This window comes from Mytilus edulis, chromosome 13 (genome assembly GCF_963676685.1).
Source record: "Mytilus edulis chromosome 13, xbMytEdul2.2, whole genome shotgun sequence".
Lineage (NCBI taxonomy): Eukaryota > Metazoa > Mollusca > Bivalvia > Mytilida > Mytilidae > Mytilus > Mytilus edulis.
Window position 1 is genome coordinate 47,593,840 of NC_092356.1, and position 118,658 is coordinate 47,712,497.

The 118,658-nt window shown below is 31.7% G+C and overlaps 1 protein-coding gene and 1 pseudogene across 1 annotated transcript; one reads left to right on the forward strand and one right to left on the reverse strand.

Moving 5' to 3' along the window:
* Positions 1 to 40,782: 40,782 nt before the first annotated feature.
* LOC139500363 (uncharacterized) lies at positions 40,783 to 44,522 on the forward strand (annotated as a pseudogene).
* Positions 44,523 to 83,237: 38,715 nt separating this feature from the next.
* Positions 83,238 to 113,871, reverse strand: LOC139502248 (solute carrier family 2, facilitated glucose transporter member 3-like). Its single transcript, XM_071291677.1, has 12 exons — positions 113,692 to 113,871; positions 110,229 to 110,327; positions 106,797 to 106,957; positions 105,379 to 105,503; positions 103,918 to 104,088; positions 101,111 to 101,218; positions 98,145 to 98,233; positions 95,270 to 95,368; positions 94,632 to 94,844; positions 86,296 to 86,371; positions 85,295 to 85,422; positions 83,238 to 84,333 (listed from the first exon to the last, which is right to left on the reverse strand). Exons 1-12 carry the CDS (start codon positions 113,827 to 113,829, stop codon positions 84,112 to 84,114), a joined length of 1,629 nt encoding a protein of 542 aa, XP_071147778.1. The 5' UTR covers positions 113,830 to 113,871; the 3' UTR covers positions 83,238 to 84,111.
* Between the last annotated feature and the right edge of the window lie 4,787 nt (positions 113,872 to 118,658).

A 118,658-nucleotide genomic window follows, 5' to 3' on the forward strand; every position in this document is an offset into this window, starting at 1 on the left:
ATTTTTGATACCAATTTGCGTTGAAAAGATTGAAAAGGAGAAACCATCCTCTCTTAAACTTTTCTTTAACAACAAAGTACTCGATGACATAATCATTCGTCAGAAATCAATTTACACGAAGACACTTCGCTATTTTAAAGATCAGTTTGTATCTATCATTTCTTATACTTTTACCAACCCAATCGCAACTAAAATTTCATTTGCAAAGACATATTTGAGAATCTCGAAATTGATCAATCCGAGTGTTAACTCCTGATTGCACCTGTGCTAGTTCCCAATTTAAAAATAATCCGGCCGGAGGTAAAACGTAGATACCAGTTCCGATTGGATTAAGGCTATGCAGTCGTTGATACAAATCAAAATAAAAGAACTGAATAGGTCTATGAATTCCCATGCTTCTTCTATATTTGAAGACTCAAATGTTGCAAAACACTTGTCCAACGTTTATAACAAATATGCATTGTAAACGTAGATAAAGTCCGAAACAATACCTTTTTTGTGTGTAAATCATATTACATTAACTGCTTGATGAATGAATTAGGTATTGACATTTCACTAGGTCACTAGCCTTATACCCCCACGATACTTTCATGAAAAATTATAGAATTGTTCAATGTTCCTTTGAAATTTAAACAAAGATGAAGAACTTGGTCTTCCATCACTGTTTTGCTTAATCTCTCGAGCTCACTTGTATCATAGTCACATAAAATTCCATGGCATTATATTGACAACAATATGTGAACAAAAAAAACACACAAAAGGAATAAAATTAATGTAAAAACAAAATTGGGTACAGCAGTTATAATCTTAATGACTTCAAAAATTTATAACAAGGCCAACAAACAAAAGCAAATAACCAAAAATGAAAGACAGGAATACAAAAAATGATAACAAATTGCGGGATGTACATTTTTATTAGTTCATATACAGAACCACGATAAAAGTTTATCACGAAAAATAGACTAAACAGCAAAGGTTGATAATATATACAAGGACCATATGAAAGAACGCTATAACACGCGATTAAGTAAAAAAAATCATATCAACACCTAGAATCTATACTTCAGGATCATCATGTATTAGTTTTGAAGATGATACCGAATATTCATTGACACGATCTTGATATCTTCCGAGGAACGTTTTAAGAAAAAGGTTGAAGCGTTTTTTGACATAATCCTGGTTCTTCAACTTCAGCTCCGGCACTAGTACCCTTAAATAAAGTCTGAGAAGCAACTGCTTTAAAACACCAAATGAGTTGGGAAATGTATATCCTATATACAGGTGAAGTTAGCGCGTTGCTCCGAAGGTGGAGAAGTTGTTTGTCTCGTTGGTCATACATTCTGGTACAGGAATGACCGATTGTGTCAAATTTGAGGTATAAGTCTAAAACGAATATAATAGTATAATATGCGTTTTAGCATGATCATTAAAATATGTACTATTCGTTTTATAAAATTACAGTGCAATTACAGCACATGAACAAGATGACATAATTACCTTCAACCAAATGGCAGTGGTCAGTCATTGATAGAAGAAAAACATTTCAATTGTGTTCGCTTTCACATGTAAAAAGAAAGACAAAACAAAACAACAACAAATAATTTATAAGAGTCTTCAATTAATAAAAGAGCCACTATAAAAAGAATTAAGAGCGACTGTAAAACACAAATTTAAATACATTTATATTACATCTATTGCATATATCAATATACCCTAGCATAAAACACCATAATAATAAAAACAAAACAGATTAAATTAAGGACGTTATTTCCGTAAAATGGGTTATTACAGGATTATGAGTTAATAGTCAAAACTGACATATAGTTATGAATTTCTTTATCCTAATAGGGTATAGCTTTCTTAAGACATATAATAGTTCATTGTTGTTAATTTGGATGTAAATTGAAAAAAAGACCTTACTAGGACTACTTTTTTAATTCGATTCAACAGCTGATTCAACAGTTTTTATTAATACATTTTCAAATAAAGCTGTTATTGTAAAGACATGCATCCGGTTTGCTGTTATCAAAATACAAAATACAAAATAGTGAAACTTTGTTGTACTAAGCATCAAAAGTCATTGTTATAAATAGCCATTTGTTTTATAATGATATTTTTCTAAGTAAATGAATCTTGAATATGAAAAAAAAATACAAATATAATTGAGTATGGAAATGGGGAATGTGTCAAAGAGACAACAACCCGACAATAGAACAGACAACAGCAGTAGGTCACCAATAGGTCTTTAATACAGCGAGAAACTCCTTCATCTGGTTCATAAACAAATATAGATATATATAAAGCATGTGTACGAAGTGTGAAATGTTTAACAATATCTTAACCACGTTTTGGAAAACGTTACATCCTTATTCCAAATATATTTTCAAATCCTTATTCACTAAATCAAAAAAGGTGGTTTATTGTTGTTTTGACAGAATCACTGTCCCTTGAAATATATTGCCTTTTAAAAAGTTAGTCTTTGTATAAACTTTATAAAGCATTTATTTAAACCCATTCATATATTTTTGTTTAGTACAATAATGAAGTTTTGAATTGACTTTTTATTTCCATTTCTTTTTCTTTTTTTTTTTAAATATCTAATTGTATAAAAAAGAACATTGTAATAGAAAGTGAAAGAGATAACTATTCCTCCGACGAAGGAAGCATATATAGAGTGTTGACCTTTCTTTTATGTGTTTGAATGGTTTCTAAATATCAGTGGTCAGCAGTCCACACCGAATAAAACGATTACATTTCTAACTTAAAGCTATTGATATGAAGTTTTTCTATCAAAAAAGTTACTTTTAGAAATTGTTATGTTTCAAGCAATTCATATTCAATGTCAAGACATGCAAAGTAGATCAGGAAAAATTAAGTCAATAAGTTATCTAGATATCAAAATTTCTTCTAACTATTGATTTTCTATTTCGATCAGGAAATATTGAATCATTGAACAACAAGTATCAAAATAAAGAAGTATTATGTATTTTGCCATATTTGTATGTCCTGACAAAATATTAGGTGCTTGGTGTGTCTAACAAGTCAAGTGATAGTATAGGCAATTCAAATCGTCCGACCTCTCGTTCAAATTCTGTTTGCTGGCCTGACCTGTATGTTACGAACATTTCCTCTTGTATCGTGGTGGTTGTCATGTTTCAATAACAAATAGATAACGATGATCGTAATCTCAATCAGATCCAAAATAGTGTCAATCAAAGCCACTACAAACACAAATACACTACCATCGAAATTAACCCATAGATATCCAGAATAGCTAGCCATCAATATTCCAACAACAAAACCGGATATTTTATAAAAGGTCGTTATACGTAGAGCCAGTTTTATATTATCATGATTATCTTTATCTGGGCTCAACCAGTTATAAACAATAAATATCACTAATACCGAATATATGAGGGTTAGTATGAAACTAAATCCAAAAAGATATTTCGATGCTGTATCCGTTAAATATGAGTCTGAATTCTGCCCACACAATAATATCAGTTCTGCGCAACTGTCAACGGCACTAAATACAAGACGAACGCTTGAAACATTTATATGATGACGTTCTCCAAAACAATTAAGATTTTCCCGAATAAAGCCAATATACCTGCTAGTATGTCAAAATGACCTATTACCATTGAAACATCGCAATCCCAGGACATTGTCGAAAAGGTTTTAACTCTGCTTAATTTCCTTTTATATCAATATTTGACTTGCGACAGCACGAGTTTTGATTGAGGGATTCGTTGATTTCACTGAACATGAAAAAACTAGTTTTTGATTTTGAATATAGTACACTTGGTATTCTTGTACTCTCTTTGTCGATACACACAAGTAAAAGTTGTACACAATTAAATAGTCAATCATTCAATTCACGCGAATGAATTAAAGAGCTTCATTGGTCTTACATATTATTTTTTGTCTATTTAAAAAGCATGACAGTAATTTAAGACAATATATGTATATCATATTACTGATATCATTAGTAAAACAAATGGTACGTAAAATTATATAACCGAATAAAAAGGAAAATAACTCGTGCAAAGGGCGAGCAGCAATGTCGTTTAACTTACTCCTTTTGTAAATATTTACCTAATGTCACGTTTGGTGTATATTGACTGATGTTAGGGTACTTCATTTACTAAACGTCAAGACGGAATATGTCCATATGACTTTTTGTGTTTCTTTTAATTATATGACGTGGTTCTGTATTTTTACATCCCGTCATTTTGTTATTGTTCTATTGAAATTTTTGTATTCTTGTCTTTCATTTTTGATGATGTGCTTTGTCTATATGCCTTTTTGTGTGCTTCTTTGACACATATGATGTGGCTCTGTACTTTTCCATCCCGTCATTGTATCAATGGGAAATTTTGAATATGTATTATTGGCTTTCATTTTTGGTAATGCGCTTTGTCTATAAGCCTTTTTGTACCTCTCTGTTGCATATTTGTTTGTTTTTATAGCGATTAAGATTGTAACACATTGTTGACTACTGTACCCCTATTTGTGACATTTTTATCTATTATGTCTGTTTGTTTTGTTCAGACGTCGTTGTCAAAGTGATCATTTCATACATAAGAAAATGCTTGTAGGAAGTCAGAAATATGATAGTTGTTATCCATTCGTTTAATGTGTTTGAACTTTTGGTTGAACCGTTGGATTGGAGACTTTCCATTGTGAATTTTTCTCGGGGTGTCGATACCAAATATCATGGTTTAAGATAAAAAAATAAAAAGGGGGGAAAATTACAAGTTTTGTTTATTCATTTATTATCTTGAAAACTGTTATATTTTGAAAAAAAAGAAATATTTACAAATAAGTGAACGTGGATTCAAATATGGGTCGACGCTTTTTTGTCCCTTAATGACAAAGTTAATATAAAATAATTTGCTTATATCGTAATCAGCAGGAAAAGATAATAACTATGTCAATAGACAATATTTTTTGTCTTCTTCTCATATGAGCTGTTGTCATTGCATAATGTTTTTTTTTTCATTCAATAATTGCGTTTTATGCAAAAGCTATAAATGGTAAATGAAAACAGGAAGATATCGAAATCGGCTACGATAGAAGAAATTATAAATCGACTGCAGACCCATTGTTTGCATTTTTTTAAAAACTATAATAAATCACGAAACACTGTAAACATAATCAAGAAGGAACACGACAAGATCTACTATTGATTCAACATTGGTAGGAGATGAAAAGCAATAATTATCAGCATAACCATATCTAGACAAATAGATTAGCGGTAAGGATAATTCACTACTTTTTATAGTTAATGTCCTTCAATGACGATTGCTTCATCCAGTTCTTGACGACGTCACATTGTTGAGATATCAAGACATTTTTTAACAGTTTCGTTTAATTTTCTTTATTATCAATTTTTAATTCCAAATATTTCAAAAATGGAACTTATTTTATAATGTGGCATTAAAAACAACATTACTGTCTGGGTATGTTTTAGCTTAGTCTTGCACACTTGATTTAACTGTCGCAAATTGTCGTTAATTAGCTTCGCCTCGCGTCACTAGGTAAACTCAATTTGCGACAACAGATCTACGTTTTATGAAGACCAAGTTTTAAGTACTATACAGTTATCTTCTATGTAATGAATTATATTTTTTACTTATTCATAGTGAGTGGCTAATCTAAAAATGCTCATATATAAAGTGCATCGTCCCAGTCTCTTTAGAACTAAAAGTATAGATAAATTAATATAACACGCATAGCTAAACCAGTTTATGTTTTATCAATTGACTAACTTATTTGTTTTAGATAAACAAGAACATGTGTAACTCGAATACTTTTTCTACTTTTTAATATCGCCAATGATCAGCTGAAATAACAAATCCAGATGCTTCCATGGGTACATGTAATTTATTATTGAAGGGAATATCCGCCATAATTAAACAATTCTTAATTTGTGAAATGCATTTTCTTAATAAGAACTTAATTTGTAACATGTTGATTTGTAACGTGTATTTTTTCTTTAGAAACGGAACTTCTCATTGGCTTGCAACGGTAACAATTACACAGACATGTCTCACAAAACGTGACTCAAACAAAGTAACTACATTTCACAAATTCAAAAATGTAGAAATTCATGTAACGAATGAAGAAAATACGTTAACAAATTAAGAAATTGTGTTTACACATTAAGAAATTACATTTCACAAACAAGAAATGTAGAAATTCATGTAACGGATGGAAAAAATACATGTCACAAATTAAGAAATTACATTTTGCTAATTAAGAAATTGCATGTTACGAATTAAGAAATTGCATTTCACAAATTAAGAATTGTATAAGTTTGCCGGATATTCCCTTTCATAGTTTACTCTATAACTACAACATACAATCTTGTTTGTATTATTCTCCATAACGTTTGTTTTAACACGTATGTCGCTGACAGCTATATTTAGTATATCGACTGCATTTTTATGGGATGTCTAAAATATGTGCTCATTATCTTCAATAGCTTCATTACAGAAAGTACATTTATTTGATTGTTTTATTTTAATTTTAAACAAAAATTCATTTGTGCCTATAATTCTGTGCACTGTTCTGTATTGGAACCAATGAAGTTTAGAGCTTTTTGTGGTGTAGAAAGACATATTATGCACTACTCCAATCAAAATGTTTGTTTATATCTTCACAACTAGGCCTTGTACTACTTTTTTTAAGAAAATATTATACATATCTTTTGACCCTTTATTTGACAAAAAAAATGTTCTTATATTATTTGGTAGATTTTGTCCATGAACTTTATAAAGATTTTCTATACAGATATTATGTTTAAGAGAATTTTTATATGATTTTATTGCTGATATAACTTCTTTATAAACTAGAAAGTTAGAATTAATTTCATAAATATTTTTGCATTGCTCAAAAGACATTAATTTACCCTCATTATCCACCAGATCATTAATCAACAAAATACCGTTATCAGCCCAGTCTTTATAGAAAATAGATCTGCTACCTATTTTAAATATTTCCATTATTCCAAAGTGAGTCTGTTTAAATTCTTTTTCACTTTTTGTTTTATTTTGCATTTCTGTCCATGCTTTAAAACCCTCTTTCCAAAAGTGTTTTTAACATTTATTTGGTGGGCCTAGAAATACTAGATTTTCAATATTATTATTTTCTGTGCTTTCTAATAGCTTTTTGAGTTTCCATGATAATTTTATTTATGATGAGATAAATTTAAAATGAGAAAAAATAATGGAACTGCATTAGTTTTCAAAGAGAAGCATGCTTTTTCTAGGTCTTTGGTTACTCGGTTTGGTTCCTTGCTCTGTTAAACTATTAGAGGAAATTTGATGTTGCAGACACAAATGATTTAAACTTGGGCAGTAATTGGAAAGACTGGTCAGAGGTTAATCAGAATAAGTGTCCTGGAACTATTATACATTTAACATGCATATAAATACAATTTTGCTCCCTAACTTTCAAACCCCTTTAAGATCAGAAATGAAATTGGAAGGACGACTCTTGACATAAAAAGGTGTGTTTGGTAAAATGTAGTAAATCGGGCAAACATTTATTTCAACTTACCAATGCCTGTACAAACATTGTATATGATACAGCTCAATGACATTAAAGTCATATGAAACGATTTTAGGGGTCTTTGTTTGTTTGTTTGAATTGAACCAATGCATGCATCTATACTTAACTAACTTATCTATGTGTGTTTGTATATTAATTACAAAAACATATTGACTAATATATATAATCGAAAACAATATTTCGTTCAGTGATTGTAAATCAAAAATAAATCTAACTTGCCAAGGGGATTTGTTACGGAACTTTATTAAACATGACCTAAATGTAGATGAGGATCAAACTTCAAATCCAAAATTGTTTGCATAATTTGTCAAAATGCAATTTATATAATGCATTTTGCCAGAAAATAGTGAAAAGTATAGGTCACCAGGATGTACAAAATGGTGAGATTTTGTATACATTATGCACGGAAAACGTAATTTTGTGTAAAAAAAAGAAAACTTAACCATAGAATTTTAAGATGAAATATAAAACGGTATCTCTAATAGTATGCTTTCGGGTAACATGTGGTCTCCTGGCTTATTTTCTTGCTACATGATAAAAAAAGGTCAATGCATAACACATTCTCTTATAAAAATAGGTTGACATTTACGCTAACTAGTACTTAAATGTAGTGTGATTAAACCCACATTTGTCATCTTTTCCTGGCAGTTTTTTTCATCGCTATATTCATATGGGTCTAGTTTAGTTCTGTACATCTGTTATTACTGTGGAACTCATTTGTATATCTCGAGTGTATTCACTTATAACGGGTTATTTGAATACAATGATTGAATGATTGGTTGATTGAAAGTGTCAAGTGGCACATATTTCAATGTCTACATGTATATTCATAACGATAAGATATTAACATGAAAAACAGAACCAGACTGAAACCAACCCAGTCTTGCATTAGACGGCTATGCTGAATCATGTATTTTTCCTAGAGTATAGGTCTATGGATCTCTATTAAATTGTACCAACACCGAAAAAAGGAAGATAGGGAATTGTTTTGGGGATATTGGGTGTCATCAATAATACTTTAAAATACTTTGGATACAAAACTTATTTCTGGACCAATTTCTAGTTGGCTTAATTGAAAGTCTTGCATTCTAAGACTTCCTTAAAGGGGCACCAGCTACGATCGCGAGATATATCAAAAATCTAAAAAAAATGTTTTTATTTAATCATTAAAGAAAGACAAATAGTGAATTAAAAATTTGCTTTTAGCAGCCAGTCTGTTTTAATTTTGTCTAAATAAGCGAATAAACATTGATGATGAAATGTTTACTTGCAAGTGAATAATTCGACTTAATGAATCAGTATTCAAGTGCACTTCAACTTCATTCCTTAGCTAGAATTGAATAACGCATGCATTATGCGTGTAAAGTTTTTTAAATGAAAAGAATGTAAAATTGAGAATGGAAATGGGGAATGTGTCAAAGAGACAACAACCCGCCCAAATAAAAAACAACAGCAGAGGGTCACCAACAGGTCTTCAATGTAGCGAGAAATTCCCGCACCCGGAGGCGTCCTTCAGCTGGCCCCTAAACAAATATATACTAGTCCAGTGATAATGAACGCCATACTAATTTCCAAATTGTACACAAGAAACTAAAATTAAAATAATACAAGACTAACAAAGGCCAGAGGCTCCTGACTTGGGACAGGCGCAAAAATGCGGCGGGGTTAAACATGTTTGTGAGATCTCAACCCTCCCCCTATACCTCTAACCAATGTAGTAAAGTAAACGCATAACAATACGCACATTAAAATTCAGTTCAAGAGAAATCCGAGTCTGATGTCAGAAGATGTAACCAAAGAAAATAAACAAAATGACAATAATACATAAATAACAACAGACTACTAGCAGTTAACTGACATGCCAGCTCCAGACTTCAACTAAACTGACTGAAAGATTAAGATTTCATCATATGAACATCAGGCACAATCCTTCCCGTTAGGGGTTTAGTATCATACCATCATAACATATATGAGAAGAACATAACCCGTGTCATGCCAACAACTGTTTTTAGAATAAATGTGTTTAGTTCCGATGCAAAGACCTTATCAATGACTCAATATTAACGCCAAAATATGCAATCTTTAATGACTTGACAACAGTATCGTAATTATATCCCTTCTTAATAAGTCTATTTAAAGGTTTTGTAAGTTTCTGAGGTGAATACTGACACCTTTGTGCTTTATAAAGAATATTACCATAAAAAATTGGATGTGAAAGACCTGAACGTATTAAAAGTCTGCATGTTGAGCTATATTTACGAATAATGTCTTTATACCGATGATAAAATTTAGTAAATGTTTTGACTAGTTTGTGATATCGAAAACCGTGGTGTAATAATTTTTCAGTAATACATAAATTTCTCTCGTTAAAATCTAAAACATTGTTACATACACGAGCGAATCGTACAAGTTGAGATATATAAACACCGTAAGATGGTGACAAGGGAACGTCACCATCTAAAAACGGATAATTAACGATAGGAAATGAAAAATCATCCCTTTTATCATAAATTTTAGTATTCAGCTTTCCATTAGTGATATAGATATCAAGATCGAGAAAAGGGCAGTGGTCATTGTTAGTATTAGCTTTATTTAAAGTAAGTTCAACAGGATAAATTTCATTAATATACATACTGAAGTCGTCATTATTGAGAGCCAAAATATCATCCAAATATCTAAAAGTATTATTAAATTTGTTTATCAGATGTTGTTTCGATGGGTCTTTGCTTATTTTTGTCATAAATTGTAACTCATAACAATACAAAAACAGGTCCGCAATAAGTGGTGCACAGTTAGTCCCCATTGGAATTCCGATAATCTGACGATATACGGAATCCCCAAAGCGAACAAAAATGTTATCTAGTAAAAATTCAAGGGCATATATAGTATCAAAGCATGTCCAACTAACATAGTTTTTTTGTTTATTGCTACTAAAAAATGACCTAAAAGAGTTTGAACATATATATTCACATTCTGATTTTTTGAATGCCCATTTAATTAGGTGTGTGAATTTTTTCTTAATGAGAATGTGAGGCAATGTGGTATATAGGGTAGAAAAATCAAAACTTTGAACAGATTCAAAATCACCAATATAAGCATGCAATTTATCAAGTACTTCCAACGAGTTCTTGACACTCCAAAAGTAATTTATTCCACTATTTTCGAAGGCCTTATTTGAACAATTTATTATCAGGTTTTTAATTGTACCAAGTGTGCTGGTAAGAAGAATAGACAATTTAGTAGTTGAACAATGGCTTGAAGACGAAATAAATCTATATTTGTAAGGGGTTTTGTGTAGCTTCGGAAGCCAATACATAGTTGGGACTTTCATTGTATTTGGCTCTGCTTGTAAAGCGGTGCCTAAAAGTTTATGTTTGTTACAGATTTCGTTTTCTGAAAATGGAGTCAGTTGGAATGTTGGTGAATTGGTGATTTCCTTTTTCAGAACCTCAATGTAAAATTTACGTCAAACAATAATAATATTATTAGCAGCTTTATCTGCCGGGACAAAAACAAATTCCTTGGTCAACATTGAAAGTGAAACAAGGTAAATCATTTGATTGACTGATTCGATCCACCGAAAATCATTCGTATACAGGTAAAATTATGATAATTATATATGCGTTATCTATAAAATACAAATTAAACAGATCTAGAAAAATCTAATTACACGATTTTGATATCCAATTTTATCTATATTTATAGTCATCGAAGGTTATTGGCGGTCAACTCGATAGTTAATAAGGAGGCGTCTAGACTAAAATACATACAAAACGAAAATGCACATAATTGAGCCCATGCCCTGTAAATTTTTCATTTTATACTTTTTTATAATTTGGATAAATGTTTTACTTTGTTATAAATCAAATATGAGAATTAGAGTCAAATAGGGTGAACACAAACTTGACAGCTAGTTCTTCTCTAATATGCCAAATCGTATCGTGTATTTAATTTGTTTCATTTTAAGCCTCGTTTTTTTTGGTCTAGTTTTAATCCACTATTTTCTACAGTGACAGGCCTGTACGAAGTGAGGAATTATGATAGTTGTGTTCCATTCGTTTGACGTAGTCAAGGTGTTTGAGATATTGAGGTTAGGTCAAAAGGAGGGGAACAAATAAATACCAGAGGAACAATCGGAAATGAACTGACAACGCCATGACTAAAATGAAAAAGACAATAGACTAACAATAGTAAACAAAACATAACATGGAAAAATAAAGACTAACAAAACGAACACCACCAAAAATCTCAGGTGCTCCGGAAGGGTAAACAGATCCTGCTCCACATGTGGCACCCGTCATGTTGCTCGTGTTGCTTTATATCTTGTTTCACCAATAAAATTGAGAAAGGAATTGGGGAATTTGTCAAATCGACAACAACCCGACCATAGAGCAGACAATAGTCGAAGGCCACCAATGGGTCTTCAATGTAGCGAGTAACTCCCGCACCCGTAGGCGTCCTTCAACTGGCCCCTTAAAAAATATGTATACTAGTACAGTGATAATGGACGTCATACTAAAATCCGAATTATACATAAGAAACTAGAATTAAAAAACCATACTAGACTAACAAAGGTCAGAGGCTCCTGATTTGGGACAGGCTCACAAATGTGGCGGGGTTAAACATTTTTATGAGATATCAATCCTCTTCCAATACCTCTAGCCAATGTAGAAAAGTAAACGCATAACAATACGCACATTAAAATTCAGTTCAAGGGAAGTCCGAGTCCAATGTCAGAAGATGTAACAAAAGAAAATAAATAGAATGACAATAATACATAAATAACAACAGACTACTAGCAGTTAACTGACCTCAATTAAACTGATTGAAAGATTATGTCTTCATCAAATGAATATTAGGCACAATCCCTCCCGTTAGTATCATACTTTCATAAAATATATGAGAAAAACATAACCCGTGTCATGCCAACAACTGTTTTTTTTAATAAATGTGTTTAGCTCCAAGCAATGACCCTATAAGTGAATCAATATAAAAGCCAAAACACAATCTTTAATGACCTGACAACAGTATCGTAACTATATCCCTTCTTAATAAGTCTGTTTAAAGATTTTGTAAGCTTTTGAGGTAAATACTGACATTTTTGTCTTTTGTAAAGAATATAACCATAAAAGATTGGATGTGAAATACATGAACGTTTAAGATGTCTGCATGTTGAGTTATATTTACGAATTATTTCCTTATACCGATGATAAAATTTAGTTAATGTTTTGACTAGTTTGTGATATCGAAAACCCTGGTGTAATAGTTTTTCAGTAATACATAAATTTCTCTCGCTAAAATCTAATACGTTGTTACATACACGAGCGAATCGTACAAGTTGAGATATATAAACACCATAAGATGGTGACAAGGGAACGTCACCATCTTAAAATGGATAATTATTCATTTATGAACCAGACCCAACGTCATTAACACAAGTCAAATACAAATAACAATTCTACATTATTTTTAAAATAAGAGATAGATTTGAATTCCTTCAAAAGTTTTGGCAAAAAATGAAATAGTTCAAAGAGGCATAAGAACGATAATTTTGGAAAATATAAAAGTTAAAGTATTTTGGTAATTTCGAGATATTTACAAATACTCATTTTTGCGTGTATTTTTATTGTCATGATGATAAACAATTTGGCTTTTATATTTGGTAAAATGGAGAATTTAGATTTTTCATAGATACTGATCAAAATTTGGCAATAGTTGAGCAGACATGTTCTTTTTTCAGGTTTTTCCTCCTAATGATAATACAGCTGGTTTTTTTTCAAGTATTTGGAGTTCAGCATGTTATTGCATTCGCGATCTGATACCAGATTATTCTTCAATATATACTGTCATACAAGTGACAGGTTATGATAGCTATAAAACCAAATGAAATCAATCATTTTCTATATAAAACAAATACAGTACCAAGTTAGGAATATGACATTCGTTTGAGTATTTGAAAAAAGTAAAACCTAAAAATACTGAGCTCAGAGGAAAATCTAATCGGAAAGTCCATAATCACATGGCAAATTGAGCTTATGGTTTTGGCATTTGAATAGGAACTTTCAATTTTGAATTTTCCTCGGCGTTCGGTATTTTTGTGATATTACTTTTTTCATAGTTGTAAAAACACCTCTAAACTACAGTTTAACTAATTAATCATACAAATCTGATAAAAAAAAACGAGTACAATTTTTGTTATTTTACTTTTAAAAATTACCATTTTTCTTTCACATCAGAAGCCACCGATTCTCTAATGGTTACGGGTATATTTATACCAAATCATGGAAAATATTTATTAACTACTTGATAAAAAGATGCGTCTGACATTCGATATATTATATCGAGAAATTATCAGTTAGAAATTCTAGACTCGATTTTAAGGAAATATAAATCTTCCATATAGAAATTGAAATTGTTGACATCAACCTCACCAAGTTAACTAATTTTGAGCAATTTCATTATAACATACATGTACAATATAAAGATAGGACTAATAAATCTGAATTACATATGTGTATGATAACCCCTGGAGTTTCTATCATAAATTCTCATTGTTCTTTAGGATATGTATTTAGAAAAAGGCTTGACAAATAAATACATGTCCAATCTGTGCTTTTTCATTGACAAAATGAAGAAAAAAATCGATTGTTAAACTATGTATCATTTTGAGTGTACACATCTTGTACTCTACTGTTTTCCATTAGTTTTATTTTAGAATAGAAATACATTGAACAATACTATTGCTAGGATGAATCGCGTCTCAAGCATGTTTAACTTTGAAGACCTTTTTTTCTGATTTATTTATTGTTGAATAAAGTCATGCATGAAAATAAGATGTTTGAAAAGAAGAACCTTTTCTAACACTGATAATAGCGCCTACATTCAGTACTGCTTCTGCTGCTGATATGGTTTCTAGTACTGCTACTATCTCCGTCCTACATTTCAACTCATCATAGATACCAAATTTTGTAAATACGCCAGGCGCGTTTCGTCTACAAAAGACTCATCAGTGACGCTCGAATCCAAACAAGTTACAAAGGCCAAATAAATAACATGCATGTACTATGATATCATAGTTATTGTGATATAAAGTGAAAGCTGTTCCGCTTGAATGTGACAAAAAATACATAAAGTCCTGGTAGTTACAACTGAATAGTCCAGTGGTTTTGAAATCCATTTGACTATTAAAAGTTCAAAATGTGCCGAATAGTAGTACTCAGTTTAATAACAAATCTGCGTTCACTTTTTTCCATGGTGCTTGTATCTAGAAGAGAAATGGGCCAACAACGACACAACAGAAATCCGTGGTATTTTTAGGCTTTGGTTCATCAAAAAAATATACATGCAATTTTTCACTATGATATAAACTGATTAGAACCGTCAAGTGAAATGGTGATATTCTAAAAAAGATATTTCATTGTATAAATCATAATTGACTTGCATAACAAATTGTCAATTCTTAAATGATCGTTCCGTTAAAGAACAAGATCCTGGCTCATGACTTACGCCGTACGTACTACACAAAATAGATCATGCGGGGACAAAGCTGACAAATAAAAGTCCTTAAATTTTTTTAGTTCAGTAATGAAAATTGTTGATATAATAAATGATTTTATCTATTAAACATTCTTAAGAACATTTTCCACATTCCCTTTGCCAGAGTGTTATGGTGTTCATTTATATTTACTTCTATGCTTCATGTATATGATAACGTATTTAATTGTTACGAAATCAATTTCTGTATTACTGAAAAAACACGAAGGTTTTCGATGATACAAACGATTCAAAACAGTTACTATATTTCATCATCGGTACTCGGACATCATTTGTTGATATAAAACAGCATGCAGACATACAGAATTATACATTCAGGTATTTCACATCCAATTTTTTCATTCACTTCAAACTCTAACAAGACTTTTAAATAGATTTATTCAGAAGGCATATAGTTACGATCGATACTGTTGGAAGGTCATTAAATATTCAACATTTTGCTTTAATATTGATTCACGTATAGGGTCTTTGCATCTATAAGCCTTTATGTGCCTCTCTGTTACATATTTGTTTGTATTTGTAGTGATTTTGATTGTAACACAATGTTGACTGATATACTCCTATTTGTGACATTTTCACCTTTTATGTTTGTTTATTTTGTTCACACGTCGTTGTAACTGTAATGAAGTTTGACTGTAAAACAAGTGAGCGGTTAGCTATCATTAAAAACAGGTTTAATTCACAATTTTCTAAATAAGAATATGCATGTAGCAAGTCAGGTATATGACAGTTGTTGTCCGTTCGTTTGATGTGTTTGTACTTTTTGGTTGAACCATTTGACTGCGGACTTTCCGTACTAATTTTCCTCGGGGTTTAGTATTTTTGTGATTTTACTTTTTAGATTGTGTCAATACCAAACATCATGTTTAAGATAAAACAAGGGGAAAATAACATGTTTTGTTTATTATCTTGAAAACTGTTATATTTCGAAGAAAAGCAAGATTTACAAATAAGTGAACGTGGTTGAAATTATAGGTCGACGCCTTTTTGTCTCTTAATGACAAAGTTAATATAAAATAACTTGCAAAGCAATTATACTCATCAGGAAAAGGTAACAAATTTGTCAAATAGCCACACTTGTTTGTCGGCTTTTCATATGAGCTGTTTTACTTGCATAATGTTTTTTTTTTTCTCTCAATTAATGCTTTTTATGCAACAGCTTTAGTTGGTAAATAAAAACTGGAAGATATTGAAATTGGCTTATTTTATCATCAATTGTCTGCAGACCCACTGTCTGCATTTTTTTTCTTCAAAAACTATAATAGATCACGAAGCACTGTTAACATAAAAGAGGAGGAACACGACAAGATCTACTATTGATTCAACATGGGTAAATATCAGCATAACCAGATCTTTATAAATAGGTAAACAAATCTGTAATTATAGTTCACTACTTTTTTATAGTTATTGTCCTTCAATGACGATTATTTCATCCAGGTCTTGTATTTTGGGCAAAAAGGATATAAGAAAGAGAGACCCGACGTATGAAATAAACAATAAAAAATCTTAATCTAATGTATTTTGGTGGTAATGATAGTTTTTATTCGATGTTGGAAATGTAAGAGTCCACGATCTTCGAGAGCTTAATTGAGAAAAGCCACCATTTTGAATGTAATTTTTCTAAAGAAAATCAATAAAGTAACATTGTGTGCCTCAAATCTTTATTATCTATATAAACATCATCAAGGCGTATACGAAAATTATTAGTACGCTTAGTGCTGATGTTTGACATCAATAGCAATAACAAAACCAGACTCTTCCATGTGTAGTTTACTGTATTAGCATCAACAAACAGTCATATTTGATCTTCCTCCTCGAACACAACGTTATTTTAAACACTTATACCGCTGACACCTATTAGTAGGATATCGACTGCAATGTTGACACATTAAATTTTTCATTTCAATTATTTCTGAACAATACGATGTGGGGAAAATGGGCTCCAAAAGATTGCAGATTCTCCAGGTTTGTATGTCATCAGCTGTCGTACCTGAAAGTATACAAAAGTTGTTCCATGACGTGCAACGGATAAAACATTGTCTTTATCAAAATGATAATTAATTGCATACTCTATTATTGCAGATATATAAGGTGATGTGATATGAGTACTAACTATACAACTCGCCATCCATGTCACGATATGTACAAGTAATCTATTATAAGTCAAACTACGGTCTAAAATACGGAGCCTTGGCTCACACCGAAAAGGATCCCAAAAAAAGTACACCTGTTTATTATATGATTCTGTCATTTGCACTGGTTCTTATTGTCAAATAAATAAACAATATTAGGTCAAAGTGGAAAAATATTTCCCCAGTTTTCTGTCGAATACAAAAACAGTTTATATTTTTCTGTCATTGGCCTATTATTGTTTTTATACTGCAATTTCAATAAATAAGTTGATAGCTATTCAAATTGTAACACAAGTTTCAAACTTATTTTCATCCCTTAATAAATCCTTCATTATTGAAAAAGTGCTCCATGATGAAGTTGACATTGCCCGATATAAAGTTGTTTTGCTATATTTAGGAAATAAATACAACAAGATGCAGTATAGACAGAATAAAGTTGAGAATGGAAATGGGAAATATGTGAAAGAGACAACAGCCGAAGGCCACCAATGGGTTTTCAATGCCGCGAGAAACTCCCGCACCCGGATGCGTGCCTTAGGTACCCCCTAAACAAAATGAATGCTAGTTCAGTGATAATTGACGTCATAATAAATTCAGAAATATACATAAGAAAGTAAAATTCAAAATCATACAAGACTAATAAGTGGAGTTTCGATTAATGATGGGTTATAGGCCGCTAAAAAGCATCAAAATATATAAGCATTAAACGCCTATGTAGTGTTTATTTTTAGACAAAGAATACATCGTATTTTTCTTGTTTGTCCATGATAATTTTGTTACCGATGAGATAACTTTCAAATGAGAAAAAAATAATGGAACTACATTGGTTTTCGCAGAGAAGCATGCTTTTACTAGGTGTTTGGTTCGTCGGTTTGGTCCTGAAATTTGATGGTTCAAGCACAAATCATTAAACAAAGGCACTGAGCAATAAGTGTAAAGACCCATCAGAGAGGAATCAGAGTAAGCGTCCTCGAAAATGTATACAGTTAACATACATATGAATACAAGTTTTACTCCCTTTCTTTCAAACGCCTTTGAGATGGGTAATGAAAATGGGAATGATGACTCTTGACTATAAAAAAGGTGTGTTTGGTACAATATAAACAATCGTGCAAACATTTGTTTCAACTTAGACATGCCTGAACAAATGTGCAAACATTGTATCTGATTCAGCTCAATGACATTAAAGTCATATGAAACGATGTTTGGGTATTTTTGTTTGTTTTGTGATTATAATGTAACGGAAAGAATTGAACCAATGCATGCATCTATACTTGACTAACTTATCTGTGTGTGTTTTACAATTATTACAAATACATGAGTTATATATATATATATATATATATATATATATATAACTCGTCTAAACATCAACCCAACAATGTTAGATCTGTAAATTTGCTTTCGCAAATTTTTGGTTCTTCCCTCGCCGGGATTCGAACCCATGCTACATATATATATATATATATAGTTTAAAACAATATTTCGTTCAGTGATTGGAAAACAAAAATGTGTGTTGTTTATCGGGATATGTTGCGGAACTTTATCAATCGTGAACTAAAGGTACATGAGGGTCAACCTTGAAATCCAAATTTATTTGAAATAATTTTTCAATATGCAGTTAATATCAAGCATTTCCAGAATATAGAGAAAAATGCAGTTAATCAGACTATTTGTTGCGCTACAGGATGTACAATATTGTCAGATGGTATACATTATGCATGGAAAACCTAATAGTGTGTACTAAACGAAAACTTAACCATAAATTTTAAGATAAAATATAAGAAGGTATCTCTAATAGTATGCGTTCGGGTAACTGAAACGAAGAATAAATGAAGTCTCAGGACTCATTTTCTTGATACATGATTAAAAAAGGGGTCAATGAATAACACAGTCCTTATAAAAATTGCTATATCTGAATTCTCTGTCATTAGGTGGCATAGTTTTAAAAAACTTAACAAAATTATTATGTTTTTTTTTGTTTTTTTGTAAAATACAGTCGACCAAATGTAAAACTTGATTAACATGAAAGGTCTTACAACTGAATTACGTACTTGCAGTTTTGGGCATGAAACACAAAGCAAAACATTTGAAAAGAATAGACTTTCGTCACAAGGAACTTTATTTGTAGATAACGAAAATCAAAATACGATGAATGTACGGGACGTCAATAATTCAATGCATGTACAATGTTGAAAATATTGATAGATGCAAGATTTCTTTGAAGAGAAAGGCTATGTAGACGTGTTTCGTAGTACATTTATCCATTCAAGTAAATAAATTATATTCGTTTTTTAATTTGAAGTATCATATGACTTCAAAACCCCTTCAAATCTAAAATGAATAAATCTCTTGTGGGGAATTGTCTCATTTGCAATCATACCACATCTTCTTTTTTTATAATAGTGCATTTTACCTATTGTCGTATTTGAATATTATGTTTTAAATCGAATTATCCTAAGTACTATTTATTTACATCAACTTTTAAACATTTATTTCTCTGAGTTAATTCAATCACTATATCCTTACTAAAAAGTCATATTTACACCATGCCATATGCAGTATAATATTCTGATATATTTGTTGAGTTTTGAAAACAAATGACGTTTAACAGTATGAATAAGCCAACGTAGAAATTAAATTCGGTTTCTTATATTTACTAGTATTCAAAATCAATGAGGCCTTCAATTCATTTATGAAATTTTTAATGCGTCATTGATGACAAAAATAAGACATAATAGTATCTAACAACAGTAGTTATTTGTTTGAAACTATACCGACAAACATGGAGTCATTTCATTATGTTAACACGTATTACTCGATTTATTTCACTTGACTGGGCGGAGTTTAACCAGTTCGCTCATAATAAACCAGTCCATCTATAGATAGGTTTAGGGTAAACTCATCAATGAAGTGCCCAGTCATTGTTTTGTAAATTTCTTTGATGACACTGATAAGTCATTAGAAATCAGTAATAATTATAACGGCAATCATCCTTATCACACACACATTTTCAAATAGACTGTCCCTATGCAAATTAAAATGTAAGCTCCACCCGATCAGTTGAAATAATATTGGTAATAGATGCAATTGAAAAAGGCTGTAGATATAATTTTTATATATACCAATAAACACAAATATATAGCTGTTGGATATGAGGAAGCGATTATTTCTATAAAAGGAAGTATTTCGTTATTGACACTAGCAAGCAGAAGTGACATCTTCGCTATTGACATTTTAGAATTAGGAAAATATGCATTTGAACATGGCATTGCATTGATTCTTGAAAACAATTTACTGTATAAAATAGTTTTTGATTGTTGTGAGCCAGCGGGTGTGTTATATCATGTATATGGTGTTATGCTTACATGTGTTCTAGATGTCCAATTACTACTGTGCATATATGAATACGATGTCAGATGTTCGAAGAACGGTGACATTTTCGAAAAGTAGAGGTTGTAAGATTACGATCCTCAGTGTCATACTTAAAATCAAGGAAAAAATGAATAAGATTTCTGCTTATCTAAAAGAGAATATTTGGGAGATAAGTCCATTGCAGAAGGATGTATTAACTTTCTTAGAATACACTGCACGACCTCTTTTCAGGTTATCGACATCCACAGATCATTGGATGAAATGATGGATCGATTAGAAATAAGCTCTACAACTTATTGCAATTTACGAAGACAAATGCAAAGGAGATATTTCGATGGATATGAACGAAAAACCTTCCTCCCTATTGACATCATTACTGAAAAGGGGAAAGGAAGAGGAAATACAATATGCACAGGATGTGAACGAATGTTTCCGTACGATGAATTTGTAAAGAAACATGTTCGCGATCGCGAACAAAAATGTCGGGTATGCAAAATAGTTAAACATCGTCTACAACTTGACGGAACTTGGACAGAGCAACGGAGGGAAAGAGATTGTTGTCGTAAAATAGAGCATAGCGTAAATGAATATGAATATGAAGAACATGATAAACTATTACGCAGTCTAAGATTCAGGACTACAGACTGTACAAGTGTTACGAAAACTGAAATTCACACAGCCTTGAATCAATGCAGTACTATTAATCGAAATGGTCATGGTTATAACCTAAACTCAGATAATGATGACGAATTAAATGACAGCGAATGTGTTAATATTGGTGAAATAGAAGAGCATAATTTTGGTACTCGGAGGAAAAGAAAATCGTTTGGGAAATTCATGAGGAAACACGAGGAAAACCAAAAGACTCATGTTCCAAGGAATAGTCGTAGAAAAAGGAAAAACATGAATAGATGTCGTTCTTCGGAATAAATTGACTTTTAGCGACGGTCTGTCCAAAACTTTTGAAATAATGTTTTATTGCATGCCTAAATATTTTGATTTTCACTGTTTGATGTCGCCTTATTTACTTTTACAATTATATTCAGACATATATGTGTAAGGCTGCCAAACTAACTTTACTATAGGATTAAACACATTTTTTCTAGAGGTTATTGATGTGTAAACCGGGGCTCTTATTCACAAACTCAACATAAAAGTCCTTAGGACTTTTATTCTGTTTGTGAGTTAATCGCCCCGGTTTACACATCAATAACCTCTAGAAAAAATGTGTTTAATCCCTATAATTCTTCAGCCAAACATTTGTGATATCTAATAAACATTTTTTTTATGATGGCTACTATATATATTACCATCAAAAGCACAATGGCAAGTCGTAACTAAGGAGTACGCCGCCATCTTGACTTTCTAAAAACCATAAATGTCAGATAAATACAACAGAATCTTAAATAAAATAGCACCTACCTCAAAAACTTCATTTTAATTAAATGTTATTCGAATTTGAAGCGTACACGTAACGAAATAATCTTTCCCTTGAAAATTCTATTCGTATGACGTCGTGTTTTGCCATGACGTAAATTCGCCAAATCCTTCATGAAATTTCGCGGAATTTTATTAAATTTTATTTTTATACATTTTCGAAGCTTAGTGAATTAAATTTATTTCTTTTTTTTTTGTTATATATGCACTAGAATAGTTAAAACTGTTATGCAATTGTTTTTAAATCTAAAATTGCTGAAAATCCTGGGATCACTGCAAGCTTGTGTATCGCGCATGAATAGATTACAAAAGTAGTTTCGGAAACATGGTTTATCGAAGTGTAAACTGAGAGAAAAATTCTAATTGACCAATCCAATTCAAGTATTTATAAATATGCAAATCATATAAGAATTATTCGAATTTGAAGCGTACACGTAACGAAATAATCTTTCCCTTGAAAATTTCTATTCGTATGACGTCGTGTTTTGCCATTACGTAAATTCGCCAAATCCTTCATGAAATTTCGCGGAATTTTATTAAATTTTATTTTTATACATTTTCGAAGCTTAGTGAATTAAATTTATTTTTTTTTTTTTTTTTTTTATATATATGCACTAGAATAGTCAAAACTGTTATGCAATTGTTTTTAAATCTCAAATTGCTGAAAATCCTGGGATCACTGCAAGCTTGTGTATCGCGCATGAATAGATTACAAAAGTAGTTTCGGAAACATGGTTTATCGAAGTGTAAACTTAGAGAAAAATTCTAATTGACCAATCCAATTCAAGTATTTATAGATATGCAAATCATATAAGAATTATAGGAACTTAACAGTATAATATGATATTAGGCACTTGTTTCATGTGGCGTCAACATGGTTGTAATGAATTGTTTGTACTTAATTTTACTCATTGATTTTGTATCGTTATAGACGGACCGTTATTCGTCGAGGTATTAACCCATTATATATATACCTAATGCTGAAGTACTTACATACAGGGTTTGGCATATACATTTTGATTGTAGAATCATAATATATTAGTCTATTCATATGTGTACTAAAATTAATGTTACTGAAACATTATAGGATTAACCACATTTTTTCTAGAGGTTATTGATGTGTAAACCGGGGCGATTAACTCACAAACTGAATAAAACTCCGAAGGACTTTTATGTTGAATTTGTGAGTAAGAGCATGAATATCAATAATGTGGTCATTTTTATAAATTTCCTGTATACAAAACTTTGAACTTTTTGAAAAACTAAGGATTTTCTTATCCCAGGCATAGATTACCTTAGCCGTATTTGGCACAACTTTTTGGAATTTTGGATCCTCAATGCTCTTCAACTTTGTACTTGTTTGGGTTTATAAATATTTTTGATTTGAGCGTCACTGATGAGTCTTATGTAGACGAAACGCGCGTCTGGCGTACTAAATTATAATCCTGGTACTTTTGATAACTATTTACACCACTGGGTCGATGCCACTGCTGGTGGACGTTTCGTCCCCGAGGGTATCACCAGCCCAGTAGTCAACACTTCGGTGTTGACATGAATATCAATAATGTGGTCATTTTTATAATAAAATTAACGGTACCAATTTTCTTGCACCAGATGCGCATTTCGACAATACATGTCTCTTCAGTGATGCTCGTGGCCAAAATATTTGAAATCCAAAGCTTATATAAAAGATGAAGAGCTATAATCCCGTATAAATTTCCCGTATACAAAACTTTGAACTTTTTGAAAAACTAAGGATTTTCTTATCCCAGGCATAGATTACCTTAGCCGTATTTGGCACAACTTTTTGGATTTTTGGATCCTCAATGCTCTTCAACTTTGTACTTGTTTGGGTTTATAAATATTTTTGATTTGAGCGTCACTGATGAGTCTTATGTAGACGAAACGCGCGTCTGGCGTACTAAATTATAATCCTGGTACTTTTGATAACTATTTACACCACTGGGTCGATGCCACTGCTGGTGGACGTTTCGTCCCCGAGGGTATCACCAGCCCAGTAGTCAACACTTCGGTGTTGACATGAATATCAATAATGTGGTCATTTTTATAAATTTCCTGTATACAAAACTTTGAACTTTTTGAAAAACTAAGGATTTTCTTATCCCAGGCATAGATTACCTTAGCCGTATTTGGCACAACTTTTTGGAATTTTGGATCCTCAATGCTCTTCAACTTTGTACTTGTTTGGGTTTATAAATATTTTTGATTTGAGCGTCACTGATGAGTCTTATGTAGACGAAACGCGTGTCTGGCGTACTAAATTATAATCCTGGTACTTTTGATAACTATTTACACCACTGGGTCGATGCCACTGCTGGTGGACGTTTCGTCCCCGAGGGTATCACCAGCCCAGTAGTCAACACTTCGGTGTTGACATGAATATCAATAATGTGGTCATTTTTATAAATTTCCTGTATACAAAACTTTGAACTTTTTGAAAAACTAAGGATTTTCTTATCCCAGGCATAGATTACCTTAGCCGTATTTGGCACAACTTTTTGGAATTTTGGATCCTCAATGCTCTTCAACTTTGTACTTGTTTGGGTTTATAAATATTTTTGATTTGAGCGTCACTGATGAGTCTTATGTAGACGAAACGCGCGTCTGGCGTACTAAATTATAATCCTGGTACTTTTGATAACTATTTACACCACTGGGTCGATGCCACTGCTGGTGGACGTTTCGTCCCCGAGGGTATCACCAGCCCAGTAGTCAACACTTCGGTGTTGACATGAATATCAATAATGTGGTCATTTTTATAAATTTCCTGTATACAAAACTTTGAACTTTTTGAAAAACTAAGGATTTTCTTATCCCAGGCATAGATTACCTTAGCCGTATTTGGCACAACTTTTTGGAATTTTGGATCCTCAATGCTCTTCAACTTTGTACTTGTTTGGGTTTATAAATATTTTTGATTTGAGCGTCACTGATGAGTCTTATGTAGATGAAACGCGCGTCTGGCGTACTAAATTATAATCCTGGTACTTTTGATAACTATTTACACATCAATAACCTCTAGAAAAAATGTGTTTAATCCTTTAAATTCTTCAGCCAAACATTTGTGATATTTAATAAACATTTTTTTTTGTTGATGGCTATATACATTTACCATCAAAAGCACAATGGCAAGTCGTAACTAAAGAGTACGCCGCCATCTTGACTTCATAAAAACCATAAATGTCCGATAAATACAACGGAATCTTAAATGAAATAGCACCTACCTCAAAAACTTCATTTTAATTAAATGTTATCCGAATTTGAAGCGTACACGTAACTAAATAATCTTTCCCTTTACGTCTATTTGTATGACGTCGTGTTTTGCCATGACGTAAATTCGCCAAAACCTTCATGAAATTTCGCGGAATTTTATCAAATTTTATTTTTATGCATTTTCGAACCTTTAGTGCATTAAATTTCTTTCTTTTTTTTTTTTTTTTTTTTTTGTTATATATGCACTAGAATAGTCACAACTGTTATGCAATTGTTTTTAAATCTCAAATTGCTGAAAATCCCGGAATCACTGCAAGCTTGTGTATCGCGCATGAATAGATTACAGAAGTAGTTTCGGAAACATGGTTTATCAAAGTGTAAACTTAGAAAAAAATTCTCATTGACCAATTCAATTCAAGTATTTATAAATATGCAAATCATATAAGAATTATTAATTGTTAAATGACGAATATGATGTAGTAATGGCTAAAAATAAAAAGACAAACAGACACATAATAGTAAACTTGGTAGCATTGAGTGTTGTTTCACCTTGTCAAAATGTGCATTTGCCATTATTTGGCATCCAAAGTCACCAATCGCCCGTTGTACGTCATCTGATTGTCGTCGTACTCGTCTTTTATATTTTCTTCTCTGAAACTACTGGGTCAAATGCACCAAACTTCAGCTGAATGAAAGACATTTCGTTTGAATAATATCCAGGGACTAGATCCACCCACAAATACGACTAATAATTCATAGCTAGGCTTTAAATATAAAATAGATGTACAATTCAAAACCTTAGGCAGTTAATGCAAAACTGACAACAAAAATAATTATCTGCATGTCAAGATTTATCTCTTGTCAATTTTTCAGAAAAGTCACATAACCAATAATGGTACTTATGCCCATGAAGTGTCATTTTGTTGAAAATTTACAGTTTTGAATTATATCTTATAACTTAAACAGTTTACTGGAAAGAGAGTTGCTGCTCACAAGTACGCTATTAAACAAGGTGTTCCAAGTGATAAAAGACAAAATCGTCTCTCCGTACATTTTATGTACGCCATCACGATTTTATGGACCGTTATGGATTATAACTACGATCAAGTCACCTTCTCCCCGAACTTTGACCTACCAAATCAGATGTATCACCAGGTTTATATCAACATGAGCAACACGACAGGTTCCTCATGTGAAGCAGGATCTTCTTACATTTCCGGAGCACCTGAGATCAATCCTTTTTTTCATTGGGTTCGCGTTGCTTAGTGTTTGTTATTGTGTACTTTGGTGTGTATATTGTCATTTTCTTAAGTAATGACGTTGTAAATTATTTTCGACTTAAGTGTTTGAACGTCATTTAAGTATCCGTGCATAATTAAGAATAAACTGTTAACAAAACTATGAATTATTGAAATAGTTGCAAATATCATTAACGATGTTCAAGTATGCGTTGATCATTTTATTGTGTTATCACCAATGCAATATAAATGCAACAGTAGTATACCGCAGTTCAAAATTCATATATCGATTGAGAAAAAAAAACAAATCCGCGTTACAAACTAAAACTGAAACACAATAAATATAAGAGGAGAACTACGACACAACAGAAACACATCACTAAAGTGTAACACACACAGAAACTAACTATAATATAACAATTGCCATTTTCCTTGGTACAGGACATTTTAAGAAAAAATGGTGGGTTTAACCTGGTATTGTGGCAAATTAAACCTCCCGCTTTTATGGCAATGTTTTATACATCAATAAAATGACAACATTACATGACAGTACTACACTTTCGACGTCATTTCGTTATATGCTCAGAACGCGTTTGCATCTTTAAATGTTAAAGTTTTGTTTGTTTAGTTATCATTTTTATTTCTTTCCTGTTGTAAAACATTTTATTCTGATCAATATGTTATAAGAAAACATTTAACATAATTTACGCTATCTTAATTTTGAAAATGCACTTTTTCTACGTAAATATTCTACATACTTTTATAAGTTAACAGGTATATACTAGTAAGCATATTTATTAGAGACAATGGTGTGTTCTCAATTTCAAGAATTTCAGACTATTGACGTCAAATTTGAGTTCATTTAAATATGAGCCTACCCTTAGGCGCGGAATACATTTTTTAGAAAGTACTTATTTTCTTTATATTGTGTTCAACAGTGGGATGCAGGTTAACTATTGTGTGATACAAAGCTTTACGTGAGATGTTAATCTTGCAGTTGTTGAAAGTTAGTCTAACAAATAAACGTCCAATACCTAGTGATAGAAATGGGCGTTTGACATACAAAGACCGACAGATGAAAACTATTATTTTTATATCAATATAAACAAGCATATTGAGAAACTACATAAAATACACAAAAAAGATAATAATCGTTTGAAGAAAAATCTGATAATGAAAGAGAAAAACAAATGTTCAGAGTACACGAAAACAATCGTTATTCACCTTCGTTCTTTAAATATGCTGATAACACAAATATACGAATCTAAATGGCTAGTTTCAATTAGTGAAGTTGTAGTGAAAAAGCATTGGTATGTTCATCAAGCATTGTTTTACTTTACTTCACCATTATATTAAATAATACTAATATAGACATAATACAATTTCAACTTTTTCAAAAAGAACATATTGCACTCGAATGAAAATAAAAACAAAAATCCTAGAAAAGGAAAATAAACTTAATCATTATTGTATATTTCACAACCTCTATGTATACTAAATGCTTCTCGAATCAAATCATTGTGTAAGAGTAAAAGTCGCATAACAAAAATACCGAACTCCACGGAAAATTCAAATCGTACAGTCCATTGTCAATTGGCAAAATCAAAAGCTCAAACACATCCAAAGAATGGTAAACAACTGTCGTATTCCTGACTTGGTACAGGCATTACCTTGTGTAGAAAATGGTGGGTTAGACTTTGTATAAAACTCAATCACATTTACACCAATATGGGAACAAAAAAACAGATATACTCGATCAAATTATCAAACAATATGGATACAGCAGCCATTATTGTGCAGTCACTTAATATTCAATAAAGTTTAAAATATATGCAAATTATTAAAAAAAAACTGTATTCACTACAAACTGCTCAGAGTCTGAATTGACCAGTTTTTATGCTCGACCAGTAAAATCGAGCACACATTTTACCCGATCAGTCTCGACATTGTCTCGACTGTTCTTAACTGTACTTAAGTGTACTCGACTAGGTCTCGACTTTACTTACTTAGTCTGATTCAGTACTTGATTATCTTTGTGTAGTCTGAAATGGTCTTGACCAAGGCTCGACCTGTCTCGACTAGTCTCGACTCAGTCTCAACCAGTCTCGACCTGTCTCAACTAGTCTTGACCTTCAAATTTAGTTTTGACTGGTGTAAATTAGCTAATCTAACTAAATTACATTTTTATCTTATAAAATTCAAGCTTACTAGGTAGTTTGATTTATTGCTGTGAAATGAAAGAATTTAATTTTACAATAGGTAAAAATAAAAATTATTATATAAATTCAGATAGGCATCTTTAATTTTTTTAATAACTTTTTCAAATCAACTTCGATTTTCATCAAACTTTGCAACTGACTTAGATATATATTAAGCTTACTAAATCCCATGTCATTTAGTTTTTTGTTGTATTGCTGTAAAATTTAAGAATTAAAGTAATCTTGGTAAAAAAAAAGCTAGGATTTGCAATTCGGACAAAATAGAGATAGTACACTTTAATTTTTTTAATAACTTTTTCAAATCAACTTGGATTTTCATCAAACTATGCAGCTGTCTTAGATATATATTAAGCTTACTGAATCCCAGGTCATATTGTTTTTTGTTGTATTGCTGTCAAATTCAAGAACTAAATTAATCTATGTCAAAAAAGCTAGAATTTGCAGTTCGAACATAATAGAGATAGTACACTTTAATTTTTTTTTAAACTTTTTCAAACCAATTGGGATTGTCATCAAACTATGCAGCTGTCTTTGATATATATTAAGCTTACTGAATTCCAGCTCATTTTGTTTTTTGTTGTACTGTTGTCAAATTTAAGAATTAAATTAATCTAGGTACAAAAAGCTAGAATTTGCAGTTCGAACAAAATAGAGATAGTATACTTTAATTTTTTTAATAACTTTTTCAAATCAACTTAGATTTTCATCAAACTCTACAACTATCTTTGCAATATATTGATCTTACTGAATCTTAGGTTGTTATATAGTTTGGTGTATTTCTGTCAAATTTAAGAATTTAATTATTCTAGGTCAAAAAGCTACGATATTAGAAATATATCTTTCCTCATAACTTGGGAAAAAGTATATATAAAATAGTTATATAATTCCTTTAATGTTTTATTCCTTTTGATATACATTTTATAAATATATCAAAAAGGGATGAAACATTAAAGAAATTATTAAAATAGTTCTTCTGATTTGTGGTGATTTATAAAGCAATACCTTCTGCTTGGGGCAAACTTATTAAAAGATCACATCTACCAGAGCGTTTTAAATTCTAAATAACATTTATTCAAAGTTGCAACATCCTGTTAAATCTAGATCGCAAGGCTTTTTTAATTCACTAGATAAGTAATACACGAGTTTAAGAAAAGTAGGGCTTTCTTTTGACCTGTCCTGTAAAAGTCATGTGTACTGATCTAATTAAACCATGTATAGTGCCATGTCATTTAATTTGACAAAACAAATATCTTAAGGTAATTTTGGTTTTAACAACAAAAAAAAGGTGTTTATTTTGTTTAAGCTGATTTGAAAAGGTTATCACTACAAACCATTAAAAGTCTGAAATGGCCTATATCTGTACTCGACTGTACTGATTTTTACTCGACCAGTCTGAATTCGTCTGAGATTTACTTGATAATACTCGACTGTAGTCTGAACCATACTTAACAGTCTGATTGTGTACTTGACCAGTACTTAATCGTTTTATACGAGTCTGAACTGTACTCGACCTAGTCTGAACCGTACTCGACCTAGTCTGAACCGTACTCGACCTAGTCTGAACCATACTCGACCTAGTCTGAACCATACTCGAGCAAGTCTTAACCAAACTAGACCTATTCTTTGTATCTATTAACTGAATTTTATCAATTTAGGAATTTTTTTAATAGAAATGAAATTTGAACAACAACTTGAAATTAAAAATGTATTCAATACAGTATTGAAATTAAAATTTCACAATAATCAATCATAATATAACTTCAACACTTACATAATAATATACATCAACTTTAAAAATATAAATAAAAACAAGCTGATCAAATAATCTAAAAAAAAAATGAATTGTGACTAATATTTTCAATATTATTCAAATTTTATGAATAATATTTCGGAAGTATTTTATGGTAACTGGACTACTTTCACCATTAACTTAAGCCTAGTATAGATTTATGGTGTCAGTTGACTTTAGTTTATAATGCAGTGAATGTTTTTTTTTTATTAAGATATATATAAAATAGTATATAAAACAACTTAATAAATTTTAAAAAAAATGAGAGCTTAATTGTTTTGTTTTATTAAACCAAGAATATAATCATTATAATAGAATTTCCCTAGCAATCCTTGATAACCTTTTTGAAAAAGGAAATGTATTCCAAAGTAACAGTAAACATTTTTTTAAATTAATTTAAGTATTTTTTTGTCAAATTAATATGGCATACATAAAACACTTTAATATGTTCTAATTAACTCAGTACATGTGTGTTTTACAGGTAAAAAGAAAGCCCTAATTTCTTAAATTCGTTTATTACTTATCTAGTACATACATGTATATTCGAAAGGCCTTGTTATTTAATTTAAACAGGATGTTGCAATTTTGAATCAATGTTATTTATAGAATTTAATACCTCTGACCAGGTGTGATCTTATTTATTAGTTTGCCCCAAGCAGAGGTTATACTTTATATTTCACCACTAATCAGAAAAATAATTTTATTTATTTATTTAATTTTATCCCTTTTTGATATAAGTTATATATAATATATTTTTTTTATCCTAAATATAATCAGAGATATATTTCTTTTATAAGGTTAAAATCTTATATAAATTTTGTTGGCTGTTGTTATATATGTCAGTTAAAAAGAAATTTATTTAAACAGCTAAAAAAGTAGAGGGTTTTTGGTCTAGTATGGTTCAGACTGGTCGAGTATTGTTCAGACCTTTGGTTAAGTATAGTTTAGACTGGAAAAATAGGTCGAGTACAGGTCAAGAATGGGTTAAGACTGTTTCAGACTGGTCGAGTAATAGTTCAGACTATTTTCAACGGCAAATATAAGGGTCAAGTACAATTCAGTACAGTCAAGTATGGTTCAGACTGGGGTCGAGTAATGTCAAGTAAAAGTCAGACCAATTCAGACTGGTCGAGTAAAAATCAGTACAGTCGAGTACAAATATAGGCCATTTCAGACTTTAATGGTTTGTAGTGTATGAAATCTTAAAAAAGACACCTATTTTTCTGTAAAAACAAAAGTTTAATGTCCTTTAATATATGAGGAAAGATATAAATCTAAGATGATTTGAAAAAGTTATGAAAAAAATTTAAGTGTACTATCTCTATTTTGTCAAAACTGCAAATCCTAGCTTTTTTTTACCTAGATTAATTTAATTCTTAAATTTGACAACAGTAGAACATAAAACAAAATAACCTAGGATTCAGTAAGCTTAATATATATAAAAGACAGCTGCATAGTTTGATGAAAATCCAAGTTGATTTGAAAAAGTTATTAAAAAAATTAAAGTGTACTATCTTTATTTGTTCGAACTGCAAATCCTAGCTTTTTTGACATAGATTAATTTAATTCTTGAATTTTACAGCAATACAACAAAAAACTAAATGACATGGGATTCAGTAAGCTTAATATATATGTAAGACAGTTGCATAGTTTGATGAAAATCCAAGTTGATTTGAAAAAGTTATTAAAAAAATTAAAGTGTACTCTCTCTATTTTGTCAGAATTGCAAATCCTAGCTTTTTTTTACCAAGATTACTTTTGTCAAATTAAATTCTTTCATTTCACAGCAATAAATCAAACTACCTAATAAGCTTGAATTTTGTAAGATCAATATTTAATTTAGTTAGATGGGATGATTTACACCAGTCAAAACTAAATTTGAAGGTCAACACTAGTCGAGACAGGTCGAGACTGGTTGAGACTGAGTCGAGACTAGTCGAGACAGGCCGAGACTAGTCGAGACAGGTCGAAACAGGTCGAGCCTTGGTCAAGACCATTTCAGACTACACAAAGATCATCAAGTACTGAATCACACTAATTAAGTAAAGTCAGAGACCTAGTCGAGTAAAATGTGTGCTCGATTTTACTGTTCGAGCACAAAAACTGGTCAATTCAGACTCTGAGCAGTTTGTAGTGATTGTTTGTTATGCCCCACCTACGATAGTAGAGGGGCATTATGTTTTCTGGTCTGTGGCTCCGTTCGGTCGTTTGTCCGTCCGTCCGTCCGTCCGTTCGTTCGTTCGTTCGTTCGTTCGTTCGTTCGTCCCGCTTCAGGTTAAAGTTTTTGGTCGAGGTAGTTTTTGATGAAGTTGAAGTCTAATCAACTTGAAACTTAGTATATATGTTCCTTATTATATGATCTTTCTAATTTTAATGTCAAATTAGAGATCTGACCCCAATTTCACGGTCCACTGAACATAGAAAATGATAGTGCGAGTGGGGCATCCGTGTACTGGGGACACATTCTTGTTTATTTTTTTTTTTTATTTTTTTTTTTTTTTTTTATTTTTTTTTTTGTTTGTTTTGCAGTGTTAAACATGTGCATATTATTTGGGTCAGAAATACCTAGCAAACTCTTAGCTGGTTTCTAAATATTCTGCATTTTTTAACCTAAATACTTTTTTTTTTACAAAATTATAGAAATGATATGTAATTAAACAAAAACTTATAAAACTTACCGTTAACTCTTTTGATCATTATTTCACTTAATAAGCATGTACAAATGCAGAAAATTGTTAGACGGTTGTATAACGATCTTTAATAAAAACAGTAGTGACTTATAAAAATATTTGCTTTTATATAGTGTTTTATCTAAAGCAATTTAGAATGGAACCACGCCATGCCTCTTTTCCTGATGTCATGCCTTTTTTCTCATTAAACAATACAAGTTACCAAGAAATGAGTGTCTGTATTGTTTACCTTAAGAACTTTGCATGTATTTATAGTGCGGAACATCCACGCATTTAACCCACTCCTCTTTCTTTTGTTACTCGATTTATCAGCAGGTGGAAAATATGTCCGCTGCTGTATGCCCTGAGGTAATCAGTTCCCTCAGATAACCGGGGGAATTGGTCATCGATTATTTCGCACGAAAATATAGTTCCCTATGTAGATCAATCTTAATACCACATTGTAATGTGACTTAATACCAAAACCAATGTAATTAAATAATGTCTTCATTCTCATTATAGAACTTCATGGACGTTGTATTGTTTATTTTATGTATGTGTTTATGTGAACTGAGCTCATTGGAAATTAATTGGTTGTATTTCAAGGTTGTTTTATGGGGGGTGACCTCAGGTTACACCCGTAATTGAAGAAGAGTAAATACTATGCTATGATATATTTTATGCTGCAATTAACTAATTTTTCCATTCTGAATGAAGAACTTCATGGACACTGCATAGCTTATGTCATATATTTGTTAAGATAAGAACTGAGTAAGATTGGTTATATTTCTTGATTGTTTTTTTTAATTTTTGTTTTGGGAGGTTGGGGTTACATCAGTTATCCATGTAACAAAAGAGTAATAGATACAATGCTAGGGTATATAATTATTCTGTAATAAATTAATTTCTTCATTCTAAAATGTAGGACTTCATAGACGTTGTATTGTTTGTGTAATGTATTCTTTAAGGTGAAAGATCTGGACATAAAAAAAACGTATCCGGTGACATGGCCATCAAATCAAGATGGCCGCCACGGCTAAAAATAGAACATAGGGGTAAAATGCGGTTTTTGGCTTATAAATCAAAAACCAAAGCATTTAGAGCAAATCTGACAAGTTGTTTATAAGGTCAAGATCTATCTGCCCTGAAATTTTCAGATGAATCGGACAACCCGATGTTGGGTTGCTGCCCCTGAATGCGTAATTTTACGGAAATTTTGCTGTTTTTGGTTATTATCTTGAATATTTTTATAGATAAAGATAAACTGTAAACAGCAATAATGTTCAGCAAAGTAAGATTTACAAATAAATCAACATGACCGAAATGGTCAATTGATCCCTTAAGGAGTTATTGCCCTTTATAGTCAATTTTTAACCATTTTTCGTAAATCTTAGTTATCTTTTACAAAAATCTTCTCCTCTGAAACTACTAAGCCAAATTAATCAAAACTTGGCCACAATCATCTTTGGGGGTACCTAGTTTAAAAATGTGTCTGGTGACCCGGCCATCAAATCAAGATGGCCGCTACGACTAAAAATAGAACATAGGGGTAAAATGCAGTTTTTGGCTTATAACTCAAAAACCAAAGCATTCAGAGCAAATCTGACAAAGTAAATTTGTTTATCAGGTCAAGATCTATCTGCCCTGAAATTTTCAGATGAATCGGACAACCCGTTGTTGGGTTGCTGCCCCTGAATCGGTAATTTTAGGAAATTTTGCTGTTTTTGGTTATTATTTTGATTATTATTATAGATAAAGATAAACTGTAAACAGCAATGATGTTCAGCAAAGTAAGATTTACAAATAAGTCAACATGACCGAAATTGTCAATTAACCCCCTAAGGAGTAATTGTCCTTATATTGTATTGTCAATTTTTAATAATTTTTATACAATTTGTAAATTTCTATTAACATTTTCCAATGAACCTACTGGGCCAAGTTCATTATAGATAGAGATAATTGTAAGCAGCAAGACTGTTTAGTAAAGTAAGATGTACAAACACATCACCATCACCAAAACACAATTTTGTCATGAATCCATCTGTTTCCTTTGTTTAATATTCACATAGACCAAGGTGAAATACTTTTTTTTTTACAAAATTATAGAAATGGTATGTAATTAAACAAAAACTTATAAAACTTACCGTTAACTCTTTTGATCATTATTTCACTTAATAAGCATGTACAAATGCAGAAAATTGTTAGACGGAAGTACATTGTATAACGATCTTTAATAAAAACAGTAGTGACTTATAAAAATATTTGCTTTTATATAGTGTTTTATCAAAAGCAATTTAGAATGGCGCAACGCCATGACCCTTTTCCTGATATCATGCCTTTTTTCTCAGTAAACGTCATTAAACAATACAAGTTACCAAGAAATGAGTGTCTGTATTGTTTACCTTAATACCTTTACATGTTTTTACAGTGCGGATACATCCACGCATTTAAGCCACTCCTCTTTCTTTTGTTACTCGATTTATCAGCAGGTGGAAAATAGGTCCGCTGCTGTATGCCCTGAGGTAATCGGTGCCCTCAGATAACCGGGGGAATTGGTCATCGATTATTTCGCACGAAAATATAGTTCCCTATGTAGATCAATCTTAATACCACATTGTAATGTGACTTAATACCAAAACCAATGTAATTAATTAATGTCTTCATTCTCATTATAGAACTTCGTGGACGTTGTATTGTTTATGTTATGTATGTGTTTATGTGAACTGAGTTCATTGGAAATGAATTGGTTGTATTTCAAGGTTGTTTTTTTTGGGGGGGGGGGGTGACATCAGGTAACCCCCGTAATTGAAGAAGAGTAAATACTATGCTATGATATATTTTATGCTGCAATTAACTAATTTTTCCATTCTGAATGTAGAACTTCATGGACACTGCATAGCTTATGTCATATATTTGTTAAGATAAGAATTGAGTTAGATTGGTTATATTTCTTGATTGTTTTTTTTAATTTTCGTTTTGGGGGGTTGGGGTTACCTCAGTTATCCATGTAACAAAATAGTAATAGATATAATGCTATGGTATATAATTATTCTGTAATAAATTAATTTCTTCATTTTAAAATGTAGGACTTCATAGACGTTGTATTGTTTGTGAAATGTATTCTTTAAGGTGAACTGAGTTTATTTTGAGTTAAATGGGTTATACTCTGGTTTTATTTTTGAGGTGAACTGTAATGAAAGGGAAAAGATACAATGCTAGCGTATATTATTATGCTGTAATAAACTAATTTCTTCATTTTAAACGTATGACTTCATGGACATGATGAAAATTGCATAGTTTATGTCATATATTTGTTAAGATAACTTAAGCCTAATTGGTAATATTTATTGGGTTTTTTTTCGGAGGGTTACCATAGGTACGACTTGTAATTTATAAATAATAGATACAATGCTAGGGTTTAAAATTCCGCAATAAATCATTCTTTTTCACTTTAAAATGTAGGACCTCATGGACGTTGTATTGTTTGTGTAATGTTTTTCTTCAGATCAACTGAGTTAATTTGATTAAAATAGGTTATACTTGTTTTTTAGTGAGGATGTGACCTCAGGTACTCTGTAGTAAAAGATATATAGATACCATTCTAGAGTATATAATTATGCTGTAATACCTTACAACAGATTAAATGAGGGCTTTATTAAACCAGTCTTCATTCAATACAGATTACCTGATTTCACCTTCATTCAACCAGTCTTTATACACTACAGTGTATTTAGATCTGTTTTATAAATGTGGCCTCAGGTAATCTGTCCATGGAGACTTGTTTAATAAGGGTGACCTCAGATAATCTGTGTATGCAGACAGGTTAAATAAAGTTGACATCAGGTAATCTGTAGTGTAGAGAGATTTGTTTAATAAACGTTACCTCAGGTTATGTGTTGTGTATGAAGACAGGTTTTATTAAGGGGACCTCAGGTAATCTGTAGTGTATAAAGACTGATTGAAACAAGGTGAAATGAGATAATCTGAAGTATATGAAGACTGGATTGTAAAACCCCTGATGTTATTAGTTGTGAATGAAAACTGGTTAAATAAAGTCCTCAGGTTATCTGTAGTGTATTCAGATTTGTTTTATAAAGGTGATCTCAGGTAATCTGTATATGCAGATTCAATAAATAAAGGTGACCTCAGGTAATCTGTTGTGTATGAAGACTGGTTGAAAGTAGGTGAAATCAATATGAAGACTGGTTTGATAAACCCCTGATGTTATCTGTTGTGAATGAAAACTGGTTAATTAAAGTCCTCAAGTAAACTGTAGTGTACTTAGATTTGTTTTATAAAGGTTACCTCGGGTAATCTGTCTTTAAAGCATTGTTTAATAAAGGTGACCTGAGATAATCTGAAGTATATGAAGACTGGTTTGATGAACCCCTGATGTTATCTGTTGTGAATATAATAAATGGTTAAATCAAGTCCTCAATAAATCTGTAGTGTATTCATATTTGTTTTATAAAGGTGACATCGGGTAATCTGTATATGCAGATTTAATAAATAAAGGTGACCTCAGGTAATCTGTTGTGTATGAAGATTGGTTTTATTAGGGGACCTTAGGTAATCTGTTGTGTATGAAGATTGGTTTTATTAGGGGACCTCAGGTAATCTGTAGTGTATGGAGACTGGTTGAAAGAAGGTGAAATCAGATAATCTGAAGGATATGAAGACTGGTTTGATAAACCCCTGATGTTATCTGTTGTGAATGAAAACTGTCTAAACAAAATCCTCAAGTAAACTGTAGTGTATTTAGATTTGTTTTATAAAGGTGACCTCAGGTAATTTGTCTTGAAAGCATTGTTTAATAAAGGTGACCTCAGATAATCTGAAGTATATGAAGACTGGTTTGATGAACCCCTGATGTTATCTGTTGTGAATAAAAAATGGTTAATTCAAGTCCTTAATAAATCTGTAGTGTATTCATATTTGTTTTATAAAGGTGACCTCAGGTAATCTATATATTCAGATTTAATAAATAAAGGTGACCTCAGGTAATCTATATATGCAGATTTAATAAATAAAAGTAACCTCAGATTATCTGTTGTGTATGAAGACTGGTTTTTTAAGGGGATCTCAGGTAATCTTTAGTGTACGAAGACTGGTTGAAAGAAGGTTAAATCAGATAATCTGAAGTATATGAAGACTAGTTTGATAAACCCCTGATGTTATTCGTTGTGAATGAAACTGGTTAAATAACGTCCACAGGTAATCTGTAGTGTATTCAGATTTGTTTTATAAAGGTGACGTCGGGTAATCTGTATATGCAAATTTAATAAATAAAGGTGACCTCAGGTAATCTGTTGTGTATGAAGATTGATTTTATTAGGGGACCTCAGGTAATCTGTAGTGTATGAAGACTGGTTGAAAGAAGGTGAGATTAGATAATCTGAAGTATATGAAGACTGGTTTGATAAACCCCTGATGTTATCTGTTGTGATTGAAAACTGGCTAAACAAAATCCTCAAGTAAACTGCAGTGTATTTAGATTTGTTTTATAAAGGTGACCTCAGGTAATCTGTCTTTAAAGCATGGTTTAATAAAGGTGACCTCAGATAATCTGAAGTATATGAAGACTGGTTTGATGAACCCCTGATGTTATCTGTTGTGAATAAAAGTCCTCAATAACACTGTAGTGTATTCATAATTGTTTTATAAAGGTGCCTTCAGGTAATCTGTAGTATTTTGAGATTAGTTTAATATAGGTGACCTCAGGTAATCTGTCTATAAAGACTGGATTATTAAAGGTGACCTCAGGTAATATGTGTATGCAGACTGGTTTAATTAAGGTGACATTTGGTTATCTGTGTTGTATAAAAACAGATTAATAAAGGTTGTCTAGGTATGCAGACTTTCTTGATAAAGGTTAACCCACGTAATCTGTTGTGCATGAAGACTGGTTTATTAAAGGTTACCTCAGGTAATCTGAAGTGTTTTGAGATTTTTTTGATGATAGTTACCAAAGCTTATCTGTTGTGAATGTAGACCGGTTGAATAAAAGTGACCTTATGTTATCTGTCTATGAAGACGTGATTAACAAAGGTGACTTCTGGTAGCCTGTGTATGCATACTGATTTCATAAAGGTCACCTCAGGTAATCTGTATATGTCGACTGATTTAATAAAGGTGACCTCAGGTCATCTTTGTACATGTATTATGCAGACAGGTTTAACAAAGTTAACCTATAGTGTATAAAGAATAGCTTAATAAAGTCCTCATGTAATTTGTTTTGAATGAAAACTGGTTTAATAAAGTCAACAGGTAATCTGGAGTGTTTTGAGATTTGTTTTATGAAGGTGACCTCAGGTAATATGTCTATGAAGAGTGGTTTAATAAAGGTGACCTCAGGTAATCCCTGTATGCAGACTGATTTAAAAAAAAGATTGGCTCAATAAAGGTTTCCGCAGGTAATATGTAGTGTTTTTCGATTTGTTAAATAACGGTGACCTCAGAAATATGTTTTAAATGTAGAGTTGTTCAATAAAGGTGACCTTATGTAATCTGTAGTGTATTGGGATTTGTTTAATAAAGGTGGCCTCAGGTAATCTGAAGCGTTTTGAGATTTGTTGGAGGATGGTGACCTAGTAGTATGTTGTGTATGTAGACTTTTGTAATAATGGTTACTTCAGGTAATCTCTGTATTGTGATTTGTTAATTAAAGGTGACCACAGGTGATCTGTCTATAAAGACTGGATTAATAAAGGTGACCTCAGGTAATCTGTATATGCAGACTGGTTAAAAAAGGGTGACCTCAGGTAATCTGTGTATGCAGACTGGTTTAACAAAGACGACCTCGGGTAAGGAGAAGGAGCTATAATAGCCAATATTGGCCTCAATTTCCAGATATTTTTTTTTCAAATTCTACTTATTCGTATGTGTATGACTTTCTTTTTCCGTTGGACATATTCATTTTATGAAAAAAAATGGGGTTTTTTTTGTAGTTATGACGTCACAATGCCGTGTTTTGACAACACCTCACGTGCATATTTGTTGGCTTTTCGCAATTTTTAACTCATTTACACTACGTTTTTTTCGGATAAAGTACCAGCGCATTCTTGCCCCAACGAAATATTTTGTCAGAGCAATAATATCAACTAAATGCATCTTATGTTGAAATATTTTCGTGGAGCAAAGCTGCGCTCATACTGAATTTTAATTGAAAACTTGCACAAAACCGGCAGCAAATTTCTCTAATTATCGTCCGTTTTCCCCGGTATCGGACAAACAGGTTGATCAGGAACATATATGTATTTTTTAACATGTTTTTTTTTTGTCAATGGTTGATAACAATAAAGTTTGGCTATAGAAAGTAAATTACAAAGTGTTTTTCTTCATATTAAAGTATAACATAGCCTCTCAAGTTAAGCCTAGCCCTTGCCGTCTATATTTATTGTAAGTTATTACGGAACTGACGCACGGAATTTTACTGGTGCTGTTGTTGAGAAACTTTTTATAGCGGAATAGAAATAAGCGTATCATTCATTAAATACTTGGTATTAACAGACAGAATTGAAAGAACTTGATATAATTTAAAAGATGTGATCATTTTTGAAAATGGTGGAATTCGTACTCCGTGAAAGGTAAGTTATGCTTAACTACATCATGAACTTGTCACGTTTAAAGTTCTTCCGTCTTTTCATATTAATCATTATTATCTCTTACGAAAAAGCGAAATGAAAACAAAATTTTAAATCTATATGATTTTTTTTTCTTTTCATTGCTTCAAAGTTATTCAAAAATAAATCAGACGGAATACAAATTACAAAACTTGTATAGATTCCACGGCACAGCAGACGAAAATTCAGTTTCCATTTTGCACTGACCGCTGTTTGGTAAAACAAACATAATTTAAACCATGACATAATCAACAACAATGAAATGGTCATATCATTGTTATAAAGTTGAATCGTAAATAAGAAGTAAAGAAATAAAAACAAAATAAATTTATGAATCAAAATGATAAATATGACTTATTTACGTCAGACATTCGTGTGTCCATGTGGTTTACATCGCCTACACGCTACGCAACTGACAAAATATTTTACGTTCGAGTCTCATCAGGTCCAATTTTTTTTTTCATCATTTCGTAAATTTTTACATTTGTCGTTTTAAATCACATGATCATTTATAAATAATTAAAGACACCTTTACAACAAAAAACAATAACTGAAAAAAAGATAAATGCAAGTATATACCCCAACTTTGTTAATTCTTAATTCTTAGCTACATGTACTATCATTATTGACAGTTTTGCATGTGTTTTACCCATGAAGAAATGGTATATGTGCTAACAGGAAAGTTCCGTCTGTTGACTTTCGTGATAGATATAAAAAAGAGAAACAAAATCAACATGCACCAATATACATTAAGACGTATTTTTTTAATGTTTTAGACATAAATGGATACTGCAGACAGTGGACCTAAATTATTACATGACAATTTCCTTGTAGAAATGAGTGAGTGAGTATCTATATAATTTCATGCAGTCAAGAGGCGGATCCAGCCATTTGAAAAGGGGGATCCCAACCCATGACAAAGGAGGGGTTCCAACTATATGTACCCACTCAAATGCATTGATCGTCCAAAAAAGGGGAGATCCGCCAATGCAGTCGATTTTTTTATACTGAGTGCAGAAGATTCATAGTTCAATTAAAAGCATTGCAAAACCAGATTTAAAATTATTTATTCATGCGCAGCATCCAGAAGTAAAATTACAAAATATGGACTACATTATGTTATAGTCTGATTATGTTTGAAATAATTGCCACTGGATGTTAACATCAATATATTCATTTAATATTCATATAACCAAACACAGAAATGAATTTGGCAACTTAGAATATTATTTCTACTATGGAAAATCTTATGGAAGTTTTGATGCACTGACTTGCATAATCTACGCTATTAAGAAGAGTGGAAGACAAGTTTCATCTTAACAATAAATTGTTATGTTTGATCAAAATAATGTCTTATGTGAATAACAAACATCAAACAACATGACTGTTTCTTAAAAAAACAATTTTAGTTGAACATTCATTATGATGCTGGGCTTGTCTGATGTCGAAAATGTTCTGGTATTATCTGTAGTTGCATGGTTTGCTGTCTTATTCATTCGCCGCCACATTTGATATGGCTATTCTGCACACCACATTGTACATGTAAAATACATTTCGCCTATATTCATAAACATGGTTATATCTATTCCCTTCTTTACAATTAACTTTTAATTATCACACACTGTAAAAATCGTGCTTAGAATTTTAACACTTGTGATACATGTTTAGATCTAAACGTGTTTAGGATTGTGTTTAATTTCTAAACACATTTTTCAGTAAGCACATAATATTTAAATATGACGTGAATTTAAACACGTTTAAAAATGAAAGTGTATAGAAATAATTAAACACGTTTATGAAAGCTAAACACGATTCTAAACACAACCCTAAACACATTGTACTGATACACGTTTAGATATAAACATGTAAAAAAAGTGCTCAAACGCTGTGCTAAGAATTGTGTTTAGGATCTAAACACCGTTTTTACAGTGCATGCTAACGTAAGATTTTGAAATACAGTTAACACATATATATTTGCCAAAAAAAGATTGCAATGAAATTGTTTAGGAGTTGAATAGATTTTGCAATTGAATGTACCAAATATTAATTGTACCCTCTTATGTTTCAGAATAGATAACATAAGAAGGGGACGAAAAGATTCTAAATGTATATTGTGTGAAAAAAGAACAAAACCCGAAAAAAGAAGACCTTTGTGTGGAGAAACAAATACAAATCTGCGCAATTTTCTCAGTAAGAATTTCCTTGTTTTACCTAATGATGACGACGTTATCGGTGATACTTGTCGACGGAAATACTACAGAGAAGGGCAAGCACAAGTAAATACACCAACTGTTCTTACAACTGATACAAATGCAAATGATCCTGATTTTATGCCACCATCCGCACCTAAAAGAGCAAAATTAAGTTCTCTTTTATCAATATCGCTTCCGATATCTTCAACAATTAAAGGTCATGCACAATGTTGTCTTTGCAAAAAGCGTGGTCCAAAACTTATGGTTGTTCCCCAAGAAGCACGATTTAACACATTTTTGGAAAAGAAATAATTATTCCTGCCGGATCACGGTCCTCGTCATTTATGTATTGAAGGTTTTACAAAAGAAGCTAACGAAGACATAACTAGTGTGTATACTGTTTCTGACTTCAATCGTAGCGGACTACTTGAGTTGATAGATACAATTAGAGAACATGCATTAATAAAATAAAACGCTAGAATTGATTTTGATAAATCTTCTTCTGTAAATGACACAGACTTTCGAAATCTGACTGGCTTAACAATAACTGATTTTGAAGACTTTATGTTCTCACATTCCAAACTCAACTATAAGAGATACCCGATTACGAAGCATGAGAACATGCATTGGTATATTTTTGACCAAACTTCGTTCGGGGATGTCTAATAAAATACTAGCAACTTTGTTTAATATAAGCAAAGATTCTATCAGGAAAGCTATTTCATCCGCAAGAGATGCAGTTAAACAGCACTTTGTACCAAAATATTTAGGATTTGATCATGTATCCCAAGAAAGTGTTATACAAAACCACACTCGTCCCTTGGCACAAACATTATTTGGAGATATCACAAACACAACTGCCATACTCGTAATTGATGGTACATATATTTACATACAAAAGAGTGGACAATTTAAATTTCAACGTAGTACATACAGCATGCACAAATTTCGGAACCTGATTAAGCCAATGATGTTTGTCACAACTACAGGATACATTGTCAGTGTGATTGGACCCTACCTTTTTAACAGCAAAAACAATGATGCCAAAATTTTAAGGTCAATTTTCAAAAATAACTTTGAGAAAATCAAGGAATGGTTTGATGAAGATGATGTTGTAGTGGTTGATCGGGGATTTCGAGACATTATCGACCTCTTAGAAGAATTTGATATTCAAACAAAAATGTCAAGCTTTATCAAAAGTTACGAAAAGCAACTTTCGGTTGAAGACGGTAACACAACACGTCTAGTAACAAAGGTCCACTGGGTTGTTGAGTCCGTTAATGGTAGAATCAAGCAGTGGCGATTGTTTGACAAAGTATTACCAAATTCACTTATACCGTATACTGGTGAATATACACGTTTTGTCAGTGCCATCTGTAATAAGTATAGACCACCATTTAATGCTGGTAATAAAACTGATGACCTTCTCTTAGGTGCAAACATGCTTCACATGTCAAAGAAGAAAAATGGAACGGGTATCAAATGAAAACTTACATTCAAGAAGTGGTAGGTGGCAAAAAATAGATGGCAACGATTCAGTTGAAGATTTTCCGAAACTGTCGGAGGAGGACATCAGGGACATAACGCTCGGTGTATACCAGGTTAAACTATAATAGAGTTATACTGAGGAACATTTAGAAAGTGACGAATACTATGAAGTCATGCAACAGGGACATCAACTTATTAGGGTTAGAATGGCAAGCAGACATACAAGCAGCAAAACGCATAATCTATGGATTACATATGATGCCTGCTGCATAAAAGCTTGGTACTGTACTTGCAAGGCCGGTGCTCGAATCTTTGGTACTTGTAGTCATATTTTGTCAGCCATATGGTTTCTGAGTTTTTACCGTCATCAAAGTTGCAAAGGAAATCAAGCAAAGCAATGGAAGGACTATGTCCATGATGCTAACCAGCCGGAAGTAATTGATGATAGTGACAGTGAATCGGAGGAGTAAACATATTAAGCATTTGTATTTTACTGGACAATTACTTGGACATATAGGCATATAGTATAATGACATTTTTGTTTTGTATGTCATTGTTGAGAGGGAAACTGACGTATGTCGATATCAGGGTACCAGTATGCCGAGATGACGAATATAGAAGGGAAGACATTTATTGCAATAGTTTAACTGGTAAATTCGAACACTGATTTGTCACACCAAACTGGCATAATTATTATTGATAACATAATACCTATATTTATAACTGTTGCTTAAAAAATCAGAATCAAAGTCTAGTAACAGTTTTGTTGATCGGGATGTTACGCATTATATTTTTAGTTTGATATGAAGCACGTGAAAAGTTTCTAAAGATAAATAAAATGTGCTTACAATATTTTAGTTTTAATAAGGTTGAGTAATTCTTGAAATGTATAGTTTATGAAATTGTGAACTTTATCAGCAGAGTACATAAAAGTACACACAAACTAATTTTTGGTAATTCAAGGTAAAAAAAAAAACACAAACAATAACTGTAGATTTCCTCTAATTTAGTCATACATTGAACGAATGTTAATTTTGTTGTAACCATAGCAACTATATTACTGATATTAAATAGTTTTTATATCAATTTTATTCTTCATTGTATTAATACAATGTTTCACTAGTAATAATGTATTCATGTTGATTATTTAAGGTGTAATTTTTTGTAAAAAGTACACAATACATAAAAAAAAAGGATAACATACGTAAAAAGCTGATATTTTAGCTTAGTCGGCATACCATTTCTATGACGTCATAATAAGAAAACGGTAAGAGATAACTATAAAATGTTTGGTGTTTTATAAGCTCCATATCATAGATATCAATTGAAGGAAATATCAATAGATTCTGAAGTGGGGCCAATTTTGCCCCTTAGAGCCCTTCTCGTGTATGAAAACTGATTTTATAAAGGTAACCTTAGGTAACCTGCAGTGTATGACGACTCGTTGAATGAAGATGTGAAGTGTATGAAGACTGGTTTAGTTAACCCCTTATGTAATCTGTTTTGAATGACAACTGTTTTAATAATGTAATCTGTAGTATATTCAGAGTTGTTTTATAAAGGTGATCTCAGGTAATCTGTCTATAAAGAATAGATAAATAAAGGTTACCTTTAGTCAAGTCCTCACGCAACCTAAGTAACGAAATGTGTTATCAAAAGTTCCGAAATATCGTGAGCCCAAATCCATCAATTGGAAGACGTTTACACTCTTTCAGAATCGATTAAGGCAGTGAAGTAGTTGATACAAATCAGAATTAAGAAACTGAATGGGTCTTTTAATGTCCATGCTATGTCAATCTTTTAAAGACCCAAATGATGCAAAACACTTACCACCATGACAAATATGATGTTGTCCCCGCAGCTAAAGCCCCAAACAACATCGTTTTTGTGAGTAAAACGCAATACATTAACTGCTTGATAAACGAATTAGGTATTGACAATTCACTTATATACCCTGACGACACTTACCAAAGTGGAAATCCTGGATAACCATAGGTTTATTCTATGTTCCTCTGGAATTGCAACCAAAGATGAAGAACTGGATCTTCCATCACTGTATTGGATACTTATATTACGTAGGAGTCCTTACAAACAACGGTATATTGCTGGGTCTTCCAAGTGCTCATCGAAATCTCTTTCTAAATTATTAACATCTATTTTATCAACAATCAAAGACGGGCTTCAAAGTTATTTTGAAACAGCCTATTCTAGAGGTGGCGTGAAGCAGATGTGATACTTAAAAATTCTAAAGATTTTTTAGAGTACATACAATCTAATCTCTTTCATCTTGTAATAGTATTTAAACATTTGACTTTTCTTCACTTTACACAAGTATTCCACATTCCAAACTGAAAGACAAATTGAAAGAGTTGGTATTGCTTTGTTTCATAAAAAAGAATGGCCAACGTAGAAACAAGTATCTTGTCTTAGAGAGGGATAAATCCCACTTCGTAAAGGATCACTCTGATTCAAACAGAAAGTTCTCTGAATCTGACATTATCAAGATGCTTGATTTTTTGATTGACAACATATTTGTTACGTTCGGAGGAAATGTTTTTCAACAGAATGTCGGTATTTCGATGGGAACAAATTGTGCCCCTCTTCTTGTCGACTTGTTTCTTTATGATTATGAGGCTGACTTCATACATGACTTTCTTAGGAATAAAAATAAGAAGTGAGCAATATCCTTTAACTCTACTTTCCGCTATAAAGATGATGTTCTTTCACTAAATAATTCATAATTTGTGACTATGTTGAACGCATTTATCCCATCGAACTAGAGATAAAGGATACTACAGATACAGTTAAGTTGGCCTCATATCGTGATTAATATCTAGAAATTGACAATGAGGGTCGGTTGAAAACAAAACTTTACGACAAAAGAGATTTCAGCTTTCCAATTGTGAATTTTCCATTTTTAAGTAGCAACATTTCAGCAGCACCTGCATGCGGGGTATGTATCTCCCAATTGAGACGATAATATTCCCGTGCTTGCATTTCTTATCCTGACTTTCTGGATAGAGAGTTGCTGTTCACATTGAAGCTATAAAACCAAGAGTTCCAAATGGTGAAGTTGAAATCATTCCTTCGTAAATTTTACGGACGCCATCACGAGTTGGTTGACCGTTATGGAATAACCATTTCACATATCGGATATGTGTCTTACGTCGTAACTACGATCCCTTCCCTTTCATGAATGTGCCCTACAAGACGATTTACCGGAATTGTTATCACTTAAGCAAGACAACGGGTGCCACATGTGGAGCAGGATCTGCTTACCCTTCCGGAGCACCTGAGAACACCCCTAGTTCTTGGGATGTTGCTTATTTTTTATTTTTCTATGTTGTGTCATGTGTACTATTGTTTGTCTGTTTGTCTTTTTTCATTTTTAGCCATGGTGTTGTCAGTTTATTTTCGATTGATGAGTTTGACTGTCCCTCTGGTATCTTTCGTCCCTCTTTTAAGTAAGAAGAATGGTTTAATAAAGGTAACCTTAAGCTATCGGTTGTGCATGGAGATTAGTTTGATAAAGGTGACCTCAGATAATCTGTGTGTAAGGCAACTTGTTACATAAATGTGACAGATTACCTGAGAAATTTATAAAACTATTTTTCATTCACAACAGGTTACAATAGGGCTTATTAAGCCAGACTTCATACACTTCAGATTACCTGATCTTATTTGTATTCAACGAGTTTTCATACATTACAGATTACCTGAGGTCACCTTAATTAGGTCTTTCCACTTTTCCGTGGAAAGACCTATTGGATTTCTTCTGATTATTATTATTAGGTCTTTCCACTTTTCTGTGGAAAGACCTATTGTTTTTCTTCTGGTAATTTTTTTTCTTCCGCCAAATTTTGTTTTTGCGATAAACATTTGTTTCTCAATATGTCGCTTAGATATTTGGTATATGATATCAAACAGTTTATGCGCTTTTGAAATTTACCCTGCGTAACCGAATACTTTTCTTTGTATAAGTTATCTCCCCAAACACTGTTTACCTTGTGTCCAAGACTACTTCGCAACCGTAAAAGATTACGACAAATTTATTTTACAAAATTGCTCGTTATATCCTTCGCATGATTTGTCCTATTTTGACCGAAGCGATATGAACACTCCATATGAGAGTTATTTCCCCTTATGCATTTGATATTAGTGACATGCATTTCTATCTTGTAAACCATAAGTGATAGAAACTTAGGATCTTTTGATTTGAGGTCCTTGGTCCAAAAAAATGAAAATTAGGTCAAGGTCAAAGGTCAAGGTCATATTCTTATTTTTGAATTTGGCTTATTTTCACTCATTTTCATTAACCTTATAAGATATCGACAAATTATTTTGACTAAATTGTTAGTTGCGACATGTCGTAACTTAATAATTTTAGTTGAAAGGGTGCGTAGACAATGAATGGGAATTTTCGGCCCTATCATATCTAAAATTATGTTTAAAGTGATATAACTTATTTACCATACATATTAGAGACCTAGGGTCTTTTGATTTGAGATCATCAGTTTGTGACCTTGAAATTTAGGTCAAGGTCATAGGTTAATTTGACGTTATAGATTTTGACCTTTGCTTTAAATTCATATCTATACATCATAAAGCCATATGAACTGACATTTTAGACTGATTTTTAATATTTTAATATCAAAATAGATATTAACTGGTGGAAAAACTTGGATTATAATTTGTTTTTTCTTCCGCCTAATTTTTTTTCCTTTGCTGTTTTTTTGTTTCACAAGATGTCGCTTAGATTTTTGGAATATGATATCGAACAGTTTATACGCTTTTGAAACCAACTCTGCTTAACTGAATATTTTTCCATATAAGAGTTATCTCCCCAAATACTGTTTTTCTTGTTATCTCTAAGGCTTCGCAACCGTATTAGAAACCGACGAATTTACTTTTCCTAATTGCTTGTTATATCCTCAGGATGTTCTGTTTTATTTTGACCAAAGCCGTATATAGATTCCATATGAGAGTTTTCCCCTTTTTATGTTTGATATAAGAATATGCATTTATAACTGGTAAAGCATAAGTGATAGAGACCTAGGGTCTTTTGATTTAAGATCCTTTGTCCGAAATAATGAAAATAAGGTCAAAGGTCAAGGTCATATTCTAAATTTTGATTTTGGCTTATTTTCACTTATTTTCAAAAACTATTTAACATATCGACAATTTTTTTTACTAAATTGTTAGTTGCGACATGTTGTAAATTATTAATGTGGGTTGAAAGGATACGTAGCCAATAAATGGGAGTTTTCACCCCTATTATATCTAGAATCATGCGTAAAGTGATATAATTTATAAACTATACATTGCAGAGACCTAGGGTCTTTTGATTTGAAGTACTTGGTCAATGACCTTGAAATTGAGGTCAAGGTCATAGGTTAATTGGACGTTATAGATTTTGACCTTTGCTTCATATTCATTTCTATACACCATAAAGCCATATGACTCTGTGCTTAAGGTAGCAATACACAGTTAGGAGTTTAGTTTCGCATTTTGGCCCCGGTGGATTTTTCAAATAGGAAAGTTATTGTGTAATAAAATTCATTTTTAGACAGATGAGTGCTAATTTAGCCCTCAAAGATGGTTTATAAGTGCATCAAGATTTTTTTTTACATGTTTTATGGGCTGTTTTCTGTTTGACAATCCGTATTTTCATAGCTAGACCGGCCATCGGTCCAGAAATTAATGTACTGTTTACAAACACTCTTTTTCTACACGAAGTTTTTGACGCAATTTTACAAAAAAATGAGACGAAAGACATATGATTTTCATTGGATTTGCTGAATGATATATGTACACAGTTTCAGAAAAGGTATTACTTCAAGCGATTGAAATTCTACTTTTAGCCAAATTTTTGGGAAATATGTGACATCTTTCCCCCCCTTTTTGCAATATTTTATAACAAATAAATGCAGATTGTTGCCATGGATACACCAAAAAGAAATTATATTTTACCATTTTATATACTGGATATAAAATCTATGGAAGATTCTGATTACATACATATGCCCATATATGACACAAACAGTAAGCTTGATATTGCAAGAAAGCAATGAAAAGGGGATGGTAAAATTCATAAGGGCAAACTTTAGTATTTTTTCCTAACTGTTTATTGCTACCTTATGGCATACTTACCAAGCTCAGAATTGTATAATTTAAGACTTTTCATGCCACAAATCTATTGATATTTAGATTCTAAATCACCTTCTGAGTAAATTAAGTGTTTAAGAATGACAATATATGTCAATTTTATTGTTTACAGTCCTTAGCAACCAAAATTAGACATTTTGACACAAGGCTTATATTTGTACTCTATCGGCTTAACTCTTGCTTCTGATGGATTGGGCTGCATGTAGTAGCCTAAGTATTGAACGCGTTGGTTTTTTTCTTGCGAATATATCAAATTATTGTTTTTATCAAGATTTCATGTTACATTTTGGCATATATTAAATGTATAGTTAAATCAGATGTAAGAAATTGATTCCCTATCACCAAGTTTTTTAATCAAGTCTTTGGTATGCAATAAGCATAAAGATTAACATTTTTATGCTTGAAATTGCTAAATTTTATAAAATGTTGCATCATCAGAGATCTTATTAAGATATTCAACATTAAAAACTGACAAAAGAGGTACAGTTTTTAAGATTTGGCTAAATATTGAGGTAGAAACAAGATTTTCAATTTGACTTGGCACCTTTCTTTAAAATCAGTTTTTGTCGCGTTTCAGTGTCAACTGCTAACCTTCATAAAATATTCATTACTCAACCAATTTTCAAAAATAAAAGGCCATTTTACTCGTATTAGCTAGCAGAACTCAGAAAATAAGCTAAAAGGGAAAATTTGAAAAAAATATATACTATTAAGGTAGCAATACACAGTTAGGAGTTTAGTTTCGCATTTTGGCCCCGGTGGATTTTTCAAATAGGAAAGTTATTGTGTAATAAAATTCATTTTTAGACAGATGAGTGCTAATTTAGCCTTCAAAGATGGTTTATAAGTGCATCAAGATTTTTTTTTACATGTTTTATGGGCTGTTTTCTGTTTGACAATCCGTATTTTCATAGCTAGACCGGCCATCGGTCCAGAAATTAATGTACTGTTTACAAACACTCTTTTTCTACACGAAGTTTTTGACGCAATTTTACAAAAAAATGAGACGAAAGACATATGATTTTCATTGGATTTGCTGAATGATATATGTACACAGTTTCAGAAAAGGTATTACTTCAAGCGATTGAAATTCTACTTTTAGCCAAATTTTTGGGAAATATGTGACATCTTTCCCCCCTTTTTGCAATATTTTATAACAAATAAATGCAGATTGTTGCCATGGATACACCAAAAAGAAATTATATTTTACCATTTTATATACTGGATATAAAATCTATGGAAGATTCTGATTACATACATATGCCCATATATGACACAAACAGTAAGCTTGATATTGCAAGAAAGCAATGAAAAGGGGATGGTAAAATTCATAAGGGCAAACTTTAGTATTTTTTCCTAACTGTTTATTGCTACCTAAGGTTACAAACAAAATGACTTAAAAAACCAAACCGGAAGTGACCTTTGTAAACCGGAAGTAGCTCTTTTGGGACTTATTCCATTAAAAAGTATATAGAAACCAAATATTTTTGGAATCAGCTAAGTATTACCTTTCATTTGACACTGGAAATTACATTTTAAACCGAATTCTAATATTTTCATATCAAAATAAATTGTAAAGAGTGGAAAGACCTTCAATTGTTCTCTGAACAATTGGTTTTTAATTTAACTAGTCTTCATACAGAACATATTACCTGAGGTCATCTTTGTTAAACCAGTCTGCGTACACAGATTACCTGAGGTCACCTTTATTAAACAAGCCTACATTCACCACACATTACCTGAGGTCACTTTTATTAAACCAGGCTGCATACAGAGATAACCTGAGGTCATCTTTATTTAACTAGTCTTCATAGACAGATTACCTGAGATCACCTGAATAAAACAAATCTCAATACACTACAGATTATCTGAGGTCACCTTCATTAAACCAGTTTTCATTCACAACAGATTACCTGGGGTCACCTTTATTAAACCATGCTGCATACAGAGATAACCTGAGGTCACCTTTATTTAACTAGTCTTCATAGACAGATTACCTGAGGTCACCTTAATGAAACAAATCTCAATACACTACAGATTACCTGAGGTCACCTTTATTAAACAATATATATCAATATATATACATATATCAAACAATATTATTGGAGACACCCCTCTACTTATAAATTGATACAATTATTATCTGTACAGAATATTAAATAACTTAAAATTAGAGAAAAACTACGCTGCTAACTTTTAATAATTTTATGAATTTCATACTCTGCGTTATACTTGAAATTGTATTGTATACAAGTAATTTAATGTATCTCAATGTAGTTCACATTTTATTATTATATGTCTGTTTATTTAATATGGTGCATGTATAATTAATTTGTCAAAAAATGAACGATATCCTATAAGCTGTACTTGCTTTTGGAATTAAGTATTATTATAAACCAGTTTTCATACACAACAGATTACCTGAGGTCACCTTTATAAAAAAAAGAGTCTTCATAGACAGATTACCTGAGGTCACCTGCATAAAACAAATCTCATAACACTACATATTGTTTTTAAGACTGGTTATTAGTACCTGAGGACTCTATTAAACCAATTGTATATGCACAACATATTACATAAAGGCTTTATTAAACTAGACTTCATACACTACAGATTACGTGATTTTCCCTTCTTTCAACCAGTCGTGATACACTACAGGTTACCTGAGGTCACCTTTATCAAACCAGTCTTCAAACACAATAGATTACACGAGGTCAACTTTATCATGGCGAAGAGATTGAGAAAATAGATATGCAATGTCAACTTGGGACAACATTTCAGTCATGAGGTTCATAGAACACACATATCGATATTATTTATAAAAAAAACATGCTCTCGTTTATCTGTGCTTCGTTAGGAATAGATTACCTTAGATGTATTTGGCAAAATATTTAGGAATTTAGGTTCTAAATGCTATTCAATTTCGTACTGTATTAGGCCAATTTAACTTTTTTGGATTCGAACGTAACTGATGTCTGACGAAACGCACGTCTGGCGTGAATACAAAATTAATCCTAGTATTTATTATTAGTTTATTGTCAAGTTAAACATTTATGAGATAGGAGTTCACTTATATATATTTATAATGCTTTTATAAGACCCATATAAGAGAATGATGATGTTTTCTTTGGGGGTAATTGATCCCTGCAGCATAAGTCTGAGTGTCTTCAAAATATTCAAATAGAAGCTGCTAGAACTATTACAGGATTACGATGTAATTCCTCAAGACAAAAACTTTATATTGAATAATGACAACAGTAGTATACCGCTTTTCGAAAGTCATAAATCGATAGAGGAAAAACGAATCCAGCTTGCAAACTAAAACTGGGGTAAACGCATCAAATATAAGAAAAATACAACACAACAGAAACACAACTTTAAAATGTAACACACACAGAAACGAACTATGATATAACAATGGCCATTTTCCTAACTTGGTACAGGGAATTTTAAGAACAGAGATGGTGGGTTGAACCTGGTTTGTGGCATGCCAAACCTCCCGCTTTAATGGCCATGTTAATTATAACATTAAAATGACAACATTACATGACATGACTACAATACAAATAAATGGAAAAAATATAGGACAGAGAAACACACGAATAATAGCCAAAAAAGGTACCAGGTTAAACATTTTATACGCCAGATGTGCGTTAGGTTTAGAAACTCTGAATAATAGACGTAATAAACATAAGCTTATACTATTCTATTAAATATTAAATGGGATGCCACCTGCATATTTATATCAGTTAGTCAATAGTTATCAAAGGTACCAGGATTATAATTCAGTACGCCAGACGCGCGTTTCGTCTACATAAGACTCATCAGTGACGCTCATATCAAAATATTTATAAAGCCAAACAAGTACAAAGTTGAAGAGCATTGAGGATCCAAAATTCCAAAAAGTCAAGTCATATCTTCCCAGACAAACCCCTAATACTATGAGGAATAAAAAGTACGCTTTTCACCCACATCTTGCTAGAACTAGTTCTTTTTAAATAGTTGTATTCCTTCCACTATTAGACTTTGGAATAGTCTTTCTATGAGTTAACCCCCCCCCCCCCCCCCCCCAAAGTTTGGGTATTTTAAGAAAAGGATGGGAAATGTTGTATTGGACTGATGATACATATTAACCTTTCAACTATGGGATACGGATGCTTAATACAAGTCATTGTCAACTCAGAAACAATGCTACCAACCTAAAATCTCATTTGTGTTATCAGTTCTTATCCGACAACACTTTTTGTACAAATTGTAATCACCCTGTTGAAGACAACCAATTTGCCCTAAGTACAATGGTGTAATACAGATCCTATTTGATTCCATTTACTCTATTGCTGATAATGTTGACATAAATATTGAATTAGTACTTTTTGGAAACAGATTATTAACATGTGATATTAATATTGCTATTTTCAAATCTGTTCAGAAATTCATCAGAGACACTAAACGTTTTGTTTGAAATTTCCTTTTTTTTTAATTTTTCCCCTCCACTTCAACATAAATTCATAATGACCTTAAAAGGCTATTTGCATGCTTCAAGGTACTTGAATAAATGATGAGTAATTGCCTATATTTTTAAATATACTTTACATTTAGTAAGTAGCACTGTAAACACATCATATTTGCTCGTGTGTGCTCATAAGTAGCATGATTGTTTCATTATATTACATTATTTTAAATACAGTTGTTGATACTTGAATTATATCTTGTACATGTAATATGGAGTTAGCGCTTTTATATAATGTGCTTGTTGCTCAATCCTTTTCTAATCTTAATAAATAAAATGTTTAATATCAAAGTCACTTTTATTAAACCATTCTTCATACATAAGTTTCGTGTGGACTTTATTGAACCAGCTTCCTTAACACAACAGATTACCTGAGGTAACCTTTATTAAACCAGTCTTGTGTATTGTCAGTCTAAATAGAAAGTAGAATAATGTATTTTTAGTTTATTCTATTTTTAGATCATGTTATTTCTACGCATATGGGCACTATTACCAAGATTACCTGAGGGCACCAATTACCTCAGGGCATACAGCAGCGGACCTATCTTCCACCTGCGATTTATCATCAAATCAATAGTGCACGAAACCTTATGCATTCAAAATCCTTTCAAAAAAAATATGAAAGTCATGTAAGGGATAGAACTCGTCAGTACAATTCTAGGTACTCTTATCAAAACAGAGAGTACTCATATGCAACCAGAATGTACTCAAACACAAACAGAAAGTACTCAGACACAAACAGACAATACTCAGATCACAAAAGAAATTACTCGGATCAAAACAGACAATACTCAGATCAAAACAGACAATACTCAGATCAAAACAGACAGTACTCAGATCCAAACAGACAATACTCAGATCAAAACAGACAGTACTCTTGATATAATTCTCAAAATGGTGGAAATGGTAGTTACAGAAATCCGTACGATAATTATGGTTCAACTCGCCAATTTAACACCAGAAGAAGACGTGGCTACTAGGATATAATAACAATACATGAAGGATGTGAAGCGAATAAAGTGTACATTGTAGCTAAATTTCATAGCATTTGTGCAGTTATAAAGAATTACATTAATGTTCAAATTTTTTTTTTAATTTTTCTATATGCAGGCTAGTCTCCTTATCCTTTTTATTTTTGTTTTTGTCAAGAAATGCTTAAAATGTAATACAACATGCATGTAACTTTTTAAAAGAAAATTAATGGTGACATACTTTAATTAATATTATGTTGCAATTCGTTAAATCTGCCAATTATTATTTTAGTCAAAATTTCTGCTAGTAAGGAAAGAACAAAAAACAAAAAGAAATTAATCAGTATGATGAACATCAATCCATTAAACAAGTAGGATAAAAAGAAAGGAAAAGTTCATCTTTAAAGTAAATATTTCATGGTTGACTTGCACTTGTTAAATTGTACTCTAGTTTTAATTTCAAAAACTTCAAAAAGTATTTTCATAGGTATGTTTATCATTAAGTACTACCTTTACACTTTATGTTAAAATGACATACTTGTCAGGTATATATTTATTCAACGGTGAAGTACTCCTTCAGCCTACACTTATTTTATATACATGTACAAATAAGAATACTAATACATATACCAATAGTAAGATTGCTTGACTTAAATATATGAATCTGTACATGTAGTACAGTTAAAGTCTTTGCTGGTGGTTTTTATTGAGGTTATAGAAAATTTTGTATTGTTAGACATTCTTTTATTTTATTTCAATAGCATGTTTATCTTGTTTATGTAAAACTGAATTCAGTGGTGATTTCCATTCTAGATATTTAATTGGTAAACAAAAGAAAGATAGACATGATAGAAAAGAAAGAAAAAGAAATTTTCTAACTAAGAAATCAATCTTTCATTTATTCATTGACAAAATAAAATGCAGATTTTACAATTATTTTTTTGTTATCTCATTTTAATGTTCACACTATATTGGATTGACTTTAATTTTCAACAAAAACTTAGTTACAGCGATAATCTACTAACTAATTCTCTTTTTTTTTGGTAAAAGAAATATTTAAATATAAGAAAGATTAAATGGAAAAAACATCACTTCATATTGCTAGTTGGAATATCAATGGGTATAAATCGCAAGATTTTATTAAGTTTGAAGACCCTGAGTTTGTTAGTCTGGTCTCTGATAAGGATATATTCTGTCTAATGTGCAAAATTGCCTCAAAGGACCTGAATTTGACTGATTAACTTAATAAGGCCTAGATCTCCAAGAAGTAGAAAGCGATCAGGAGTATTATCTATTTATATAAAAAAAAAAAGATATTCGAAAAGGGGTGAAATTTCTTGAACATGAAACCAGTGATTTCATCTGGTTAAAATTAGATAAATACTTTTTTGGAATATCAAGACATATTTCCTATGTTTCCTATATGACTCACAAGCGGAATCAACTTATAGTCACCAATTAGATGCTGACATTCTTTCACTAATTGAGAAAGATATTTCTAAACACTCACAAGATGGGGATATTATATTTTAACGCCAGGACTGGAGATGAACCTGACCTAATTCAGGGCGATAGTTCAAATCACACACCCCTTTTTAATTCATACAGCCCTGAGTTAGATATACCCTCTAGAAGTAGTCAAGATAATATACTTTCTCAAAGGAGGACATATTTGATTGATTATGTATTCAAGATAAATTAAGAATTCTAAATGGTAGAACATTTGGAGATACTTTTGGACAGTACACCTCACATCAACCTAATGGTAGTAGAGTCATAGATTATTTCATTGTATCTGAATATTTAGTAAAATATATTTCATTTTTTCATGTACATGATTTTATTGGAACAATGTCTGACCATTGTCAAATATCTATGATGTTAAATGTAAAATACTCTGTAGAAAATGATTGTAAACATGGTGGTTGCCCTCTTGAACCTCTTCCGCCTTTATACATATGGACAGATAAATCTTCTGCGGAATTCCAAAATGAGTTGTCTTCATCAGAAATTCGGAATGATCTGTCCAATTTTATGAAATTACATGTTAATCAAACAGAATCAGGAATCAATTCTTTAATTAATAACTTTAATCAGGCAATATATGATGTGGCAAACAAAAGTCTAAGAAAGAAACATCATAGTTTAAAAAAATCTAACAAGAAAAAGAAAAAAACCTAATTGGGAAAATCTATCTCTATCAGTCCTAAAAAAAGCTTCTCATTGATAAAGAAAATTTATTTAAAAAATATAATAAAGATCCATATATTAGATCATCTTATTTTAGTGTTTTAAAGCATTATAGAAAATCTAGAAAAAACACAATACGTCTCTATAGACAAAATTTAGTCAATCAGCTTGATACTTTAAAAGATAACAATCCAAAAGCTTACAGGAAACTTCTGAATAAATCATGGTGGAGATTCTAGAGTACAATTGCAAGACAACATATCAGCCGAAGAATGGTTGAACTATTTTAGGGAATTAAATACTGCTAAAAATATAAAAAAAAACAGGATCTAAATAAATTGTTAGCTGAAGCAGAGAAATGTAAGCAATTTAATGAACTAGATTTTAAAATACCTGAAAAAGAGGTTCTTGATGCACTGAAATCTTTAAAAAAATTTAAAAAAGCCTGCGGATTTGACCAAATATCAAATGAAATGTTAAAATATGGTTTTCTACATTTTTCTCAACCCCTTTTTGAAAATATTTAATAATGTCCTAACTTGTGGAATTTTTCCTAAAATTTGGTGTAAAAGTTTTTTCTCCTAAACATAAGTCAGGTGACACATCAGAACCTAGTAATTACAGGGGGATTGCAATAATTAGTATTAATTTGTCGTGTTATATGTTTTCGTATGTCATTTGTTTTTGTATCAGTCACATTTCGTCAGTTTCAACTGCATACTCGTAGATTGTGACGTGTTTTTCGCTTTCTTTATTTAGAACAATAACACCACTACAACTTGACAATTTTAAAACATATTCAACGTCGCTTTTTAAAGACGTTAATCAAAATTTAAAAAAACTGACCTATTTAGCCATTTTTATTTAATGTCAAAAATATTCATCACTAGAATAGTTGTGGAAAAAATCTGAAGGATCAGAATAAAGTCCAGATATGTTTTTTGCCTTTCAGACATCTGATCTTCAAGACATGTGACTGTCATGTCTTTTTTGGGGGTTTTTTTTGTCGTTTTGATTACATATCGGTAAGTTAAAATTAACAGGGTTCTTATATGAAATGGTTGTTCAAAACCTAATTATTCAATGTTTTATCGACGATTCTTTTTATACATCTTTGATACATGAAAATGAATACAGTCTTAACTTTTTATATTTAATCCTAGATTTTGAAAACTGCATTTTATTTTAGAAAAAATAATGTATTTTGTACAAACTAGGTGCCAATCTGAAATTAATAAAAATCTAATAATTTCAGCACATAAAACACCAACCTAAATCTATTTACTAGTAATTTTTAGTACTGAAAAGTACTAAATAACCTTTTTTATGATTAAAGCGATCACCAGAACCACGACTTTAGAAAATATTAATTTCCGGATTTTATAGTCATTTTCTGTCTGTGTACTGATCCAATTTTTATTTCATACGAAAACATATGACGCCGTTTTGTTTTACATACAAAAATTTCAAAGTTATCGGAAACATTAAAAAAATCATAGTAAGCCTTAACAAAAAAAACTGAATGCCTAAAATCAATCTACAGGACATGCTTTTTAAATTTGTGTAAACACCTGAAAAAACTCAACAGTGAAAACCGTAAGCAGTAAAAGTTGTTATTAGAAGTGGGACATTAACTGACGTATCGTATATGTATCTGATACGTTGATGTAGCTAAACGTATCAATTGATTATCGTTTAAATATATGAAGCAATCGAGAATAGTAGGCGAGTGACATTCAGACCTAAAAAATATTTTTAATGCACCTATCTAACACACAGCTATATTATATATCATTCGAAAGGAAAACATGTGTAGATTCCATTTTTCCCGGTCGTAATAGTGAAATATGGTGCATTTTTTTTTTAAATTGGGGTCAAAAGTCATTCATAAAAAAATTGAAAGAATAACACTTTTGTAGTATTATTGTCTTATTTGAAGCAGCTGGTAATATACTTAATTCAAATTTTACTTTACACGATACCGTGATAACGTCTCTCTGATTCTTAGTTGCATTTCGTTCATGGTTTGGCGATAATTGACGTCATTTTGACGTTTTCACTCTGCTATAGGTAAAACGGTACTTTCTACAAAAACGACGTAAATAACAAATATTTGACCTTAAATGTGTTAATATTTATTATAATTGATGGTGTGCCATGCAAATTAAAAAAAAATATGATGAAATATTTGTCAGTTGGACGAGTAAAAGGAAGAGAAAACAACGCAATATAGAGAGTAAAAAGTAGACGTCTTTGTCACAATAGTCTCCTGTTTGTTAACAGCCTACAAACAGTGTCAAGATCGGAAATTACCATCTTACATGTTTAATAATACCACAAGCAAAGTTCAAGAGGATATATGAATCACATTTTAAGTCTGTCCGTCCGTCAGTCCCCACTTGTTTGCGGCCCGTGTCGAATTAAATCAGTTGAATATAACTTATACATTTATACAGATATACAGTTCATCCAAAAACCAATGATTTCAAATATAAAATGCATTGCTTTGAACTATAGAACTGATGTTAAACACACTTAGTTCAGAAATGTATTATGGGATGGCACGTGGTTCTTCATAAATTAAATCAGTTCATTTTGACATTGACATTTGAGCCGTCAAGTTTATAACCATTGTTTGATTCGTTCTTGTTCGGTTTGTGTCCGGTCCATATCTTTAATTTGAACCGCTGAACCTGGGTTTTCTAAACTAAGTATGCATATACATCATATAATAGGGGATGGTCATAAACTAAAATCAGGTCACTGTGAAATGAATCTAATGATAATGGAATCCTGCCCGCGAAATATATAGCTGCAAAACTAAGGTTTATACCAAACTTCAGATACAGAAGTCGGTTTCACAAAAAAACTTAAGACAAGATTAATCATAAGTAAACTGAACTATTCGTGACTTACGACCAGCATTAGTCGTAAGATTTGTTGTGAAACTGACCCCAGATGCAAAATTAGAATGCGGTGATTTACAAACCAAAGTTAGGTCCCACGGTGACCTTTATGTTGACATTTGGTATTATATACTTTACAAACACTTAAATTTCTTAACGTATTTTGTTTATTACGACTGCATTTATTTTCACTTACATTTGTGCAGTCAAAAGGTTTGCAGTTAAAAATGCAAGCATTACCTTCTTACCAGTATTCAAAACTTAGATATATATAGATATTTATCAACTAATATGAATTTGCGGGATTTAGTTCGGCTATATATAAACCTAAATATAGTTGTTTTGTTTTTTTTTTGTCATTCTGGAGGAGTTTCTGTGAATAATCTATTTCTTTAAAAGAAAGGAAATAAATCTAATTTATTACAACTAATGCAATTTTCAATTTTGTGATTTTTAACAATATAAGACAGTCGAAATTCATATTTTAAAACTGAGCCTGTGAAGCTTTTGCTTTACTGGAACAATTCCTGATACTTCGCTGTTACTGACATAATTTTGTGTAACAGAGGCTTACAATGATTTTGAATACATGCACACGTTCCCTAATCACGCATCTATTTTCACAAGAACAAATTTATCAAATCCAGAAGAAAGTATGACGTATTAAGACCACTTTTGTAATCCGTATCAATACTTAGGCAAACATATTGCCGTATTTGTTTGTTATGACGCCATGTCTTTGTTTGCTAGCTTTCAGAACATGTGGTTTGAATGATGATGCACTTGGTGGTAGGCGTGACACGATGGCAATCTTTTTGGTTGGAAGTCTGATATATAGCTTGCTCAAATCGTCTTGGTTATACTTATACATACTAATTTTTGGTTTCGGACACCTTAGAATTTTCTTGCAGCACAGATATACGTGTCAATATGAATTTTGTATAATTTGTGATAGACCCGCCATCTATTGATGATTTCGAAAGCGTTAAAAGAGAGTTTTCTTAGAAACAAAGATAGATGATGAGCTGTAAGAACCTGTAAGAGCATGAACTGCTGGTAAAGGTACATATATTTAACGATAAAAAAAAACTATACATGCACAATAAACAAGGTGCATCGCCAACCATAATTCCAACTGGTTATACAACTCGTAAACAGCACACAGTTGTTCCATGTCTAGAATACAACGAAATGTCAGGTAAAATTGTTAATCCGTATTTAGAATAAGAAGCCTGAAGATAACATATTATAAGCCCGGTACCTTTGATAAGTATGATTAAAAGGACACTATGATCTCTGTATACCAGAGACTAAATGCTTTAAGGACAATAAGGTAAACAATTATAGCTTATCGTATGGCCTAAAACAAAAAGCAATAGCCAACACTGTATAATAAGCTATAAAGGTTCTAAAACAATTTTAGTTAGATACCCAAAAGCTTGATTCATGCTCAAAACTACAAACAAAGCAAAAATCATAAAAAGCAACTAACGACCACCATAATGAATAACAAATCAATTTGAAAGATATCAGGCATGTGATCGATTGTTGACGTTAGACACGCGTTTCGTCTACATACGACTCATCGGTGACGCTCGAACCAAGTAAAACTTCGAAGAATATTTAAGAACACGTAATCCTATTTAAAATGAATGAATAGATATACCCGTATATTAAATTATTTATAGCATGTCAACATACAGGCTCTTGACGTGGCCCTAGCACATACACTATGCTTCCTCTAAAATACTGACCAAATTTGCACCATCAATAAGTCTACCATATGCGATGGTAAAACGGTAGGAAATTTAAAAGGTGGACATATCTCACGTTCAAGTTCATGGAGAAAATATCAGATTTGACACATTTTTGCGTACTTTTAGTTGCAAAACTAAAATGTGCATTTTGATCCAATTGAGAAAGAAGTATTTTTCAATAGTTATTCATAATCTCTGCCTTTTGTAAGTGCAAATTGACTTAGAATAATAAGATATTGATTTTCTACCAAGAAAAAACGTTGACATCTCAGCTTCTATGGTCCTTTGAATTTTTTTATACTTTGCGTAATATTTGTACAAAAAAAATACTTTCATGGTTATTCATACTCTTTTTCGAAACGTTTAGGTCCCTTAAAATTGATGGAAATTAACAGAGAAAGCGATTTCGGAAATTTGTTTGAAAAGGGGGAGTGTGTAAAAGTGTATAAAATCCAGAATAATACAGTGATAACTATATGTATTAAACAAGTAATGAACTTTTGAATAATACGCACATCATTAATTTGGGTTTCAACCCGAAAATATCTAAGAAATGAGAAAAAATATAAAAATTGGCACCATTTTTATAAAAAATTCAAAATATCTTACAAAAATTTTTTTTTTTTCGCAAAAATTACTTCTTTTATTTTTGAAAAGTATTTTTTTATACATTGACATGTTAAACGTACATAATTTTTGCATTGTGACAACAGAAAATAAAACTACATGTTATTTTTTTCACGTTTCAACACTGTTGGTCATTTTTCGAATTGAAATTATTTCCCGATTTTAATTCATTTTTTACAAAAGTTGCACCGTACGATTTTTCTACGAACGACCAAAAAAGGAAGTTCAGACATCATACTATAACATATAAAAAATTCAGCTGTGTGTTAGGTGGGTGCATTAAAGTCACTAACTCAGCGTCTTTTCTGAAAATATCACACGCCTATAGGCATTTCAGTTGGAAAACATAGTGAAAGGGAGATGAAAATTTTTGGTCTTTTTCATTTTTAATATCTAAATTGTTTTTTGATAATCGTTTATAAATAAATGTATTATATGTGTTTACATACATGCTTCTTGTATGTCAAATCCTAACTTATTATACCAGTTATTACATTTATTGCCATAAAAGTGATGTTGCTACGATATATTTTTACAGTGTCTATTATAATACAGACGACAACATTTACAAACATTTAACAATCATGTATCTATACACTTGTATATGTATTAACACTCGATATTCAAATAATTAGAACTACTGAGGCGTGAAGTTGAATTATAAAACAAACAAAGTTATTATGACGTTAACAATATGTATACGTGTACTTTGAATTTGCAAGTAAATGGTGACTGAATCATTCACTATCAGCAAAGTCCGATAAAAGTTATAAATGAGCAGGCAATACTTTTTGTTCAAATATAAAAAATATAAGAGAACAAAATCAATTTCATCAACATTTCTCTATTTGTACCCGGTTCTCTTTTTCCTGTTTTCGGAATCTTCTAAAATTTTGGTAAATGACCTTCCATGAGCTATTAAGTCTAATATGAAAAAGTAAAAGGGTGTTATGGGGCAAAATATTTTACATTGTATTGTATGGAAAAAAACCAAGAAGTCCGAACATTTAGCACAAATTCAAAAACCTCACCTAAGTACATCCTTAAACACGTAAATAGTCAATTTTAAGCAATAACCCATAGATACATTCAGATACGTTAAGGTATCAGAAACGGATACGATGCGTCTTTAAATGTCCCACTTCTAATAGTACGAAAACACATTACACGATGATAATATTGGAAAGTTGTTTACTAGAATATTAAATAACAGACTAGAAAAATATTTAGAAAGCATGGCATTATATCCCAAGAACAAATTGGTTTCTCTAAAGGTAAAATGACTAGTGATCATCTTCTTGTCTTAAAAACTCTTGGAAAGGTTGGAAACCATTATACACATGTTTTGTTGACTTTAAAAGAGCTTTTGATACGGTTAATCATACAGGACTGTTTTATAACCTTAGTAAAATTGGAGTAGGAACTCATTTTTATAATATAATCAAAAGTATGTATTCTAATGACATACTATGTATAAAAACACGAAACATGTTAACTTCAGATTTTAGATCATATATTGAAGTAAGACAAGGAGATAATCTGAGCCCAAGGCTTTTTTTAATATTTATAAATGATTTTAAATCTTTGGTAGATGAAATCTGCGACCCAGTATTGCTATCAAATGTTTCATTAAATTGTCTTCTTTATGCTGACGATCTTGTACTGCTTTCTGAATCTAAAAAGGCTTATAGAATGCATTAAATAAGCTGGAAATCTATTGTCAAAATTGGGGGTTAGAAGTTAATTTAAAAAAAACAAAGTCTCTAGTTTTTAATACATCTGGCCGTATCAAAGATGCACAGCTTTCATATAAAGACACGTACATCCAAAGTACCCAACATTATACTTATCTTGATGTAACTTTTAGTGCATCTGGCAGCTTTTCAGAAACCATAAGGCAGCAACCATTTGATTTTCTGGGGGGGGGGGGGGGCTATGGTTTTTTTTTCTGGACAAATTTTTAGTATACTATGAGGTGTGCTGTCCAATAAAGGAACCAGAGTAACAGACACTTGATCATATTATATTATATATTTTTAATATTAAAAACAATCTATTTTTTTCGTGACAAGTCGAAAACAATTTTTTTCTTTCAATTTTAGCATTACATATAGTGGCAGCTGAGGGTGAAACAAACATTTTTTTTTTTCTCAGAATCAAAAACAAATTATTTTTTTCTCCAAAAACTGGAAACAAACTTTTTTTCCAAAAAAAACCATGGGGTTGTTTTAATAAAAAAAAAAAAATAATGACACAGAACTGAATTATTTCTATAGATTGTGTAAAGATCTAAAGAATAAAAAAATGCATCTAAAATTCTGCAGATTTACATTAATTTAGAAGTAAATAAGCACGCAACAAATTTAGCCATATTTGGCGAATTAAGTCGTTATCCTCTAATGATAGATATTTTAACAAACATGATTAAATATTGAAAAAGAATTCATGTTAAAAATAATATTTTATTAACATAATGCATACTCTCTCTCAAATACATTATCTAAAGCTGGGAATAATTGTTGGGCTAGAAGTATTGATGCTATCTTAAAATTACTTGATTTAAAAGAGTATCATGTGCTCTCATCTAAAATAAACATTAGAAATATGGTGAAAAAGAAATTATATTTAAAGTATTGCAGCAAATGGAAGAGTATTATTTAATGATAAAAGACAAAATAAGACCTCTGCCTGGAAATAAACTTAGAACTTATCGATTATTTAAACTAAATTCTAATTTTGAGCTTTACTTATTGAAATTACCATATATTCAAAGATGTGTTTTAACAAGATTTAGAATTGGAGCTCACAAACTTGAAATAGAAAAAGGTCGTTACTTTGATATTAAACTAGAAAATAGAATATGCAAACTCTGTAATGAGGAAATAATAGATGAGATGCATTTTTTTAACATGTAAAACTTTGGATAATGTTAGAAATCCCTTTCTAATCAAAATATATAGTAAAAATAAAAATATTTCAAAACTTGATAACAAATCTCTTTTTATTTGGCTAATGGGAAATGAAGATAAAAACATTTTGATAATAATTTGTCAAATATTAGAGATTTTAAATATAAACAGAAATACAATATTAAATTAGATTTCTCTATATAAATGTAAAGAATGATATGTATGATCAAATATGCATTTACATAAGTTATTTCTTTTACAATTAATAAATTATTAGTATACTATGAGGTGTGCTGTCCAATAAAGGAACCAGAGTAACAGACACTTGATCATATTATATTATATATTTTTAATATTAAAAATTGCCTACTTCATTTGCTTTAATATTTTATATCAATCAATTAAATCAAAATCAATCATATTATGTACTTTGTTCAACCTATTTTTAATTTACTTCACATTATGTTTGAAAATTATATTGTAATTATTCTGCTCATTTTGGGCGCCGTGATTGGCAAATAAATTATTTGTTTGTTGTTTGTTTTGTTTGTCTGCTCTAAAGTTGCTACCTGCTGTTCCAGTTGATATCGGTATTGCTTTTCGTCCATCAATAGTTCTATACGTGCCGAATAATGTTGTCGTTACCAAAGTTGCTAGCTTGTCCGCCTACAGATTTAGCCAGAGTACTGGTCTCTAGGAGACAATCATGCAAACACACTGATCCATATTATAGTAAAAACGAAACAAAAAAATGCGAGACATTTTCCTGGCTGCAATTCATTAATGATACTACTTTTAATAATCCAATGTGGGATTTACTGATAAAAATACTAATCAATCCTTGTCATAGTTATATAATGTAATTATGATAACCGAAAAATAATGTGTCCTATTAATTTATATATGAGATTGTCAGAAATGTAGTACAATTAATTACATGAACAATTGCCATATATTCTTGTTGCACCTGAGTTTACCTCACGTTTCGTTTTATGTAGATTCCTTTATCTTTGTTTTATAGATTGCATTGATTGATTGTGTACATTCTTCTTTTCAATGTCTGTGCTGTTTTGATCTTACCAAACTTGTTTATCGTAAGTCAACAAAGCTTTTAGTAAATTTAATGGACCGAAATACCTCACGGCTAATTTTGGTCTTATTTTGTAGATAAATATATTACCCTTTGAATAATGCATGTCGATTAGTGCCAAAGTGGTGCAGATTTTTTAAAACAGTTGTCGAAGGGCAAAAAGGGGGGGGGGGTTAAAAAATCGCAAATTTTTGACACTTTAGGCAATTTCTCGGTACTCTCACATGGTAGCTGAGAATTTTTTTCTATGGAAGCAAGTCCTATGAACGCTTCACTAATTCAGTAAGTCCTATTAATAGTTGATTGCCAGAGATCAGTTATCCATATCCTCACTTGCAACATGTAAGAAAATGGAATAAAATATATTTATCTACGATAATTATGACCAAAAATTTTCATAATTAAGATTTAGCTATGTAATAATTTATGGCAACATATAAAGATATATTTGGGAAATTTTGTTAAAATACCATAAAGAACAGTGGATAAATAAGTACTGTAGAGTTAGTATCCGCCCATGATTTAATGATAATAATTGAAATTCTTGATTAGTTGTTTAAACTATAATGGATATGTAAATAAAGCCCTGTAAAATATAAATGTACTTATAAGTTACAGATAGATAAATCTGTTTACTAAGTAATAATAATTAAAACTAATGTTCGTAATTCATTATCATGCAAACTTATTTAGCTGCATACATATGTATCTCATCACAAAAATATATAATGTGGATACCATAGCAATTACTTGTCTCAATTACAGTTATACTAATTCGACTTTAAGTTATTATAGTACATGTTCTCATATGCTGTCTCATACCAAAGTCTATTGAACAATACTTGTGTTGATAATATAAACTACACAAAACGTGACTTGCATGCTTGTTAAATCAAAAAGCAACTAATCACAAAAAGTAACAATAAAAGCAAAGCAAATATTAAAAACTAAAGCCAAGCGAAACAAGAATATAAATACACTTATAAGTGCCTAACAAGATTTTGTGAGGTAGACGAAATTGACTTTAAAACGATCGTATTGACTTTTGATGTGCAGAAATAGGCAGATCGGACATATTTTGACTTTAGTTACTTACTTCTTAAGTTTGGGATTAATTGTAATCAACATATTCCAATGAGACTGAAAAATGCTTTTTTTTATTATGATAAATAATAATTTTACCTGCCGTAGTCGTGCGTAAAATTTATTTCGGTATTTCTCTTACGAAAATGACTTGTTTAATGGAACAAAACGTATTATTTGTAAACTTTCTCTTTACTCTTCACAATGGGCTTTTAAAAATAACCTTTCCAACTGTATATTCCGAAAATTTTGTGAAAATCGAATAAGTGGCAATTCTTACCTTTCATACCTTAACTTTCATTGATAAAACATAATATTGACTCGTCCAGTGTCCAGTTTGAAGGTCATTTTAGTTACCGGTCACATTCATGCACGTTCTAATTAATCAATAGTCATGTATGAAAAGCATAAACAAGTTTGAAGGTAAACTAATAACAACTTAATCCAATCAAATTGCCTACGATTCAATAACAATGACCAGTCCACATCATAAAAATGTATAGGGGTAAACTGGGTAGGGAGAAAATGTCAGATATATTAAGTTCATTATTTTGCAATAACGAGTAAAAATTTGTTAACCAATAGATTTGTTATAATTTCATAATCATGTCGTTATGTATTGGTATAGTTTTTGGATCTTTCATTCGCGTATTTAAGGCTGTAGAAAGTTTGGCCTTCAAAAGTCAACATAATCATTGACTTTATAAAGAAAATTCGCCTTTTTAAAACATTGAATGTTTCACAAATAATACGCGACAACAAAGCAAAATCATTTCTTAAAACACTGCAAAAAAAATAATTCTGATTGATGCAGTGGTATTGAACAGATATATCATGTTATGGAGGGGTATTTGCGAAAAATACAAGTCGAGGGAAATTTTGTCCCAAGACTTGTATTTTTTGCAAATACCCCTCCATAACATGATATATCTGTTTAATTACACCGAATGAATTTTAATTAAAACTCTCTGTACTAGGAAAAGGAAATATTTATTTGAGGACAAGTACTATCATAAAATATACCGCGGGAACTATACATGTACTTATACGCGTTCGCGCTGTCTTTATGTAACGTCATATCCGAAAAATTGGCGGGAAAATGCTCGAGAGGGTAAAAAAGGAATATCCAAAATGGCAAATACCATGGTATTTGAGGCATATTCACCGGCAGTGGTGAAAAACAGTCAGATTCGTTTGAAATGAGGAAGAAATGTTAGAATATGCGAAAAATACACTGGCTATCAGCCAATCAAAAGCTGGCATTCTAATATAAGGTGTAATTATGTCATAAATTGCACTGGAGTGAACAGTGGTACATCAAACGTCGAATTCCCTCACACAATGTTATCACACACTATAGCTTACCTCACATATCGTGCAAGTGGCACATTTCCATATAACCATTATATAGCACACTACATCTTTAGTAAGGTTTAAATATACCTGTATAACAAAAATGATTATTATAACTCTTTGCTGAGCAATGTTTATTGTTTATAGTAAAAATAATATTAAACCTAGATATCTATTTTTAGTTCTTATATCGATTTACTTTAATTCGATTAACCTTTAAACATTACAAGATTCTTTCGGTCCACTCGACACTCGCAATCATTCAATTTATATTTAAACTTTATCTTCAAATCATTATACCAGATTTAATTGAAGTATTATTTTATATGATCGTAAAATTCAACTCTTCTTATGTTTTTATATACATTTACGATCTCCTTTGTTATGAAATTTAACTCGCGTTCTCGACATTCAATCTATAAACATGCATACGTGTAAAATATGAACTATTGGACAATTATTGCAAAATTAATAAAGAAAGATATAGGACTGACCTTAAAAAAGAAATTCCAATCACAGAATTGTTATTGCATATATTAATTTCTAAAGTTGTTAATTTGCAGACAGGTAAATATATGTGTTGACCACAAGATGTCTTCCCATAAGATATAGAACAAAAGAATTAAACCGCCAAAAGTACTGACCAATAGTAGAAATGTCCGAAAGCACTCAAATCAACCGTGAAAATAAAGTAATAACTACAGTGAAATCAGACTTAGCCAAAGCATTAGAATAGAATTCGTCCGTCAATAGTCCATGTCAATAAGTTAAAATAGAATAACACATAATACTAATCCTTAATTACAGAATATAATTAATAAGCTAACAATATAACTTGTAAAATATCATATGATGATATGGTAAAAAAAATCAACCCAAAAAATCGATTCAGTTTGGCCCCACATGACTTTTAAAATGTTTATATCATTGAAAAAGCTCCAAATTATCTGCCTTTGGTGCAAAAATGCCATTTTTTGGCATTAAATTTGAAATATCTTTTTTAACTCATCGGTGACCTATATTTTTTATTATTGTTCTCATATAAGCTGTACATAAACTAAATAATTGTAAAATTTAAGCGATTTCTGTAATTAGGTTATTTTTTTATTTTGATATTACCTCTATTTTTCCTATTAGTTCAACAGAAAAAAAGGACATTAACAAAATTGTATGCTTCTTCCGGAGGCAGATTGTGAGCTTAAATGAATGGTGACCGCATTTTTTTTATTTCGTTTTTCTTTTAAGTATATGATAAAGTTCATTTATAAAAAAAAAAGCGTAACCCTATATTAGAAAACAAAATTTGATTTATACCCAGGAGCCCCCTTAAGATATTTTTAGGACACTTCAACTAATATAAATAAAGAAATGACTCACCTAAATGTTTAAAATCCAAATAAAAAAGATATAAAGTCGCAAAATTCAACATACTTCCTTTAAAAAGCATGCTCTCTCTCACCTTTAAACAAGGTAAACCATCCGATCACGAAAATCGATATCACACACTCTTAAATCATGTAATTTTTAAACGAGATAAATTGACACCAGACAATCAATTTCGGATAGGTGTATTATATGGGTGTTATTAATTTGATTACATGTATTGAAGAAAAGTATATCATTAATTTCAAATCAGAGTATTGAATTGTATTATTTTATTATTGAACATTGTATTTAATTGTTATATTCTAATATTCTAATATAAAATATAAGAAAATAATACTTATCTATATGAAACCCTGTTCTTATAGATACTAACCATTTCAGGGTACCTTACAATTAAAGCTGTAGCGGTAAGGTCATTGTTAACAGCTTTAGTGCAATAAATTTATATTCAAGTGTTTAAAAAAAAAAGAATATAAAAATATACAAAATACATAAAATAACAGACTATAACACAAGTAAATACCAGCACTGACACTATATGGCATATAGGGTTTGTTTTTATATCAATAGATCATCATCTGAAGGTCATAGATGGAATACTATATCGTCAAGTTACTATCAACGATGAAGTTAAACAGCAGCTAGTACTTCCAGCAGCTCATATTTCTACAACACTCCAGCATTACACAACGACATGGGACACCCGGGGAAAGACCGTACTTTGTCATTAGTGAGAGACAGATTCTACTGGCCTGGTATAGCCAAGGATGTTACAGAGTGGATAGCGCATTGTGGAAGGTGCATTATTAGACAGACACTTCCAAACCAGAGAGCTCCGCTAGTAAATATTGAGACAACAACACCACTACAGTTAGTTTGTATGGACTTCCTTACGTTAGAACCATCTAAAGGAAGTCAACAACACATCCTGGTCATAACAGATCACTTTACCAGATTCACTCAAGCCATTCCCACCAAGAACCAAACGGCAAAGACAACAGCTGAAGCCTTTTAACAGCATTTCATAGTGCATTATGGAACACCCGACCGTATACATTCAGACCAAGGAGCTAACTTCGAATCAAAGATCATAAAGGAGTTATGCAGTCTAACAGGAATGACCAAGTCACGCGATGGGCAACGGCATGTGCGAAAGGTTCAACCGAACACTACTTAACATGCTGGGAACACTTCAACCAGACAAGAAGAAGAACTGGAAAGCCTATGTAGGACCACTTGCCCATGCCTACAACTGTACCAAGCATGAGTCTACAGGATTCGCGCCATACTACCTCATGTTTGGAAGAGATCCTAGACTTCCAGTGGATGTGGCATTTGGCATACGAAAAGATACTGGATCCAATTACATCAAGGACCTTAGAGAACGGTTGGAAGTTGCTCACAGCTTGGCTACGGAAACATCTAAGAAAGCACAATTGAGACAGAAGAAGAACTATGACACCAACGTAAAGGGAGGTACCATCAAGATAGGAGATTTAGTATTGGTGAAAATAGTGGCATTTGAAGGCAAACACAAGCTGTCAGACAAGTGGGAACAAGACCCTTACGTTGTATTTGAACAACCGAATCTGGAGCATCTGCATGATCCGCTAAAGAATTGTCAATTAGATTTGCTAAAATTCTGTTCACAGTGAAAGAGGGTCTTCAGGTGAAACTGTTTACTCGCTCAGTGGTATTAACCATATGTGGATTCTTTAAATTTCTAAAGAACTTCTGGATAATTTTTAATATCAGTCTTTTTCTGAAATTAGTTCAATCAAAGCTTTTGATTTTTCAAACCTGTATACCACTATTACCTATGTGAATTTGAAAAATCGGCTGAAAGAAATAATACACAATACCTTTCAATATAAAAATGGTAGCATACGCTATAAATATTTTACTTTGGGATACAATAAGTAATATTTTGTTAATATTGAACAAAAGGGTAAAACATGCTACACAGAGGAACAAGTGAGTGCTGGAGTTTCTTATCGATAACATATTTGTTGAATTTGGAGGTATACTTTTTCAACAAATTGGCGGCATTTTTATGGGAACGAACTGTGCGCCTCTCTTTGCCACCCTTTTCTTATTTTGATTTGAATCGGTTTTCCTTCAGACACTTGTCAAAAAAAAGAAGATCAAAGACGCCAGATTATTTAATTTCACTTTTAGATATATTGATGATGTCTTTCTATTAATAATCCAAACTTTTCTGATTGGGTTCCATTAATATATTCCCCAGAACTAGAAATTAAAGAAACAATAGACACGGCTTCCTCCGCCCCATTTTTAGACTTATACCTCGAATACACAGACATCTAAGAACCAGAATCGATGACAAACGAGACGATTTCTATTTTGGAATTATCAATTTCCCCCACCTCAGTAGCTATAAACCAACTTCACCTGTATATATAGGATATACATTTCCCAACTTATTTAATATTCAATAGCTTGCAGCTCCTATTTTTGTGATTTTACTTTTTACCTCAGCTGTATTCGGCAGGCCTTTTTTCACCAATCATGTTTTTCCTTTTTAAACTTTTGATTCGAATGTCCTCATGATTTTTTGAACATGTAGATGAAACACACGTCTAGAGTAAAAAATAATGTATCCCTGATATCTACATGTATGATAAGTTTTATTCATTATCCAATATTGTGCTGTGCATTGTTTCGAGGTGCTTCCTCTGTAGTCTTTCTTAAATAATCTTAAGTGTGCATGTGCGAAATTTTAAATTTCATATTAGCAAAATTCCAGGAGCGCCTACATAGTTTATCCCCCAGTTAGTTCGATATTCCAGATCTTGCATTTCCTACAGTTATTTCCTTGATAGAAAGCTATTGCTCACAAGGAGGCTATTTAAGTTCCAAGTGGTGAAACTGAAATCATCCCTTCGAATATTTTACGGACACTTTCACGAATTGTATGACGGCGAATATATTTTCGAAGTCACATTCCCGTCCTCACTCTCCAAATGTGATCTACAGATTTAGACGTTTCACTTGATTTGTACTTGCATGATCGTCATGACAGGTTTCATATGTGGTACAAGGTCTAAGAACCTGAGGTGAGCCCCGGTTTGGTGGTGTTCTTGTTGCACAGTCTTCAAATTCAATACTGTGGTCATGCCTAAGCAAGTCAGCATGTTTTTGAATTATGAGTTTGAGAGATCCTTGATATATTTCGGGTATGGTTTTTGGTGGACTGTGTGATTTCTGCTTCATTTTTATAAACAAACCACTTATATCTATTTCTCTTTTCTTTGTTATGCGACTTTTGTCACCTTTTATTGGAATCACATTGCAGTGTAGGCATTTGCTTAACATCCCAACATGATCTAACATGATATGCTATGACAATTAGTTCAAATGTACCAGTTATCTACCCATGTCTTTACATTAGCTATCTGTAATCGAAGATTGTTTTCCTTTTTCGCAGAGTTTTTCATTTGTGCCGAGTGATTCAATGTATTATATTAGTTTTAGAGTTCATTATTTAACTTGGTCTTTAAAAGATTACTCTTTAGAGAGGACACATTCCAATATCTGAAGTCTGCAATGCAGTAGTTAAACAACATTGTTAAAATATCAAATTATTTGTTGAAGGCTTACTAAAGTTATCGTTTGGAAAGTTGACTTGTTTCCACTTTATCAAGGTGCATAATTGGTCACTAAAGAGATGATGTGTATCTAGTTATCCATAAATTAAGGCAGCAGCAGTATACCGCTGTTCAAAATTCATAAATCTATACAGAAAAAAACAAATCAGAGAACTACGACACAACAGAAACACAACATTAAAATGTAACACACACTGAAACGAACTATAATATAACAATGGCCATTTCCCTGACTTGGTACATGGCATTTTAATGTAACAATATTCCATTGTGAAAGGCTTACCAATGCTACCAAACAAAAACTAAACATTATGTTTGCTAATTTCTATTTTATTAAAGGCATTAACCTTGACAAATAAACGTCAAATCAGTCAGATATTGCATGAATCTGTATTAAGTAGTCCCTCACATTATTTCCATAATATATTTAAATGATTTTGTGAAGGGTTAAATGAACCATAAAATAAACAAAGGTACACATACTGAAATGTCTCGTCTGTTTTACTGACCATGATTAATGTTATGTTAAGTTTTAAAAATAAAGTTTTTGGTGTAAGTGTCACAAAAGCTGAACATAATCAAGTATTAATGACAATAAAGTCGAGGTTGGATAGAATATGGTAGACAGAAATGTACTGAAAAACTTAGTCATTTCATACACAAAATATAATTGCCGTTATGCTTATTGTATCTTAGGAACAAACTAAAACTTCAAAAAACTTACATTGTACCATAAAAATGAGGTCAAGGTCAGATAATACACGACGGACAGACACATCTTACAATCATTCCTTGCACTGATTATAGTTCACCTATTGCATATAGTATCTAAAATAAACAAAGGCAACAGTAGTATACCGCTGTTCGAAATTCATAAATCGACTGAGAAAAAGCAAATCCGCCTTACAAACTAAAACTGAGAGATGCACATCAAATGTAAGAGGGGAACTACGACACAACAGAAACACAACACTAAAAGGTAACACACACAGAAATAAGCTATCATATAACAATGGTAATTTTCCTGACTTGGTACAGGACATTTTAAGAAAAAAATGGTGGGTTGAACCTGGTGTTGTGGCTAGCCAAACCTCCCGCTTTTATGGCAATGTTAAATATAATTAAATAATGACAACATTACATGGCATGACTACAATACAAATAAATGGGAGAACATATAGGACAGAAAAACACACAAATAATAGCTATTAAAGGATACCAGGTTTATAGTTTAATACGCCAGACGCGCGTTTCGTCTACACAAGACTAATCAATGACGCTCAGATAAAAAAAGTTCTACAGCCAAAACAAGTACAAAGTTGAAGAGCATTGAGGCTAATAATTCCAAAAAGTTGTGTCCTATACGGCTAAGATTATTTGCCTGTGATAAGAACACCCTTTGTATTTAAAATAATTCATACTTTTGCCAACAGTAAACTTATAAAAATGACTATATAATAGATATACATGATAACACCCAAGTGGTGACTAACTACAAAATAAAACGTATACTAAAAAAAATCTAAACCAGCAAATAAAAAATCAGAGCCGAGTGAGGCAGGAAAACTACCATAAACCATTGAACCAAGAAAATGAGGTCAAGGTCAAATGAAACATATCAGACAAACATGTTCACCTTAATTCATTTCATGCATCAATAAAGATGACATATTGCTAATAATATCTAAGAAACAGACTTAAACAGGAAAAATTAAAGATTGACCAATGAACAATGCAAAGGAGGTCCAGGTGATCAGAGGAAAGCTGCCATACTGACATGCATCCCTTAAATTTATACCATATGCCACGTATAGTTGACCTACAACTAATAGTATCTGAGAAACGAACTTAATCCTGTAACTTTAAACATGATCAGTGGTCTATTAAATGAGGTAGATTTCAGATGAGCCATATTCTGGCGGACATGTCATCGTTGCAAGGAAGCAGTAGCTGAACCAATAGCCCATGAAAATGAAACCATAGACAATGGACATATGACAGACGGAACCTTCTTAATAAAAGTTATCTGCATACAAGGTCTAGTAAAAAGTATCCATGTCTTAAACCGTCTGTAATATGAATCTTTATACAAACAGATTATGACAACCGCCACCGCTGAGAAGTAATCACTACGTCCCGAAGAATGTGACTTTCATAATAGGCTAGTCAAAACAGCTGATTTTACTTTATCTAGTCACATAACTCTAGAAAGAGGAAAGTGAAAAAAATCAAATGCACAATTTCATAATGGTACCGCGGAACCAAGTGTGTCGTCTACTTTTTCTGTTGTCTATGGGGAAAACGTTATGACAAAAAAATCCTTTGGATACTATCTTTTGATTGTAAGAAACTTCAGTTCAAGTTTGGTAAAAATTCAGGATGAGTTATGAACCTAATTAATGTTTTAAAAACTTTAACTGCAGACTGTATGTAATGTTAACTGGAGGAAAAATTAAGTCCATCTATAGGTAATATACGGATAAATAGGAAATATGTTTTTTACAAAATTGCCTTCTAGATACTAGCTTTTTTAACCCATAAACAAGTTCTGTCCAAGTTTGGTACAAATCCAGGATAGTTTAAGAAACTTATGAAACATATAAAAACTTTAACTACAGAGTGGATGTAATGTTAACTGGTAGTTTTTGTAAGATTTGGATATACAGGATTTTATATTACAAATTTTACTTCTGGATACTATCTTATGAACATAAACAAGCTTTTGTCCAAGTTTGGTAGGAATCCAGGATATTTTAAGAAAGTTTTTAAAATTTTTAAAATTTCAATCGCAGAGTGAATGTAATGTTCACTGGCAGAAAAAACTAAGTCCATATATACGTAAAATACGGATAAACAGGATTTATTTTTTTCCACAAAATTTACTTCTGGATACTATCTTATGATCGATCATCAACTAGCTTCTGTCCATGTTCAATATTAATCTAGAATAGTTTAAGAATGTTATTAAAATTTCAAAAACTTTAACCACAGTGAATATTTGTGGATGATGCCGACGACGACGATGACGATGCCAACGAAGGAATGTAGGATCGCTTATTTAGACCTTACTTTTGAGAGACAAAAAGTGAAACAGTCAAATTGTAGCTGGAACTGTGTTATGTGTGATCTTGAATATAAAAGTTGTTATCAGGAATATGACAGTTGTTGTCCATTCGTTTGATGTGTTTGTCATTTGATTTTGCCATTTAATTAGGCTTTCCAATTGAATTTTCTTCGGGGTTCAGTATTTTTGTGATTTTACATTTTCTTTTACAGCATTTCTAACTTTCAAATGATTTCATTGAGGCTTTTTCATATAGAAACCAATTATAGGACATATGTACTAGAAAACAATATATACCATGCACCTTCGCCTTTCATTGAGGGAATAAATATACATGTTGTACTATCTAATCAAATGTTAGTAAGATGATGCCTTCGTTAAAACCTGAAAGTAATGGATGTGACTATCTGATTGATTTGTCTGTAATAAGAAAAGTAAGCAAAATGTTAATCAATTTATGATTCGTTTTTCAGCTTTTGAGTTTAGAAGATTAAGATGTGCTCACTTCAATTTTTATTTAAACTAAATATTAAAAAGAAGATGTGATATAATTGCCAATGAAGCAACTCTCCACAAGAGACCAAAAGACACAGAGATAAGAACTATAGATCACTGTACGGTCTTCAACAATGAAATGGCTTGTTTTTATTATAAAACTTATGTATATATACTTTAGTCTCACGAAAATTCTATAATCTGTCTAAATTTAGAAGAAACATTATTTTTCTCCATTCACTCATTTCATATGGCTTTAAGCTTTTATTTAATGAAGATTCATATCGAAAGAAGACAGTATTGCTAAATAAACTGTTATCACAGAGATATGTCTCGCTTTTTTGTAATTTCAATAATGCAAGTGTTGAAATCAAAATAACAACACTTTAACATGAAAGTTTTGCAAATGTTCAAAGTCAATGAATTATGACTGAAGGTACACGGCTAAACAATCTCCAGGGAAATGTGATGTACCAATGCTTATACAACTGCATACCAAATACCATTGACTTATTATAAGCAGTTCCCTTTTAACAAACCTAAACACAAACTAATACATGTTTACTAAGCAAAATTTCAAAGTCAATAACTGAGGGGGCGGGGTCAAATAATCTCCATAGTAATGAGATATGTCAATGTTAATTATACAACTGCATACCAAATATCATTGAGTTAACACTAGTGGGTCCCCATAAACCAACACAAACTCAAACTAATACATGAAAATTAAACAAAAGTTTCAAAGTCAATAGACCATGACTTAGGGGGCGGGGTCAAATAATCTCCATGGAAATGAGATATAACAATGCTTAGTACATGAAAAGGGTGAGCCGACCGTGCAAGGGCTGTATAGCCAATAAAGGTCGTTAAAAACTTCCATTTGTGACAAAGGTAAAATCTCTTTGTTCTTACTGTGCAATAATCTGGATAATGTACAGCAAAGGTGTGCATTAACTACCTCAGATATACTGCACAGTTCAAATCTATTTTTACCTTTACGGGTGGTTCCTGGATTTTGAATGGGCCGTTATTCTATAAAATAAAAAAAAATATCACCGTGTGAAGTGAGAATTAAAATAATATTGATAATGCTATAACACGATACTTTGTCCAATCCAAGGGTGAACGACCTATTCGCCCCACCCCGAATCGGCTATCTGCCTTAAAATTACGAAAAAGTTGAAAATTGTACGAATATCGTAGTTTCAAAATAGAAAAAACGAAAGGTTTCTTATTCCTTTTTTCATTTTATCTAAGCTGGGAAATAAAATACTTCAACATATTTTGTGAAAAACGTAAATCTTAAATCAGTGTTTTAAAATCAGAAAGAGAAAGACAATTCAAACAATTTTGGTAATTTCTGCCAAAAAAAGAAATGTATCTAAGAATATCCGAATAACAGAAATTTAATTTGGATTAGTTTTAGACTCATTGGAATTTATAATGACTTTTTGAATATCTATTCCTATAAAGTGACTATTTTAGGATCGAATTTAATGAGGATCATATTTAAATTTGTTTCAAAACAGGGGGGATCAGCTGGGGATCAATCAGACTTCATTTAGATGGACTCGTCTTAAGAATTAATACAGTAGATGAAAAGAAATTTGTGGGTACGATCCATGCATTTAAATGGGAGCATATAGTTGGAACCCCCTTTACTCTGGGTTGGGACCCCACCCCCTCCTTTAAAATGGCTGGATCTGCCCCTATTATAAATTTTGTCAAAGATTTAATCGTCACTAATCTAACTTAAATTGTGAATAAATTTAACAGAAACGATAAAAAAAAAAGCGACCATTAAATCTCAATTTTAGAACAAGTCTAAATAAAAAAAAGTTATTTTATTTTCCCCCTTTCTTTACCCTATAAGAAACTTTCCTAGGATCCATGGATTGTGGAATATCGTCCACATTTCTAAAAAGGTCACGTAAATTGATTGTGTCATGTGTCGCCAATAACTATAACTTATACACCGGCATACCAATTATCATTAATTTACCATTAATGGTTCTACATCAACTGAACTTATCACAAACTAATACATGAAAACTAATCAAAAATTTCAAAGTCAACAGACCATAACTGAGAGGACAGGGACAAATAATCTCCATGGTAATGAGATGTTCCAATACTAATACAACTGCATACCAAATATCTTTGACTTACCATTAGTGGTTCCCCATAAATTAGACCTAATCACAAACTAATACATTGAAACAGCATATCTATGCCTCGCTTTTTGACTCTGTCAAGCAAGACAATAAACTGAAAATGTGATTTTTTTCCCTTTAAAATGGGTTATTACTGTACACTGCAAGATTGCATCATATTATTACAACTAGATAAAAGCAAGGTATTAATAATATATATTTATTGCACTGTTCCTGAGCATTTCACAAAGAATAAATATAAGTTGTAAGAATATAAAATAAATGTGTGAATACACAAACACAAAAATATCTCTGCAATATGCACAATTATCACTTATATTAATATCTATAATGTACATGTATTGTGTAGATGAAACAACAAAATATCACAAGGTTATACAAGATACAGAATTCTGAACAAGAACCATATTTAATTTAACTTATATTCTATCTGTGAACAACTGCAGTATAACTACTAAACAAACCTGGCAAAATCCATTAGGATGGAGATACAGGCTAAATAGATATATGTATATTCTTTGGTTTCATCTTATTTAATTATTGGTACACTTGTAAATCAACAGTTTATGTAAATCTCTTTGGTCTTCAGAGGTATTTGTTCTTTAATCTTATACAGTTTATACTATTATTTCAGGAGTTATTTCACTTAGTGAATTCTATATATTTTATATCTTTTATTTATACATTATATAATAATCTCATTTTTTATATATTTTTAACAATCACTATAATAAATACAATCTATAATTTATGAATGTATGGTATTTGGTTTTCAAAAATAATACCTGAATTTTGCAGAAGTTAACAAATAATAACTCTGATCAACACCGTTATTTTTTGTAGAATGAAGAAATTAAATCAAAATGCAATAACCTAAATAAGTTGTAATCTATCCCTATTTATAATCTTGAACTAGTATGTGATGAAAACACAAAATTCCCATCATGTAAAATGGACAAAATATCTTAACTTTTAAAATAAATGTACTGCAGTCCTGATAAAAAAAAATACTTGTCCTACTTGATACCATTTTCATGAAAAATAAAAAAAACTTACATAATTTTATTCATTTCATTTACTCCTCTATTGATTGATAGTTCTTTCATCTCGAATTTTAAAGACTATATTATCATTATCATGAACTGATTGAAAGCCAAATGTTCAAGATTAAATTAGTTGTTGGTATGTCAAAAATGTTAACTTCTACATCAATTGTTCTCTGGTGGAGAGTAGTCGAATTAAAATTGGCCACCATACCATACCTTCTTTTTTCATATGAGATATGTTTAAACAGTCATGGAAATGTCATCAGTAAAGCAAATGCTGTTTTGAGCATAATTAAGGTTTAATCATATAAATAAACAGTAAAATGAAAGAAAATATCAGTAAATTGAACCTCAACCATAAACAAGAAATAAAATATATGTAAACTATTTGAATGTGTGTTTTTTTTTCTTCTTCAAAACAACTCTGGAGACATAATAGAAAACAAATTAAACATTTATCCCTTTCCTCCATAATGACGCTTTTTGACGCCACCCCCTTAACTCCATAATGACACCTTTTGACGCCTGTGTAGTACCTCAGTTGAAATGCTTTGACTACAAAATGGGTGCATCAGACTTAAAAAACTTTGTATCCAATATGAAAAGGATATTCATGAGAATATCAGACTGGAATTTCATTGATGAAATATTCGTTTTCACAATGCATTAATTAGTACTTTGAACTTTATGATTTTTTTTATTGAAAAAATCCTAAGCGAATCAAGTATGTTAAAAAACAAATTCCATGGAGGAAAGGATAAAGGAATTTGAAATAACCATTTATTCCTAATTCAAAACACCTAAACAGCTACGAGAATTCTTAATTTTGACAAGGGATATAACATGTAAACATTTGTTAATTTCGAGGAGACTTTCTTTCATTATTTGTATTAGTAAGGAAATAAAAAGATATACTAATTTTGGTTTCTATTTCTAGGAGTTAACATGTCTCCTCAAAAGAAATTGCTGTGATATAATAACATATAAGCAATGTGAAATATAAATTTACAGGAAAGTGCATTGATTTCAAAAGTTTTCTATTTATCAAAAAAAAATATTGTATAAGAACATAATTCCAAAACATCTGATGAATAAGTATAGTGACTATTTTCTTACATTTTATAAAAAAAAATCTTTTCAATGAATATATAATATTGTATGTCTCCCATAAAAATAATAACTTCACAATAAAATGCCCACAGATATAACAACCATATAATTGAGGTAATATGTAAATCACTACCTGCTGATGTTTACTTCATTCCAATGATATACCATTAAGGTCAATAATTTTACTCATCTTTTAAAGTTTATAAATTTCATTGGTATTATTTGCATCATATTCAAATAAAAGTGATGTTGGGTATATGTCAATGAGACAGCAACCAAACAACACATAACAATACATCTAGTGTTCAAAATACTGTCCGATACATTTTTTGTAGTTTAATAAACAAACTTGTGACATTGCCTGAAATATATAAACATATTACAAAATAATCCCCCCTAAAAAGCTAATGTTTTAACCCAAAACCATGAAAAGCATTTTGTAATAAAAAAAAATACAATAAAAATACAAATACAAATAAGAATATCATGATTAGTTCTAGATAATTTTGCATTTAGACAGACTATTGAAATATATTCTGATTAATTTACACCAATGCAAAAGCATTTCAAACTATTTCAAAATTGAATTTGGCTAATATAACATTTGTACTGAATTAATTTGTATGTCTATTCATGTTAATTATACTAATGTTATTAACTGAATCTTTCCGTAGTCTAGTTTTTAGGCTATTTGTTAGTACACGTAATCAATCATTAGAGATTCTTCTCTAATTATGAAAATAGATTCTGGTTCTATAGTTAAGGTTGTCTAAGAATGCAATATGGATTTATTCTTTATACAAACTTGGTGATGCTATGCATAGATTTTGGACAAACAGAAAAGAAATTTTAATTAACTAGCTGCATGGCTATACCTCTAGATATGTTCACCATTTATTGAAATTAATTAAGAAACAAGAAAATTGAACAAAAAAAATAATCATTATTAAAATAACTAAGCATAAAGAATAATATGCTCTAAACATACTGTGAAAAACCATTTAGGAACCCAAACCTTGACAAAAAAACTACTAAAACAATTCAGATAACCACACCAATAAAAATTAATATCATTTGAAATTCAATTGTTTTATGGTATAGCTATAACTAAACTTTTCAGTCCTATGTGACTGAAGGTTCATCTGTTGGTATTAGGGTATATCTAGTTTTACCCCTACGTTGAACTGTTCCATCCTCTGATGAGTCATTTATTGGCTGTTGAAACATCAGCCTAATTTCTTCAATACTTCTTCCTTTGGTCTCTGGTACTTTGAAGAATGTAAACAACCAGAAGAAAAATAGAAGACACACAAAAGGCACAAAAGATAACTGTTTCAGATGTGTCTGAAAGAAAAAGATAATAATGTTTAAACCTTAAAAGAAAGTATACTAATATGAATACGAATACAAATACAAATAGGAATACATTTTTAAGTTTTATTTTGATTCGATTTACATATAACCATACAAACATAAGGTCTTAAGAGCTTTTTACTAAATATAAAATAGCATAAACACAATATTAAAACACACAACATGCAAACAAGATATATAAGTAACTAATTTTTCAAATGCATAGAAACAGCACAGGCATATTGAAAATAGACTGATTCACGTCTAATTGCAAGAAATGTTCCCCTTGTTGGTTTTTTTTTTTTTTTTTGTGCTGTTGTGTCTTTTTTGTTATTTCCCAAAGGCGAAGAAGACATTTAGAGTTTGTCCGTGTGTGCAGCTGACACTTTTTATTGTTAAAAGAAAATACCATTATTTACTGCAGTATACAATGTTTATTCATTAGCTGAGGATAAAAAAATATGGTATTCTTTAAGGATGTTCACTCATTATGCTTTGGATTTTTTTTTTCAATTTTTGGAATCCTCTGGTTTTATCCATTTGAATGCCTTAAAAAATTTTGCCCATTGAACCCCATTTTTCTTTTTATAAATCTTTTATATGTATAATTATAAGTCATCTGTAAAAGTCATATAAAATCTTTGTTATTTTTTATTAGTTTTTGAGACCATAAACTTGTCAATGATAAAGCTAGGAAAAATCAAGAGAGAAAATATGTTTTTGCCAAAATTTCAATGTCTCAAAAACAAGAACTTTGACCTATATTTTTTTTTTGTTCCTTTAATAATCCCCTATCAATATATTCTAGTGTTATGAAAAGCTTGTCATTTGAAACTGAGTAGCGAACCTCAATAAAGACAGTACAAAATGTACATTTTTTTAGGAGACATTAGATTTTATTTTCTTCTATATGATAAATAATTTCGTAAACTAACTTCAAAATGAAACTTACATTCATTTCAGGATAACCTAATGCTACACAAAAATTGGCAAACCAGTTGGTTAGAACAGCCAAACTAACAGCTGCTGACCTTGATTGCTGGTCAAATAATTCTGCTACAATAAACCATGGAATTGAACCTGTGTGAAAAAGACACATTGGTTAATTACTATAATAAACTGAAGAATTAATTAACTTCTAATTGGATATATTACCATATTGATGTCATGGTTACATTGTAGATTGATTTATTACCGTGGGCACTAATTATGTGGATTGAAAGAAAACTCTTCTACTTTTTGTATATATTTTATTTTGTGTTTGAAAGTAACAATTTGCATATACACCTATAGAAAATTTGTAATTGATAAATCAATTAAATTCTTGGTTCACCTGTTTCCATGAAATCCACCAAAATTGGTATCCAACGGTTATTTCTGAATCCACGGTATTACAAATATACTTGTATTATAAACTTACTAATATTGTGGATATTGTTTCACTTTTCAGAAATGTTTAGCCTTGTGGAACTGAATTCTCAGTGAAAGTGCCAGCTTTTCCAAACAAAGTTAATGAATTCATAAAAAATATGATCCATAATTGACACAAATGTGACAAATAATATTGATGTATTTTATTTTTACTTGTAATCTGTATTGGACATGAATTTTTTTTTTTTTAAAGTAATATATTTAGTTTGTTTGATGTATTCATCTAATGCTTATATAATCGCATGTGCTTTAATTATACGATGTGTATGCTGCATTAACATGGTGACAACATTTTGCTCAGGATACAGTCTTTTTAGACATAAAAAAGCTTTTGTCTAATTTTCATACATTTCCATAAAGGTTTGACCAAATTGTTGATTATACAATTTAGAATGATTGTCTTGCGATTTCTTCCACAACAAAATATTACAGGCTCATTTTGTTGCAGGCTCAACAGCAAACCCACTGTCACAGTAGATAGACATAACCCTCGACATTGACTTAAGAATCTTAAAATCTCACCTGGTCCTGTGGCAAAGAATATAATGTACAGCACAACAGCTACGATACAGAGATAGGATAACCACTTATGGTCAGACTGTAAAAAACAAAGAATATGATATACAGCACAACAGCTACGATACAGAGATAGGATAACCACTTATGGTAGGACTAAAAAAACATGGAATATCATATATAGCACAACAGCTACGATACAGAGATAGAATAACCACTTATGGTCAGACTAAAAAAAAGAAAAATTAATACGTCATCTTGTTATGAACAATGTGAAACTATAAACTCTTTCTTCTTCAAGGGTAATATATATTGCATCATGGTAACGTCATGCTATATTTCTGTGAATCTGATGCTATATGAAATTATTTTCTTATAGATTGTGTAACTTTAATTTCAAGAAAAGAGATGGTATTGCAATAACAATCCTGTTTACAATTTTTTGTGGAGAGAAAACTGAATTGTAATCTATATCTTATTATAATTTTCAAACTTGAAATATTTTGTCTAGATTTTCTTTTCTTCTTTAAATACCTGGTGGCAATCAATATCAAATATAAATTAAACCAGATGCTCCACAGGGCGCAGCTTTATACGACCACAGAGGTCGAACCCTGAACAGCTGGGGCAAGTATGGACACAACATTTAAGCTTCATACAGCTCTGAATTTGGATTGTGATTAAATAGTTGACACAACATAGGCTTCTGACACAGAATAAATGTGGTCTAAGAACTTAAACTTAAAAACTTAAAAATTTTAAATTGGACATTTACCTATTATAGTGGAAGATATTAGCAAGCAAAATCAAGGGAATTGTGCAAATGATGATACAAGCATGAAAATTAGCACGAAGCATCATTATTATATACTTTTTAAGAAAAAACTGCTGGCCATAAGAAAATTTAATTTTTTCAAGATGGCCACTACCTTTTCTAAAATGGCTGATTTTTTCCAGATTGAAATACTTATTTTTCTGGAAAACGTTTTCTTTGACCTTCACTGAGTAAAAAATATTACCAGGTTTGGTGGATACCTTCTTAACATGTGACGTTTATACTAGGAATAAATATTTGACATGTTCTTGGTTTGCGCATGTGTGAAAATGTTACAAAATTCACACACAAACATTTGAATTATTTATTACATTCTTAGCGCTTTTGAATTTTTAATGATGTTATGAATTTGTTTGATGACATTTTTTAAGGTAATGATTCACATGTGTTTTACATTTCGCGCATGCGTAAACTATTTATTAATAAAGAACAAATTACATGCACTGCAAGGGCCCAATGGTGGAAATCGTAGTTCTTCAAACAGATGAGGATTTGAATTTCTTAAACATATCTTGATCGTCATTCATTCCTCTAAGCATCTAGGTTCTGTTCGAGTATAAAGTGTTGCTTTTGATGCCACTGTTTGAAAACACGCCCTTTCAGTTGCAATGATTAAGCATTCGATGGATAAGATAAAAAAGGTGGTTAACTTTCTAAATATCGGGCAAACAATTGGAATGGCCAGACATGTACGAAGAACATACGTTTATCGTCATGTTTGGTGGATTGGACATTAAAATGGCTTGTTTGGCGTGAAAATTATAATTCTGGTGCCTTTGGTGACTATTTCACACCACTGGGTCGATGCCACTGCTGGTAGACGTTTCGTTCCCGAGGGTATCACCAGCTCATTAATCAGCACTTCAGTGTTGACATGAACATCAATTATATGGTCATTTGAATAAATTTCCTGTTTACAAAACTTGAATTTTTCCAAAAATTAAGGATTTTCTTATCCCAGGAATATATTACCTTAGCCGTATTTGGCACAAGTTTTAGGAACTTGGTTCCTCAATGCTCTTTAACTTTGTGCTTGTTTAACTTTTATAGCTGTTTTGATATGTGCGTCACTGATTAGTCTTATGTAGACGAAACGCGCTTCTGGCGTATCAAATTATAATCCTGGTGCCTTTGGTGACTATATTAAAATTCTGATTGCTATATTGCGTGATAGTGGATAGACATGTATTCCACTGAAGCCGATATTGCAACACCTAGAATAGCAGATGCTTTTCATGTATGTTGAAATGTAATTATGAATAGACAGGCGCATCAGATAACTGCATATGTGGTTTGCTTGAATTGATAATGCCAGCCATTATAAAAGCGTTAACACAGAACATATAGTTATGACTCTGTGATGTTCAAGTATGACTGTGATCAACGGGTGTAAGGAAAGAGTCATATTGATCTCATTTTAATTTCTGGCGTTCAATTATGAATAAAGAACTTCATGTTCTTTCAGTAGTACGCTCATTTCACGAGTCAGATATAGTTATTTACAAACAGTCCATATCAAGCATGATACCAATGTTGGTCTTGATCGTGTAAATCATGCTCGATGGTTACCAATCCATCTCCAAGATATGACTTTCCTTCAACAACATCACCCACACATGGCAATGAAATTTGCAAATGGCAATTTTTACTGTACGTAAGACCAGCAAGTTTATTTCTTATATTACAATCAATCAGACACAAACACAGAACAATAAGTCGTGAACGGCGATGTTGGTACCATGCGTTTAATCAGATGAAAAAGAACATTTCCATATAAGAGCTGTAAAATGAAACTGGAAGCTTCTTTGTCAAAAACAAAAATAGGGAACCTGAACACTAATTGCGATCTATTTTTTAGATTTTTTATTTCTTCTTTAGGGAGCTACCATTTGATTTTTTTAGTTGTAATCTCTGTCCTGCCTTTTTATTTTTCACTCTATTCGGTCCTGCCTTTTTTTTATTAGTTTATCCTGACTTTTTTTACCTAAATTGTCATCCTGCCTTTTTTTTTTTGCAAAGTGTCTCATCCTGCCTTTTTTTTTACTCAAAACTCCTGTCCTGCCTATTTTTTTAAAATTTCATCCTAGCCCCCCCCCCCCTAAAAATCAAATGGTAGCTCCCTTAGCCATCAAAACCAAACTGCTACTTCGTTTATGTGTCAGAATGTGGTAATAAATCGCAGAAAATTGGTATACTTGAAACATTCTGCGATTTGCCTTCAACTGATTCAAATTCTGACACATATATCGTTGGTGGGGCAGCAATGGTTAATCTATTGCCATCACTTGGGGCAAACATATTTGAAGATTATGTAAATGATATCATACTGCCTAAAATAAATCTTCCTTCGATAAGTATCCAAGAGTAGACATCGATTTGTTGTTTATTAAAATAATAATTTCAAGGCTTGGACGAAAACAAAAGGCTAAGTACTGGTGCTAGACGGGAAGTTGTTGGTTCTGGTAGAACGCCAAGGGTTTGAAGTAGTTTTCTCTGTGAAGATGATAACAAAACGGAATTGTTCAAGTTTCTTGCCGACAGGATTGCTTCTTTAGAGAATGCTTGAACTGAATTTTAATATGCGTATTGTTATGCGTTTACTTTTCTACATTGGTTAGAGGTATAGGGGGAGGGTTGAGATCTCACAAACATGTTTAACCCCGCCGCATTTTTGCGCCTGTCCCAAGTCAGGAGCCTCTGGCCTTTGTTAGTCTTGTATTATTTTAATTTTAGTTTCTTGTGTACAATTTGGAAATTAGTATGGCGTTCATTATCACTGGACTAGTATATATTTGTTTAGGGGCCAGCTGAGGGACGCCTCCGGGTGCGGGAATTTCTCGCTACATTGAAGACTTGTTGGTGACCCTCTGCTGTTGTTTTTTATTTGGTCATGTTGTTGTCTCTTTGACACATTCCCCATTTCCATTCTCAATTTTATGCTACTCAAAGTGAAAATGTACTTTGCAATTTCAATACGGATACTTCCCAGCTATCCCCTTGTAACCGTGAAAAAGCAGATATACGAAAGGTTGTCCATAATAAGCATGCTGCTGAAAATGGTTGTAAAAAGTAATTTTAAGTAGTACTGACATAGATGTAGTAGTATTAGGAATTGCAGTGCTCGCCAGATTGGGTGTGGACAAATTGTGGATAGGTTGTTGAAGGAATAAATACTTTCGACTGCTTCCTGAACATGTCATATCAAATGCGTTTGTTATTTGGTCCTCGTGTACCAGCTTTTCCTTTCTTACATGCATTTAGTGAGTGTGACACTGAGTCGGCATTTCATCGAAAAGTGAAAAGGTCAGCTTGACAGACATTGGAAGTATTCTCAGATGTAACGGACATTTTTGCCCGATTTTGTATGATGACACAGACATGGACATTATAAAAGTATTTGTTTGAAATATGTACGAACACATCACCGTTTGCTGTTAAGGAGGCACGATTAAAATCGTTTGCAAGGAAGCAGTGGCCTCATTTTGCTATTCCGCCTACCACAAAATCATTACGATTACCTGTGGTAGGCGGAATAGCATCATAAGGCCGCTGCTTCCTTGCAAACGATTTTTCACTTGTGGAGCACATCAATGGAGAAGCATATATCAAGGTGGACATGGTTGGGCTCCTCTGGATTTATGCATTCGACAGTTTCATGTACCAACTCATGACCACAGGAGTTGGGTTAAATAAAAAGACCCAATGATAATTGGAAAACAAAATGGACTTCTTTGCTGGCCGCTGATCCTCATGTCATGATTGTAAATGATTTTTTAAAATGCGGATGCCAGAAATTCAGCTGTGTTGGTAACTGTAAATGCTACCGTTCAGGCCCTCCATGTACATGTTTGTGTATTGGTATCTGTCAGATAATTATAAGATAAGCAAGCTGTCTTTCTAAACAAATAATATATGCATTTGAACTTCAGTCAGTAATATCTCTTGTTAAGTTGATTGAAATGATAAAATTGACATTTTCAACATTTTGCCGCCATTTTGGGACCGAAAGTCACTCTTTTTCTTCATGTAGGTATTGTTTTTTCGTACTTAAAGAACTGTATTTTAAGTTTTATGAAAACTGACATTGGATTATACCTTTTACACAGGTTTCAAATGACTTACGAAATGTAACCAATTGGATGACGTCATTTGCAAAATGAGTGGTGGCCATCTTAAAAAAATGAGATTTTTTTATGGCCAGCAGCTGATTTTTTTTAATTATCATTTTGTCCACCCATATACCAAATTTCATGCTTGTATCACGATTTGCACAATTATGTCAATAATATCTCCCACTATTATGGTCCAATATCCAAAATCTAAATACATGATTAGATTCAGCATATCAAAGAACCCCAAGAATTAAATTTTTGATGAAATCAAATAATGTTCTATTTAAGACCCTTAAGACCTCAATGTGGACCAATTTGATAACCGGGCCCAAATATTAAAAATCTAAATACATGGTTAGATTCAGCATATTAAAGTACCCATATTCAATTTTTGTTGAAATCAAACAAAGTTTAATTTTTGACCCTTTGGACCTTAATGTAGACCAATTTCAAAACGGGACAATACTGTGCAATTGAATATTTCTTGCTATTGCGCAAAACTGTGCAATTGAAAATTTCTTGCTATTGCGCAATATTTTGCAATTAAACATTTCTTGCTATTGCGCAATACTGTGCAATTGATGATTTCTTGCTATTGCACAATACTGTGCAATTGAAGATTTCTTGCTATTGCTCAATACTGTGCAATTGAAAATTTCTTGCTATTGCACAATGTTGTGCAATTGAAAATTTCTTGCTATTGCACAATGCTCAATATAATAATTTTGGACCCCGATTTGGACCAACTTGAAAACTAAGCCCATATTCAAAAATCTAAGTACATGTTTAGATTCAGCATATCAAAGAACCCCAAGAATTCAATTTTTGTTAAAATCAAGCTAAATTTAATTTTGGACCCTTTGGACCTTAATGTAGACAAATTTGAAAACAGGACCAACAATAAAGAATCTGAATTCACAGTTATATTTGGCATATCTAAGAACCCCAACAATTCATTTTTTGATGAAATCAAACAAAGTTTAATTTTGGACCCTTTTGGCCCCTAATTCATTGGGACCAAAACTCCGAAAAATCAATCCAAACCTTCCTTTTGTGGTCATAAACCTTGTGTTAAAATTTCATTAATTTCTATTAACTTATACTAAAGTTATTGTGCAAAAACCAAGAAAAATGCTTATTTGGGCCCTTTTTTGTCCCTAATTCCACTGTTGGGACCAAAACACCCAAAATCAATCCCAACCTTCCTTTTATGGTCATAAACCTTGTGTTTAAATTTCATAGATTTCTATTTTCTTTTACTAAAGTTAGACTGTGAAAACCATATGTCTTATTTAACTTATATCTAATAATGTGATTAACTTTGTTCACTGGAATCTATAAATAATATAGTATGAAATAATACAGAATCATTGTGGTAATAATTTGTTTGTTCATTGTACTGTTGATTATTTTTTTGGGGATTTGGATTTTGTTTGTTATATAATCATATGTCCATGCTGTATTTGAAGTGAGACCAATGTTAGGCCTTCATTTCAATAATACTCCAGTCTCACTAATTATAATTTGCCATTTCAGAATCTAATGCATTCTGAGCAATATTTCTAAAAGTGTACACCACAACGTTGTGATTGGTTTAAAGCATATAAACAATAGAAATTCAACCAATGACGTAACATTATTTTCATTTTGGTGTACGAACAATGAGATTACCCATATACCCATAGTCCTCTAGATTCTGAAAAGGTGAACTATTAAGTATGTGAATTTGAAGGTTAACCACATGTAATAAATTAGTTTGTCAAGATAAGAACTGTTGCATAAATTTTAACAGAAAAGGCCAGGTTTATGGGGGGTGAAATCATGTTTTATATTAGATAGATTTAATTATTTATTTTTTTTTTCAATTAATTATCCAACAAAAAATTTCTATATAGCTTACAATACCAATAATGTCAATAAATAGGGTTTTAATTTCTTGAACAGTGGTATTATATTTTGTGACATAATGGCTATTATCTCAATTTTTAAATTAAAGACTCTGAAACTTCATCTTGTGACATGCGATTAATAATATAAGATATATTATATATATTGTGGTTTAACATGAAGATCTTGTTGGGCTTACAAAATACAGAATATTATGCAATTACTTCAGAAATATTGGACTAAAAAATAGTGAAACAAGAATGTGTCCAAAGTACACGGATGCCCCACTCGCACTATCATTTTCCATGTTCAATGGACAACGAAATTGGATAAAAAATATAATTAGGCATTAAAATTAGAAAGATAATATCATAGGGAACATGTGTACTAAGTTTCAAGTTGATTGGACTTCAACTTCATCATAAACTACCTTGACCAAAAACTTTAACCTGAAACATGCACTTTCATTTTCTATGTTCAGTGGACCGTGAAATTGGGGTCAAAAGTTTAATTTGGCTTTAAAATTAGAAAGATAATTTCATAAGGAACATGTGTACTAAGTTTCAAGTTGATTGGACTTCAACTTCATCAAAAACTACCTTGACCAAAAACTTTAACCTGAAGCGGGACAGACGGACGAACGAACAGACGGACGAACGAACGGACGGACAGACGGACGGACGAACGGAGGGACAGACGGACGAACGAAGGGACAGACGGACGGACGAACGGACGGACGGACGAACAGACGCACAGACCAGAAAACATAATGCCCCTCTACTATTGTAGTTTGCGCATATATCGTAGGTGGGGCATAAAAATAGGCCAAGAAAACAATTAATAAAGAATAAAGGAGAGCTAAATGTAAAGAATAGAGAATGTCAGTTAACTGCTAGTAGTCTGTTGTTATTTATGTATTATTGTCATTTTGTTTATTTTCTTTTGTTACATCTTCTGACATCGGACTCAGACATCTCTTGAACTGAATTTTAATGTGCGTATTGTTATGCGTTTACTTTTTTACATTGGCTAGAGGCAAGGGGAAGGTTGAGATCTCATAAACATGTTTAACCCCGCCGCAATTTTGCACCTGTCCCAAGTCAGGAGCCTCTGGCCTTTGTTAGTCTTGTATGATTTTTAATTTTAGTTTCTTGTGTATAATTTGGAGTTTAGTATGACGTCCATTATCACTGAACTAGTATACACATTTTATAAGGGGCCAGCTGAAGGACGCCTCCAGGTGTGGGAGTTTCTCGCTTCATTGAAGACCTATTGGTGGCATTCGGCTGTTGTCTGCTCTATGGTTGGGTTGTTGTCGCTTTGACACATTCCCCATTTCCTTTCTCAATTTTAATAATGGACAAAATTTATATAAAAAAAATAGAGAGCAATGGCTTTACAGTTTCAGAATACAGAATTGAAGGACCCCTCCCCCCCCCCCCCACCCCCCCTCCAGACCCTCTAAAATGAAAAAAATGAAATAATCTACACCAATGTCTACAACTTACTTGATATTCTAAACCTATTGTAAGCACCACAGAACCTACAAACATTCCACCTAAACCAATCAAATGTAGAGTTCTCCTTCCTGCCCTATCCATGATCAGGGCTGATACAAATGTCATGGCAACATTAACTCCTCCCACTCCAACTGTTGCATACTGGGCATTTGCTTTAGAAAGGCCTGCTCCTTCAAAAATTTCAGTGGAGTAATATATCACCTACAAATCACATATACAGTTTAGGTAAAGAATTCAATCATAAGAAAAACATTTGGTTGCATGTATTATAGTAATTATTTGTTATAGTCTTGATTCTGATAACTGTAATATATAACCAAATCAACAAAAAGTTAGCACTTTTTCTGGACCTACACATTTTTGTTTAGGGGTTTGTTGAAGCCTACCTCCAGATGTGGGATTTTCTTACTGTCTTGAAGACGGATTGGTGGCCTTCAGCTGTTTCTGCTTTTTGGTCGGGTTGTTGTCTCATTGACACATTCCCCATTTCCATTGTCAATCTTATTTTGTTTAGCTTACTTAGAACCATATGTCAACTTAAATGTGAATTCCATCAACTGAGATAAAGTCCTCTACATTTTTATTATCATATGTTACAATCAACTTATAAATATACCAATACTAACAGCATTTATACCACCCCATTGTTGGGAAAGCTGCATCACCAAACCAATTATCAATGGTGTCAATAACTCTTTGTGATGAAATAAATCTGTGATGGAGAACTGAAAATAAATCACACTCAAACATTAATTTATTTACAATGCTAAAAGAGGGACGAAAGATACCAAAGGGACAATCAAACTCATAAATCTAAAATAAACTGACAACGCCATGGCTAAAAATGAAAAAGACAAACAGACAAACAATAGTACACATGACACAACATAGAAAACTAAAGAATAAACAACACGAACCCCACAAAAAACTAGGGGTGCTCCGGAAGGGTAAGCAGATTCTGCTCCACATGTGGCACCCGTCGAATTGCTTATGTGATAACAAATCCAGTAAATAGTCTAATTGGTTAGGTCTCATTCATGAAAGGGAAGGGGATTGTAGTTACAACATAAGGAACATATCCGATATCATTTGTGAAACGGTTATTCCATAACGGTCAGCCAACTCATGATGGCGTCCGTAAAATTTACGAAGGAACGATTTCAACTTCACCATAAAGTCACAAGTCAAAGTGTATATGCTATGTATCATATAAATTCTATTCTCAGGATTGATTTCTACTGAAAATCTGCTTGTATATTCAAACTGATAAAATCTAAACCCCATAAAAATATACCCTACTTTGTCCATATGCTGAAATGGATTTGAAATATAGTTATCTTTATCCTTTGGTTTATTGGTAGATGTCTCATTAGTTGTCATATCAAATCAAAATTAGGACATTTACTCTAAACCTAAATGCATTATTCCATGCATTTTATCTTTACTCACTCTGACTGACAGCATGGTGGTTCTTACTCAAGATTAATAGCAATTCACAATTATAAGGTCTTTATTTACTGTAGTCCTATAGTACAGTCCAATTTCAAGTTTCTTTGTATGCATGAGTTATGCAGACTGTCAATGGAATCTGTCTGTGACACAATAATATTGTGATATTGGAAATGAACAGGAATATGAAAAATTTAGAAGTCATCAGGTCTATTTGGATATGTTTTCAATACTGTTTATCTTATCATTCATTGTGCCATTGCTTTAAAATTTACATAACAATGAAGTGCTATCATTTATCAGCAAAATGTTCAGTTTTTTGAAATTTGACCAGAAAAGACAAGAAAGTACAGAGATTCATATTGCCACACAAATGCATTTTTAAGGTATCAATTTGATGACAGAAAAAAATAAAATATTAAAATTTGCATTCTAAATAAAACATCTTCTGTTAAGAACAAACATCATTTCGAAAATTTTAGATAAGACACTGTTTTATCAAAGCTAATATATCCTTTAAGAACAAGAGAAAATATTCATTTATTACTTCTATGTTAATCAGAAGTTATGCTAATGCCCCTTGGATATGAGTGACTTTTATCTTATAAATATAAAATCAATATATCTTATGTTGCAATGGTGTCTTCTGGCTATTCCTACATTTTGTATTTTACTATTCTGGCTATTCCTACATGGAGGATTAGTGGAAGAACAATAGATGTTTTTATTGAAAGATATATTGTTTTAGTCATTAATGTCTAATTGGATCAAAGGTAAATTTAAATGTGAATATTAAATAAAAAGTATTTGTATATGTAAAAAATGGAATTTGTTTTTTTGCAAACATGCATCCAATATATAAATTAAGTGGGTTTTTTTCAATTACTGTAGAATTTCTAGAAATAAAAAATTAGTAAAAGCCATTTTTTTTTAATAAAATACGATTTTTTAAAATGAATATATTATCAAAAGTAACGCTAACAGTACATAATTATTATTAATACAAATTGGCCTAATAGATTAAGCCAAGCTATTAACTTTGAACTGGTTTAAAATTTCCTTCAACATTCTACTACAAATAGCCGCGATGTTCCTCGACTACAAAATAGCTTTTTCACAGTCGCCTCAATCTTTCTAAGAATCAATAGAAAAGGGTCCTTTTTCCACAACACTCAGTGTATCCGGATGATTGCACAGAAGCATGGTTTAAAAACTGAATACAGTGAAAAGGGCGACATTCACTAACTTGTTCGAAGAGCTGCAGTTCTACCATTTTTACCACCCAATACAGTTGAAGATGTTTGATTTAACGCACTGGGGGACATCAATGATGCAGATATTAGCACACCAACCCTAACCATTATTTTTACAGACTTTGGAACCTACTCCTGGGTAGAAAACAGACTGCAAACACTGAAACAAGGTTACAAAACTGTGAGCTTACTGCAGTCGAGTATGGAGATGCATGTTGCTTTTTATGTCCTGTACATCGATTACGACTATGTAGTCTCTTGTATATTCAATTTATAAGACAGTGCAATGCATCACTGTGTGAGTCAGTGTATGCTTAATGTCGATTTTGTGTATGTTTGGTGCTCTGTTAGGTATAAATCAAATTTAGTGCTGTGATTCAAAGCATAATCATTAAAATTTAATTTATGTTTCAATTGATATTATTTACTTGCATAAATTAATGTTTGCACTTAAATAATTGTAATTTCTTGCAAATAACATTATGCCAATGAATTCATTTTGTTTTGTTAATATAATTTACAAAATCTGTGCTATGAAATATTGTAATATAAACTATTCTTTTTCTTTATTTTCCATAAGATTTACCTGGATTTACCTTGATTAATTAGTCTAGTGTTGTTACAACATTTTCCTACATAATCCCATTGTTTAAATAAAAATTCTGGCTATTCCTACATAAAATTTTACTATTTTACCTATAAAATTCATAATGTAGGAATAGCCAGAATGAACCGTTGCAATTTACATGATTTATAGCAGTTAAGTGAACTTGAATTGTCAAAATATTATAGAACTCACTTTTTTAGATTTTCTCATTCTTTCCCCTTCTCTTCTCATTTCTTCTATTTCATCAGATACATCTACTTTATTTCTTAACCATTTCAATGCTGAAATAAAACGTTGCAAATTGTACGAGGAGTAAAGAAGACTGCTGAGACAAGCTATTTACTCTACAAATAAAATTAAACAAAAGTTAACAAAGCTCAACACCTAATTAAAATAGTATCTCATCTTCAATTCACCACTGAAAAAACTAAATAAATCAAAATGCCTAAAGTGTGAGTGAACGTGGGTCCAATCCTTAGCCAGGTCAAACCAAAGACTTTTAAATTGGTATTTGCTGCTGCTCTACCAAGCATGTGGCATGGGGTGTAATTTCAAAGACTGTTAAGCTTGGATTAAGATTAATGAAACTGGTTATCATTTATATCTTGATATCAAGGTATCTTAGATATCTGACTTGGCCAGCCAGTCTAGTAGAAGGCAAGGTTCATATTCATATTGCCTAAATCAAGTTCTTGTCCTGATATGCATGTTAAATTTTCCCTAAACTCAGGAATGATGTTTATTTAAACCAAAGCTTTTGACGGAAATGCAAAGAACTTGAAAGTTGTCTACCTGTATTCAGCAATTTTTCCAAGGACACAGTTATTGTCCTTTAGTTTTTGTTGTCTACGAATTTAGTCCCTAATGTGAACAGTGTCTAACTTGCATTTTTTATTTGATACACTTTCCCAATTTATTTCTTGATACTTAATGCATGAAATATTAAGTAAAGGGATGTAATTACATGTTAAAAAAATTGGTGGCTGAATTTTTATGTTAAGTAGTGATTTTGGTCCAGTTAAAAAAGGTCAAATTTTATTACGTCTGAAGCTGTCAAACTGAATTTTAGACCCCCTTATCACAGAATTGTCAATATTTTGAGTTAGACCTGGTAGAAGTTTCTATTTATTTGATATTATTTGTCCAACAAGTAGTACGGTACACTACACTGTAAAAATCTTTTTAAGTTGAGCAGGTGCGATTTTTGAAATTTGAATTTATTGTCTAAAAGAAATGCACTACGAAATAACTGTTCTCGGGCCAATCATGTTTCCAATTTCAGTTCAGTCCATTTATAATATGTTGTTTTTAAAATATTGGTGTCTTCCTATACAGTTCAGTCCATTATAACATGTTGGTATTAAAATATCAAAATACAGACTAAGAATGGTTTCTTCCTAAACAGTTCAGTCCATTATGATATGTAGGTATTAAAACATTAAAACATGAATTTAAGAATAGTTTCTTCTTATACAGTCCAGTCCATTATAACATGTAGGTATTGAAATTTATAGATATGGACAAAGAATGGTTTCTTGCTAAACAGTTCAGTCCATTAAAATATGCAGGTATTTAAATATGGACTAAAATGGGTTCTTCCAATACAATTCAGTTCATTAAAATATATAAGTATCAAAATATGGACTTAGAATGGTTTCTTCCTAGTAAACAGTTCAGTCCATTCTATTAAGGGTAGGACTGATTTTTCTAGTGAATACTGTTATAAATGTATAGTAATTATTGAACTCTGATTAAGTAATAATTGAGCTGAACTGTGACACAATCTGTTACAAATGTACACATCTTGAAGTTCTCATCCATGAACTTTCATCAATAGTGAGCAAATAATATTGATGTTATGTTTTTCAAAAATTGTGAGTTCATGTGAGTTCTCAAATCCTGTTAAATAGTGATTGAAATATGTTCAGACCATAGTCCAACAAAATAACATAGTTCACTGAATAATCATTAAAATCTGAATCATGTTAACAGAAATGGTATGTGTAAATTATAAGTGAATATTTTCATTGACAATGTCTTTGGACATACTATAAGTTTCAAAAATTACAAACACTTTCATGCTCCTTATTGTCTTACTTAAGTAATTTGTTTATTTTCACCCTTTAATATATGAGAACTTTGGTTAGCTATTTTCTCAGTATATAAATAAAATTAATTTAGTAACAGCTGTTTTCTCTCTAAAAACAAAATTGTAGGAAGCTGAAAAATTCTCAGGTCAAGTTAACTGTTTAACCCTGCGAGTATGGTCTTGAGGAAACGATGATATTCCGTCGGAAGGGTAAATAAATGGCTGACCCGTGTTAAGAGAGAGCCATATCTCATGCACGTTAAAAACACCCTTGTAGATTTTGAAAAAGAGTAGGCTAATGCCGCTACAAGGCAGCACTAGTACCCGCAAAGTGGAAAGGGATTAATATCAGTTGCAAAACTTGTTTCCCAATCCACTATAAATAAATATGTTTAAACTAACTGTAAAACCCTGGAGGTTCATATTGCTAGACTTGGTTTCAAATTCAAACATATTGGTTGACCATTCAACACTGAAAGGAATATTTAAAATTGAGAATAGAAATGGGGAATTTATACCTTTATAACCTGATAATATAAAATTTAATCAGCTATGATCATGCTTAATGGAGGGACTTTCTTAAAAAGTGCAATATTTGGTAAAAAGCCTAACACCTAAATAACCTGATAGACATAGATAAATAGAACCCGAGGGTGCACATTTATAAATAAAATATCTGTTCAATTTTTTCAAAGGAGCAGGTCTCCTATAAAACTGTATAACTGTATTTAACTATGTTGCCTCTTGTTTGAATTTTTGTAGACTATAATTATCGAAAATAATCAAATTACATGAATACTAGTAGAATTCAAGCGATCAATGACAGTTCTAATACTTTGATGATTTTTTTTATTTTAAACAAGTGATTAAACACACTTCCAGTAAGAAGTGGTATTGACACCTGTTTTAAACTGAGAAGCATCTACTTAGTTTTGGGACCTTGGTGACCAAGTGGTCCAAGTTATTCATATTCAGTTTTCACTTGTCTGTCTATACTGATCAGGATTTGATTGCAAACCGCACTTTGACAAGTCGTGTTTCATGATTGTGAAGAGAGTAGAAGATTTACCTTTCTCAGCAGATTCTTCGTCACTTTTTAACAGCATGAGATATCTTGGACTTTCTGGACACCAAACTAAAGTACATAGCTGGAAACACATGGGCACAATAGTCATACCTACAAATGCAACAATGTCACTAATGTACTATGTTAGAATATCAAGTGTATAGGCAGACTTGGTGAGGCTTAAAAAAATATAGCACAGGAAACACATGGACAATGGTCATACCTACAAAATACAATAGTATCACTAATGTACTCTGTTAGAATATCAAGTGTATAGGCAGACTTGGTGAGGCTTAAAAACATATAGCACAGGAAACACATGGGCACAGTAGTCATACCTACAAAATAATATACTGTAATAAATGTATGATTTAAATTGGTATCACAAGTGTATGGCTTTAACAAGTTATATTTTATCAGACATTGTGAGGCTTCAGGATATAATTATAATTACAAAGGCACAATAGTCAAAACTACAAAATAATATACTGTAATAAATGCACTAAGTGGTTATCACAAGTTTATGACTTAATTATACTTAATGACCAAACTTGGTGAGGTTTAAATATTATTGGAGGATGTTATGTTTTTTAGAAAAATTAACCTTTGCAGGTTATTGATATATTTTCTAATCAACTTGATGCACCTATACAGTATGAGTTTTCTCATTGTTGAAGGTGATACTGCTGCATATAATTGCTTTCATCCAATTTATTTGAACTTTGGTGGTGGATAATTGTCTCATTTATAATCTTTCTGATTAATTTTCAATATACTGTTATTCTTAAATTGTATGTATATACCAATAGCACTGTGTTTCCCCTTCTAAATAATAAAAGAACAAGTGACTCCTTGTTTACCTTATCATAATAAAAAATAATGTTCTTCAATCAATACCCATTTAGATAATGTTAATTCAGTAATATATTTGTACAATGTTAGCAAACAAATGAAATGTGTATACTTATGCACACAAAAAATGGGAAATAACTCTACAACATCTTAAAAGTTTTTCATGGGAGATAATTATTGCAAAAAAATATCTGTAGTGTTAATCTGATCCTAGGTTCACAATACTTCAGAATCAATTAAAGAAGGGCTTCTCTTTTTGTAGTAAAGTTGTGAGACTTTAGAGAAAAGTGGATATATGGCATAAATTTACCCTGCTTCAAGTTCACTTTGAATGCATCTTATTAAAGATACTGTAGAAACACTAATTTTTTGGGGGTAAGAATTTCATGGTTTTGTCTCTATATAAGATTTCATTTGGATTTATTTCATGGTTTTCAATATATTAAAGTGATGATATTTGAAGGTTAAATTCAATGATAAATTTATACAAAGGTAACTTATGATAATTTATAATGTGTATACAAATAATGAGATATGGTATGACTGCAAATGAGACGACTATCCCTCAAAGAGACAAAAGGATATGGACTTAAGGGCAAACGATACAGTTTTGATCCCGTATTTACATTTTGATAAAAATTTTCTATTTTTACCTGATTAAATCAAATATGTAATAAAAAATATACCTTCATGTGCTACTTTTTGAGTAAAATGAGGTCGAAATTTTGTATATTTGCTTAACCATTTCACCGATTGCTGCCCAGACAGAAGCTACTCTGAGACGATGGCTTCCCTGGCTACTATTACTCAAGTGGGAGATCTTCATAATAAATGTCAATAAAAACTTGTTTGTAGTTATTTGTGTATTTATTTCATTCACTAACACCATGTTCACAGTTTTATTCATGTTTTAATAATTTTTTCTTCTTAAAATATTCAAATTTTCATATTTTCAGCATTTTCTAGGTGAAATTCTCAAAATTCTGCTCTTTGACCCCAAATCGTAATTTTTTAACCCAAAACGGCAAAATTTTGAAAATTTTTATGAGGCTGTACAAATTCCTCACACTGAACGATGTCCATTGCAAGTGTTTTGTACTTAAAACGACATTTTTTGTCAAAAAAGTATACTAGTTTGGCTTCAATTCTTCCATATTCTTTCAAAAAAAATGTTCCCTCATTTCAAATTCTCGTAAATTCCGTAAATTTCCTCTGATTTTGACACGGTTTTCAACAAACGGAAGCGTCATGTTTACACTTTCATCCGGGTATTCATCAAAGAAAGATAACTCATGTTTGCACTGTTTTAAGCGGGAAACATAAAAGAGGTATTCTGATCCCGGTAAAACGGGACTCATCGTCAGCTGTCTGAAGCGTGAATCCCGGTAAACCGGGACTCATCGGCGAAAGGGTTAAAATTCGGATTTGTGGACGTATTTTCCTTTTCGAAAGAAAGACATAACTTTTTTGTTTTAAAAGATAAACACAAATTTTTTTTTTGTTCAATAATTTGTAATTTCTGTATTTTATAAGTATCCTTAAAATTTATACATTTTTCATTCAGAAATTACTCATCTTTATCAAATGTTCATGAATGTAGAAAAAAACATAATTTTTTGCTGTATATTTATCAAATTTAAAAAAAATTGCACTATTTACGTCATGAAAATTGTCACACATAATCTTCTCGCGTAATCAAACTAAACGGCATTTTAAAAAAGAGGGGTCCATGAAGTCGTTTTCAAGTTAAATAAGTTTGAATGATAAAAATCAGTCGAAAACTGAATCTTTTCCTGATAAGTCATAGTTTGACGTCGCAAAATAACAATTTACATTAGCAACGTCATTACCCCCCCTGTAACTGTATCGTATGCCCTTAAGCAATGATAAGTCTTCATACAGCCTTAAACATTGAGCAAAACCCATACTGTCTATAGTACAAAATACTAAATACTAACCTACAGCATATTTCCAATAATTAGCTGTCCCTAATATAAACTGTAATCCTAGTATTTCAGATATCATAACTCCAAAAGTAATAGCTAGTTGGTTGAACACTCCAGCAAATCCTCGGAGAGATATTGGTGCAATCTCAGACAGGTACAGAGGTGCTGCTCCAGTAAATATACCTACAAAGAAACATTTAATTTCATAATTCTAAATTAAAATTTTAAAGTATTGTAAGCACTGTAAATACAGAAATTATTATGATGGTTCAAGGATTGGCAATAATAGATGCATGCACTAATTACCGAATTTAAAACATTCAAAGTTAAGTACAGTGAAACCTGTCAAAGTAAAATAAACAAGAATGTGTCCCAAGTCCACAGATGCCCCATCCGCACTATCACTTTCTATGTTCAGTTGAAAGTGAAAATGGAATAAAATCACTAATTTGGCATTAAAATTAAAAAGATCACATCATAGGGAACATGTTTACTAAGTTTCAAGTTGATTGGACTTTAACTTCATCAAAAACTACCTCGACAAAAAACTTTAACCTGAAGCGGGACAGACAGACAAACAAACGAACAAATGAACTCACGGACAGACCCACAGACCAGAAAACATAATGCCCATAAATAGGGCATAAAAAAAATGCTGTATAAATTTGGTGCAAAAACTCTGAATTTATCTTTACCAGGAACACACAATCCCAAAGTTTAAAAGCAAAGGATGTTTTAGTACAAGAGAAGCTATATGACTAAAATGGGTGTCTACATGTAATTAGAATAGCCAAAATGGGTGTCTACATGTAATTAGAATAGCCAAATCTATAGAAAGTCACATTTGCCTGTGGAAGCTGGAACATTGTCTCTTCATAGTTTCTAAATCTGATTTAATCAACATAGATTTAAGAAAGAAAAGGCAATAACCCAGTTTGACCTGATCACTTGCAATATAAAAGATATTAAAAATTCTATTGCTGTTAAATCTGAATAAACCAAACATGTCGAAGTGATTATGTCTTCAGATTAAAAGGATTTGTTTTATTGGTTAACCTGCATCAGGAAAATAGCAAAAATAATTGCACATCTTTAGTTGGTTTGTTTTAGACAGAAACCTCATTTTGTAAATTACAAAAAAAATATATCAACCTTCATAAATTGTAAATTTAATCAAATATCAACAGTATATTATTAAAACTTTAAATATTCACTTAAAATTTTTAGTCTACGGATAGAGATGACAAAGGTCTCCCCCTACAACATGAGTAAAGCTTGAATTGGAAATACAGAGGTTTTATTATCTTTCATGTTGATCCGTATATTCCTATTTGTAGGTGGTACTTTTCTATATATACAATATACATGTATATTCAGGCGGTACTTATCAGTACCATAGGAGGGTAAAAGTACTGGGTAGTGCCTCCATATGAATTTCCTGTTACAAATGGTCATATAAATACCAAACTTTACCTGCACATATTCCAATCACAAGTCTGCCCACTATTAACATCTCAAAAGACTTGGCACTGTCAGAAAACAGCATTAATAATCCTCCTAATAGATTCAAGAGATTATTCCTCAGTAATGTCCCCTTTCTGAAACAAAATAAACATAGACTGTCAATTATCAACAGATTATACTATTTATCTTACAACATGAATCTAAATGGTCATATCAAAACACTTTGGTTAATAAATCTTTTAAATTTAAGAAAATATTGGGTACATTTAAAGTAAGGAAATATATTAGTCTGACATTTTTTATTTGTGTATCACTGATGTGCCTTTACACTGGCGGATCTAGAAATTTTCATAAGTGGGGGCCAGTCAAGCTTCAGTGATTCTTTATATAAGCAACCAATTTTTTCCCAAAAAGGGGGGGCCCGGGCCGCCTGCCCCCCCTAAATCCGCCTCTGCTTTAGAAGACAACTAGCCTGCAAAATTATAAGCCAAGTATCTTTGATGATTTTTTTCCAAGAAGTGAGAGGGGAGTGACAATAAGGCTATGCTTGCTTGTAATAATGTGGATTTCTTTTTGATAAAAGTGTGACCTCTATTTTCACTGAACTAGTACACATTTTTTGTGCCTCTGTGTGTGTTAATTTCTCTGTGTGTTGAAGACCCATTGTCAGCCTTGTGTTGCTGTTGTCTCTTTGATACATTCTAAATTTCCATTCTCAATTTTATAATTTATCTTCGTGGGTACCAATTTTTTCGTGAATCAAGAAAAATCATATTATTAGGAATACTTAGTTTTTCATGCTTTTTATCAAATTCATTATTGAAGCCTTTAATAGTGAGTTTTGTTTTTAAAATCTATGAAAAATAGCCACTATTGTGTTTTCCCTAATATATCTGTGACTATGTTCACAAAAAAATCTTACAATTAAAATTGATCGTATGTTAGTATGCAATGTGTATGACTTTAGAATATTTTTACTCTTAGATTTTTTTGTGAAAAGAGTCGCTGATATTTAAATGCTTAAATAGGTCAATTAAAAAATGTATTTATTATTATATTCAATATTCATTCAATTAATTTGATTAATTTACTTTAAGATTTAAAGAAACAAGAAACTAAGTTTGTATTGGACCCAAAAATATTCATATATTTCTCATCCCTTTTACCTGCCGCGGTGACTAATCCTACATTGTAAGTTATTAAAACCAATATGAAGAACAAATACAGAGTAGTGAGGCCTTATTTTAAATGAAATAACCTACATTGCAGTAGTCATAGTTCATTACATGTATATAAGCTAACTTCAATCCTGATGGTTTCAATATCTTTGTATTGGTATTTCAATTTACATACTGAACAGTTAGACCCTTGCATTAAAAAAAAAAACGTTTGCATCAATTCTATTTTAATAACACTTCATAAATTACCTTCCATATTTATTACAGAAGTATCCAGCACTGAAACCCCCAATCATTCCCCCCAGAGCAAAGGCTGCCACAGTAAAACTCCATAATAATGTCATTGTACTCTGTGTCATGGCTTTACCATCTCGGTTTACATAAGTTCTGTTATAAAAATCTTTAATAACCTGAAAATTAAAAAAATGTTATTTGACCTTAATCATGTTAATTAATAAAATAAACAGTATAAAAACAAGAAAAAGTGGTATGATTGCCAATGAGACAACTCTGTAAAAAAAGACAAAATAACATAGAATTAGTAACATAAACAAGTTTATTTTCTAATAAATCAGTAGTTCAACTTGTTTTCTCTTCATAAAAAAAACTTGCATGACAAAAAAAGATGTGTGAGGCTTAAATTAAAATATTGTTTGTTTACCCTTTACCGACCGACCCTATAAATTCGTTCCGCCTGAAAATCTTTTATTTGTATTTACCAGCAAGATTTTATTTTATTTTATTTTTTCGTTCCTACCAAATATCTTTTATTTGTATTTCCCGCTCAAAACTTTTTTTACTGGAATCCTCAGGTTTTATCTTTCCTGTATAAGGTCTAGTTTGTTTGGTATCACTAGAGTGTTTGACATGAAATCTTGCATTTGGAGTTTCAAAGCATTTGTTTGAAATCGATGTTGGAAGCTATGAAATCATGATATGAAAAACGTTACTCTGTGTCTTTATACTCGTCCAATACAAATTCATCAATGTGTGTACAAAATTTTTGTAAACAGACGTTGTATCCTATGTAGAGATGGCCTGAGTTCCGATGATTATGTTAACGATGCCTTCAACCAGCATTGATATATTATTTATATCTGACATGAACCAAAGGTCTGTAAAGTTGAGAATATTTGGCAGTAAAATCGCCAAGTTTTTCCATACAGATCATTTATAAATGCGATGTAAAAAACGAGGCAATTGAGTTTCAAGTCTTGTAGCCTTTTTATTGGAAACACAGGCACACGATAATTTAAACACTCTAGGAACTTTTTCTACTAGTAATATATGTCTGTCCAGACATATTTCACCAGGACAAAGTTATCTCTTACAGAAAACCTTTAGATCGAGGTAAGCGTACACGGTACGTAGTACAGAATATCTAGTGTAAGTTAAAACTCTTGAAAGTTCCAGGCATATAAACGTTGAAAATATGCTGAACAGCCCTATATTTTGATATTTGAAAACAAAATAGTAGTGCATATGAATTCACTTCACATTCTACATGACAATTATTTTCAAAACTTCCTGGGACTATTATACTATTAGTCCCAGAAGCTTATTAGCAAAAGCATACTTAAGGGCATATGATACAGTTTTGATCCTGTATTTACAAGTTGATGAAAATTTGCATATAGGCTATTTTAAATTTGATCAAATCAAATATGTTATAAAAAATATACCTTCATGTGCTACTTTTTGAGTAAATTGAGGTTTAAATTTCAGATATTTCCTCAAAATACGGATTTGTGGACATATTTTTCCTTTTGATAGAAATACATAACTTTTTTGTTTTAAAAGATAAACACGATCTGTTTTTTGTCAAATTATTTGTAATTTGTGTGTTATATAAATGTTGCATAAATTTGTACATTTTATTTTTAAAAATAACTCGAATTTATCAAATGATCATGATTTTAGGAAAAAAACGTAATTTTTGGCTGTATATTTATCAAATTTAAAAAAATTGCACTTTTTACGTTTTATTGAAAATTGGTACACATAATCTTCGTAAGTGATCAAACCAAATGCCATTTTAAAAAAAGGGGGTCCATGAACTGGTTTTCAAGTTAAATCAGTTTGAATGCTAAAAATTAGGCGAAAACTGCATCTTTTCCTGATAAGTCACCGTTTGACGTCGCGAAAATAACAATTTACGTTAGCAACGTCATTACCTCCCCTGTAACTCTATCGTATGCCCTTAAACAAAAGCAATACAAACCAAAATGACATCATGCAGATTTTGAATCTTATGAAATAAAATATTATACCTACCTGCCTACCCATGACAAAAAATGTACCGAGCTAAACTATTTTTTGGGAAAGAAAAATAAAATATTTTACCTACCTACCTACCCTGTTTCAAAACATAGGGTTGAAAAAGGGCAAACAAACAATATCTTAATTTAGGCCTGATCTAACTCAATGCAGCAGCAATAAAACCACATATATATTATGTAATTTATACATGTTTCTCGTTTCTCATTATTTTATATAGATCAGACCGTTGGTTTTCCCGTTTGAATGGTTTTACACTTGTAATTTTGGTGCCCTTTATAGCTTGTTATTCGGTGTGAGCCAAGGCTCCGTGTTGAAGGCTGTACCTTGACCTATAATGGTTTACTTTTATAAATTGTTATTTGGATGGAGAGTTGTCTCCTTGGCACTCATACCACATCTTCCTATACCTATATAGAGAAGAAAAAAATCAAGAAATGTTTATTTATAGACTGTTGACAAGCAGTGTGTGTCTTGGTTTGTGTACATGTGGAGTTAAAAAAGAGGCCAAAAATGTTTTAGTTTTGTATATGTAAACTAAATGATAGTTGTCTCTTTGGCAATCAAACCTCATCTCCTTATTTTGTTACAGTGGAATACAGTTTTATAGTATTAATGGTAGATTTTTTATTTCAATGTTACAAGTAAATGTTTTTTTTGGTATAGGTTAACACATTTTCTATAGGGCTGTATATTTTGTACTCAGATTTTGACAAAACCATGAAATAAAATAGCAATTAAAATTTAATTTTTCCTCAATCCATGTAAAAAATAAATCCACAATAAATTGATGAGTTTTACTGTGTGTATTGGGGGTCTCATTGGGGGGTTCCGATCCTGGATCCTGCTTACTGTTTTGTCAGATTCCCGTATCCCGCTTACACTATGTACGTAAGCAATTCTCATTTTTTTGTCTTTCCCGGGTCCCGCTAGACCTCATTTCCCGTTTTCACGACACAATTATTTGACTTTCACGTGTCACGCTTACAAATAATCGGCAATCCCGCTTCACGCTTAGACCCCAAGGAGACCCACTGTATTGCCGTGTTATTCTTTATGCTACATCGGCTAGAGATATAGGGGAGGGTAAAGATATCACAAAACATGTTTAATCCTGCCGCATTTTAGGGCCTGTCCCAAGGCAGGAGCCTCTGGCATTGTTAGTCTTGTATACTTTTTTTCATTTAAATTCATGTTTTGGAGTTTATTTTGTATGACATTCATTTTCACTGAACTAGACTAAGGACACATTTTTATTTACGGACCAGCTTAGGCCCACATTTAGGTGCATGACCCATTAGTGGCCTTATACTGTTATCTGCTCTTTAGTCAGTTTGTTGTCTCTTGACATATACCCCATTTCCATTCTCTATTTTATTTAACAGTATATAGCTATTAACTTACCCCTTCAGCCGTATTTACCACACCAGTGTTGTAACCAAAAGTAAAGGAGGCTCCTAGGACACATGATGCTATAGAAAATGCCAACCTTCCGTTAAAACCCTAAAAATAGATTGGTCATAATGATTATACATATATAAATATATTAGTAGTGGTTATATTAATTAGAGTAAATCACAATCTGAAAGCAGTCTGTTATTTTGTATATGAAACAAAAACTATCTTTCATATGTATAATTTTAGGCTATCCATGGATAATATTTCATATTACGTTTTGATCATGTAATTCATTGTGATACACGTACATGTACATGTAGGAGCATGTTTTTTTTGTGTTTTCTGCTTTGTATGGATCTGATGAGTTAAGTCTTTTCAACTGATTTACATTTGTATATAGTTTGTTCTTATGTTGTGCTGTAACACTACTATAATGATTTAGGGGAAGGTTTGAGCGCTCAACACTTTAACACTGCCACATTCTTTATAATTATGCCTTTCCCAAGTCAGGAGCCTGTTATTCAGTGGCTGTGGTTGGTTCATGTCTCTCACATATTTTTTTTCGTAAATTGTTTGTTATAAATCATTTTTGAAAATTGGGCTGTTAAGTTTCCCCAATGGAATAGCTTCATATTTTTCATGTCAGGTACAGATTTTTCTCATTGTTGAAGGCTGTACAGTTTCCTATCATTGCTTACATCCACTTCTTTTGAACTTTGGTGGATAGTTGTCTCATCTCCTTATTTCTTAAATGACATGAATGATGAAGAGGGGAATCAAAATTGCTAGAAATAAAAAATAATAAAAGTTTGTTATATAACTGATTTTTCAAACTAAAAATTTTAAAAATACTGTTTATTTTCATCCATCACCATAATCAAGATTCTTTATGCAGAGGGCTCTTAAAAAATGTTGAAGAAGAAGATGCAATCCAATTAAAGTAAGCAGATACAATATATATATAAGCCTATTAATTGCATACAAATATATTCACTATACTATAGTTGCAGAAAAGTAGCAGGTAAGGAGACATTGTCCTTTGCCTTCTCATAAAAAAAAAATTAAGAATGACAAAACTTTATTTGCATATAACACAAAATTTGTTGTTCCGTCAGGTCTAAAGATCATAAATCTTGTGAGTGTGATTATTTTTTGTAGACTCAGAAATCAACCAATCAAACTACTGGATTTGGTGCTTTGAGCACAAATTTTGTGTTCCAATTACTTAGTAAAGTTTTATTACTGAAAAGCTAAGACTTTCCTCCTGATGTATTTGAATAATATTTGGAATAAATAATGAATTTTTTGGGGAACTTGGTCATTCTTTTCATTCAATGAGATATTTTACAGATTCAAATATCTTTAAACTAAACATATTTAAGAATATTTTTCTAAATGAAAATAAAAGACCACTATGTTACATGGTTAAAGGGGCACTAGCTACGAGATGTATAAAATATAATGCTTCGATGAGTGTAGCCTGATACGACGGCAGAGGTTGAACCCTAAACAGTTGGGGCAAATTTGGACACAATATTTAAGCTTGATACTGTCTGAATTTAACCCCTTATATTTAGCAAGAGATGGATTATGCATGAATTATGTGTGTTCAGTTATTAAAAGGACAAGAATGTCAACATTGCAAGTGAAACAAAGATAAATCACTTGATATTGATAATTGATTCACAAAAACCACAAAAAATCATTCTTAAACAGATGCAAACGATGATTTACATATATTTTTTACCTATAATATGAAATTATACAGACCTAGAAAAATCTGATTACACGTGTTTGCTATCTATTTATATAGGTTTGTGTTCATGTTTATATCTCTTAAATGACCATCCGCAGTCTTCTGAGGTCTACATCATTATGATCAATAGTAAATTAGATGGAGCCTATCTACTAATTAAAATACACACAAGACAAAGATACATATTATCGAGCTCAAGCCTTGTAAAAACTTTTTTTATAATTTGGACCCCCCATACATTTTAGTAAATTATAAATCAAATAGGAGTATTTGGGTCAAATCGGTGAACACAAATTTGACAGCCAAATGCCCCTTTATTAACCATGCTAAAGGAGTTCTCAGTGGACGAGTGGTCTAAGAAGTTACTACTGTAATCACTAGCTAGTCAACACTAAGGTTCTGATTTCGAACCCCACTCATTTGAATGACTTCTACTCCATCTAAATTGACTAGTGTTGTCAGTTTCCTTATCAAAGGTTGTTGGTTTTCACTGTGCACTCAGACTTACTCCACAATAAAACATTGACATGACTGGCCGCCACTTAATAGCCCAAAAGTGGTGCCCAAAAGTGGCGTTTAATCACCTGTGGCGGAGAGCCTATTTTTGAATAAACAACATTACTTCCCTTGAAAATGGACTGTTGTGAAATTAACATTTAAATATTACTGTTGATATCAATTATTGATAAAAATGATTGTTTTACATGTCATAATATATATTTACTTTATTGTGCTTTAATTTGTTGAAGATATTCACAGATTTTGATAAATTTGCAACTGATCAATAAGTTATATATAGCTTTTCTAGTCATCTTGCTTTTGTTAAATAAGATCTGAGATTTATATTTGTGAAATTGCCCCGACCGTGCGAGGGCTGTATAGCCAGACAAGGTTGTTAAACACTTCCATTTGTTTGTTAAATTGCTTAATCATTTAGAGACTCAGCCACAGTCTTCCTATAGAGACACTTTAAGGTAGGTGTTTTTATTAGAGAAAAACAAACCAACACTGTTTAATGACAGTCTGCAGTATAGCCTTACATATAGAAAGCTTGATGGTCCAGCACAGACCTTACCACTAACTGACATTGTTATATATAGAACAAAATGTCTATCCTCAGTCTTTTTGGTCTTGCACAGACCTCACCATATTTTGTCACTTTTAATGTGAGTTTTAACTTATTGATAAAAATGATTGTGTTACATGTCATCATGGTCATAATATATATTTACTTTTTTTTACATTTGAATACTTTTATATTTACAATCTTGTTGATATTTGCTAAATTGTAACTTATTAATAAACTATGAAAACTTGCCAGTGTTGAGTCATACAAAGCCACTGAATATGAAGGATCAGAGACTCAGGATTCGGATACCTACTCTTTACACGGTCTGGGGTAAAATATGTTAAAGTTGACACAGAAAAATATACAACACCAAAAATCAAATAATCATTGCATCCTTAGATTATTCAATGTTTTTATCAAGTGTATATCAAAATATTAATAGTAATTAAAAACATGATTTAAATTATTTTCAACACTAAATGTTTAAAGAGTGTGAACATGCAGGTTGGGAATGTGTTTGAGAGAACAGACCTGGACAATTTTTTGTCGTGTTTTTGTTTAATCTGAGACTACTATAACACATATGGCATAGTGCATGCGTATATATGTTACATTTAGTCTCATGTTTAATCTTATTTTTTTACACTTGAAGTTTCTTCATCCATAATGACCACTGCGTCAATGCGTTCTTCTCGACTGGATTCAAGGATTGCAATACGTGTTAACTTGCTTTGATCAACAGACACATCTCTTTTATCGGTTAATAAACATTTCTTCTCCATAAGTAAATAAATTGTGATTCATCCATTTTGTGTTGTTAGTCACATGTGGGTCATGTGATTTGTAATAAATTGGTAAGTCTATTTACCAAGAATTTGTTGCAGTAACAACGTCCCAAATCATCACCAAGATCTCATTGTTATTTTTAAATACAAAAAAAAATATTAAAAATTTCACTGAGGTCAAGAGGATATGAGGACCTTGCAAGGGATACCAAATATATTTATCATATTACTCATAATAAGAGAGAAATCAACATTACAAACAATATTAACTTTATTTTCAAGGGCTTCAAGTAGTCACTGAACCATGAAAATGGGGTCAAGGACATTAACCATGTGACAGACGGAAATTTCGTAACTTAGGAATCTAGAATATACAAAGTATGAAGCATACAGGTCTTTTACCTTCTAAAATCGAAAAAAAAAAATAAGAAGTTAGCTCAGTAACGTCGCCGTCGCCGCCGCCGCCGGATCACTATCCATTTGTCGAACTTTCTGCGACAGAGACATATATATGTCTTTGCTGCGACTAAAGTTTTTAACACATGTCAGGCTACGTCCTTATGATCCCTTATTGTTCTGTGATACTCACAATTGGCATTGAACAAGTACATGGTTTTCTTCAAATGATTCAGAAGATTCCACACTATGTGATAGATTACTTGCTCGAAATTTTATTCAGAGAGAACCGGGGCCCCTCGGTGAGCCCCTTGGTCAGTGACCGATTACCGGTACCAAATTTTCTGTACTAGATGCCCATTTCGACACGATATATATAAATGCATTTCTCTTCAGAGATTCATTGCTGTTATGATATTAGACAATAATATTGTTTTAAGCTTTACTTTTATTAACTATGGTATTTACATGTTTCATAAATATGTCGTGCATAATCTGCTTATCGTTCATAAGCGCCTCAGGCGAATAATGGTTGTGCTCGTGCCGCTGAATTTATTTTCCAATTTTTGGTTTGTATATTGTTGTTTGTCTTAGGTCATTTTTCTATTTTTGCCATGGCTTTGTTTGTTTGCTCTGTCTATTTGTTTCCTACTTAGGGAGCTACCATTTCAATTTCATCTAGGATGAAATATCGGAAAAACAGGCAGAATAGGAGTTTGAGTTAAAAAAAAAAAAAAAAAGCAGGATGACATTTTTGGTAGAGAGAGTCAGGATAAACTAATAAAAAAGGCAGATCCGATTAGAGTGAAAAATAAAAAGGCAGGAGACAGATGACAACAGACAAAAAAATGCAGGACAACATTTTTCATCCTAGGCCCGCATAAAAATGAAATGGTTGCTCCCTTACCAATATGAACATAGTTAGTGTCTTTGTACGCAGATTACAAAACAACGATGTCAATGACCAGACTTCGTGCGGACTACCTTTCATCATCTTCATGGACTATTTCTAATTAAATCTGTCCATTTAATACCTGTCTTGGAAGTTTTAAATCAGAACCAGACAGAGGAAACCGTCCTTGAAATTCAATATATCAATTAAGACTTGTTTACTCGACAATGATTAATATTTCTCTAGTATAAGTATGGCTTTATTTTTCATGTATGTGTCAGAAATCGGTCTTTTGAATCGATATTGGAATTTGTCACCGTTCTGATGTCATCAAACTTAGTTGCGATGTGAATCATTTTAATGGTGTTAATCCACCGATTTAATTGAATTCCTTGAATTCTTTTGTAAATATTGATAAACAGACACCATATAAATGTGACTTTCTTCCCTTTTTTGAAAATTAATGTCAAATGATTGGGTATTTTAGTCATAACATTTCCGTGTTAGGAAAGTAGTATCATACAACCACTATTGGATGTTTGTCTGTAAAAAAACATTTTGCATTTGTTTACGGATGTAATCGACTTTTATTCAAAATAACAAAATAAAACATCAATAACTTAATGTTTTATATAAATGTACGGATTGAACTGTTGATAATTGATCGTTTTTTTTCCAATATGTTCATTGCTCAGGCAATGTCATCACTCTGTATAAGAATTCACTTGGTATTCGATCAATCAATTGCAGCATGTTTAGATCGACAAAGCATAAATGTGTTGTTTTTTTTTTTGCTTTGCTTTCAATTTCATGTTGAAGCAACATTTTCAGAATATGCGTTATAGTTTTAGCATACTAGTATATAGAAACAAGAGGCTCTCAAGAGCCTGAATCGCTCACCTTAATTTATTTGGTTAAATCTCTCATCAATGATTATTTTGACTTTTCAATTTATTTAAATGTTCTTTGAATCGTCCTATTTTCTTCAAAAGCAAAAACAAAATCATTTTCTCCTATGTTCTATTTTAGCCATAGGAGCTATGTTTCTGACATACAAGGAAATGAAATATAAAATTTATACTAGATACTCTGAAACTCATTTAGCCTAAGTTTGGCTGAAATTGATACAGCAGTTTCAAAGGAGAAGATTTTTTTAAGTAAGTCAACATGATGAACAAATTGTGAAAAAAGTCTTTAAAGGGCAATAACTCTTTAAGGGGTCAATTGACAATTTTGGTCAAATTGACCTATTTGTAGATCTTACTTTGCTTAACATTTTTGCTATTAATCTATAATAATATTCAAGATAATAACCAAAAACTGCAAAATTTCTTTAAAATCATCAATTCAGGGGCATTATACCTGAAAAACCAGTTACCCAATTCGGCTGAAAATTTCAGGACAGGTAGACCTTGACCTAATAAATACTTTAACTTCTTGTCTTATTTGCTCTAAATGCTGGAGTTTTTGAGATATAAGCCAAAAACTGCATTTTACCCTGTGTTCTATTTTTAGCCATGACGGCCATGTTTTTTGACGTAATAAAAAATAAAGCACAAACTTTATTTTATACACCCTACTGATCATTCAGTTGAAGTTTGGTTGAATTTGGTTTAGTAGTTTTAGAGGAGAAGATTTTTTAAAGTTAGCAAATATGATGAACAAATTGTGAAAAATTGTCATTAAAGGACAATAACCCCTTAAGGGGTCAATTGACAATTTTGGTCATATTAACCTATTTGTAGATCTTACTTTGCTGATCATTTTTGCTGTTTACAGTTTATCTTTATCTATAATAATATTCAAGATAATGACCAAAAACTGCAAAATTTCCTTAAAATTACCAATTAAGTGGCAGCAACCCAACAATGGTTTGTTTGATTCATCTGAAAATTTCAGTGCTGATAGATCTTGACCTAATGAACATTTTTACCCCATGTCAGATTTGCTCTAAATGCTTTCGTTTTTGAGATATAAGCCAAAAACTGCATTTGACCCCCATGTTCTATTTTAAGTAACGGCGGCCATGTTTTTTGACGGATCAAAAATCGAAGCACACACTTTGTGCAGGATAATCTAAGGAACAATCATGCTAAGTTTCATTCAAATCCATTCAGCAGTTTCAGAGGAGAAGATGTTTGAAAAATTGTTAACGACGACAGACGACGACGTCGACGACGACGACGACGGACGCCAAGTGATGAGAAAAGCTCACATGGCCTTTTAGGTCAGGTGAGCTAAAAAATAAGAGTGGTACGATTGATGGGAAAAGTATGCATCAGAGAACCTCAGGACAAGGTTATCAACAAAGTTTTAATGTGCGTTAGACTCATAATGACCTCAGGGGCGGATCCAGGAATTTATTAAGGGGTGGTCACCTTTTGAAATCTTAAATTAAAATTTTTTTTTTTATGGCCCCTTATAGGAAGATTCTGTTTCCCACAAAGCAAAACACACTTGCATATAGATTTCAAAACAGTTCTGTTTGCTTTTATACGTTTATTCATTGCTTTATCAATAAATGTTTGAATATCAGTAGTCCTTTGCTCAATGTTGTCAAGAAAAAGTTGAGCTTTTGCTCTAGCTTCAGTATGACTTTTTTTACATGATTTCTCACCACAGCCTAAATGATCGATAAGTCTTGTACTTGCATGTGCCATATATAATATATTGTTAGTGGTTTGCATGATAATGTTCCCAAACTAACAACCCCAAACAGAGCACAGTATATGCAGTAAGCTCCTTCTTGTGAAGGTGAGTACACTAGCCCATCATAGCGATTTAGCCAATTCAGCTGAAATAGTCTGTTCTTTCCTGCATATTTTTTTTATAGGAAAGTTATAGTTTATTCCAGGATGGAAATGATTTCTTATTAAATTAAATTCTCTTCGTTTGTTAATTTACGTGTTGATTGTTTTACAAAACCAATGTCTCTTGTACTTATATATAAGTCGGGGGTTGTTTCTTTAATCTGATCACTTTTATTCGTATCAATGCTAGGTCCATTACAAGTCGTTGGTACTTCAGAGGGGGCTGATTTGTGGCGTTTCCTGAAGGAAAGAGGGTATAAGTTACTAAAAAATTGGAATGAACGAAACTTTTAGACAAACAGATGATGGAACGGGGTATTCATTCAATATAGAATATTTATGTGACTTTAAAACTTTAAAATTATTTTTGAATTTTGGCATCACAGTAAAAAAATATTATTGGTCGAGAAAAGTTATTATACAAACTTTAAAAATTTAGATAAACGTAATGTAAAAAAAGTATAAATTACCTGCTAAAAAACATCTAAGATTGGGGACTGTCTCTTCAATTTTACACCTTAACATCAAAGAAATCGACTAAGTAATTAGCGATTGTTGATTACATGTTCATTGTATAAATATATCTGTCAAAGTACATGTATTTAACCTTATGGTAAGTAATGACAACTTTATGACTGGTGATTACGATAGACAAATTGATTTGGTCGACGAATTTATTTTTCAAAATGTTCAAGGTGCACCATTTTTTGGTACATGGTGCACCATTT

What these genes read in the sequence shown, in the direction of transcription:
- LOC139502248 (XM_071291677.1), bottom strand. Translation starts at nt 113,829, where the DNA reads ATGGAGAAGAAATGTTTATTAACCGATAAAAGAGATGTGTCTGTTGAT. An exon ending in GAATGAGAAAATCTAAAAAA is followed by an intron (nt 95,369 to 98,144) that starts GTGAGTTCTATA and finishes ATTTATTTTCAG; the next exon opens with TTCTCCATCACAGATTTATT. An exon ending in ATTCTTTGCCACAGGACCAG is followed by an intron (nt 85,423 to 86,295) that starts GTGAGATTTTAA and finishes TTTTTCACACAG; the next exon opens with GTTCAATTCCATGGTTTATT.